This window comes from Diceros bicornis, chromosome 13 (genome assembly GCF_020826845.1).
Source record: "Diceros bicornis minor isolate mBicDic1 chromosome 13, mDicBic1.mat.cur, whole genome shotgun sequence".
NCBI lineage: Eukaryota > Metazoa > Chordata > Mammalia > Perissodactyla > Rhinocerotidae > Diceros > Diceros bicornis.
Genome location: NC_080752.1, coordinates 39,633,820 through 39,777,243, shown reverse-complemented (window position 1 = coordinate 39,777,243; position 143,424 = coordinate 39,633,820). Strand labels below are relative to the sequence as shown.

The 143,424-nt window shown below is 45.6% G+C and overlaps 2 protein-coding genes across 8 annotated transcripts; both read left to right on the top strand.

The window, feature by feature from the left end:
- The first annotated feature begins 23,936 nt into the window (after nucleotides 1-23,936).
- On the top strand, nucleotides 23,937-41,698 carry HTR1D (5-hydroxytryptamine receptor 1D). Of its 4 annotated transcripts, XM_058553192.1 has the most exons (4): nucleotides 23,937-24,016; nucleotides 36,234-36,332; nucleotides 37,029-37,152; nucleotides 38,532-41,698. In XM_058553192.1, the coding sequence occupies exon 4, from the start codon at nucleotides 39,059-39,061 to the stop codon at nucleotides 40,190-40,192; it is 1,134 nt and encodes a 377-aa protein (XP_058409175.1). In that variant the 5' UTR covers nucleotides 23,937-24,016; nucleotides 36,234-36,332; nucleotides 37,029-37,152; nucleotides 38,532-39,058; the 3' UTR covers nucleotides 40,193-41,698. The 4 variants fall into 4 exon arrangements, with proteins under 4 accessions (XP_058409175.1, XP_058409173.1, XP_058409176.1 ...); XM_058553190.1 differs by lacking the exon at nucleotides 37,029-37,152; XM_058553191.1 differs by lacking the exons at nucleotides 23,937-24,016; nucleotides 37,029-37,152 and adding an exon at nucleotides 27,404-31,570.
- Nucleotides 41,699-59,744: 18,046 nt separating this feature from the next.
- Nucleotides 59,745-141,498, top strand: LUZP1 (leucine zipper protein 1). Of its 4 annotated transcripts, XM_058553188.1 has the most exons (5): nucleotides 59,745-59,817; nucleotides 114,665-114,763; nucleotides 119,993-120,103; nucleotides 133,482-136,666; nucleotides 138,584-141,498. In XM_058553188.1, exons 4-5 carry the CDS (start codon nucleotides 133,601-133,603, stop codon nucleotides 138,737-138,739), a joined length of 3,222 nt encoding a protein of 1,073 aa, XP_058409171.1. In that variant the 5' UTR covers nucleotides 59,745-59,817; nucleotides 114,665-114,763; nucleotides 119,993-120,103; nucleotides 133,482-133,600; the 3' UTR covers nucleotides 138,740-141,498. The 4 variants fall into 4 exon arrangements, with proteins under 4 accessions (XP_058409171.1, XP_058409169.1, XP_058409170.1 ...); XM_058553186.1 differs by lacking the exon at nucleotides 119,993-120,103; XM_058553187.1 differs by lacking the exons at nucleotides 59,745-59,817; nucleotides 119,993-120,103 and adding an exon at nucleotides 113,545-113,633.
- The last annotated feature ends 1,926 nt before the right edge of the window (nucleotides 141,499-143,424 follow it).

Below are 143,424 nucleotides of genomic sequence, written 5' to 3'. Positions count from 1 at the left end.
ATGGCTTGATAAGCAGTGTGTCGGTCCACGTCTGAGATCCGAACCTGCAAACCCTGGGCTGCCGAAGTGGAGTGCGCAAACTTAACCACTAGGCCACCAGGCCGGCCCCCTCTCTGTTTTTTTTTAAATTGATGATTTGTGACTTTATTGTTAATTCTATTGCTATACATTTTGCTTATGGATACATTTTTTTCAATTTTTAAAATTGCGGTTAAGTACACATAACATAAAATGTACCATCTTAACCACTTGTAAGTGTACAGTTCAGCGGTATTAAGTACATTCATAATAGTGTGCAACCATCACCACTATCCGTCTCCATAACTCTTTTCATCTTGTAAAACAAACTCTGTACCCATTAAATACTAACTCCCCATTCTCCCCTCCCACTAGCCTTGGCAACTTTCTGTCTCTATGATATTGACTAAGTGATTCATATAAATGGAACCACACAGTATTCATCTTTTTGTGACTGGCTTATTTCACTCAGTGTAATGTCCTCAAGTTTCCTCCATATTGTAGCATATGTCAGAATTTCCTGCCTTTTTAAGGCTGAATAATATTCCATTGCATGTGTACACCACATTTTGTTTATCCATTCCTCCACTGATGGACACTTGGGGGGCTTCCACGTTTTAGCTATTGTGAATGATGCTGCTATTCTGCCTTTCTCTTATCAGGCCACTTGTGATTGCACTTAGGGCCCACTAGGATAATTCAGGATAATCTTCTCAGTCTCAAGATCCTAAACTAATTGCATCTGCCAAGTACCTTTTTCAAAATGAGGTGGGGGCCGGCCCCGTGGCTTAGCAGTTAAGTGCGCGCGCTCCGCTACTGGCAGCCCGGGTTCGAATCCCGGGTGCGCACCGACGCACCGCTTCTCTGGCCATGCTGAGGCCGCGTCCCACATACAGCAACTAGAAGGATGTGCAACCATGACATACAACTATCTACTGGGGCTTTGGGGGAAAAAAAAAAGGAGGAGGATTGGCAATAGATGTTAGCTCAGAGCCGGTCTTCCTCAGCAAAAAGAGGAGGATTAGCACGGATGTTAGCTCAGGGCTGATCTTCCTCACAAAAAAAAAAAAAATGAGGTGACATTCACAGATTCTGGGAATTAGGATGTGGACATATCTTTGGAGGCATTTTTCAACCACAAGGTAAGACGAGCGAGAAAGAGAAACAAATGAAGGGAGAGAGAGGGTGAGGTGCCACGAGTGCTGATTTAAGAGCTCCTCTTCTGTGCCAAAACGCCTAATAATCGCCTTCTACTGCCTTGTCCGGTTCCCTAGTGGGTCTGTACAAATCTATATGACACTCCCAGGTGAAGTGTCCATATTCTGTTCCTCTGAGGCCCCGCAGGGCACAGCAGCAGTTTTACGATTCTCACTGGTTTGGCTTGCTGCTGCTGAGACTCCTAATAGGCAGTGTGATGTACCTGTCGGGGGCTGGGACCCGCTGCTAGGTCTGGCTGTGCCACTGGCTCTCTAGAAGACCTTGAGCCCCATACTGCTCTTCTCTGAGCCCCACTCCTGCCCACGTGCGTTTGCTCACGCTGTTCTCTCTGCTGAATCTGCTTTCCACACTCTCCCCATCTCAAATCTCAGCTTATGTATCTCTTCCAGAAAGCCTTTTCTTAGCTCCCCGGGTGGGGCCAGCAGCCCCACCTCTGTGCCCCTGAAATGGCCTGTTTCCTTGTCTATCACCCACACAGACTCACCAGACGGTGGGCACTGCAAGGACGACCATGGTGCCCAGGAGCCGGAAGCCTGATGGCCTGGCATCCAATCCAGGCTCTGCCACTTACTATCTATGCGGCTTCGGGCAAGTTACTTACCATTTCTGTGCCTCGGTTTCCTATTCTGTAAAATGGGAAGAAGAATAATAGCTTCTATCATCTAGCATGATTGTGATAATTAACTGAGCTGTGTTCTGTAAAGCGCTTAGAACAGTGCCGGGCATAAGGTAAGCACACATTGAATACTGATGGTTACCGTCATCAGTCTTTGCGTCCTCAGGGTCTGGCACACAGTGGGCACGGTGGAAACGTTGATTGGAATCTAGTGATTTCCAAGTTCTTTCCAATTCTCCATGTTTCCCAATTTCGTGTCGATGACAAGTTGGAGCAGGAAAACCAGGCAGCAGCTACAGCGAAACAGACAGTGATCTGAGCCATCCGAGCTCGCAGTCCGGCGGGGAGCGCAACTGAGACTTCATCCGTGATGCCAGTTCCTCCCAGAAACGATTCTGCCACCTCTGTTTCTCTTCAGTCTCAGCCGCCCTCTTCGGATGCTCTCTGAGGAGCCACTGTCCAAAGGCTGTCAGGAGTCTGAGCAGGTCAGAGGCTGACCAGCCCAGAAGAGGTCCTTTCCTCAATTTCCCAGGGTGGCCACAGAGGTGAGCAACACAGGAGGAGGGAGGCTGGGCCACAAAGGGCCTGCAGCCCCGCAGGGAGGCCGGGAGTCTGCGGCCACTGAGCAGTTCCCCACCTCCCATGTTCCTGCCCACCCCTACACACACACACATTTGCTCACAGGCCACAATCCTTTTTTTGTGCCTTGATGGATCAGTCTTGGAACTTACAACGTCAATGAATGGACTTGTATGGCCTATAAGATGGTTTCTGTTATTTTATTTATTTTTATATAATCTACTTTCTCCCCAAAATAGATTTGAAGCACCATGAAGTTATTCAGAGTGACCTAGCCTAGGTTGGCACTGGGCAAAGTTGTCTCCTTCTTCCTGACATACACCTCCCTACCCCAGGCCCCTGGATTGTGGCCCTTCCCAGCTGCATGTCACCTAAGCCCAGCTGAGGGTTGACTGGTCAGTGACCTTTCTCAGGGGTGTTTGAGTTTGAAAGGCATAGGAAACCCCAGCCCTCTGCTTCTTCCAGCCACCAGTTCTCAGGAACCCAATGTTCCGGGAGATGGTCCCAGATAACCTTTTACATATTCAATCAACAAACGTTCACTGGTGTCAGGGCTGGGGATACAGAGGAGAAATGAGGGTCCTGCCCTCAAGGCCTCACCAGCTCTTGGGGAGACATGCAAATTACAAATAAGATCATTGCAATATTGGAAATGGAACCAAAGCACTAGAGGAGGCCAAGAATGGGAGGTGACAGTTACAGAGCACTTACTGTGGTCAGGAGCTCTGCTCTGTGCTGTAATTGTACATTATCACATTGAAACCTCACGATAACCCTGTGAGGCCCCCATTTTACAGATGCGAAAATTGAGGCTCTGAGAGGTAAAGCAATCTGCAGGGCCCCACAGCTCATAAGTGGCTGAGCCAGATCTGTCAGACTGATCCGCCTGAGACATCAGGGGGGCTTCACGGAGGAGGCAGCTTTTAAGTTAGGACTTGGAGGGTGAGTAGATGGCCAGGCGGAAGAGTTGAGGGGGAGGAGGGAGAAAGACAGCATTTCAGCTGGTGGGAACCAACTAAAGCTCAGCGATTTTAAGGAATGAGGAGGAGTGACCGCTTCCTCTTCCTCCCTCCCACCTCCCATGCCCCAGAGCTACACCCCTGCACAGAATCTGCCCAGGATATTCAGACCCACCTGGAAGCCCAGGTCTTCTGAGGAGGCATGTTACTCTTTCTTGCCTCTCTGGCCGGAAGCCTTTCTGGGAGGCAAGAGCACAGGCTTTGGGACTCAACCCACCTGGTTCAAATCGCAACCTTGTAACTTCTTGGCTGTGTGGGCAAGTCCCTTTCCCTCCCTGAGCCTCAGTTTCCGCACCTGTAACAGGGAGATAATGCCACCTCCTGAGCTTGTTCTAATGATGACCTGAGAGGATGTGGCCAAATCTCTCAGCACTGGACAGGGCACAGTCAAGGGCAGCTGGTATTCTTACCAGGAGGTACCTGTGTGAACACTTCAGTTCTAACTAGTGAGTTGGAGGGTCCACGGGAGCACCAGCACAGTGGCTCTAATGACGATCTGTGGGCAAAAATCTCTGCAGGACGCAAGGAGGATTAAATTAAACGAGGCAATTCACGTATGCAAAGTGCTTAGTCCAATGTCTAGCACATAGCGGGTGGTGCTCCAGAAATGAGAGCTCTCCCTGATCTCATAATTCAACAAGCTTTCTCATGCAGACTTAAAATAGCCTTAGCACAATGTAAATAACCATGATTTGCAGAGGATTTTTTCAGGAATTCATCTCATGCCTTCTATCAAGGGACCCCATCTTGTGCAACCACTTTATCTCTCTTTACAAACCTTGTTAGGTCCTGTCTGCGTACTTGAAAGAAAAGTTACTTTTTGGCAAGCCTGAATTTGTAACTGGGAAAGGAATATGATTGCTTTAGAACCAGAAATCCGGTGTGTGAAGTTGCCATGGAAACCATTTAATGTAAACTTCATTTTACAGGATGCCCGCTAAGTAATTGGTCAGGAGGGAAGAGGAGAAGCTAGAAGCAATTTCCTCCAAAAAAGAAGAGAAAAAATTGCTAGGGAAATGCTGACGGAGGAAGAGAAATCTTGTTCTGCTCAGGGAAAAGACAATTAAGAGGTTCGTGCTTCTGGTGAGGGCAGACTGCCTGACTTGGAGCTTTCTTTCTTTCTTGTTTGTTTTCTTCTGTCTGTGGGTTGAGATACAGGGGAAAAACAGGGGTACAGAAAGAAGGAAAAACAGTAAAGCTAATTAGCACCTCCACCTAAAAGTATATCATCTTTAAGGACGCCACCCACCAGTAAGAAAAGCTACATATAAGGGCTTCAGTCGTTAAGGTGTTTTCAAGCCCACAGAGATATTTAAATATACATCCCAGGAAGCTTTTGACTGTTAGGAGCTGAAGACTGGGTTAAAGATATTTTCTATTCTAGCCAGAGCCCTAAGTTAAGGTTAGGCCTAGCAGTAATAAATAATAGTTAACAATTAGTGATACCTGGCTACTTGTATTAAACTAATTCTTGCCCTAATTGCATATATTTTAATATAATATATTAGCCTATAGAACACCAATATTTTGCTAGTGTTTCATTGGTCTTTTTAAAAAGTAAGGTTTCTCTATTCACTAACCACACCTTCTGCTAAGCTTTTGAGTCATCAGCCAGTTGATGAATATTTATGAGGGTCCGATGTTTGCCAGGCCTGGTGCTGGGCCTGTGGGTGCAGTCAGAGGTGATCAGAGGAAGCAGGTCCCTTCCACATGGATATTATAGTCTAGGAAGGGAGGTAACGTTCAGTGAAAAATTCCATAATTGTATTAGAGTTGTGGTAAGTGCTAAGAAGGACAGGCCCAGAGATGTGCAATTTCACACAAGCAGAATATGAGAAGTATAAGCCTAAAATCAGGTACTAAAATATCACTCATTCAGAACATGAGTCCCAGAACTCCAAAGCATGGACATCAAGAACTAGAATCCTACTCACATGCTTTCTGAATTCGGCAAATTAAATTTTTTTTTTTTAGTATCCATTATGTGCAAGGTATAAACCAGACATGATCCTTTCTCTCAAAAAGCTTGTGCTCTAAGTGGGAGACAGATATGTGGAGACCACTTACTGTGGTTCTGTTGTTAGCTCCCAGTCATTGAGCCCTTATTTACAGGCCTGGGACGAGGCTAAGCACTTACGTGTATTAGCTCATTTAAATGTCACACCAGCCCCATCATGTCGGTACTATCATTGTCCCCATTTTTCATATGGGGAAACTGAGTCACAGGCTGGTGAAGCAGCTTGCTCAAGGTCACACACTAGTAAGTGGTGGAGGGGGGGTTTGAACCCAGGCCGTGAGGTTCCAGGGCCTAGCGACCAGGCCACTGTCTGCTGCCCATCAGGCTGTGTGAGCGGCTATTTGAACTTGCTTTGGACAGAGGCTATTGGTCAGGACTTTGGAAACGTCGTACCCTGGAAGTGGTGGGAAGAGCCAGAATTCAGAGCAGAAATTCCAGCATTCAGAGGAGCTCCTGGGTGAAAAGAGCATCTCTTCCACTCCCCAGGGTTGGAGAGCATCTCGTCCCATCTCCTTGTTTTTTGGTGGCCATTTGGGCCTGCTCTGAGAATGCTGAAGAGCAGAGAGTAGTTAACGAGCCTAAAATGCTGGAGGGGGCGGAGACCCAGGGGACGCCCGGGTTAGCTGGGCATGTGCCAGGCTGTTTCCAGGATGGCAGGAAGAGAGCAGCCACCAAGCACCGTGGCCCTGGAAGGGGGCCTGGAAAAGGAGACTCTGGTAAAGAGGGTATGGAGGTGACAACCTTGGGCTGGGACCCTCGAGGGTCCCACTTGCCAGTGACTGCTGTGTGGCCTCAGGGAGGCCATTGTACCTCCCTGGGCCTCAGTTTCTCCTTCCCACTATTCCCACTGCTTCCACAGTGTGATGTTTCCGAATCCTTGACCAATAGCCTAGGATGAGGAAATAGAGGCAAGGTATACGACCTTGTTCCAGGTCACACAGCTAAGAAGGAAGGAGCCTGGATGCAAACCCAGACCCTCCTCCCCACTTGTCACAGTCCTTCCCACGCTCAAAGGCCCATCTCCCTCACTGAGTCCATACCCCAGAGCAGAGGGCCAGTTTGCTCTCAGGTGGCTTCCCCAAATTAGTCCCTCATCTTCCCCCCACCCGCTGCCGGCCACCTCGAGAGCTCCCTGAGGGCCGGAACTAGGTACCATCCCCTCACGCAGCCCAGCCCACCTCTGAGCATTCAGCGGAGTGGGTCTGGGATTGATGGATGCAACCATTTCCCTGAAAAATAATTAAAACCAACTGGGCATGTGCAGCCTCAGCTGTTGCGGTGGCAAGTGCTGTGTCGGTTATTTCTGAAATAACTAATGACTGCTTGTCTAATCTCACCGGAGGTGTGAGGAGCAGGAGAAAGGGGGGTCGCGCCTCTGCCCCACGAGGGACTTGGAGAGTTATTTTTATAAACTGGGCCTCAGAGCCTCTGCTGAGACAGCCCCTCCTTTCCTGCTGCTTGGGCTTCAAGATGGCAGACAGTCTGGCTGCTGAACCAGCCCGTCGTGTTATCCCCTCAAGAGGCAACTCTAGACACGTTTGCCCTCACGCCCAGGCCCACGCATTCCCACACAAAAGTACTTGTGCACTGTCCCAGCTGCTCATACCAGTGAGGTCACAGCGGGGGTCCCAGTAGAGTTAGAGCCAGAGCAAGTGTAACCCCATAATGTCGCCTCCCCCTTGCTGTAACCCCACTGTGCCTAAGGCCAGTGGCTTTGATGTCACATCTGCCATGTGCCAGGCTCACTGGTAGTGTCATTTCCTCTCACAACATCTTCATGGAGAGGAAATTTGTCACCCTCACCCCCATTTCCCAGACGGGGACACTGAGGCTTAGAGAGGGCAAGTCACCTGCTCGGAATCCCATAGGTAGTATGTGCAGAGGTGGATTTGAAGACCAGGTCTGTTGGGCCCTGGAGCTCTTAACCAGTAAATTAATTCTGGAAAGCCAGCAGGTCAGTGGAAACCAAGCCGGCTGGGTTAAAAACATGGAACCTGAAATTACTGAGGACAAAGAGAACAATGTCCATCCCTCCAGGATAGGTCGCGGGTAGCCAAGAGAAGCCCTTCCCGCCCTGTCTGAGACACCAAGAGTTGACATGAAAAGCTTCCAGACCAGAGTCTTCAGCTCAAAATTAATTAAGCTTTGGGACAAAAAACAAATCAAAGCAATGCAATTTATTTTTTTAATACCATTTTTTTTAATTAGAAAAGTTACGCATGGTCATGTGTAAAGAAAAATTTCTTATTTCAATGCCTAAACAAATACATGTGCATAGATGTGTGTATAGCGTTGGGGTTTTTTGTTTGTTTGTTTCTTTTGCTTTCTTTCTTTGTCTACAAAAAATCATTCTTTATTGTTCTGGAACATACTTTTTGCATTTAACAATATATTGTGGACACCTTTCCAATAAATTTAGATCTGTCTATTCTTTTAATTAATCTAAAATGTTAATAAGTAATACATTCACATGGTTCAAAATTCCAAAGGTACACTAGAGTATTCAAAGCTTCCCTCCTACCCCTCTCCTCTAGGCACTTGATTATCTCCCCAGAAGCAACCAGTGTTACCTTCCTTGTGTATCCTTCCAGAACTATGCTAAGTGTGGATAAGCAAATGTATATATATATTGTCTCCCACTTTACATACTGTTCTGCACCTTGCTTTTTCACTTAATACCATGGCTAGAGGCCATTCATATCCATATGCAACATTTTATTCTTTTAGTAGCTCACGACATTCTACAGTAGGCACGTAGACTACCTTCTTCCTTCTCCCACTGATGGAACTTGAAGTTGCTTGCAGTTGTCTGCTATTTGCCGTTATAAAGAGTGTGCCAGTGGATCTCCTTGTATGCCTATCTTTATGCACTCGTGCTCTTATTTCCACTGGACAGATTCCTAGAATTGGAATTATTGGGTCAAAAAAGATACATGCTTTACATTGTGATTCCCGTGCCAGATTATTTTCCCAAACGTTGTAGCAATTTGTGGGCTCTCCCACACTTCCTCATATTTTATTAATTGCTTAAATTTTTGCCAATCTGATAAGAGAAAAGAGCATCTCCTGGTTCTAAAAGAGCATTTCCTTGACTTATCTGTGAGGCTGACCATCTTTTCATAAGCGTTTTGGCCATTTGCAGCCAACTTCTATGAACTGTCTGTGTCCTTAGCCCATTTTTCTGCTGGGTTCTTTGTCTTCTTCCTATTTACTTCTATAATTTTATTTATTTATTTCTTTTTTCTCCGCAAAGCCCCAGTAGATAGTTGTATGTCATGGTTGCACATCCTTCTAGTTGCTGCATGTGGGACGCGGCCTCAGCATGGCCGGAGAAGCGGTGCGTCAGTGCGCGCCCGGGATCCGAACCCCGGCTGCCAGCAGCAGAGCGGGCGCACTTAACGGCTAAGCCACGGGGCCGGCCCCCTATTTACTTCTTAGGACCATTTTTTGTATTAACCCTTTGTTTTACGTGGAAATATTTTCCCCTAATTTGTTACTTTGATTTTATTTATAGTGTCACGTGCCAAGTTTATTTTTTATGTAGTCACATCTGTCAAGCTGAATAATATTTTAAGGAAAAGAAATTTATTTTTATCTTCAAACAAATGTTTTTAATTTAGATAGTATAATTTTAATGTGAATGCCGACTTTGCTTGCTTGCTAGGTAAAGTGAAAGAGAAAATGACAGAGGTCAATCTACCATCAACCCTTTTTACTCTACTTTGTTTCGAATGACTCCCCACCTCCAGATGATGAGGGTGACGATGACAATGACGATGATGATGACAACAAAAGCACCTATTCTGTGCTTTACTATACTCACGTATAGTAAGGTGTACACTCAGGTGTACTCAGGTGCTATGCTATACTCTTCGTTATGCTCTCCTCCACATCATTTCATTTAATCCTTACAACAGCTTTTGGAAGTAGATTTCTTTCTTGAAATATAATTCACAGGTCATAAAATTCACCCTTTTAAAGTGTGCAATTCGGTGATGTTTAGTATATTCACGAAGTTGTGTAAGCATCACCACCATCTAAATCCAGAACATTTTTATCACTCCGAAAAGAAACCCCACAGTAGGTACTGTTCTCATCTCCATTTTACAGATGAAGAAACTGAGGCTCAGAGAGGTGACATAACCTGGCGAAGACCAGGACATAACCTGGCCAAGACCAAGTGAGGTCTGGATTTGAACCTAAGCCCCATTGCCTGGGATGGCATCCTCCTGACTGAGATCCACTATTCTAGACCAGGGATCAGCAAACTTTTTCTGTAAAGAGGCAGATGGTAAATATTTTAGGCTTTGTGAGTCATTCAATGGGTAAGTGTTATTTTAATTGAATTTAGAGCAAAACAAAGACAACTTCGTATGAGGAAGAAATTTCTAAATGTCCAAAAGTGGGTCAGCATTCTGGGGAGGTAGTCAAGCAGAGGGCAGGCAAGTGGAAACAGTCTCAAAGAGTTGGGTCTGGAATAGACCTAATGGAGCCAGAGACTCCAGTTCCAAGTCAAGAGCACCAGATGTGTGCACCATCTCCCATCTCAGCCACCCCCGTGCCTAAGAGCACATCTGGATGTAGTAGGCCCTTTAGGGGGTATATTGTAAGGTCTAAAGAGTCATGTTCTGCCCTGGCATCTTGGAGCCTCACAGGGCCCCAAAGGCTGATTCCCCCACTCCAGACATGCCCCCACCCAGCAGGAAAGGCTCTCCACCCTGCCAGTTCCCTTACCAGCCGGACCAGCTGTCCCACCTGGTCCTCACCCGAACCCGTTTCAACTCCCTGCCAGCCTGCAAAATTATTCAAGCCAATCACATCCTCCCAAGGAAACCAGGGGCCACCCCACCCTCTAGTTAACTACAAAGCCCGCCTCCCACAGCCCCTGCTGGTTCACTCTCTTCGTGAGTGCAACCCCCGTGTGGCCCTGCATGGCGGGCAGTCCTCCTTTGGGGCTGCATGTTTGATTAATGACCTTCTGTTTGAGTTCATCTGTCAGGTGTTATGTGTTCAGCCATGCTGTACTATTTAGGGCGGGGCCCCTCCCTCACCAACCTGGTGAATAGGAGGCCATCAGAACAGAGGGCATCTACTGCCCTTTCCCAGCATCCATTTTTCTGGTGTCAGCGACCTGATTTTCCCTTGGGGACCCCCTCTCCCTACTCAGACATTGTGGTTCAGGCACAACCGGCTCCAGCCATAACTCAGGCCTGGCTAATTAGGATCTTCCATCCACTTTGCCACAGTGGTTGGTTCAGAGATAGGCACATGACCCAGATTAATCCACCGAGAGTCAATTCCAGGACGTTTTCTAGAGCTATTGAGAAAGAGGCACTTTCTTTCTGCTGGGGTAGCTAAGCAGGTAAGACAGTCACTTGAAGTTAGTTATTGGTGGCTGTTTTGTTACACTGATGCTTTGTTACTCTCTGAAAATGAAGCTGATGTAGTGGAAAACAGAGCCTGGATCCAGCTATACCTGAAGGGGTGCTATTCCCAGACATTTTCAGTTATGTGAGCCAGTAAATACCCTCTCTTTTTTTTGCTTAGCCCAAAAGAATCTTGACTAAAAATACACTCAATAAATGTAAATTGAATGAATAAATGCATTCCCAAGCTTACTCCACTCCTTGGCACACAGTAGGTCTTAATCAATCTTTATTGAATGAAGTCCTCCATTTAAGAGAGAAGAAACTTCATCTGTAGAAAACAGAGCCAGCACTAGGATAAGAAGTCTAAGATGGTGAAAAATTGGGGGCTGCACATATTCATGTACTCAAGCCACTCACTGAAGCCACCAAGAACCAGAAAGGACTGGTCTGCTCGGGTGGAACCTCCCTGTGTCTATATCACGAATCTCTCAGTGGTCCTGTTCCCTTGATTGGGTCATCCCAACAAAAGGCTTTTTTCTGCAGGTGTGCATAATGGAGTTGGGGAGCATCACACACTTGGTCAAACATTTGCTCTTCAAGGAAACAAGCCATAGATAGGTTATTAGAGCACAACTGTGTCTGATTTCTAGTACAGCTCAATCTAGTGACCACAGTTACAGTTTGGGCAGGGGGTGTGAACCTGGGTCCATGGGCTCCCGAGAGCTTCGTGGACAGAATTCAGGCAGGTTATGGACTTGGATGGGGGAAAATTGCATCTGTGTGTCCACTATCTCCTCTCTGAGAGTTAGCATCACCTCAGTTATGAATGGAGGCAATAAACCACATATTATTAGCAATTCCTGGGGCTTTGGTTCCAATAAAAATCATAGATATTTTGGTATCACATTACGGTTACTGCAGATATCTTGAAATATCGTTTACGATCATCACGACTTTGAAATTAGAGTAGTTATTAGACTAGCCTCCAGATCTTGTTATTTAATATGTTAATAAAGAAGCACTTTTATTATTACATCAGGGAGTTTTAAAAAAATATTTTGATAACGGTATTTCCTTATAATTTGTTTTCTTTGAAATCCTATGTATTTTATTTTATGCATTTAAAACATTTCTGAGGAGGAGTCCATAGGTTTCACCAGATTGCCAAAGGAGCCCAAGGCACAAAAACAGGTTGGGAGGCCCTCAGTAGCCCTTTCGTGTTGTCATACCCTGAATCTGGTTCTCAGCCTCAGTGACTCTCAGTCTGCCTGTCTATATAGCAGGAACATTAATACCTCTATTGCAAGATTATTGTAATGTTTAAATGAAACAGGCATAGTGTCTAGGCTGCTGCTTACCACATAGAAGGAAATCTGTCCGTGTTTATTTCCCTTCCTTCTTCTCAGGCAGTTCCCAACTGGCGGGGCAGCATGAAGTGCAGGGTTTTGATACCAGAGCTCCCTGGGTTCAAATCCCATTTCTGCCATTTTATTAGCTGTGTGATCTTAGCTCTCTAAATCTGTTTCCTCGGCTTTAAAATGGGGTCATTTCTTTCTAGCAGTGTTACAAGGATGAAAGATTTTTATATACGTAAAATGCCCCACATAGTGCCTGGCACAGAGTAGGTTTCAAAAAATAGAAGCTGCTAGCATTGACAGTGCCATCAGGTCTCGTACAAAAAAAGCTAGCTGGACACTGCCTAGCACATGCCCAAGTCGTCCCTTCTTTGCCAGACAACCACCCTCATCCTCAGCCCACCCCTGAGCAGTTCCAGGCACATTCTTCTAAGCGATGAGCAAGTGTCTGGGACTCTCCTCCCCAATCCAGCCTTCCCCCAGTCATCCGCTCGGGATGAGCCTTGGAGGCAGCCTGGTGCCGTCATCATGCATAAAATATCAGGTGGTCAGAGCCAAAACGTCCTCTGGACTTTGTGTTATAAATGGAGAAACTGAGTCCCAAGGGGGTGAAGGGACTTACTCAAGGTTGTGTAGGTTTCCTTCAGGGACACGGAGTAAGTTGCCGTCCTTTCTAGAAATTGTTTCATCTCTTCTCTGCATCATTCCTGCCTAAGAAAGAGAATGAGAGGGTCAACGCTAGGCGTTTCAGGAACGGGTGGGTGAATAATAACGAGAAATAATGTAAGAGCTAACTCTGCAGCAGGCACTCCTGCCTGGCCTATGTTAAGAGCTGTACACACATACATCACCTCACTCCCCTCACTTCAGCCTGCGAAGGAGGTATCACTAGCCCCATCTCACAGAAGAAGAAACCCCAGAAAGGGCTATGTATCTTGTCCAGGGTCACACAGCTAGTAAATGGCAGGGCCGGGGTTTGAATCCACGGCTGTCTGATCCAGCACGTGTGCTCTTTCCACGATGACATCCCAGAGCCCCTTTTTGCCTTTCATCGAATTCCAGCGACACTGTGACTTTACAGTCTTGCTGTTGCCTGGGGTCAGCACTGCCCCAGTAGAGGCCCCCACTCCTGCAGCCTCTCCCTGTACTGCACTGTGCCCTCCTCCATCCCTCATTGTCAGGAGTCGCTGCCAGCTGCAGCCCCCGCAGGCTCCGACTGGAACCCGGGTTCAAGGGGAGCCCTGGAGCTGAGCTGGCCTGCCCACCCCTGGGCTCACCATCCCTCTCTCTCTAGATCACAGGGCTGCACGGACCTGCTAATTGTGTTTGTATTTGGGTTGATTTGTATTTGTGCTCAGCGTGCATCCATACCCCCAACGACGAAAGCAGATGGGCACGTTGTGCCTTCGAAAGAAACATAATTAGGGCAATTTAGCATCTTCCTCAAAGGACTCTCTTCCTCCATGCTGGAGGAAATGTCTTGGGCTGCTTTAGAATGTTTGAAGTTTAATTCTGTGGTGCTTACAGCTGGTCCAATCTGGGGGGGCTGGGGGAGGGGACTCAGTGTCAACTTTCAAAAACAGAAAACCAGTTTCAGAGGCAAAGCATTTATCTGGGATCAAAGAAGTGCAATTCAGGGAGCACAGACTCAGGTAGAAACCCAAATAGCATCTTGCTTACAGGAGAGGGACTCGGGGTTTTCACGGGAGAGAGGGAGGATGAGGTGAGTTGTATTAAGGAAGAGCTCACTGGTGCTGGAGGAGGTGAGGCTGGGTTTGTACTTTATAGATTGGCTTGAGATTCGGTCATCAGGCAAAAGGCTAGACTTGTGCTTCATTGACTGGTTAGTGATTCGGTCATCAGCAAAGTTCCATCAGTCCTAAGAAGCAGGAATGTTTGGCGGTTTGGTCCAGTTTGGAAGATAAAGAAAACAAGACGTTGAAGTCAATTCCTCTGAGATGGCTGCTCTGGCTCTATTTTAATATGGCTCCACTCATGTCATCTTTCACAGCAGCAATAGTTTTTGAGAGAAGCCCTACAGATGCAGAATCCCCAGAGATGCTGAACAAGTTTCATGGGTGATCCTGACTCAAGCTAAGCTGGGAAACCTTTGGTTTAGAAATATTCTTTGCTTTACTGAAAAAATTTTTTTTTTAGTATTTGTAGAATTTTAGAGCCAGAAGATACCCTAGTAACTTCTCTTACATAAGGTAGAGAATGAAGTTTACTGATGTAAAGTATCTTGCTCAAAAGCCTCATAATTAATTTTTCTCTTTCTTTTATATATATATATATATATATTTAATCACATAAGTTACATACTTGTAAAAAATGCCAACAATATACTATCTCTAAGAGAGTAAAAGGTGAAAGTCCCTGTGCTCACCCCCCAGCCCCGCAGCTGACCACTGTTGGTGTAATTCCTTCCAGGTTACTTTTCTAGCATTTACTGCATTTTTGTAGTTGTACATATACACAAATGTCGTTTTGGGTACGTGAATGGCTCACACCACACCAACTGTTCTATAATTCCCTCTTTTTGCTTAAGCTTTTTTTTTTTCACCCAGAGAGCTTGTCATATCAATACACAGAGATCTACCAAGTGATTTTTAATTGCTTTATGGTAGCTCATAATGTGGATATTTAACCAAAAAGAATGCAAAGGCATTTAGCTCATCTTCATTTTTTCCACTATGATACACACACATCTGTGTGCATGTGTGAGAGTATTTTTGTAAGATGATACTCAGCAATAGAATTGTCAAAAAGCCTGCTTAATTGAAAGTTTGATAGTCGCTGCCAAATTGTCCTCCAAAAAAGACTGTCCCAAAATGCACTTCTCCCAGTAGTGAAGGAGGGTCCCATTTCCCCACACCCTAGCCCATCTTTTTAAATTTCTGGATATTACCAATCTTTTTAAATTTCTCCAATCTGATGGGTGAAAGTCAGCTCTAATTTTTCAAAAGTGTCTTTCAAATGAATGTTTATTTCTACATGGAATTCGGAAGTTCTTTATGTCTTGAAGGGAACATCTGAGATTTGAAAATGATGCTTAGGAATCTCAAATGTGTCTGTCAATTAATTATCCGTGCCAGAAAGTTCCCTTGAATCTCACAGACTGTCAAACTGTCTTGTCTTCAGAGAGATGAGAGCTGCTCTTTCCATAATACCTGATGGTTAAATTTGGAAGCAGCATTCATGTATTATTATTATTTTTTCCAAGTCACTTTTTAGAACTAAATCCTGCCTTTCAGCTTAGTTGGGTGCCAGTGGGGTGGTATGATGGGACTGTAAAGTAATGAGGCTGGTTCATGTGTGGGTTTACAGCATCAGCCCTATTTCTGCTCACTTCAACATTGAGAAAGAGCCTGCTACTTACCAGATTCCTCTCTGTAATGAGAATTAAACACACACGCACACAGTGGTAGAACCCTTTGGAAACAAGCGGCTGGTGAGCTTCAGGGATACCAGGGGGTGGAAGGCAGGTAAGCAACTTTGCGAGCCGTCAGCGGGGGCCAGGCACACCGCTGGCTACTCTCTCCGATCTCCTTTGATCTCCATTCTGGAGTAGCAATCCCTCACTTCATACTGTATACTTTTCACCATGCTTCCCTGTGAATTATGGTCTCATTTGTTCCCTTCCATCCTGTAAGAGCAGATGTTATGAATCCTATTTCACAGTTAGAGAAATAGACTCAGGCTGAGTGGCCTGGGCCCCAGAGCCACCTGCCTACATTGGAATCCCGGCCCTGTCGTTTAGGAGCTGAGCTTCCTGCGCTCTCTATGCTGTTTCCTCCCGTGTGAAATGGGGATGAGAAAGCACTGCTCTCATGGATCGGTTAGGAGCTGCTGTCTGGAAAGCGCTCCTTCAGGCAGGGCCTGGCACCCAGTGAGCCCTGGGGGGTTATTTCAGCCCTCTGAGCCTCAGATTGTTTATCCATAAAATGGGATGATAATCCCCTTCTCGGAGGCCCTTGAGAAGATTAACTAAGGAATTATTTAATGCTGGGTTGGTGCCTTGTTACCTCCTGGCCTCATCTGTTTCTCTGGCCTCAGCCCTTTCTCTCATTGATTGAAATGTTCAGGAGTGTTGTCTCAATGCTCTGCTAGCCTGACATCGAGGATGGGAATTACGATTGTGGAGAGCGGCTGGGTTAACCGAGGATGTTCTGTGTTTCTCCCTGAGTCTGGATGGTCCAATGAGAACCTAGTAGGCTTCTCAGAAACAGTCCTAATTTTTCTCCCCTCCTCTTCCCCACAGCCACTGCCTGGAGCCAGGCCCCCGCATCTTGCAGCAGCTTCCTGCCTGGTCTCCCCCATGGCAGACCCTCATCTTCATCCATCCTACACCCTAGTTCTGGAGTTTTCTCCATGTCACATACCAAGTGTGGAGTAAACCTTTCAACTCAACGACTGACTGTTCAAACACTTGATTTTTATACTTACTGTGTACCTGGCACTATGCTAAATACTTTACAGGCATCATTTCACATGCTTCTCACAACACAGGTGGATACCTTTATTACGCCCATTTTACAGATGAGCAGGGAAGTAACTCATCTAGGGTCACATAGCTGGTAAGTGGAGGATGTAAACACTCGAAAATCCTCACCACAGTCCTGCAGGTAAGTAATAGCCCTGTTTTATATGATTTTTTTCATTCAAGAAATGCCTACTGTGCGTCTGGTATGTGCAGGCATCAATCTAGGCCCTGGGGTAGAATGGCAAACGGAACAGACGATAGTGCAGGGGACGGATGGTAAATAGAATAAAAATACAACATCAGGTAAGTGCTAAGAACAAACACACTGGAACAGGGTAAGGGGAGAGAGCATGATTGAGAGCCGGGCGCTGGGGAAGGGCTCCTGGAGGAGGAGACAGCTGAGAGGAACTGAACAAAGTGAAGGAGAGAGGAAACGGAGGCTCGGAGAGATGGTGGCTCGGGCCAAGGCCACCAGCAAGAACTAATGGTCAGGTGAACAGGGACTTAAACCCAGGTTCTAGTTCTTTCCTCTGTTTCTCGCTGTCTCAGCTTTTCCTAAGACTGCCCGGAGCTGGGATGTGGAGTTAGGGGCTCCCTCCTGGCCATTTGGGGGCGGAAACATCAAAGCCCTTCTCAAACGGCTTTGTCAGGAGTTAAACCAAGAGACCAGAAACTCCGCTCCTCTGCCGACGGGCCTCCCCTCACCAATCGCTTCAGCCCTTTCGCCTGAAATGACCAGTTAGACTGAGCTGAACGTTGCCCCTGCCCCCTTTTTTCACAACAGAACTGATCAGTAGATTTCGTTAAAATGACTAATCTGGCCGCAGCCCCAGTCTCTGTTGGCGCTGCTGGAAACTGTGTGCGCCGCTTCACAGATGACCAACTCTCAGCCCAGCCACGAGACATCTCTGAGAGCCGAGAGGGAGGAAGTTATGCCGACACAAACAGGCCCCAGGCCCTCCTCAGAAACTCTTTCCCTCCACAAAAAATCCCGGGGATCCGGTGGTGAGGGAGGTGGGGAGGGGTGTTCAAATTTAACAAATGTTTAATGAGTGCCTACTGGGGGCCAGGCCCAGTGGTAGGTATTTCCACATCTTGTGTCATTTTATTCTCACAATAAACCAGTGAGGTGGGCACTAACATCCCCCCCCCTTTTTTTTTTTGCTGAGGAAGATTCGCCCTGAGCTAACATCTGTTGCCAATCTTCCTCTATCTTTTATATGTGAGCCGCCATCACAGCCTGGCCACTGATAGATGAGCGGTGTAGGTCTGCGCCTGGGAACCAAACCCAGGCCGCCGAAGCAGAGTACACCGAACTGAGCCGCTAGGCTCCAGGGGCTGGCTCTAACATCCCCATTTTATAGCTGAGAAAACTGTGGCTCAGAGAAGTGCTGTACCTGCCCAAGTTCACAGAGCAGGTGAGCAGCAGCGGTGGGCTTTTCTCCCAGGCCTGCCTAACTCCCACTCCCACGCTCTTTCCTCTCTGATACGTTATCTCCCTTCTATTTTCCAGGCCTGTCTTGTTTATTCCCTCTCCACAACTCTGCAAGAAAGATGTTATCATCTTCATTTTACAGGCGGATCATGTGAATGGGTTGGTGGAGTTGTCCCCATTTTACAGATGAGGATACTGAGGCTCAGGGAGATACAGTATCAGAAGTTGAACTCAGGCCCCCTGGCTTTCCACTACACCCCAGCAGCCCCAGGAAAGACAGTCAGAGTGGTGTGAGTGGGGACCATTAGGAACATCAAACTTTGCCTATTTCCTTTGCTGGTTTAAACTTCTTTAAATTTGCATCACAGAATCTAAAATTTCCCGAGTTCCTGTAGGGAGAGATTCTTGTCTTGGGGTCAGAACAAATGTCCTCTGTGAGCTGAACTTCTCTGCTGCAGCTTAAACCCATCACAGGTCGATCTGAGTCAAGAGAGGCCCCTCCCTTCCCTGCTGGTGGCCACCAGCCTCAGCCCTGCTGTCCCCTCGGATTTCTATTCCCTGGGTAAAGCAATAGAGCTCTTAATTAAATTCTCTCATCAGAAGTCAAGCTGGAGGAAAACAAACAGAGAAACCTCTCTTGCGGGACCTGCCTCTTCCGGCTCTGAGGCTGGATGCTGCAGATAGCATCGCCGGCCGCCCTCGGACACCCATCCCTCATTGCTCCCGGGGAATTTCCTGTTGGCTCCTTCCCTGGCGCGGCCACACCCCGTCTGGCCCAGAGGAAATTGGATGGGAGGTGGGGGGATGTTATCAGGAGTCTCGGTGTGTGTTCCAGTTAGGAGTAAGTCTCCAGATTCCAGTCAAGGAGGGACATTGGGGGCAGGGAGGCATCAAAGATGGGAAGGAGGGGTGGCAGGAGGCACTGACATAGGGGCTCAGGGACCATCTGGGCACTTGTCCCCAAGGACAACAGATACCTGATCACATGCACCCACGCCTCTATAGGTGACTCCCATTCTCCCCTGACCACACTCTACTGGACACAAGGAACCATGAGGGAGCTGGAAAGAGCACTGGACTGTGAGTCAAGAAGCCTGGGGCTAGTCCAGATCTCTGGCTAATTCACTGTATGACTGGTTAATTGTAATCAGAGCAAAATGTATTGTGGGATTCCATGTTAAGTGTTATGCTCAACCCCACACATGGATGATCTTACTTAATTCTCACAACTTAATCTCTTTCTTTTTCCAAAGAAACTGAGACCCAGAGAGGTTAAGTGACCAACCCAAAGTCACACAGCTGGTAAATGGTAGAGATGAGATTCAAACCAAGCAGTCTGGCTCCAGAGCCGAAGCTCCTGACCAGACTCTCCAGTTAGTTCCTCCTTCTAGGTCTCAGTTTTCCAACTGTAAATTAACAGGATTGGTATACTTGAATTGCAAAGACCCTTTCAGCTCTCCCAATCTGTGCTTTATTTGACATTCAGTGTATTGCCAGGCCCTGGGCTGGGAATACAAAGATAAGTAAGGCTTCAACTCTGTCCTCACGTTATAAACTCCTTGAGATAGAAATCACATCTTAATTATCCTTGCTGGCCCTGCGCCACCTACCACGGCACTGTGCAAAGAGAAGGCACTCCAAATATTTGTTGACTAGACATGTGATTCATGGGGAGGAACACGGGCCTGAGGAGTCAGATATAAGTGAGGTCCCATTCTGTCACTGCCCTTGCAAGAGAAAGTCACAACTTCTGTCTGTTGCTTCATCTAGGGGAAATGCACAATAGGACTTTCCTCTCAGGGGCCGTGCTTACCCCTCTTTGTTGTCCCCAGGTCGAAGCTGTGAACTAATTTCCACTGCTGGGGGCAGGTAGTGGACGTGCTCAGCCAGGTCTGGACGTGCTCAGCGAGGTCCTGAGCTGTGAGGAAGGATGCAAACAGGGAGAAGGCTGGGCTTCCGGTTCCCTGAAAAGCTCCCCCCTGGATTCTGATTCCCATGCAGTCCCTGCTCCTCCCCTGCGCAGATGTCCCCTCTGTCTAGACAGCTCTCCCCTGAAGAAATTGCAAACCACAGACTGTTGACAAAGCTTGCCCCAGACACTAGTCCCCTGACGCAGGATTCATTCAACCCTGTTCAGAAAAAGGCAAGTCTGGCTCCCACCTCCCAAGCAAAGGGGGATGCTATGGGAGCAGGGGTGGCTAGGGGGCTTCTTTCATTAATTCATCCATCCCTCCATCCATCCATCCATCCATCCATCTTTGGTTAAATGCCTACAATGTGCTGGATCCAGTGCTGGGCATGGGGCATACCTAAGTGAATCACCCCTACCCTTCTGAAACGCACAGTGTTGGGGAGATGGACACAAAATAATTGAGAAAAGTGTGGCATCTCAACTACAATCACAGTGATAGGGGACACCATGGAGGGCTTATTGTGTGCCAGGCTTGCGCTATATACTGTAGATGTATGGTTTCAAGTTGGCCCTCATCCTAACCCCATGAAGCAGGTACTGTTATTGTGATCATTTCACACATGAGCAGACTGAAGCTCACAGAATTTAGATAACTTGTCCAGGGTTGCACAGCTACTGAGTGGTGAAATCAGGATTCAAACCAGTCTGATCACCGAGCCTACATTTTTTTATGCACATTATCTCTCTTTTTTTAAATTATTTTATTGAGGTCATATTGGCTTATAACAGTGTGTACATTTCAGGTGTACATTATTATATATCAGTTTCTGTACAGACTGCGTGTTTCCCACCAATAGTCTAGTTTTTATCCATCACCATACATATGTGCCCCTTTACCCCTTTCACCTACATTTTTAACTCCCACTCTGCCATCCAACCTCCAAGGAGGGAACCACCACTTCCCTTCAGGAGGAATGGGAAGGACCCGCACAGGAGAATGCCGAGCTGGGCCTTGAGGGATGAGTCATGGTAGATCAAGGAGGTATGAAAGATTCTGGAAGGGAAGGGGATTCTGACCAATGGAAATAGGGATCAGAGCTTTCCAGATGGAGGGAAAGCATGAGCCAGGTTTGAGAAGGCAGGAAATGCAAAGTGGGAACAGACTGGGAAGAGCCTGGAATGCCAGGATAAGGGAGTTGGGGCCTTTCAGGAGGGAGTGGGGAGGGACTGGTGGTGTCTGGGCAGGGGATCCACGTGTTTTGGGAAGCCTGCTCTAGTGAAGTGTGGACAATGCTTTGGAGGGGGCAGGAAGTGATCAGGGAGCTGCCTCAGGGTTTTTCATCCTGTTAGCAGCTATGGGGATTGTGATGGAACGGTTGATGATGCCCACGTGGGGATCAGAGCTCAGAGTCCCAGAGACTGCCAACCTGCCCTGTCCAATCATGCCGCTCCCTTACTCAAAGCGCTTCCCTGGCTCCCATGGCTCTCAGGATAAAGCCCGGCGTCCTTCATCTGTCATTCAAGGCTCTTCATGAGCTGGCCGGCCCCATCCTGCCCTCCAGCCTCATCCTGACCACTTCTCCCCACTCTAGGAATATCTACAGACTTGGTTTCCCTAACCAAATTCTCTTTAGCCTCTGTGCCTTTGCACATACTGTTCCTTCTGCAGGGAACTTCTCTGCTTCCCTTCCCCCTTTGCTCGAATGCCTCCTACTCACCCCTCAAGGCTCAGCGCAGGGGCTGCCCCTGCCCACCCCCCAGGTAGGGCATGCTCTCCTCTGAGCCCCTTCCCCCCGCCCCTTTCCCTTCTCCCACACTGTGCTGTGCTTAACACCGTGTAGGTTTTCTCTCCCGAATTGTGAGCTTCCTGAGAGCAGGGACTGTGCTTAACATATCTGCTGGCCCAGAGCAAGGGCGGAGAGGCTGCAGTGAGCCCTCTCCAGCAGACCCAGCCTTTTCCTTAAACCAGCTTTCCAACGGCATTTACCATCTGCGGCTGCTTTTGTTGTTAAATGATGTAAGCTTCGTCAGAGCGTGCTGAGATGCTGCACAAGGATTGCCCTCTCTTCTCTCCCTTCTGTTTCTCAGCCCTGGTTAAGGCAGCTTCTGGGGTTGGCGGGGTCTTTTCAGTGAGGACACACACCCGGGGTGTGTCTATATTTACTCTGCCATGTGAATTTCCCAACTGCCGGATCTCAGGCTGGGACCCTGGCAGCAGCTGCAAATGCTTCAGCTGTGTAGACAGGACCCCTTCCTCCTCTGACTCTTAGACTTGGGGCGTCAGCAGCAGTACCCATTTCGGGAAATGCCTACGTTTGGCATTGCTCAATTTTCCTATTTCCTATTTAGGAAAAGAGCCCAGGGCCTGAGTAGAGTGGAGAAGGCCGAGGTGTGGCTGCCGATAACTCCTGTCTATTTGCCTGTGATTTATTTGCCTGGGATTTGCACCAAGACAAAAAGAACTTTTGCATTATTAATGATCATTGATCACAGCCTTCCAAAAAAGAGAGAGATGGAGAGAGAAGACGGCTCCAGGCCAATCATCAAATGGGGAGCTGGGAGGGTGAGGTATGGAGAAGGAGTGGAGGGCCAGGTGGGTAGAGAATTTGTGGAGCAGAAGGACACAGAAGGACACTAACAAAGTCAGGAGGAGCTGCTGAGTTTTTGGGGTGACAGATGTCAGACAGCTGTGTGGGCTGTAAATAAACCAGTGGCAAGGGGTACCGCTGGCCTGTCCCTATGCCCAGCTAAGGAGACCTCATGACAAGAACTGTTGCCAGGGGCAGAAGGTCACTCCAGAATGATAAAGGGTCAACCCATCAAGGAGACGTACCAGTCCTAAGGGTGCATGCACTTAACAACACATGAAGAACAGGCAGACAAACAGCCCCTAAGGAAACAGAAGGCCAACTCCGCCCGAGCTGCGTCAACCGTGGACACAAGACGTGCCCAGGGCTGTGCCTCTTCAGTGGACGCTTCTCCTTGTCCCTCTTTGTGCTCGAGTCTTCTCTCAGCCCTGGTCCCCTGGAACCGGGCAGATACATCTCAGCACCCCCAACACGTGCCGCAACCTGGGGCTTGGGGCGGTGCTCAGAATCTGCTGTCTGAATGAGGGAGAGTCTCCCGCCTCTCTGACCTCAGCTCCTACTGCTCACTCAGCCCCAGACCCGGCTGGTCACTGCCCCCTCCGAGTCTTAGCCTGGCTGTCCCTCACTTGCACTGCTGTTTCCCTGCATTCCTGCAGGGCCCACTCCCTCACCCCCCGTCTTTGCCCAGATGCCACTTTCCCAGTGAAGCCCCCACCTCACTCTCTATCTCCTTTCCCGCGTTAGTGTCCTCCACACCACTTACCTATGGAACTAGGGACTGCATTCCCGTGAGCTCCCCCGGCTCCACGTTTGTTCACTGCCATATCCCAGTGCCTAGAACAAGCCTGACACCGAAGATCGATAAATATTTGTTAAATGAAGTAAAAAAATCCAACTAGGGATGAGCACAGGTAGGGATGGCCAGGCTGAAACCAAGGATCTCTGGGCATGGCCCCCTCTAAGCACCCCTGCTCCAGACCCAGCCCATCCACTCTCCTACAGGTGGGGACCAGGGAGCACTGGGCTGGGGCCTCCTCCACCTCCCTTCCCGGGCGCCCACCCACCCCTGGGTCTGGGGCTGGAAAGACGGCGGGGGCTCGGAGCTCCTCAGCCGCCGGGACTGGAAGGGGCCGTGCCTCGTCCCGGCGGGCGGGGGGCCGAGCGGGGAGGGAGCCTCGCGGGGGAGGAGCTGGGGGAGGGGAGCGAGGAGGCGCGGCGGGCGCGGGAAGGCGAACGTGGGGACGGAGCCGCAGGGCGCGGGGAGGGGCCCAGGGAGGTGCGGGGCCGCGAGGGCGCGGGCCGGGAAGCGCCCCGGGGCGGCGGCCGCGGGCGGGGAGACGCGGCGCTGCGCGAGGAAGCAGGAGCCGGGAGGGCGAGCCCGGGGCCGCACCTGCGGGCCGGGAGCGGGTAAGCGCTCGGAGAGAGTGCCGCCCGGAGAGGCGCGCCGGGCCTCGCGCATCCCGGAGGAGCTGGGGCAGGGCGGGGGCGCCCCTCCTCGGGGACCCGGGGCGTCCTGCATCTCCACGCTTTCGGACGGGGAGCCCGCGCGGGGAAGTGGGGTCCAGAGGACCAGCCCAGCCCGAGGGGAGCCCAGTCCGGAGCCCCCGGATGGAGGGCGGGCGAGGCGGCGCCCGGAGGCGGCTGCGGGACCCCGAGCGCGCATTCCGGTGCCCCGCGCCCGAGCGAGGTCTGGCGGGGCGGGAGGGCGCCCCCCGGGCGGGGGGCTGCGACGCCCCCACGTGGCCCCGGGCGGCCGAGAGAAGCAGGGCGCTCCCCCCTGCCGGCCAGGTCCGGGCGCGGCGCCGCGGCGGGGCCGCCCCTTTCTGAAGGGGAGTTGAAGGAGCGTTCAGTGTGGAGCCTCGCCTTCCAGATCCGAAGCCCTAACTAGCTTCATGACCTTGGGCAGGTCGCTGCGTCTCTTCGAACCTCAGTTTGCACATCTATCAAATGGGGGGGATACTTCTCCTGCCCTGCGGATCCGTGGGAATAAATGAGATGCCCTATGGATGCCTTTTTATAAACTGTAAACTTCTGTACTGATTCTAGCTAATCACATAGTGTCAGAACTGGAAGGGCACTAAGAAATCTGCTTTATTGCAGATAGGCAGAGTGGGGAATAAATCTTGCCCAAAGTCACACTGCTTGTGAGAGAATATGACTGAAGTCCCTTGCCTCTCTAGCTCGGGGGAAGTTTAAGAATTAGGAGCGGTGGCTCTTGGGCAGACTAGCTGCATTAGCAAACCGGGCTTGGCTATATGCTAGCTGTGTGACCTTGAGAAAGCCGTTTTAACCTCTCTGAGCCTTGATTTCCTCCCATGTGAAATGCGGGTAAGAAGGCTGGCCTCACAGGCTCACTGTGCAAGTCAAATGGGGCCATTGCTCAGCCCAGTACCTGCCCCGCACAACAGTTCAGTCATTAGTGGCCATCATTGCTCTGGTTATTAGGAGCCACCTCTCCATCTATTTCCTGGAATCAGCCTCCAGTGTTTTCTAACTGAGCATACATCATGGGTGTGTGCTCTCCTCTGAACCCCAAAGCCACCGGCCAGGGTCTCAGCCTTCCTCTCAAGGACATCAAGGGACGCTGTACCGACAGCAGCCAGCAAGGACTTGGACAGCTGGACCTTCTCTGGCCTTTAGTCCTGTCCAGCTGGTGGGGAGAAGTGTGGGGTCTTTGTTGTGGAGGCATCTGGGAAGCCAGGACCTAGTGGATGGCATATGAGGGAGGGGGCTGGCAGCTGGACATGACTGGCAGGGCCTAGGGCCTCCTCTCCCCATGGTGCCCAGGACAGGCCAGAAATACAGAGGGGCTTCCTCAGAGTTTGTCAGTTACCTGATGGATGAATAATGAGGGTGGGTACCCTGGGTCATCCTGCCTCTCCTGGGCCACACATGGATGACTGCTTTTTGGCGAGAGTGATGCAAATATGAGCAGAAATACAGATTCTCAGAGCTGGGCGTTCCCAGGACCTGAGAGGCCCCTCATTACACAGATGGCCCCCACCTGATGGACCCTGCCAAGGTCACCAGTGTCCTCCAGGAAGCTGAATTCAGCAGACACTGGTCAGTTCTTAACTTTCTTTCTTTCTTTTCTTTTTTTTTTTTTGTGAGGAAGATTGGCCCTGGGCTAACATCCATGCCCATCTTCCTCTACTTTGTATGGGACACCACCACTGCATGGCTTAATGAGTGGTGCGTATGTCCACGCCCAGGATCCGGACCTGCGAACCCTGGGCCGCTGAAGCGGAGCTCATGAACTTAATCGCTACGCCACCGGGCCAGCCCCAGTCCTTAACTTTGTTTCTTAGCGGCAGTTGACACTGCTGACCACTCCTTCCCTCTGGAAACACCCTCTTCTGGCTCCCACAACTTAACAATGTTGTGTTTTCCCTCCTTCGTCTCTGTTGTTTTTGCAGGTTCATCCTCCTTGCTACAGCCGTGAGCTGCTCTGCTCTCCCAGGCCCTCCTCTCTTCTCGTAGTAGACACTCTCCCTGGGTGAGCTCATCCACCCCCCTGGCTTTAGTAACCACCTCTGTGAATGTGACTCATACACCTTATCTCCAGCCCAGATCGCTCCTCAGGCTGCAGACCCATGTGCTCATTGTCGGGCGCTGTTCTAGGCATTGGAGGTACAGCAATGAGCTGGATAGAAGGTGTGTGTTGAGGGGGAGGACAAGCAGTAAACAAATGAGCAGAAAATATCGGACAGGGGTAAGTGCTCGAATGAGCATAGAGCAGGGTGATATGACAGAGGATGAGAGCTATTTTATGTAGGCTGCTCAAAGCTTTGCCGAAGAGGTAAAATTTAAGGGGGGGCAGCTGGTAAGAGATGAGGTCAGAGAGGTGGCTGGGGGGCGGGCAGGGCCAGGTAATGTAGGGCCTTGTAGGCCATGGTGAGGAGTTTGGATTTTATTCTGATATGGGAGCCGTTGCAGAGTTGCAAACAGGAGAGGAGGAAGACTGTTATTTCTCTAGGGCTCCTATGAACCTCACAAGAGGAGTTATTCTATACTGATTGCGAGCCTACTGTGCTCTGGGCACTGGAGTGGGGAGGGAATAGGTAGCCCTTCAAGGAGCTTCCAGCAGTAAGAGGCACAAGCAAACCTGGAGTCTGGAGAGAGTTTAAAGGAGGGGGATTTTGCATCTAGTTGGCCAGGGAAGGCTTCCTGGAAGAAGTGGCTTTTTTTTCTGAGGAAGATTCCCCCTAAGCTAATTAACATCTGTGCCAATCTTCCACTGTTTCGTATGTGGGTCGCTGCCACTGCATGGCCGTCGACACGTGGTGTAGATCCACTCCGGGAACCAAACCCGGGCCGCCAAATCTGAGTGTGCCAAACCTAACCACCAGGCCACAGGGCCGGCCTGGAAGTGGCTTTTGAGAAGCGCCTCAGAGAACAGAGAGCAGATGATGATAGATATGTGTGAAGGGGAGTGGAAAAGATTGCTCTTCTGGGCAGAGGGCGATCTGTGAGCCTGAACCAAGACACAAATGCCCCAAATGTGGGTAGAGAAGTCAGGGGAGAGGAGAGGTCAGGCTAGGGAGGGAGTCTGGGCTGTTCAGAGCACGGCCCTGGGCCTGGCCACTTACTTGCTGTGTGACCTTGAGCCAGCTGCGTTACCTTTCTGAGCCTCACCTTCCTCATTCATAAAAGAGAAGCAACTGGTTAAATGCTGGGGCGGAGAGGGAGGGAGGGAGGATTCCAAGTGTTGGGGATGGGTGAATAACAGGCTAATGCCTACCAAGGAGGAAACAGGAGGGGTTGGTGTGGACGAGGAAGACCGTGGCTCGATTGAGTTTGGGGCCCCTGTGGGACAGCCAGGAGGGATGACCAAAGGACATTTGGGGCCAGAGGTACAGAGAGAGGTGTCAAAGGTAAAACTGTCAGTGTTCCTCTTTCGTTCTTTGAGTGAATCATTCCTGAACTATTGGAAGTATCAAGCCAAAACACATCTGTGAACAAAACCGGGTCTCTGCCCCATCTCATGGGGAGAGAGAGCCCCCAGCGCTGGGCTGCAGGGGGACGAGGGAGGTGCGGTGCGAACCAGAAACAGGAGGCCCTGCTGGGCACAGAGGAGGGGCTGGCCCCACTTGAGTGGACGGAGTGGACAAGTTTCAGCAGAGGAGACAGTTGAATTCGATCCTGAGGGTAAAGTTGGAGTTGGACCAGGGCATGATGGGGAAGAGTACACCCCACACAGAGGGCCCTGGGCTCCATAACACACAGGCCTCCCCTCCCTTCAGGAACTGGAGTCCAAAGAGGGAGACAGGCCGGCGGCAAGTGAGCCCAGTCGAGGGAGTCCAGTGTGATAAGACCAGTGGGGAGAGGAGGAGGGAGCAATCAGTTCCATTCCTAGGGTCCAGAGAAACCTCCAGAAAAAGTGGAGGAGGCGAGAGGAAAGGCATTCCAGGTAGAAGGAACAACCTGTGCAAAGGCTCAGAGGTGTGAGAGAACCACAGTGTTTTTGCCGGAGGAGGTCTCAGCCAGGCTGGAGGTGGGATCTTTTGCTGAGTGCAGGTGAACAGGAGGATGAGAGGAAAGGGCTGGACTGTGCAATCTCCGGACATGTAAGCAATAGGAAATGAAGAAAAAGGATTTGAGGTGCGTGGAGGGAAGGGTTCTCCAAGCTTCAGTCCCCTGGAATAGGTATCAGTGGCCCAACTCCTTTTCATTCCTGATTCTGTTTGTCTTCCAGCGCTCAGCTTCAAAGCCACTTTCCGAGGGGGATCGCAGGGTGCAGCACGTTACCTATCCCTCTTACTTTCCTGTGGCTCCCTGCGTGCTCCACTGTCATCCTGGATCACGTCTGTGGTCCCAGGTTCCAGGGCCAGGGCCACTATAAGTCTTCCTTAGAGCAGAGTCCACGTCTGTGTTGCTCATGCCAACCCGTGGTAGGCTTTAAGTAAATAGCTATTGAATAGTTGAGGAAACAGGCTCAGAGAGGTTAAGAAACTTGCCCAAGGTCACAGAGCTAGTAAATGTCAGAGCTGGGAAGCAAATTCAGTCTACCTGATTCCGAAGCTCATGCGCTTCATCACAGCTGTATTGTGCCTCCCAGCAGGGAGAACAGATGGTGAATAGCAGGTTTGGATCTTGTAAACACAAACAAATTCAGTGTTTAATTTCTAGGAAATGAATTCCTGTTGTTAGTACCTTGTTTATCCAGTCAGCAGAAGACAGCCTCTCCTCTGACCTGAAAATGGTTTCACTCCATCAGCTCAAGTGCTCTCTGGAGACCCAGATGTGCAGCATCAGGGGTGGAGGGGCGGGTTGAGCTCCAGGGCCAGAGGATGCAGCCCTCAAGGCTTCTTGCAGAGTGTGGTCTGCCCTGCCAGTCTGCCCCCAGGATTACTCCCCTCATATGGAAACTCGGAGGGGAGGTGGGGGAGGATATGAAAATACCAAAAGCATATGGTATGAAAGCCTCTGGATACTTCTGTCCTTAGTCTCAAGTTCCTGCTACAAGTGGGAGGCAGTGGAAGGAGCACTGATGGGAGTCTGAGACTTGGTTTCTGCCCGTAACTCACTGTGTGACCTTGGGCAAGTGTCTTACCCTCTCTGAGCCTTTCTCCTTGTCAACACTGTGAGGGAATTGGATCAGATGATTCCTAAGAGTCCTTCCCGCTCTGACACTCTGAGATCCTTAAATCCTAGGGCTGACATTACTAGTATCCCTTGCACAGCTCGGTGTGGTCCGTGGAGTGGCAGCATCCCCTGGGAGCTTGTGAGAAATGCAGAATCTCAGGTCCTACTTCAGACTCACAGAATCAGATCCTGCATTTTCATAAGATCCCTAGGTCACGCGTGTGCCCATTCCAGTGTGAGAAGCACTGTGGCAACCACGTTCCCCCCTTCTCTCTGGGCTGTGCTGAGAAGGCGGCAGAGGGTGGCGTGCTGAGTGCTGAATGAGGATGCCCGTGCGCCCTCCCAGCGGCAGAGAGAGGTCCGTTCAGGTGGGAGTGATGGGCCCTAGCATATAGCGGGTACCCAGGGAAGATGTTTGGAATGTGTGCAGGCGTGCGTGGGGTAAGTAGTCGTGGAAGGAAGAAGGGAGTGAACTGACTTTACTCAGCACCTATTGTGAGTGGTGGAGCGTGGAGTCCGGCAAGCCCAGGTTCCAATCCTAGATCTATGGTGTCCTAGCTCTGGGGCCTTAGGCAAGCCCTTTCTCTGAGCCTCAGTTCCCTCTCGTGGGAAATGGGAATAATAATAATAGGACAGGCTTCAAAGGGTTGTGGTCAGACTTAAATGAGTTGATATAGGAGAAGTGCTTAAAACAGTGCCTGGCACATAGTAAGCTCTTAATAATGTTGGCTATTACTTTACTATTACTGGTATTCCAGCCCCTGCCCGCGCAGCTCCCAGTACTGTACCAACCCCTTCCCCTGGATTGCATCGAGTTCCCCCTGGACAGAGTCCCAAAATGACCTCTAGGGGGCGCTATCACCCCTGTCAAGAACCACTGTTTCTAGAGCAGCCTTATCCAATAGAAATAGAATGCAAGCCACAAATGTAATTTGAGATTTAGAACATTTAGAGGTAGCCATGTTAAAAAAAGAAAAAAGTGAAATCAATTTCAATTATATATTTTATTTGCCCAGTATATCCAAAATGTCATGTAACTGATATAAAAATTGTTAATGAGATATTTTACATCCTTTTTTTTTTTTGGACTAAGTCTTTGAAGCCCGGTGTGTTTTAACTTACAGCACATCTCAGTGGCCACATTTCAAGCGCTCAATGGTCACATGTAGCCAGTAGTGGTTATTCTAGTTGCTCAGTGCTGGCTCTCCATCCCAGCTGTGCCACGTATTACCTGTATGGCCTTGGGTTAGTCATTTTACCTCTCTGGACCTCAGTTTCTTCATCTGAAAAATGGGGATACTAACTCTGCCCCAAGCGGTAGTATTAGGGGCAGGTGGTAAGAGTTTAAAACCCCTTTGCCCACTTTCCCACAAGCGTGAGAGGCTCCAGTGTGTTGTTAACCACAAAGGCAACAGCCTTTGTACAGTGCGTTTGGTTGATCAAGGTGGTCCTTCCCTGCTGAAGGCTGGTCACGACCTAGCGCAAGGTGGAGAGTTGGAAGGGGTTGCATTCTCATCCTTCCCTGTTGCAAAGGCCTTGAAAACAGGCTTCTCCTGTCTTTGATTTTTTTAAAGATAACGAGATTGTCATGATGAAGATAACCAGCGATCATCCAGGCCAGTCGTTGTCAATCCTGGCTGCACCTTGGAAACACTTGGGGAACTTTGAAAAATTACCGTGCCTGGGCTCTGCCCCTCGGAGGGTGAGGCCTGGATGTCTGTTTTTTTCTAACAGTATTTGTACTTTTTTAAAGCTTCCCCAGGTGATTCTGATGCACAGTAGGAGAATCTCTGATCTGGTCCCACGCTCTCATTTTCAAGATGGAGAAACTGAGACCCAGAGGAGGAAGTGACTTATCTGAGGTCACAGAGAATTAGTGGCAGAACCAAGCTGAAGCCCAGGGCTCCCTTCTCCGTCCAGTACACTGTTCTCAGGGCCCATTCCTCATCAGTTCATGCAGCCCTTCATAAACATTTATTGAGCTCTTGCTCTGGGCCAGGTGTCAGGGCTATGGGGTTAAATAAGGCGTGGTCCCTGCACTGAGGTCCAGTGATGGGGACAGTCCAGTGTGGTAAGAGCTATGGTGGTGGGCTTCCAGGAGATGGGTACCTAACCCGAGCCAGGCTGGGGGAGGTTAGGGAAGGCTTCCTGGGCAGATGCCAGAACTTCTCCTGCAGGGTCACTTGGAGTTAGGCAGGCAGAGGGCTGGGGAGAGGATACTTTCCAGGCAGAGGACACAGCAGGGACAAAGCTGCAGAGCAGGAAACAGCACTGAGCGTGGATATGGCAGCAGGGGGCTGACAGAAGAGCAAGCAGCTTGGTGCCACTGGAGTGTGAAGGTCACAGCCACCTAGGTCAGGAGATGATGCTGGAAATGTAAGTAAAGCCTGGTTCATGAGGGGTCTCAAAACCAAGCTGTGGAGCTGGGACTTAGTCCCGGGTGCAGTGGGAGCCACTGAAGGATTTTAAGGGAGTGACACGGTCAGACTCTTGGTTAAAAGGAAGATTCTGGGTGTGATTGGTAAGAGAATGGAGAAGGGGCAGGAGTGGAGGCAGCAAGACCGTTCAGGCCAGGGAAGATGATGGCCTGAAACAGGATGGTGACAGCAGGGGTAGCGAAGGGAGAAAAGAGCCATGGCAGAGTTCGGTTTAGGCAGTAGAATTGACAGAATCTAGTAATTCAGTGAATGAGGGGACTATATCAGTCAGCTATTGCTGTGTAACAAGCCACCCTCAAACTCAGTGGATTAAAACAGCAACATTTATTACTACAATGCATGCATTTGGAGACTGGCTGATTTAATCTGAAATTAGCTGGGCATTTCTGCTGATCTTAGCTGGGCTCATACATGCTCCTGCCCGTTGGCCGACGAGCTCTGTTCCAGGTTGGGTTTGGCTGGGGCAGCTCTGCTGCAGCATCTTCATCTCCTCTGGGGACCGGTGGGATAGCCCACACATGTTCTTCCGATGGAGATGGTGGAGTGCAAGCAGAAACAGGCACAGCCTCTTGAGGACTAAATTTGGAACTGGCTCACTGTCACTTCTGCCTCATTCTGTTGGCCATAGCTGGTCCATGCTGAACCCAGAATTGAGGGACAAGGAAATATACTCCTCCTTTTGATAGAGGAAGGTGGAGGCAGCATGGGGTAGTCAAAGCACTGAGCTGAGCTGGGACGGATGCTGAACTTTGCTGTGTGATCTTAGGCAACCTCTAAGGCACCCACCCCTCTGGCCATCAGCCATCTCAGCTGATTAGATTGGATTACGTCATTTAAATAGTTCCTTCTAAATCATGTTTGCCAGGGAAAGACTGTTAATTATAACTACCTATAATTTACAGAGCATTTACTGTATGGCCAGTGCTTTCTACTCAGTTCACTAAACATAACAGCCACATGACGTTGGTATTGTTATTGTCCCCATTTTCCACGTGAAGAAACTGAGCTCAAGGTTGTTAAATGACGAGCCCATAGTCTCCCTTTGACCAGCAGAACTGGTACCTAAGGTTCCTAGACACTTAACCTGACTTTTTTTGTTGTTGGTGGTGAGGCAGTTTGGCTCTGAGCTAACATCTGTGCCCGTCTTCCTCTACTTTGTATGTGGGATGCTGCCACAGCATGGCTTGATGAGCAGTGCACAGGTCTGCGCCTGGGATCCGAACCTGTGAACCAAAGCGGAGCACACGAACTTAAGCACTCTGCCACCGGGCTGGCCCCTTAACCTTACTTTTTTGGGTAAACTTTTTACAAAAACAGAAGTGCCCCAAACGCAAGTATACAGCCTGATGAATTTTCACAAAGTGAACACACCCAACTCAAGAAACAGAACATGACCTTCATCCAGGAGCCCCCTCATTCTCCCTCCCAGTCATTACATCCCTCACCTCCGGGGCAACACACCAGCGTGACTGCCATCAGTGTGGGTCAGTTTTGCCTGTTCTTGAACTTTATGAAGTTTGGATCACACGTGGTGTCATAATGTTGAGTTTCTTCTGCCCCACATTATGTCTGTGAGATTCATCCATGTGGTTGTGTGTAGTGGGGAGCTGAGGTTCATTCTCATTGACGTATAGTATTCTACTGTATGAATATGCCACGATTTATTTATCCACTCTACTGTTGATGCTTGGGTAGTTTCCAGTTTGAGGTTGTTAAATAGTGCTCTTATGAACAATTCTTCCATGCGTCTTTTGGTGGACATATGTACGTGTTTTGTTGGGTATATAACTGGGAATGGAAGTTTTGGGTCAGAGGTTTGGCTACTTTTTGTTTTCTACATTTTCCAGATTTTATAATTAGAGAAACTGAGGTGAAAGATTGACTTGCTCAGGAAGCTGATTAGATTTCAAAACCTGCACTCAGAGATAGATGGATGGATGGATGGATAGATAGATAGACACACACACACCCGTGTTAAAACTTTTCAGTCTTCCCCACGTATATTATTTTATTTCACCCTCATGAAACTCCCGGGAGATAGACTTGATACCGTGATTTTACAGAAGAGAAAACTGAGGCTGTGGGAGGTCATATGTGGTAGAGAGGATGAGATGAAATAACAGCTGGGGAGGCACTTTGTAAAATATAAAGCACTCTTCAGATCTGTGGAGAATGATTTCCCGTCCAGGGCTCACTCATCTGTACCACACAGCTTCTAGAGAAAGAACAGACACGAATTCCTCTGTGGGGGATTTATTCTACTGCCACAAATCTTTATCACAGAGCCTTGGATTTTTCCCTCTGAAAGGATGAGACTGGCTTCTGAGGATACATTAAACCCATATATCCTCTTTGTTTCTGGCATGGTTTTATGACTCACTTAGTTTATTTTAACTAAGTGAGAAAGGGGAGGTGACTGATCTTCCTGTGAATTGAATGAGCCCTGGGTAGGAAATCTTAGTAAAGAGTGATTAACAGAACACCTGCTGGGTGGCAGCCACTGTGCCGGGCATGTTATCCCTCCATCATTGAATCCACATAGCAGTTCCGGGGGAAAGGTGCTGTTACCCCACTTTACGGATGAGGAAGAAAAGCCCAGGAGGTGAAATGACTTGCCTGACATCCCACAGTAGGGATTGTTTGCTGGTAAGGAACTGAAAATCCTCTCTCTTATTACTGTATCTCAGTGCCTGCTGTGTCCATTCGAACTGGCTCAACTAGGAAAAGTACGAGTTGGTACAAATGAGGTTTCCTGGGGACAGAGGTTGCTTGCGGACATCCAAGGATAGGAAGGCTCCTCCCCCTCCTCTCCTAGGGCAGATGGTTCCTCTCTCTCTCTGCTCCTTTCTCTGTCTGCTCCATTCTCCTGCTTCTCTCTGCAGACCTGTTTTCTTTGTTTACTTATGGGTTTTCTGCTCCCCCCAAACTTGCCCTGGCTTTGGTCATGGCTGTGACCCAACTCCAGCCTCAGGAGCCTCAGCTTTCAGGTTGCTCCCTCTCCATCATCTGTCTGCTCAGCTGCTCACAATCTCCATTCTAAACTCCCAAGACAGAATCCGATTGGCTCATTTCTGGTCACATGTCCATCCTGGTCCAATCAGCTGTGGTCAGAGGTGGTCTGTGGAATAAGTTGGGATTGGGACCCAGGTCTGTCTGTCTGCCTGCTTTTTCCCCTCCACCCCTCTGCGGAGATGCTAGAGCTGGGGGTGCATGGTCTGGCTGGAGTCTGTGTGACCTGGACTCCAGGGGAGACGCTGCTGCTGCGATGGCTCCAGGAGTGTGGTGGACAGGCGAGAAGCTCCGTGAGTGGCTGGTAGTTCTGACGATGGCAGACATCACTCACCAAAATGAACAGTGATGCCTGGTTTCTGGTGAGGGAAGAGACCTTGTTGCCTGGAGACCTGAATTTGATTGGACACATCCTAGAGAAACCAGAGAAGTCATCGTTTACTGTGTTGGCCGTTTGGATCCATGATCTTACTAGTTCTCCCCAAACTCCTGTGAGGTATGGATTATCATCTTCCTCACTGAGGCTGTGCGGGCTCAGAGAGCGTAAGTGACTTGCCCAATGGCCACAGCGGGAAAGTGGAGCAGCAGGCGTTGCGACCTGAGCCTGCCTGACTTAAAATACATGCTTTTAGCCACTGCCCTCCATCTTTGCTATCCTCAATCCATTTGTTCAGGACTCTTCAGTTTATAGCACATACCTGATCTTACTAGAACTACTAAACACCCCTTTGGACAGCATAGCCATGCTTATGTTCCCATTTTACCAAGAAAGAAACTGAGGGTCAAAGAGAAGTTGTGACTTGCCCATGGTTACTCCACTGGTCAGCGGCAGAGCCGGGACCAGAACCCACATCTTTGGGACTAAAATATATCAATAGGTACTAATGTACCAAAATGTATCACTGTTATTGCTGGTAGTAATAGCGTTAGGTTTTTTTCATAATGGACAAAATTGTTTAAGAAAAATTACAAATATATAACTCTCTACAAAAGAGTATATATGTAACATAGAATAATAATAAACATCCATGTACCCACCACCACCTTAAAGAATAGAATAGGGGCTGGCCCCATGGCCTAGTGGTTAAGTTTGGCGTGCTCTGCTTCAACAGCCTGGGTTCGGTTCCCAGGCATGGACCTACACCACTTGTTGGTGGCCGTGCTGTGGTGGCGATCCACATGCAAAATAGAGGAAGATTGGCACAGATGTTAGCTCAGGGCCAATCTTCCTCACCAAAAAAAAAAAAAAAAGTAGAACATCATTGATACCTTTAAAACTCCTCCACAGTTACATTCCCTCATCCTTTCTCCTCCAGGGGTAACTACCATCCTGAATTTTATATTTAACGTTTCCTTGCTTTTCCTTATGGCTTTGCTACACACATTTATAGCCCTAAACAGTTTGTTTCTTCTTACATGTTTCTGACTTGGGCACTAAGTGTTAGGTTTGTGAGAATCTCCCACTTTGATGCATGCAGCTTTCGTTTACTCAGTTTTACTTCTCTGTAGCACTCCGTCGTAGGAATATGCCACATCCTACCATTCTAGTGTTGACAGACATGAGAGTGATTTCCAGTTGTTTGCTATTACAGGCGATGCTACAGTGACCGTTCTTGCTCCTGCCTGCTGGTGAACACACAGAAGAGTTTCTCTGTCATGTATACCTGGAAGGGAAATTACTGGGTCATGAGGTAGTCATTACGTCTTTAGCTTTATGAGATAATACCAAATTGTTTGCTAATGAGGTTCCCCAATTTACATTCTACTAGTGGTAGGTGAAAACTGTTGCTACACACCCTTACCCAATGACATGACATGATCAGATTTAGAATTTTTTACCTTCTGCTGGATGAAAATGATATCTCATTATTATTTTAATTTGAAGTGTGATTGGAGAGAGGTAGTTGCTTATGGGGCTACAGTCTGTATCTCCAAAGGTAGCAGGATTATGGGAAATTCCCCCAACTTTCTTCAGGGTGGGGCGGGACAGCAGGTAGGAGAGGAGGGAGACAGCTTCAGAATCATGTAGCTTCCTACAAAGCTCCAGCCCAGCATTCCTGACCAAGGCAATGCACCCGGTCCTTCTTCCCAAGATATCACCCACCAGCCTCTCAGGCCTTTCTGAGCCCACGCCTTTCACTGGATGAGGTCATCGGAATGCCTGGAACCCAGGAGTGACCGCATGGGTTTGTGGGGCAAGCACACAGCCGTCTGTGAGAAATGATGGCACCTCACTCACCCAGACTGTCTTGAAGGAAGAAAATTCCAAACAGCCCAACCTGACTTCTCATTTTCCTTGTGAACCAAAGTGGGAGCCAGAGGCTTCTGGGGTGCAGCACAGGGTGAGGGGTGGGGCAAGAGGGATCATCATTTTCACCTGTCACCAGGGGGTCCCAACCAGCTCCGCTCCTGGAAGCACTTGTGCCTTAAGCCTTTTCCCTGACTTGAAGCAATGTAGAGAAGAGTGGAGATTTCCAGAGCTGACTCTGGACCTGGTTCTTCTACTTCCAGGTGGGTGACCTCGGGCAGGTGACATCACCTCTATGAGCATCACTGGTTCATTTGTAAGTTCGAGGCCTTTTTGCCCACTTCACAGGTTGGGTGAATCTTAGCCCCAGGGCTAAATAAGTCAGTGCCTAGAACACAGAAGAACTCCACAGAAGATATTTTAAAAATATCCTTCACACGTGGGGAAAGTTTTGGAGCAGGCTGCTTAAGATTGATTTTCTTAAATTGAGGCTGTTTCCCCTCTTCTGGCAGATTTTTTTTTTGTGTGTGTGAGGAAGATCAGCCCTGAGCTAACATCCATGCTAATCCTCCTCTTTTTGCTGAGAAAGACCGGCTCTGAGCTAACATCTATTGCCAATCCTCCTCCTTTTTTCCCCCAAAGCCCCAGTAGATAGTTGTATGTCATAGTTGCACATCCTTCTAGTTGCTGTATGTGGGACGCGGCCTCAGCATGGCCGGAAAAGCGGTGCGACGGTGCGCGCCCGGGATCCGAACCCGGGCCGCCAGAAGTGGAGTGAGTGCACTCAACCGCTAAGCCACGGGGCCGGCCCTGGCAGATATTTTTGAAAGACGAAGCACCCACAACTTTGTGGAATGGGAGGGAGAAAAGAAAATGAGTCTTCAAGATTTCTTTTTCTAGTAATTTTATTGAGATCATAATGGTTTACAACATTGTGTAATTTCGAGCATACATTATTGTTCATCAGTTTCTGGATAGACTTTATCATGCTCACCCCCAGTAGTCTAATTATTGTCCCTCACCGTACATATATGTCCCTTTACCCCTTTTAGCCACCCCCCAAGATTTTTTTGTGACTAAACTTCCAATTTCCAATTGGAAATGTATTTTCTGGATTTGAACTTTCACCATGAAAAATGCTCAGGGTTTTTATTTTTGCAATTAACTTCTTTGCTTTACAAAAAGATGTTTTTGTGTTTGCTTTTTTTTTGTTTTAAGAATCATGCATGCTCACTCTAGGAAAATTCATATGAATAGAAGAAAGGTCACCTCCCCCTTCCCAATTCTTAGAGAAATGCATTGTAACATTTGGTATCTTTCCTGGTGACAAAAAACAGAGTTATTTTGTTTAGTTTCCATTGTTGCTGAATAAACAGATGATTTCTGATTCACAATTTACAGAGCTGATTTCATGTACTTGTGACAAGCCTGTGATGCTTCCAACAGCTCTGAGACTTTGCCCCCTCTGGGAATTGTGGGGGTGGGGCACATTTCCCTCCTCTGCCTTCTCCTGATCAGAATACCAGTTTCAGTGCACCCCTGCCAGCATTAAGCAATATCCATTTAATCTTATAGTTAATTTCAAGTGTCCAAATTGTCATTCTAGAGCCTAACTCGACTTTTTTTCTTCTTTAAACCCTAGAGCTTCTGAACGTGTGCCCTTCTCGATGAACCCACAGTGATCTGTTTGTTTGCCTTCTCCCGGCTCATGCATTCCTCAAGTCTTGGTAACTGGAATGTTTTGTCTGTTCAGGCTCAAAACGGTCAGCAGGACAGGAACCGAAGTTACGTACCTCGTACTGTGTCACAATGAACCCGGGAAAACTGGGAGCTGTTGACTGGACTGCTTCTCCGAATCAGCTGGTAGTTCTTTTTGTCTCTAGTTTTGAAAGCCCCCCCCGGAGGCCACCTGAAAGCTGGGTAAAGTTCCAGAACAGTGAGACATCTTGGGGTTCACCTGGTTTAGGAAAGACCTTAACTAACTACCAGCTGGTCGTCACCTCCATGTTCTTTAAATAGTCGAGTCTTGAGGTCTTTTCACTGTGGTCTGTTCTGATGGATGGCTCCCACCAGCGTGAATCAGAAGGATGACCTTGTTCTGTGAGCAGGACACCTGTGAGAGAAGGAGCTGTGTGTGTGGAAGTCTGTGGGAAGAGAGAGCCCCCTAGAATGTCCCCACCAAACCAGTCAGTGGAAGGCCTTCTCCAGGAGGCCTCCAACAGATCCCTGAACGCTACAGAAAGCCCAGAGGCTTGGGATCCGGGGACCCTCCAGGCCCTCAAGATTTCTCTTGCTGTGGGCCTGTCCATCATCACACTGGCCACAGTCCTTTCCAATGCCTTTGTGCTTACCACCATCTTCCTCACCAGGAAGCTCCACACCCCAGCCAACTATCTCATCGGCTCCCTGGCCATGACTGACCTCTTAGTTTCCATCTTGGTCATGCCCATCAGCATCGCATATACCACCACCCGCACCTGGAGCTTTGGCCAAATCCTGTGTGACATCTGGCTGTCTTCTGACGTCACATGCTGCACGGCCTCCATCCTGCACCTCTGTGTCATCGCTCTGGACAGGTACTGGGCCATCACTGATGCCCTGGAGTACAGCAAACGCCGGACAGCAGGCCATGCAGCTGCCATGATTGCCATCGTCTGGGCCATCTCCATCTGTATCTCCATCCCGCCGCTCTTCTGGCGGCAGGCCAAAGCTCACGAGGAGATGTCGGACTGCCTGGTGAACACTTCTCAGATCTCCTACACCGTCTACTCCACATGTGGGGCCTTCTACATCCCGTCTGTGTTGCTGGTCATCCTCTACAGCCGGATCTACAGGGCTGCCCGGAACCGCATCCTGAATCCGCCATCACTCTACGGGAAACGCTTCACCACCGCCCACCTCATCACGGGCTCTGCGGGGTCCTCGCTCTGCTCTCTCAACCCCAGCCTCCATGAGGGGCGCTCTGCTTCGGCCAGCTCCCCACTCTTTTTCAGCCACGTGAAAATCAAGCTTGCTGACAGTATCCTGGAGCGCAAGAGGATTTCCGCTGCTCGAGAAAGGAGAGCCACTAAAACCCTGGGGGTCATTCTGGGGGCCTTCATCATCTGCTGGCTGCCATTCTTTGTTGCATCTCTGGTCCTCCCCATCTGCCGGGACTCCTGCTGGATCCACCCAGCCCTCTTTGACTTTTTCACCTGGCTTGGCTATTTAAACTCCCTCATCAATCCAATAATCTATACTGTATTTAATGAAGAGTTTAGGCAAGCGTTTCAGAAAGTTGTCCGTTTCCGGAAAACCTCCTAGTCTTATTTGGTAGTGACTCCTGTTCTCTTTTGTGTCTTGTAACCCAATTGAGGTTGTCTTTTTTGTTTTTCCTGAGATTTGAGTGAATCTTGATATCTTGGGTTTCGGTGCAAGCAATAGAATTGTTTGGCATTCTTTTTCCTGTTGTCTTCTTGACTTCTGAGCCACCAAAAGTTAGGCAGCTGTGTGAAAGGGGACAGACTGAAAATTTCACTTGGCATAATATTTTCACAGTTCACCCATGTTGGAAGAAACATCGCCCACAGGATTCCCTGTTGATTCAATTCAGGTGGAAAGCTGTCTGACTCTGTAGGAAGACCCCAGGCTCAAAGGGGAGGCTTTCTGGTCTACCTAAGTTTTGTATGGCGCTCAAAGGAGGGTAGATGAGATTAATGACCTGAGTTGAAAAAGAATCTGGAGTCAAGATGGAGGGATCTCCGTTCCATGTGGAACCTTGCTTGGAAAATAACATCCAGGACTCCACTGAGTCCTTAGATTGAATCTCTCCCAGTTTTTCATGGGGAGAGATTCAGTGATTGAGGTGTCAATGATATAAAGAGATGGAGAGAGATTCAGAAGCCGGGGGCAAGGGGGCAGGATGGTTGGAACCAGATCAACTATCCCATAACTTTCCTCTTTCCCCAATATCTCTGCACCATCTTAATGGTCTGAAGTTAAAACCCACAATCACCCCCATTGAAGGAGATTGATAGTCTTTGGAGCCACCAAGCTTTGAATGGAACACCACTCTGAATTTTTTTTTTCTGAATTATTTTTTTTACATCCTATTCTCATCAGAGATCTTAAGATGTTGCGTCTTGTCAAATAAAAAGCATGAGACATCATGATCAGTAAAGTCTTTGGGTAATTTTTCCCCATCTCCCTTGATGTAGAAACCTTTCAATTCAGTTGTCTCCAGCATTCATTGAGCACCTACCACATGCCAGGCCCTGTGCCAGAGTCCTGTCTCCCCGGAGCCTCATCACAGTGAAAGTCAGTGTAACTGGATGATTAAAGCTGAGGACCTTGTGCCTTAGTTCAAATCCAAATGCTACCAATTTCTAGCTGGATGAGCTTGGACAAGTTTCTTAATCCTTTGCCTCACTTTCCTCAACTGTAAAATGGGGATAATAATAGGTATGTTATCGTATAAAAATAATAGCCACTGTTTATTGAGTGCCTCCAATGCTCCTTGCGTACAATTTCTCCTTTGCTCTTCATCTTCATTTTATAGATGCAGTAAAGAAACTTGCCTATGGTTAGGGAAGGTTTCATAAAGAGGTGACACTTCAGCAGCCTCCCAAAAGATGAGCCCTTGTGGGATGAGAGGCTAAGGAAGGGGAGATGTGGTGAGGCCTCCTGGGGGAGGTGGGGCAGCGCGAAGGAAGGTAGGGAAGGTCAGGCGGGGTGGAAAAAAGAGCAGGAACAGAGCCTGGGAGGCCTGTAATGCTTAGTGGCGTCTCTGGGCACAGGAAGAAGAATGAGAGCCAGGAATATGGGATATCAGGGAGGGAGGGAAAGATTGGGGGGGATACCCAGAGAAGTCTTGTGCTGACCTTCAAGTTTCTGCTGGGCCTCTCACAGTGTCATCCCTGGACCATTTGCATTAGTCTGCTAGGGAGCTTGTTGACATTGGATTCCTGGTCCCCAACTCAGATCCACTAAATCAGAATGTGTGGCATGAGGCCCAGGTCTGCATTTTAAACAAGCCCCTCTCCCAGCTCTTGCACTAGGAGAGTTCTGTGCCTCGAAAGTTTGGGAACCACCCAGTTGGTGTCTTGCTCACACTGTGAGGCCCCTCCCTGAGACCAGAGACACCTGTCAGCATGCTCGTTGCTTTCCTCTGCACCTGGTGTGCCCGTTCCTACCTTCCTTCAAGGCTATGCTCTCCCCATCTCCTCCGTCTTACTTTGGGCCGTCTCCCTGATTTGGGAAAGATCAGGAATTCAGAGGCTGGACGGGGAATTATGTACAATGTTGCTCAACGGTGAAGGGCACAGGCTTTGAAGTCGGAAACACACAGAATTGAATCCCAGTTCTACCACTCACTAGCTGTGAGACCTGGGACAAGACAAGTCGTTCAGCCTCTCCAGTTTCTTCAACTGTGAAATGGCTTTGTTAGTATCTAAGCCATCGGATTTTTGTGAGGATTAAATTAGGTAGTGTTGTAAAATGCTTCTCACACGTAAAATGCCTGGCACGTAAGCGCTGAGTAAGGTGCCATCTGTTACTATTTGAGAGCTTTGAGCCAATTACAAAAGAAGTTCAAATGCTACCTCCTCAGAGGCCTTCCCTGACTATCTAGAACAAAGATCGGTAAACCTTTTAAAAACAACTTTACTGAGGGCCGGCCCCATGGCTTAGCGGTTAAGTGCGCGCACTCTGCTACTGGCGGCCCGGGTTCGAACCCCGGGCGCGCACCGAGGCACCGCTTCTCCGGCCATGCTGAGACCGCGTCCCACATACAGCAACTAGAAGGATGTGCAACTATGACATACAGCTATCTACTGGGGCTTTGGGGGAAAAAAAAGGAGGAGGATTGGCAATAGATGTTAGCTCCGAGCCAGTCTTTCTCAGCAAAAAGAGGAGGATTAGCATGAATGTTAGCTCAGGGCTGATCTTCCTCACCAAAAAAAAAAAAAAAAAAAAACTTTATTGAAATATAATTCATACACCATACAATTCACCATTTAAAGTGTACAATGCCTTTTAGGACGTTTACAGAATTGTGTAACCATCACCACAATCAATTCTCATCACCCCAGAAAGAAACCCTGCACCCTGTAGCCATCACTCCCCAGCCCCTCTAGCCCTAGGCCATCACCAATCTACTTTCTGTCTCTGTGGATTGCCTGTTCTGGATGTTTCATACAAATGGACTCATACAGTATGTGGTCCTTTACGGCTGGCTTCTTTCACTGAGCATAATGTTTTCACAGTTCATCCATATTGTAGCAGATATCACTATTACATTTCTTTTCAATGCCAGATAATATTCCATTGTATACCATGTTTTATTTATCCATTCATCCATTGATGGACATTTGGGTTGTTTCCTCTTTTTGGCTATTAGGAATAATGCTGCTATGAACATTCTTGTACAAGTTTTTAGGTGGACATATAGTTTCATTTCTCAGGTACATACCTACGAGTGGAATTGCCAGGTCCTACGGTAACTCTATATTTACCTTTTTGAGGAACTGCCAGACTGTTTCCCAAAGTGGCTGCACCATTTTACATTCCCATTAGCAGTGCTTGAGGGTTCCAGTTTGTTCACATCTGCAGTGGTACTTGTTATATCTGTCTTTTTGATTATAGCTGTTCCAGTGGGTGTGAAATGGTATCTCGTGATGGTAAACTTTTTTTAAGGGCCAGATAGTAAGTATTTCCAGCTTTGCGGGTCATATCATCTCTGTCGTAATTATTCAGCTCTACCGTTGCAGTGTGAAAGCAGCCATAGACAATATGCAAATAAACGAGTTTGGCTGTATTCCGATAAAATTTTATTTACTAAAATAGGTGGCAGCTGTAGGCTGTAGTTTGCAGACCCCTGATCTAGAAGAGCAGCCACCCTGCCCCCATCGACCTTGTCATTCTCTGTGCCCTTCTCTGGCTTTATTTTTTATTACACTTATTACTGATGACGATATATATGTATTAGTTCTTGCTTCTTGTCTGTCTGCCACCTCCAGAATGTCAGCTTCTTGAGGCTGGGGATCTTATTGGTCATGTTCGCTGTTTATCCCCAGCCACACCACAGTGCCCGGCACATAGAAAATGCTCAATAAATATTTGTTTGAATGAAGGAATGAATGGAACACTATTTCCAGGTTTACAAATGACTTATTCTCAATGTCTTTGTCTTTAAAGTTGTGAGAGAAGGTGACTGGCCCTGGGGCTGGAACCTCACAGATCATGAGATTTGGTGTCAGGTAGACTTGGTCAGACTTGGAGCAGCTCTGTCCTGTGTGTAGCTGAGGCAGGAGGTGACTGAGGAGGCTGGGTGACCCCACTGTCCCCGAGGAGCCAGGGCTGGGGCTGACCCCTTAGCCTGTACACGGCCCAGCCCCTCTGTCCTTCTGCTCAGATGCCCCCTCCTCCACAGTCTCTCCATGGTGACAGTCAAAAGACAGGCCAACTTAGGAGAAAGACCAGCTGTTTTCTGGCCTTTGTTATTATTGCCTGAAAGCTGCCCATTTGGATATCATGCCTGGAGATCTGCACTTTAATTAGGCCACATGAAGGTCAAATTAATAATAAACTTGTTTCCCAGGACCACAGAGGAAGTCTGTACTTGGGGCTTTTATCCTCCACCCTTTCCCCCTCCCCCAACATCCTTGTCATGCTCCTAATTCTTTCACACTTAGTCACAAGCACATACACAGCATGATGGTGACGATGCAGGATGACGGGGGAGAGCCGCGCCTTGTCTAGGACAGGACGCTGCTAATTTCTGATAAATGCAAGTGTGGCAGACACTGCAGGGTGCCGACCTAGCAACCGATCCCCTTCCTTGCTCACAGAAGCCCAGATCAGTTCAAATGGCAACACGCCCAGTCCCCCAGGAGGTGAATTCTGATTGGTTTAAGCCAGTTGGGTACTTCCATTCCCTTTACTAGGGATTGGTCAAGGGATGGACGTGTGACCTTGTTCTGGCCAATGGGATGCAAGTAGGCAGACCAACCCACCAGATTTGCCAGGGACAAGGGGGTTCCCAGGACCTGTAAATTTCAGTGCAAACTGGGAGAGTACTAGGCGAACCGGGACAAGTTGGTCATGCCAGATGTAAGGGGAAGTTGGCTGGGGGCTTTGGGAAAGATACTCCTTGCAGGAAAAGAGAGACATGCAAGGAGAAAAAGGTCTTCCTGCTTGGGAGCAGTCCTGAGAGGATGGGAAGCTTGGGCAGCCATCCTGTGATCCTGCAGAACACTGCAGATGCCCTGAGGGGGGCAGAGGGGAAGAGGAAGCCCAGTTCCTCGACTGCATCATTGAGGCTCTGAAGCTTCCCTGGACCGCCTGTCTCAGATTTCCTGTGAAGTGAGCAGTAACCATCCTTATGGTGTAAACACTGTTAGCTGGATTTTTCTGTCACTTGCTGCTGAAGGCATCCTAACAGATACCAGGGAGACACGCCTGTCTCTTGCTGCCTTGCCCTCCCGTAGGTTGGATGGCAGCTCAGGTTGGCACAGGCTTGGGGCCCTGGACACAGAAGTGAGGACGGCCAGAGGATGTTTCAGGGCGAGCCAGCAGGTGTGATGAATGGCTTATGTTCGTGGGCTGCTTTCAGAGGCGACCCAGGGGTTTCCAACGCAGCACGAGCCCTCCCTGAGTCTGTGGGCGCCTTTGGCGGTAGAGAAAACGGTGGCTCAGAGAGGGCAGCTCAGCTGAGGTCACACTCACACTCACCAGTTTGAATCGAGGTCTGTCCCATCCGAAGTGCAGGCTCTTTCTCTCAATTACATCATGCAGAAGGGATGACTGCTGGAACATTCTTGGTGACAGAGAGGTCAGTGCCTGTGAGACATCCAGTCCGTCTTTGGTCAGCTTGGATTGTTCTTCCCACTGGGTCCAAATCTGATTTCCAGTAACTTCCACCTGCCCGTCCCCATCCTGCCCTTCTGAAACTGGAGGCCAGGGCTGTGCCTCCTCGGCTGGTCAGCCTCATGCCCAGTCAGCCTTTCTTCTCTTAAATAACTCAGGAAGGAATCGGGCCATATTGCACTTAGCGTCAAACTAAAAGCCCTAAATCTTGCCCACACCTGGTGCTTTTAAGCTGGCTGCCCTCTCCCACCGCCTGGCCCCTGATTCTCTATCTGCACAACTGAATCCAAGGGGAGGCCTTTTCATTGACCTGTGTTACATTTCTCTTTGTAGCTTCCTACACGTCATTCTGCAGATAAAGCAGTCTGTGAATCCTGATTCCGTCAGCCTCTATACGTGCTGTCCCTACCAGCTTTGTGGGATCCTCCGAGTAAATGCATCCCAATCATTAAAGAACTGTTACATCCACTGGGGTCAGAGTCGGAGCCCTGGGATGACCTTCTCTGGGCCAGCATTGCCAGGCATAATAAGGTACCTCCTCTTGCAGAGGTACCGGTACCCCCTCCCCGTATTAGTTAGGGTTCTTCAGAGAAACAGAACCAATAGGATGTGCATATATATAGAGAGAAAGAGATTTGTTTCAAGGAATTGGCTCACACAATTGTGGAGGCTTGGTGAGTCCAAAATCTGATGGGGAGTCTGATAGCCTGGAGATTCAGACAAGAGAGTTACTCTTTGAGTCCCAAGGCAGGAACCAGGAAGAGGCAATGGTGATCCACAGGCCATCTTCTGGAGAATTCCCTCTTGCTTAGGGAAGGTCAGCCCTTTTATTCTATCCAGGCCTTCAACTGATTGGATGAGACCCACCCACATTATGGAGGACAATCTGCTTTCTTCAAAGTCCACTGACTTAAATGTACGTCTTATCCAAAAACACCCTCACAGAAACACCCAGAATAATGTTTGACAAATATCTGGACACTGTGGCCCAGACAAGTTGACACATAAAATAACTGTCACCCCCTCTTGCTTTCACAGCCAGTCTCCCTTACAGCACATGTCCCTCTGACCTATGATCTCTCATCAGACCATGAGCCCTGCAGGGACTCTCACTGATCTTTGCACTCTTAGTACCTGGCACACAGCCAGTGCTCAATTAATGATAATAATAGCTAGCATCTTTTGAGTTCTTACTGTGCACCCAGGTAGTGCCCTAAGCATTTTATGAGCATTAACTCATTTAACCTGCATAAAGTTGGTCCTTTTATTATCCTCCAGATAAAGAACTGGAATTCCCACGATATTAAATAATTTGCCAGTGTCACACTGCTAGTTAAGTGGTGGAGCCAGAACGTGAGCCATGCAGTTATAACCCAGAATCCACGCTCTTAGCCCCAGTGGATGTAGTCAGGGCCAAAATGGCACGTGGCCGTAAGGGGCAGTGGAAGGTGGTGGAAAAAGCACAGGTTTGGGAATCGGACAGACCGGGCTACCTCTCCCAGTTCCTCCATGTACTTGCTTCATGTCTCTCTCTGCCTCGGCTCAAGTGGGTACAATGTGGTAACAATCACGCCAGCCTCACAGGGTGGCTGGGGCCTGCACTGTGCCCAACACTGTGGCATTCAAAATGGGGGGATGTGATTGAATGAGACCAGGCCACAGGTTACTCAGGAGGAATCTTTGTTGAGGACCTACTGTGTTCCTGGTGCTCTACAGACATTTTCTTATTTAATCCTCATCAGCTGTGGGAGGAGTCCAAGTCCTTAGCCCCCTCTTGCAGACAGGGAAGTGGAGCTTGGACCACTAATGAGTCACGTAACCAGGCTGAGATTTGTCCTGTTGTCCCTGTATATTGCAAAGCTAGCACTCTCTCCCTGGAATCACAAACTCAAGGGACTGTAGGGGCCATTCACAAGTGAGCGCAGCAGACTGAGTGTGGTACGATAGGGAGAGGTGGGACTCTGGTGACTGGAGCTCACGTGCCCTAGTAAAGGTGGCAGCCACTACCCGTCTCCAGTTGACTCGTGCCAGCTGAAATGTGCCAGCTCTGCTGATTTCTGAGAGTAAGGAATCTGGATTTTCTGTGCAATCCTCTTATTTTTAAATATTGACAACTAATTAAAAAAACAAACACAACTCTGGGCAACTCTGCAGACCACAAAACGAGCCTGTGAACCAGATCCGGCCCCTGGGCCACCAGTTGGCAACCTCTGCCCCTCCCTGTACTGTTGGCTAGTTTCCGTACCCTGTGCTACGGCAGCTGGATTCCTCACAGGGCTCGCGGTGTATCTGGGGACCAAAGTGCACGAGCAGATTAGAAAGCCAGCCGGCCCGTCCTCCACCGTGCCTGTCCTGTACCCATCCTGTGCCCCGCCCCCTCAGCTCCCTCAGGTGTCACAGGCAGGGCTGCTTGTGGGGGAGGGGAAGGGAGCGCGCCCTGTTTTCACTGCCACTGGCGAGGGCCAGATGCCAGCAGTCCTCTGCATCTAGGGGTCTGAGGACAGTGCATTGACCTGCTTCCCAGGGCTCCCTGCATTTTCTCCCAAGAGCAGGAGCTGGGATCCCAGACCTGGAGGCTATCAGATGGGAGGGGACATTCAAGGTCAGCCAGGACAACCCCAATCAGATCACTAGCATCAGAGCAGCCGCTCACACATTTCCACTTCTTTACCTCCTGGATCCAACAACAAGTCGGTGAAGTGGGAACTACTATTATCCCCATTTTGCAGATGAGGAGACTGAGGCTCAGAAAGGTTAAGTAATTTGCACAAGGTCTCTCAGCAAGTAAATGGTAAAGCCCAGACTCACCTCTAGTCAACGTGACCAAGAGCCAGTACTGCCAGCCACTAGCCCACACCTCCTCCCTGAGCCACACTCCCTCTACTTGCTTGACCTCTTAGTATTCCTACAAAGTATCTTCGAGCCTCTGCTCACATCACCAGTGACAGAGTGCTCACCACCTTTCTATTTTTGTAACCATAGCTACACTCAGGCAGCACTAACCAGGCACTAGGGACTTTAAAAATGCTCTATATCATTCTGTCCTCACAACAGTCCTGCGTGCTCCATATTATACCCATTTATACATGAGAAAACCAAGGCTTAACGTGATAAAGGAACCTGCCCAAGGTTACAAAACAAGTTAGGGACAGGCTGAGATTCAAATGCAGGTCTGTCCTTTATCTAGCTCAGACTGAAAGCTTCTTTTGGTTTCAGGGGGAGAAAAATCTGTCCCCCTGAAGTAGCAGCCCTAATTCTTAGTTCTCCCGGTTCTCTTCTCCTGATGCCCTCTTTCCCTCTTCAGATGTTTGAAGGCAGACACATGTACCCCTTGGGTTTTTTTTATACCAGAGTCAAGATTCTAGCTTCTTCAACTGTTCCCCGTAAAATGTGGTTTTGTGGTCCCCCCTCAGCCATCATTTTGTTCATCCTCTTATGGATGAGTTATACTTTCTCCATGTCCCCTTCAAAGGTCTGATCCCAAATGGAACACAAGACTCCAGACACAGGCAGAAAGACTATCACCTCCTTCACTGTACACATGGTGCTTCTATTAATGCAGCCCCAAGCCCTATCAAGCGTCAGACTATCACCTCCTTCACTGTGCATACGGTGCTTCTGTTAATGCAGCCCCAAGCCCAATCAAGCATCTTCTATGTGTGAAGAACTGGTATATGCACTTGGGATAGAGAGCAAACAAGCCAACAACTTCCTGGTCCTCCTGGAATTTACATTTTTCCCACTGATAAAAGGAAGAAGGCAGAGTCACAGATCACTCAATGGACTGTAGACATAGATCCTAGAACATCAGACATGCTAGGGTTCAATCTCCTCCTACTCTTTTGTACAGATGAGGAACCTGAGCCCAGAGAAGGGCAGTGACAGACCTGAGATTCCACAGTGCGACAGAATCAGCTTCTGCCTTTCTCAGAACCTCAGGTGCAGGCGAGCCCTGGGGCCCTAGGAGGGATGTAGAGTGAGATGAAGATGCCACCCCGGAGAATTTTGCTAAGTGGGTCTACCCCAGGGCTCCTTCCTCAGAGATGTGGGCAGAAATCCTGTCTATTCCAGGTATGGCCACCAGGTGGCGCAGGGGCACCAGAGAAAGGCGCGGAAATCAAAGGTGGGCGGGGGCCTTCCTCTTGCAGAGCGATTTTCCTTCGCAAGTGGGAATGGTGAGGTGGGAAGACTGGGCCTGCTCTGGGACAGCAGTCGGGCAACTGCTTGTGTCATATGCATATACAGAGGTGAATTCTGCCTCCCCCAAGGAGAGAGCGTGGGGTAGCTATTCAAAGCTGGGACACAGGCACCATACAGACCGGGTAGGAAATCTAGCTCCTGTTGGGGGCTTTATCGTGTCACCCCCGCAACACCTAGCCTCTGACACATAGAATGGGAGCAAGATAAGGCCCTCATTTCCCAGAGCTCTATGCAAAGCCGGAGCTGCTGGTGTTCTTTTCCTGACTGGTCCCTTTTCCAGGTGGACGGAGGGCAACTCCCCCTGGCAGGGAAGTCTCCATCAGAGGGCAGGGAGTCTTTGCCACCACCTGGAGAAGGTGAGGCAATGGGATCTGACAGCCTCGCAGCCCAGCTTAGGCCTGGCAGCTCATTCATGTGTTTATTCATCTCAAACACACAGGGAACTGCATGTGCAAAGGCTCTGAGGCTGGGAACTGTGAATGTCTGGGGCCATGGGGGCTAAGGATGCCTGAGAGGAAAGAGAGGGTTGGAGAAGTAGGCTGGGCCTTGGGGGGCTAAACCAAGCTACTGACTTTGAACTTTATCCCGGGAGCACCAGGGAGCTATTGAAGATTATTCAGCAGGGGAATGACTTGGTTAGATAAGTGTGGAGAGCAATTACTCAGGCTGTGTGTGAAGGGAGGAATGGAGGTGGGGGAGCCGGGAGGCAGAGAGACCAACCAGGAAGCTGAGCAAATAGGAGCTGCGGGCTAGACTCGGGCGACGGCGACGGTGGCTGATTTTCCATCTACTCAGATCTTCTGATCAGCTTGAAGCACCCCTGCAACACTTGTCTGTTCCACCCATGAGATAGTTTCCACAGGGTAAGGGGCTGCCCTGGGGCCAGGCAGCAGGTGTTTCCTAAAAGATCCTTGAGGAAAAAAGTCTAGGAAGAGAGAGGTTGGCTAATGAGAGAGACAAGATCCCAGGTCAGGTTGGAGGGGAGAGGCAGTGTAGTCTAATGGTTAGCAACACATACTAGCATTAGGCACATCCCTTTCATGTCCCAGCTCTGCTGCTTCTTAGCTGTGTGACTGTGGACAGGTCACTTTGCTTCTCTGATCCTCAGTTTCCTCATCTGTAAAATGTGATTGTGAATAAGACTCGCCCCTTGAAGCTGTTGTGGGGGCTGGGCAGGGTCATGTGTGTGAAGCTCAGCACAGCGCTGGGTATCTAGGAGGCACCAACACATGGAAGCCCCAGGGGGAACTTCTGGTCCTCAATTCCTCTCACAGAGTCAGCTGCTGTGGCACGGTGGTCATGCTGGCTCTGTGGCTCCTCTCCCTGCCAGGGTGGCTCCCACAACGGGCCAGCCTGGGCTCCACATCACACTGAATTTGGCCAAGGGAATTCCAGCCAGCAGCAAAAAAAGGATGTTCTGGTCAGCCCAGGGCCACATTCTGCGGGAAATGCACCACTTCTGTGCCACTTTTGGAAGCACTAAAAATTATTCTCCTTTTTCCAGGGGTCTCAGGTGAGGTTCCCTGTTTTATTGTCGGTTTCTTCCTTGTTTTGTGGGTGCGCGTGTACTGCGGGCTTCCTATAGAACCGGTTGTTGTAGGTGTTATGTATATGTTCTGCCATGTTCTGCAACTCTCTTCGGTGGGTCTGTTTTTTATTGTCCTTGCTGTGGACAAAGAAACTGAGGCTTGAAGAGGTTAACAAATGTACCTGGGTCTGTCTGACACCAGCCCCATTGCTCCTCCCCACAACCCTTACCTGCCCTGAGGACAGGCCATCAGAAAGGCTCCTGGGGCCCCCCAGTAACCTGCCCCCAGAATTACCCAGTGAGTAGAATGCCAAGGCTTGTCTGAGCCAAAAGCCAATAAGAGAACGTGACACGGGGCACAGCAGTTGTCGTGAAAGTAACTGAGGCACAGTCCATTGCTTTAGTTGGGGTCCCTTAATAATACATTCCTCGGGGAGTTTAGTGCAGGGAAAAATTTGTCTCCCAAATCACTGACCTGATTCTTCCAATCAGACTATAGCAATAGCTAATTCTTACACAGAGTTCATCCTGTGACAGGCTTGTTATAAGAACCGAATATGCCTTAACTCATTTAATCTTCCCAATGACCTAAGAGAGGGGTTTTATGATTATATCATCCCCGTGAAGAAACAGCAGCACAGAGAAGTAACTGCCTAAAGTCACAAGACTAGTAAGTGGTAGGGATGGGCTTCAGAACAACACAGTGTGGCTCGGGGGTCTGCACTTAATCACGTGTTTACTACTTCCCACGTAATTCGTAACTCATCCTGTTTCCTTCTTTGCTTTGACTGCCGGGAAACTCAGAGCCATGTTTGTTGCTCTGTTATAGTTGCTATCCTTAGAACAGTTAGCCTAGCATTTCTGCTATAATTAGTCAATTTTTCATCTTTCTTCCCTCCTTCCTCACTGGCCTGTGGTCCAGGCTTTCATTACCCCTTGATTCTTGCTCTTTAATTATCCATCAAATAGGCTTGAAGCTACAGTGGAAATCACCTCAAAACCCTTTTCGGAACAGGCAGGACATAACGCACCAATGACATGAACAGAGACTATTTCCGACCGGGTGAGCCACCCGGACACAGTTGGTGCTGGCTGGCTGGCATTCGAGCATCTTCTGTGTGACCAGCACTGTGCTCCCTGGTGCAGAGGACATAACAATGAACCCAAATTAGTCCCAGTGTTAGTTAAGTTGTGCTCGCTGCTGTCATAGAGAATCCTGAAATCTTGGCGCCTCAATACGAAAGAAGTTAGCTCAATGTACGCCCCATTCAGACAACCGACGGAGTGAGACTGAATTTTTCTCTGCTTTTCTCCGAAACAACTCTACACATGCAAGGGGAACATCTTTGGTGAACAGCCGACAGAGTTCCAGTTCACAAGGAACTTAAAATTATTGAGCCATCTATTCTTATAAAATGGCTAAGAATACCATGCAATGCACATTGTGGCTGGGAGGAGGGCAATGGGCTTCCTTTTTTTACAAGGAACCGTGAGCAAAAAGAAGTATATACATTTTAGACCAAACGTTTTGTTTATCCAACAGGGGAATGGGCTATTATGGGAGAGAGTTCATCGTGATAGGAAGTTTTCAAACACAGGTTGAATTTTCACTCAGCTGAAGGTTCTAGAAGGAGTCAAGCTAGATGCCTCCTACCAGTCCTCTAACTTGGAGCTTCTGTGCTGGGCTCCATAGTCATTTCTGAGCCCCTATTTTGTGCCATGTTCCAGGTGGGGTTTGGGGACCCAGAACAAACGAGACAAGGTTCTGGCCCTCAGGATGCTCAACTGTAATGAGCCGAAGCAGGGCATCTGGGAAGCAGGACTGTGGAATGGTCTGAGCTCTGGCAACAGGAGACAAGAGTTTAATTCCTAGCTCTGTTGCTTTGTAGCTGTGAGACACTGGAGAAACCACTTGGCCTCTCTGGTTCTCAGTTTCTTCATTTATAAAATAGGGACAATGGTTATCTTCACAGATTCTGAGGACTCAACGGCACCATTATATTTAGAGCATTTGCAGCACAGTGCCTGGTATGTAGTAAGCACTTCATTTATTCGTAGTAATATTTTTATGATGACTTTGGGTAAGTCACTTCATTTTTTTAAGCCTCAGTTTTCTCATCCGTAGGATGGAGTTAGTAAACCTACATCATGGAGTTGGAATCTTGCTGTGTGGGGTCTGGGGTCTGCCAGCTCGTCTCGCGGCTTCCTCGCGGGGTGAGCGGGTCGCATCATACCCAGTTTAAGGACAAAAGGATTGTGGACGGCAAGCAGCGAACAGAGGAGGGACCTGCGTGAACAAGGACGCGATTTCCTGGCTGCGCTCCCGGGGAAGGAGGTTCGCGCTGGGTCCCATCCCCCGGCCGGTCCTGCCCAGGAAACGCGGAGAGAAAGCCAGGAACCAGGCCTGCCAGGCCCGGCGGCCCCTCAGCGCCGTCCCTCCTCCCTGCCCCGGACTGCAGGAAGCCGGCCGGCGGGAACGCCCTGCCCGGTGGGTGGGAAAGGCCGAGCGCGCGCGGCCCGCCGGCTCCCCAGGCCCGCGGCGCGCGGCGCTGTCACTGCGGCAAACGCGCGTCCCGCCGCCCGCCCGCCGCGCAGGCTGCCCCGGGGCGCTTGGTGCGCGCGCTGCAGCGCGGTGCCCGGCGCCCGGAGCGCAGGCTGGGTACCCCCGGCGCCATCGCCCGCCCGGCACGGAGCCCGCGCCGCCGCGGCTGGGCTGGGGAGGGAGAGGTGTCCGACCCTCTCCTTTGGGAGGTGAGCCGCTGAGGCCTGAGGGTGTGTAGGTGAGTGGTCCAAGGTCATGGCTAGGAACCGGCAGGGCCGGGAGCCCCCCCCCGGGGTCTGTGTGACTCTAAAGTTTGTGCCTTGAGTCTGTGGTCCTGGTCCAGCTTCTTGAGGGGTTCGGGGGGTTCAGGTTCTCGTGGAAGCTCAAGAACAGGAGGTCTGAATCTGGGGGCTACTGATGGCCTCCCAGAGGCCTGTGAACCCCTTGATTTTGTGTGTCACATGTTGTGTGTTGCATTTTTCTTCAGAGTTTCAAAGGTGTCAGTGACTCCAAAAGGGTTAAGAACCATAGCTTTCCAAGGCCCACAGGTCCCTCTGTGGGGACTCTGACTTTATGAGGGCCTGAGGTGCCTCTGCAGTTGTAGCATCTTGAGAACCTCTCTGCAGGGCCCTCTGGTTACTCCGGAGGGACTTGGGGTCTCTACAGGATCCCAGGATCATTCTCCTGGATCTTGAGAATCTTTCTGTAGAGTCCTGGGGTCTGTCTGGGATTTGAGGTCCCCGTGGGGCCCTGGTGTCTCTTTCTGAGGTTCTGAGAATCTTACTATAAGGTCCTATGGTCCTCCCTGGTGTGAGTTCCAAACCTGGGCCTCAGGATGCCTATGACCCCCTGAAATTGTAGGCAAGGTTTTGTGGGTCTGTCTGTATACACGTAGTTCCTGGGAGAGGTTTCATGGATTTCACCAGATTCTCAAAGGGGTCCCTGATCCCCAAAGCTGGGAAAACATTGCTTTAGAGCATCCAGTATTAGACAGACCTTATTCCCTTCTCACCAATAAGAGCCAGGGAAAGATAAGACGGAGGAGATAAAAGACAGCGTTTTCTAGTAGACGGAGCATGGACTTTGGAGTCAGGTGTTCCAGGTTAAAATTCCAGCCTTTCCACTTACCAGCTGTGTGACCTTGAGCAAATTTCTTAACCTCTCTGAGCCTCAAGGCCACCTCCTCTAGGAAGCCTTCCCTGTGTCCTGGATTCAGTCAGGTCCCTGCTCCGCATCCCGCAAGCCCTCATAGCACGTGGCCTGATACTGCGTGGCACTTCATGCAATTGTTATGAAGTGATGAGTTGTATTTAATGTTGTCTTGTCTATCCTCCCCACCAGTCAAGCTCCAAGAAGGCATGGACCTTTGCTGTCTTACAGTCTGTGCAGTGCCTGGCACAGGTTAGGCTCTCGGCCATTTGTTATGAAATAAATAAAAAAGTGAAGGAATGGAGGGATGCATGCCAGGCGTTGCACTGGGGGCAGAAAGGGATCAGAAATGAATAAGCATCGTTCTGGTCCTTGAGGAGGCCCCAGGCCAGTGGGGGGGATGATGTGAGTTCAAGAAGGAAGGAAGGAAGGAAGACTGTCCTAAATGCCTTAATGAGGGATAAACATTAACGGGATGAACACTAATGAGAAAAGCACCAAGAGACCCAAAGATGAGTGAGACTCAGTCCCGGAAGAGCTGACATAATGACTTCCCTTTGTATTACCTATTACAATGTACGAAGCACTTAACTTACATAAAATATCCAGGTATGCTCTTATCCCTCAGAGGTGGGGAAACTGCTGCTAAGAAGAGCTCAGGGACTTGCCAGGGCCACCCAGGCAATCACGGCTGCCTGAGTTCGCAGCTCACTTGCTTCGGAATTCAGCCCACACCCTTAGGAAGTGGACTTTGATGCTGTGAAGGTCTTGGTTTAGATCCCACTAGATGTGAAACTTTGGGCAAATTCCTTTACCTCCTTGAACTTTGTTTTCCTAATCTGCAAGATAGGAATAATGACCCCATAACCTATATGAGATGGTATCAGAAAAGTGCCCAGGATGATATTTGGTTTATAGTAAAGAATCCGTAAGTGTTTCTTGATGGCTGAATGAACTATATTTATTGGTGAGTGGCCTGAAATGCGAGGGGACCTAAAATCATGCCATTTGGAGGATGGTAGGAGAAATTGAGGGCAATTTTTTCCCTTCCCACTCTCACTTTCTATGATTTCTGTGAGACTTAGCCCTGGCCTCAACCACGTTGTTATAATTTATTGTTTGCAAATCAACAAAAGTGAACCTACCCTAGCTCGGTTAGCTTTCTTTTTATGTATATCTTTATTGCCTTTTTTCTGATGACCAAGTAATATATCCTCCTTCTAAAGATATTAAATTGCAGAAAGATGTAATGAAGAAAAATGAAAGTGTGAGTTGAGGCACAGGAGGCACAGATGCTGACATAGTTGTTCTTTGAGAGGTGGGGGAGGGGCACAGGACAGGGAGCAAAAAAGAATTCTTCCTGCTTAAAAATCTCTTACTGGCCTTGCCATGGTTCCTGGGAGTTCTGTTAGGAATCTTGCCTTTGACTATAGCATTGAAAGTTCAAGTTAAAGGCTGGGGAGTGGGGAGAAGGGGAGAATTGTCCGCGCTGAGGCTTTCTCTGGAACGCCATGAAGAATGAGATGGGACCCGTGGAACTTTCTATGGCTGTATACGCAGTTGGTTCAGATGCCCACTGCTGGTGTGTCTTGTAGCTGTGTTTTCATCCCCTTTCTTCCTTCTGAGCGTTTAGTAGAGTCTTTTTTGAAAATTTTTGCTACACATACACACACACACACACACACACACACACACACACAGAGAAAAGCAAAGCAAAAAGAAAGAAAAAAAGGTGAAAGCCTTCTATTTAGTTCTCTATAGTCTCCATATTTTTTATGCATACACTAAGCATATATTATAAGTTATAACTATGGGATCTTATTACACCTGTAATTCTGCAACTTACACTTACCCGTTTCATCTCACAATCCCCAGTAGACACCTTTTCTTGCCTGTTCATGAAAATCTGCCCCTTTCTTTTTACCAGCTGAGATTCTTGAGCTCAGGACTATCATCCCTGCTTCTGGCCCAGAGGCCAGCACACAAGAGGCCTTACTGAGAGGACATGTTGAGATAGTAACAGCAGCCACCATATCCTGGCATGAACTGGGTGCCAGGCTCTGAACTGAGCTCTTTCACATGTTATTTCGTTTTTTTTTTTTTTTTTAAGATTTTATTTATTTATTTTTTCCCCCCAAAGCCCCAGTAGATAGTTATATGTCATAGCTGCACATCCTTCTAGTTGCTGTATGTGGGACTCGGCCTCAGGATGGACGGAGAAGTGGTGCCTCGGCGCGTGCCCGGGATCTGAACCCGGGCTACCAGCATCGGAGCGCGCGCACTTAACCACCAAGCCACGGGGCCGGCCCTCACATGTTATTTCATTTAATCCTCACAGCCACTGTAGGAGATAGGTTCTATTATTATTCCCGTTTTTCAGATGAGAAACTGAGGTGCAGAGACTTGAAAGCCCGAGGTCACACAGCTGGTAAGTGGTGGAGCTGAAATTTGAATCCTGATCTGTCCTGTGCCAAAGCTTTTGCTATGAATGAATGAATAAATGGTTGATGGGGTCCTGGGTCCTGGGGAGAAAGTTCTGTCTTCAGAACTTCCAGTGTCTGTCCTGGGTTCTCTCTTCCAAGGTTTGCAATGCTTGGAATCAGCATCAGCACATAGGAGGGACTCCAAGAAGGTCCCCTTTTTTTTCCTGCAGCAATCCTGTGGCCTTGCCTACTTTTCCTGGGAAGTGGCATTTTTGAATCTCCTACTCTAAAAATAAGCCACAATTTGGTAGGGGCCCCAGAGGACCAGCCCAGGCATTTCAGGACAGCCATTTGTCTGTCCGCAGCACAGGAAATTAATCAGAACCCCAAAGCCCTTTCCCTCTTCCCACAGGCTAGCACTCTGGAAACGCCCATGCTGCAGCTCTCCTAGAGGACTGCAGAGATGCCAAGGGCAATTTAAAACAGATCTGTCTCTCTGTAAGGAAAGCGAGAGGCAAAAGGCAGGAGGGAGAAACGGGTCAGCCCTGCTGCAAAGAGAACTCACAGCCGTCCCCAACTTGGAGGGGTGCCGAGTGACAGAGACACCCTGGGGCATCAGATGTGACTTTGCAGAATCCACCTGGGGTCTTGATACTGGAGTGTTGGTTCCTGTGCCAGTGGCAGTGCTCTGCAGGGCCACTGTCAGCGAGCCGTTTCCTCTCTCAGGACCTCAGAGTCTTCCACTATGAAATGATTGGGTGGATTATCACTAGGGGTGCTGGGTGGTGTTAGGAGCTAGAAATAATATTGATGATAATAATAATGATGAAAATCAGAATGACAACTACGTTGTTTGTGGAACACTGCCTGGTGCTTGTACACAGTGTTTTTTTGTAATATGAAAACAAACACTACAAGGACTATGTTAATATTCCCATTTTACAGATGAGGAGAAGGAGGCTCAGTTTGGGCCAGAACATGGGCCAGAACATGGGCATATGATTCCAGTGTTTTCTGGCATCGGAACCTGAGCTCCACAAACACTTGTGGGTTCTGACCTCAAGGAAATGAGGAAGTGCTAAGAAACAAACGAGAGGACAATTTGATACATCAAAATGTGTTCACGCCACATGAGAGTTAAACACAATGCCAGGGGTATTCAGAGCAGAGAGTCAGCTTCTGGCTGGGGGAAACTAGGAGGAGATGTAAGTTGAGATGAGACAGCAAGGGAAGAGCATGAGCAAAGGGGCAGACGTGGGAAAGCAGTGGGTGTGCTGGGGGAAGTTTGGATAAACTTTACTGTGTGTGTGTGTGTGGGTGTGTGTGGGTGTGTGTGTGTCTGTAAAGGTAGGAAGAGATTGGACCAGGCCCGGGCTTTGGCCTTTATTCCACAGGCAATGAGGAGCTTACACAAGAGATGTCTCAAGAGACGAGCTATGCTGCTGCAGTCAGAGAGGAAGCAGCCCTCAGCGCATCTGTGTCCTGGCTTGTGAATGCAGCTCTGTGCCAGAATGTGGGAGGGCATTTGCGGGGAGAGAGTGTCTCTGGCTGTGTCCTGTACCATGCTGGGTGTGGGTCTTGGGCTCCCTTCAAAGGCCTCCTCCCACTTCTCTGGGCCCTAGGTACTTTGTACATGGTAGGCCCACAGGAAGTATGTCATAGAATTATTGGAGAGACTTTTGAGGTCATCTAGTCTATTTAAAGAAGGTGAAAATGAGGAACGTAGATGGGAAAGGACTTGTCTAGGATCACACAATGAATTAACAGCAGAGCTGGAGACTGCAACCCATGCCTCCTGAGACCACGCCGAGTTCCTTTTCCGCATTTGCTGAGTAATAGAAATAGTATTTGTTGAGTGATTACTCCATACCAGGCCCTGGGCTAAACACCTTTACACGGATTATCTCATTTAATTCTCACGACCCCCCCCCCCCCCCCCGAGAGTGCCACTCGTGAAAGCAGGACGTCTTGTCGTCCATTGCGATTTCCCACCATGCCTAGTACAGGCCCTGGGCACCTAGCTGGGAAACTCCGCCGAGTCCAAGTCCTGGGAAGAGGGAACAGGACCGAGGGGCGGGGCCGCGGCCAGCCCCGCCCCGCCCGCAGGCCCCGCCCCCAGGCCGCTGACGTCACCAGCTGGCCCGCCCCTCATTGTCAGTCCGGGGGAGCCGGAGGAGGCGCCGGCCGCCGGGAGCGGAGCGCCGGAGCCCTCGCGGGTGGGAGCGCGGTCGGAGCCGCCGAGGTGAGGGGTCCGCGGGCAGGCGGCGGGAGCGCGGCGCGGGCCGGCGGGAGGAGAGGAGAGGAGGGCGGCCGGAGGGGGCGGCCCGCCCCGCCGAGGGGTCGGGGCACCGGGGGCGCCGGGGCAGAGCCGGCGGGCGCACCCGGGGAGGGCTGGGGGGTGTGGAGTTGAGGTGGGGGGAGAGTTTGAGCGGGGTGTTGGGGGCAGAGCTCGGAAGGGGAGATGTGGGGGCGCGAGACCTTGAGAGATGTTTTGGAGTTGGAGATTTTTCTTCTGGAGGGGGAGGGAAGGTTCGGAGAGACTTCTTGGTGGGAGCGAGAATCTGGGGAGAAGTGTTGGGGCAGGGAGCCGAGGGCCGTTTTCGGGGGGGCGGCGGAGAGTCCAGGGCCTGGGGGCCCGGGGGAGGGCGCGGGGCGCGGGCCCGGTGGGGGCGGGGAGAGGCGCGGCGGGCGGGGGGCCGGGGCGCCGGGGAGGGGGCTGCGCGGGGCCCGCGGGCACCCGGGGAGGAAGGAAGTGATCTTACAGGAAGAGCCCGGAGCTCCCGAGGAGGAGGAGGAGGAGGAGGAGGAGGAGGGAGGCTGGGAGCGCCCGGCCGGCGTGCGGGACGGGCTGCGGCCGGGGCTGCGGGCGCGGGCGGCCGGGGAGGGGTCCCGCCGCCGCAGCTGTCGGCCCGCGCGCCGGCCCGCGTCCCGGCCGCTGCTGGTCTCGCCGCCAGACCGCCGGGCCGGGAAGGAATTCGAGGCATTCGCTTTGTTTAAGTTGCCAGTAGACAGTCCTCAGGACTAATTAATGGTGGAATCTGCAGGGGGACGCGGGCGAGCCGGGCCGGGGGCCGCCCCCCGCCGGCGCGGCGAACTTTCCGCAGCGCGCGCCGCCCGCCTCCCCGCGCGCCCCCACCCCTGCCGGCCGGGAAGGAGCCATGGCTTCCCGAAGCGCAGGAATGAAGTGCGGTTTCTGGGGCCGGTGGCCTCTGGCTGCCGGGGCTGCCTGCAGGGCGCCCGGCGTCCCGGGGCGGCCGGGCTGGGGGTTCGGAGCCCGGTGGAGAGCCCTCTGAGGTGCCTGCGGTTTCTGGGAATAACCTTGGCGGAGGCTCTGCGAGCCGAGAGAGGCCAGCTCGCTTTGGAGCATCTGTTTCTTCATCGCGTCAGCCCCTTTGCTAACACTGCAGAGCTTGTTGCGGCTTGTTTCGGAAATGCCGAGACCAGTGCTCACCCTCGAGGGTGGGAGAGGGGAAGAGACTGGGCACCCCCAAACCCCTGCAGTGTGATCGCCAGAAAGCCAGAGACGGCTTGCAGATTCTCCGTCGCGCCTTCACTGGCTTGAATGACCTTGGGGAAAGAATTGTGCTTCTGAGCTCCTGGTGCCTTATCTGTCGATGGAGGAGAAAATGCTCTCTGGACCTCCCTGCCTTTTGGGGATGTTTTGAGAGGTGGGGTTTGTTCAGGGCCTTTTACAGACTGCTGCGGTTCTGGCCTAAGGAGCTAGACTGGTGTCAGAGCCTGGGAATTCAGATCATCCAGGAAGATTTTACGACCTCAGATTAGAGAGGAAGGGGTTTGGATTTTAGGAGACGATTTCCCCTTGGAGAATCCGTACAGTATGTTCCAGATTGCTTTCTGTCACTTTGTGGCATTGGTAACATTCGTGTGGTTAAACTGAATAACCCCCATAGAAAATTCTTCTCGTCAGAAATAATTATTTTGCTCAGAATTCCCCTTGGGGCAGATTAAGGTTTTGCTCAATTTACTCAGAAGAATTTTCCAGGTTTCTAAAATTAAATCACTTTTCTAAACATAGCAACTGAAGTTTGAAAAACTGGAAATGGGGGGATGGGAACGGAATTGATTAGAGTATGAACAAGGCAGCAGATACGGTTTCATTGTTGTCCTGTGATTACTAATAGGGATTATGAATTAGCCTTGATTAATAGGTATTTTCTTACTCTTAAATAATCTAAGACCAAGAAAGGGAACTAATATTGTTGAGTTGCCTACTCCGTGCCCAGGAATTGTGCTAAGTGGTATATATCTCGTATAGTCTTCACAAGAATGCTGTGAGGTGGTAGTTGGCATCCGTGTTTCACAGATGAGCAAACTGAGGGTCAGAAGGCAAAGTGACTTTCCCACGTTTAGTCACATGGCTCTCGTAAGAAGTGGAGCTGGAATTCAAACCCAAGTCTGTTTCTAAAGTCCGCGGTTATCTCGGCTAGGCACACTGCATTGGGAATCAGGAGGCCTAGTTTCTAAGCCTTGACTCAGCCACTGGGTCACTGTGGATCGTAGAATAAGTCCATTAAGTCTATTCCCCAGTAATGTTGCCTCCTTTTCTTCCAGCAATGTTGTCAGTATGCTTTTGAGATGTTCTCGGTTTTTGGAAGAAAGACAAACATATGAGGCTGAGGTAGTGATATGTCCTATATGGAGGTGCTTAATAATTTTTTTCTTATGATGGAAATGTTTGTGTTCAAATATAGCGTACCTGGGTGATCAGAGATTTCATTTATGTAATGGAGGATGATGGATAGCTAATGGTACTTCCACTGTAGAGGCCATCATTAAGGTGACATTCATGATCAGAAACTGAACCATTTTTCATGTAATATGGCTTTTGGAACAGTGTCAACTTAAGGATAAAGCACATTACATACGGGTAGGACTCAGATTGTCAGGGTTAAAAATTTGGTGTAAACACTGATGCACATAATAGATGCTCAGTAAATACTTGCTGAATGACTGGATACATGCATTCTTTTTTAAAAATCAGCTTTATTGAGGTATAATTTACATACAATAAAATTCACCAATTTTAAGTGTGCAGTTTGGTGAGCTTTGACAAATATATACAGTTGTGTAATCACCATGGCCACCTTCGTTTGTTTAAACTGCGTCTTATCTTTGAGGTATTGGTTAGTGGAATGATTCCTGGGAATGTTGTGAGGTTTCTATGTTCAGATTCAATACTGGTGAGATCAGAGTGACTGAATACTAGAGAGTCGATGTGCCAACTCTATAGGAAATAGGGAAACTTGAGGAATTTAATGGTGAGGTGCATGTGAAGAATGGGAGAGGTAGGAAGGGGGACACTTGTCAGATCAGGGGAAAGATAAATTTTTGAGGAACCAGTTTTCATTACTTTTAGGACAGGGGATACACTGTGGGGGGAAAATTACCCAAAGATCAATTATGCAAAGATCTATTAAGGAGTTGAACTTTTATTTCTGTTTCCTCTTTGAAATAATAGCTCCTGAAATGTAAAACTTAATATCTTTGGCTATACTTAAGAAGTGCTTTACACATTATGGTTGTTTAAGTAATTCTTGAGGGTGGGGATGCTATAAAATGATTGAAGAAGGCCTTACCCCTCCACCTATGACGGGATATCTTCACTGTTTATCTCTAACTTGTTTAATATTCCACAAAGGGAATACATTAGGTAGAAATTGTGTCTTGCTGGGAAGACATAAGATTATTTTTTCATTCTCCTAATTTCTCAAGTCGCTGGACCTGTCCCAGTCTGCTTTAGCTCAAGTCTCTGTCTTAGAAAATGCTTGAAACTTCTGTCACTGAGCTTCTAGAAGCAGCCTCATTTTTACCTCTTATTCCTTCTCGTTTCTCTTTATCCATTCTGTTTCTGTATGTTGACTGTTTTATAATCCTTCTTTCCCACCTAAGAATCTTGAGAATGGAAGCTCATCAACCATTGGACCTCCATATACCATTAGGAAATAATTAAATTAAAATACCAGTCTCCCAGCTCAACATTTGGGTGATGATGGGGAGAAAATAATAATGCTATCAGATAGTCATTATCCTCATTTTATACATGAGGGAGCTGAGCTCAGAGCAGGTGCTGCTAGAGCTAGTGAGGGGCAGACCACTGATTTGAGCTCAGATATGATTGATGTGAAAGTGTGGGATCTTTTTATTTCGTTATACTCTGATGTTTTGGGGTTGTGGGGTGGCTGGGGGGAGAGGTTGAAAATACCATATTAAAATATGAGCCAAAACATAAGCATGGCTAACCTTACTAGGCATGGCTGTTTTCATCTGTTCTTATAATTTCTAAGAGATATCTCCTTACATTCTAAGAAATTTATAGCTCATCTTTTATTGCACAACTCCCTTCCCAGACCCAGCATTTATTCTTTATAAACGTGGTACTTTGTATTCACTGGCTGTTCGACTTACCCGTTCCCCTATTTTATACGTATCTGAAAGCTTCCATCAGGTTAATCTGTCAATGAAGACATTCCCTATTGGCATGTGCTCCTCTGTTCCAATTTTATCTGGACAGAGTAATAATATTTTTAAAGTGTTTATTATGTTGTTAAAAACTTGCATAAAAACTTTAAAAATTATTACTTTTTATTGAAAATAACATATGTAGAAAAGTACACATAAAGAGTACAATTTGATTTTTTTGTAAACTGAATATACCCATGTAACCAGCACCCACATGAAGAAACAGCATTGCCAGTACCTAGAAATCCTCATGTTCCTGTTCCTCATCCTCATGTTCCTCATCCCTTCCAGTTCCTGCTGCCCTTCTATCTCCCAGGGTATCCCCATCATGACTTCTAACAGCATAGATTAGTTCTGCCTGTTTGTGTAGTTTCGTAAAAATGGAATCACACAGCCTATATTCTTTTGGGTCTGGCTCCTTTTGTTCAACAGTATGTTTGTGAGTGTGCGAAAACTTTTAATGGTTTACTTTGGGGCTTGGAATAAACTCCAAATTCAAACTCTGTATCCTGGCCTGGAATGCCTTGTATAACCTGACCCCTGCCTACCTCTCTAACTGCATCTTTTGCCTATCTCATTTTCCATCATGCTTCAGTCACACTAGCTTCTTATTTCTTTATTTTTAAACTCAACAAGTTCTTTCTTTTATTTATTTATTTCTTTTTAATTTTTTGTTTATTGCAGTAACATTGGTTTATAACATTGTATAAATTTCAGGTGTACATTATTATACTTCTATTTTAAACTCAACAAGTTCTTTCCTACCTCAGGGCCATTGTACGTGTGGCTCTCTCTTCTTCGAACACTCTTTTTCCCCTGCTCTTTGCCTGGCTGCCACCTTCAAACCTCAGCTCATGTATCAGAGATATTTCCCTCATCATCTTATCTTGCTCGTCCTTTCCCCTTATTCCCTATTACTGGCGTCTGTTGCCTCCCTTCATAGCACCTATTACAATTATAATGATATATCTGCTAGCGTGATTACTATCTCTCTCTCCACTAGACTTCACAAGAGCAGAGAACTCATCTGTTTTGTTCACCAGTGTATACCTAGTGCCTAACATAGTAACTGACATGTAGTAGGTATTTCATAAATATTTAATGACCACATTCCCAGTTCAGCACCTTTGTTCCCATTATCTTTTTTTCCTATTCTTCTTTTGTGCTGTTTAACTATTTGATCTTTTTCGTCCCCCCTTTAAAGTCTACCGTGACTTTGCAATAGTAAATCTTTTTTCTCTAAAATTTTGTGACATTTATTGCTGATACCCCTCATGTTCTTGGTAAGTCACACTGGCATGTATCTTATCTACCTAGTTGGATCAAAAGCGTCTTACTTTCTCAAAAATCTTGTAGCTTGTAATGCCAAGACCCCTCATATTCTTGGATAACTTGACCAGCTTGTATCTTAATTACCTAATTGGATCAGAAGCTAAGTTTATCTTAGCCAGTACCCCCTCAGTTCCTTTCACTGAATTGTGCACATAGTAGGCCCTCGGTAGAGTTTTTGATGATTGATCATCATGATGCTTATGTATAGGTAGCAATTTTAATTTCTCAGGCTTGTTAACATGGATTCTTTTTACTAGAATTCTGCTTTGTGTTTTCTCTAATGCCAAGGCTGGGAGTGCCCCAGCTCCTTCAGGTGATATAGCGACCATTAGGGTTTGAAGGTGCAGCAGTCCAGTCCTGGTGCCACAAGTCAGATCCTCCTTTGGAATCTGTCACTGGCAAAGAACTCACTAGGCACAGTTCCTTCCTGGAAAGATGCTTAATCAGTGCTTGTCTAATGCTCTTGGATTGGAGTTATTGACTGAAATGAGATACTAGGTAGGACCTCATTTGAATTATCCTGTTGAATAACATTTTATTTTGATGTCTACAGTGAAAATTTTAAGCCGATTAAATCTGTATAAAGCTACCTTCTCTGACTTGCCAGTAAGCACTCTCAGTAGTTATTCTTCCTCTTTTATTAAAGGCAGAAGAATGTATGTACTAATTTTTTATGTACTTTAAGCCAGTTTAAATGCAAATTTAAATTAGTAGTAATTGGGATGATTTAAGCTAATATACATATTGGCACAATTGAGTGATGAATGTAAATCTATTTTCTAAGAGTTCTCTACTATGTATTTTATTTTATTTATTTATTTATTTTTTTTTGTGAGGAAGATCAGCCCTGAGCTAACATCCACGCTAATCCTCCTCTTTTTGCTGAGGAAGACCGGCTCTGAGCTAACATCTATTGCTAATCCTCCTTTTTTTTTTCCCCAAAGCCCCAGCAGATAGTTGTATGTCATAGCTGCACATCCTTCTAGTTGCTGTATGTGGGACGCGGCCCCAGCATGGCCGGAGAAGCGGTGCGTCGGTGCGCGCCCGGGATCCGAACCCGGGTTGCCAGCAGCGGAGCGCGCATACTTAACTGCTAAGCCACGGGGCCGGCCCCTGCTACATATTTTAAAACATCGATCATTTGACTTTTCTGGTGGAACTATATCAGAAGATTGTGGGGTAATTTACTAATTATTTTTATGGAAACATTGGAGCAGAGGTACTTAGGTAGTTTCTGAGAGACACTGGAGTAATTTTGCTAACTTTCGTAATCTTCTCACTGTTACCTTTTTCTTGAACAACTTAGAAATATTTTATGAAACCAGCCTGTTTGCTTTTTCACTTTTTGACTCCAACTAGGTCAAAATAAAAGTATAGGCAGAATGCATTTACATTTATCCAGACTTCAAACCACCAGTAAGTGTCAGTAACTAGAAATTTTCTTTTGAAATGCGAGATGAATGATAAACTATGAGGAATTCATTACAAAAAGTAATTTTCAGAATGGTTTACAAAGTTAGTACATATTCAACCCAATCTCTGCTACTTTACATATTCACAGTAGAGTTGTTCATAACACTGACTTCTAGGCATCATGAGATCTTGGAGTACATTTCTGAATCATTAAATTTTATTCAACTAAAGCTTTATTAAATGTGGTTTATTGTATTCGGTTCTTTGACAGTCAGTCATCTATTTGTGTCTTGTTTTCATTCTTTGACCATTTTGGTTAAATAGCACTTTACCTTATAAGGTTATGTAAAGCTACACAGTTCCAGTTCTGTAGCCTCAGAAAGCCTCAGTTTCTCCATCTTTAAGATGGTGAGAGTGGTTGTGAGGATTAAATAATTTCATGTACAAAAGCGCTTAGGTCAGAATGCTGGTACATAGTAAATGTTAGTCATTATTTCAGTTTTATCCTTGCATTTTTGTTTATCCAAAGAATAGAAGAAAAATTCCCTCTTTTTATTGTTTTAAAAATTAATATAATTTATGATTTAGTCTAAAGTCAGATAACATCTTTATATACTAGCAAACTAGAAGAAAATCAAGAATTTTTAAAAGCTTAATTTTAACTTTACTAATTTCTGATGAAGTGAAGCAACTTTCTCAGTGGCTAGTTCGATTTCCTCTATGTTTATAGTAAATCTATTTTTCTTGAATAGCTCATCCTTAGCCTGAATGTTGGTTATATGGTTATAATTGGTACAAAGGAGAGAGAATTTCTGGATGTTCTAGCCAGCCCTTCTTCATCATTTAAAGAGACACCCTGCAACTGAAAATTGAGACTCTTGGTAAGATAATTGAGAATATTTCAAACCATTATAATTTTTTTTTAAATTAATTTATTTATTTTTTCCCCCAAAGCCCCAGTAGATAGTTGTATGTCATAGCTGCACATCCTTCTAGTTGCTGTATGTGGGACGCGGCCTCAGCATGGCGGAGAAGCAGTGCGTCGGTGCGCGCCCGGGATCCAAACCCGGGCCGCCAGCAGCAGAGCGCACGCACTTAACTGCTAAGCCACGGGGCCGGCCCTGAACCGTTATAATTTTTGAAAATTGTTTTAAAATATTAAGTCTGGTTATGGAGTTTTGGGATAGTGATATTAATATTGTTAGCCATTTACTTTTGGTTTTTCCAGGTACAGATCTCAAGTGATTATTAGTTATAATAGCTGTTTGTCAGGCACTCTCCTAAGCATTTTATATGCATTAATTCATTTATTCATTCATTCAACTAATATTTATTGAGTACCTACCATGTGTCAGACACATAATCTCATTTAATCCTCATCACACCCATGAAGTAAGTGTATCGTTTATTATTTTAGCCCAATTTCACAGATGAGGGCCTGGGGCACAGAGAAGCAAAGTATCTTGTCCCATGTCACAAAGCTGTCAAGGGTCAGATTTAGGATTTTTTTAGAATGCCAATTGCTGAAATCTTGGCATGCTAGATTTTAATCTTTGGGAGGGGGACATTAGTCAAATTTTGAAGTCTCTGGTAAATAGGTTACAGTCAAGGTGATTAGACTAGGAAGTGCTAGGTTAGATAAGCTAAGCTAGGATCACTTCTTCTCTTACCGCAAATCCATCCTTTTTTAAAAAAATAGCAACAAAAGGACAAACAACGACTTGGAAGTTCCTTCTTTTGGAGAATTCTGGTTTACTCAAACTAGTGTGAACCAAATGTAAATTGTTAAGAGGAATGGATATGTGTAAATAACCATTTATTTATTTATTTTTTTGGTGAGGAAGATCAGCCCTGAGCTAACATCCGATGCTGATCCTCCTCTTTTTTGCCGAGGAAGGCTGTCCCTGGGCTAACATCCGTGCCCATCTTCCTCCACTTTATGTGGGACACCGCCACAGCATGGTGTGACACGCGGTGCATCCGTGCACGCCTGGGATCCAAACTCTCCATCCCGGGCCGCCAAAGGGGAGCGTGCCGCACTTAACCGCTTGCGCCACTGGGCAGACCCTGTAAATAACCATTTAAACACTGTTCCATCAGAGGCACTCTGGGAGCAAATGTTAGGGAATAACGACAGTTTAAATGTTCAAATTAAACAACTTCAGTTATTGTCCACAGTATCATCTTGCTGCTTTTATATAGATCTGGTATGATATTTCAAATTTCCAGTTTTGTTACCGTGTAGTTTTATGGTCATCTCTGAGGGGTATCTATAAGATAATGTGACTGTGTTTTTTTGTGAGGAAGATCAGCTCTGAGCTAACATCTGATGCCACTCCTCCTCTTTTTGCTGAGGAAGACTGGCCCTGGGCTAACATCCGTGCCCATCTTCCTCTACTTTATACAGGACACCGCCACAGCATGGCTTGACAAGCGGTGCGTCAGTGCGCGCCCGGGATCCGAACGTGTGAACCCTCAGGCCGCTGAAGCAGAGCGCGCGCACTTAGCTGCTATGCTACCGGCGGGCCCCAGTGTGACTATTTTTTACAACAAATATCAGAAGTTTCCAAAATGGGAATTAGTTATATATTTGTTTTAATGAAATTTCCAGAGTGTGAAATATTTGGTCTACTTCTTTTGGATTTGTCTTTAGAGCATATTGCACATTCTTAATCCCGATAAGTTTTCATTTTGGGGGAATTATATTTAACTTTTGGAGATAAGCAAGTCTGGTGAATGAAGTGAGTAATCAACATTGTTTTTGTCATAAATGAGATATAATTCTAAAAGGTAGAAACTAGGATTTTTTGTGTGTATGAGGCTTGTCTTTGAGAATCCTACAAATGAAGCATCACAAAGATTTTGAGGGGCTGGTCCGGTGGCATAGCGGTTAAGTTCGCCACTCCACTTCGGTGGCCCCGGGGTTCGTGAGTTCAGATCCTGGGCGCAGACCTACGCACCACTCATCAAGCCAGGCTGAGGCGGCAACCCACATAGAGCAACTAGAATGATGTACAACTATGACACACAACTGTCTACTGGGGCTTTGCAACTATGACATACAACTATATACTGGGGCTTTGGGGAGAAAAAAGAAAAAAAGGAGGAAGATTGCCAACAGATGTTAGCTCAGGGCCAGTCTTCCTTAAAAAAAAAAAAAAGATTTTGAGCCTTGGTAGCATTGTTGGAAGAGAGTCGTGCTTCCCAAGATAACTTGAATATTAGCACTCATTTTGAACTTCTATAAATAAAAATTATTGCTTGAATGTAACTTGTTTAACTTGTGTTATGATTGAATTGAAATTCTCTAATGAAAGCATTATCTTTTTTTTTTGTGAGGAAGATCAGCCCTGTGCTAACATCTGCCAATCCTCCTCCTTTATTTTTGCTGAGGAAGACTGGCCCTGGGCTAACATCTGTGCCCATCTTCCTCCACTTTATATGGGACGCCGCCACAGCATGGCTTGCCAAGAGGTACGTTGGTGCGCGCCTGGGATCTGAACCGGCAAACCTTGGGCCACCGCAGCGGAGTGTGTGCACTTAACCGCTTGCGCCACCGGCAGGCCCCTGAAAGCATTATCTTATATTAATATCAACATGATTTTATTTACAGTCTTTTTAAAATTAGTGTATTTTTGGCTAAAAAATAAAGTTTTACAAAAAGGAAATAAAAGAACATTCTTAGTCTCCTGAGAGGCTTTCTGCTGAGGTTGCAGAGTTCAGATAGAAAAGTGGTATCATCCACCGTGGTCTGACAGCGTTTTCCTGTTTCTAAACGTAAAGAAATCTCTGGTTTTATCCAGTTTCGAGTTAACTGGAAAAGCTAAATGCTGAGCAAGATAAATGAAGTTAGTTTTTGGCCCTTTAAACCCTGGAACAGCTTTATCACAAATGTGCTGTCTTCCTAATTACCTGGGGGTATTTATCTGATGTAGGCCATCTTAATGATTTGTATCTAATATCAGTGAATAGGCAGCTCATGTTAAGTCTTATAATTGAAATTTTTCTAAAGATTCTTAGTCATTGAGGACTAATAATAAAACCTAACATTTATTGACTACGTGCCAGTTTATATCTTTATTTAATCTGCCTCTCAACAACCCTTTGGGGTAGATACTCTTATTATCCCCATTTAACAGATGAAAAATCTTTAAGAAATGAGATGAGTTTGCCCAAAGTCAACACAGCCGGTGAATGCCAAGCTAGGATTTGACTCCTGAGTTTGCTCTTCTGTGCTTTTTTTTTTTTTTTTTTTGCTGAGGAAAATTCGCCCTGAGCTAACACCCGTGCTAGTCTTTCCTCTGTTTTGTACGTGGGACGCCCGCACCTGGGATCCGCACCTGCGAACCTGGGCCACTGAAGCAGAGCGCGGGGAACTTGAACCACTCGGCCGCGGGGCCAGCCCCCGGAGCTTTGCTCTTGAACATTATTACATTGTTCAAACCAGAACACAAGGTGATTTTATGAACATGTGCGTTTAGGATCATTATTCCCTAAGGAAAGGAGGTCAGCATTGGCTTGTGTTCCTTAGGATAGGAAGAATACCATTTTTAGATCTTGGTAAACTTAAAGATGTATTAAATGTCTTTAAAATGGAAGACTGTTACAGAGAATACAGAAGATGTTACAAATGTAGTCAGACTGTTTGTGTAACAAAGTTTCCTGGTAGGTTTATATCAGGAATACCAGTTTTTATGCTTTCTGCCACAGCTGTGCTGGAGTGCAATGGGAGATATTCTTAGTATAATTTGGTAAAATTATATACTTTCCAACATATGCTAAGATTTTTTTTGTAATATCTTGAGGACTGATGATTATGTTAGACTTTTAAGACTAGATTCCAAGGCAGCTTGAAAGAGACTATCAGCATCTTAAAGAAGTATGAAGGAGAAATAGATGGTGGATAGTGAGGCAGTTAATGGAGTGTGGAGGAATAATAAGGTAACTGAGGGATAAAATTTCCGATCTTAATGAGAGGCAAGAGGGGTGGGATTCGAGCAGAAACATTGGGAGGTAGGTGGCTATTCATTAAGTGGGTGCAGTCTGGAAGGATGCAGAGACTCTTTAGGGAAGGGAATTGGAGAGGAGAGAAGGAACACTGGCTTCAGTTACATTTTTGGTCAGTTTTACATCAAATTTAAAAGCCAAGAGTTTTGTTAGTTCTATTCACTTTACAGTACTTGTTTTATATTTAACCCAGGGCTAATTAATGTGGAGAAAACAAAAGACAAAAGAAATGCAGTGTATAGTCCTTGTTCTTAAGGAATTTAAAATTCTAATTGGGGAGACAGTACCTAGTTTTTGAAACAAGTTCTGTAACAATATTGGACCGTATATAAATGCCAAAATGGAGGATGTAGACTAGTGGTTCCAGAGCTTGGGTTTCGTAAATCAGTCATATTTCAAAAGAGCTTTTTGTTTTCCAAGTAAGGACATGAAAATGAAAAACAACCTTCTCATCTAATATCACCATTTTATCAAAGATAGAACTTATTATTATTATTTTTTTTGTGAGGAAGATTAGCCCTGAGCTAACGTCTGTCGCCAATCCTCCTCTTTTTGCTGAGGAAGACTGGCCCTGGGCTAACATCCATGCCCATCTTCCTCCACTTTATGTGGGACGCCGCCACGGCATGGCCGGACAAGCAGTGCGTCGGTGTGCGCCCGGATCCGAACCCCTGGCCGCCACAGCGGAGCGCACGCACTTAACCACTGGGCCGGCCCAGTGGTGGAACATTTTAAAACAGATAAGCAAAAGGGCATCATCTCAGATGAAAGGAGTTTTTTATATTGAATAATTCAGCCTTATGAAAAATTTACCTCGGTGTTCTTTGGTGAAAAAGCCATGGAACCTATGGTACAGTGGTGACCGCTCCAGGAGGTCTGTTGTCATGCGGCTAGCTTTCGTCAAACTGACAGGTTATAGTTTACTGAGGCTGGTGTGGGCTGAGGTGGTCTGAGGGCTTCGCAGAGGCAGTTAGACTAGTTTTACAGTAAGATGGGTGGATGGGATTTGAATAGGCAGAAAGGAAGGAGATGATTTTCCAGGCCAGGGCAAAGCAAGAGCAAAGATACTGAGATTGGGGGCCAGCCCGGTGGCGCAGTGGTTAGGTTCGCGTGCTCTGCTTTGTTGGCCCGGGGTTCGCAGGTTCTGATCCCGGGCGCGCACCGACGCGCCTCTCATCAAGCCATGCTGTGACAGCCTCCCATATAAAGTAGAGGAAGATGGGCACGGATGTTAGCCCAGGGCCAATCTTCCTCAGCAAAAAGAGGAGGATTGGCAACAGATGTTAGCTCAGGGCTCATCTTCCTCACACACACAAAAAAAAGATACTGAGATTGGAGTAAACTTCTATTATTGATTGGATCTGAGAATACTTGTCTGGTCCAATAACAGAGTTTAGATTATGGATGAGGAGGAGATAAGATTAGTGAGGTAATGCTCAGTCAGATTATGAACAGTCTTGAAAGTTATACTGAGGAATTTGGACTTGATCTTGCCAACCCTGGGAACCATTGAAGGTTTGTAAGTAGGGCAGTGACTTGATAAACTTGGAATTATAGGCTGATTAGTCAGGAGGTATTATGTAGATTATTGGAAAGGAGGCCAGTTAAGGATTTTTATAGAAATTCAGGTGTGAACACTATTGGGACTTGACTTTAGGGAGTTAAAAAAAAAAAAAGGAATATATTGGAGAGAAGTTTTGAAGAAGGAAGAGATAGTGCTTGATGATGTGGAGAAAGAAAGAAAGATAACTCAAAGATCATGAGATTAGTAAAATTGAGGAGCGTTTGTGATATTAGTTAGCTTGAAGTTGGGAGAGGGGGCAAGACATAGCCTTTTGCTTCAAATTCTCTGCTAACTACTTCAGTCTACATCCAGGTGCTTCTGCAACTGCATTTAGTTGAGATATGTTGAGAGTCTCTAAAATTGCCCTGGGATTGAACTGGAAGTTAGAAAGTTTCTTTTATTTTGGAAGTACTATTCATTTGGGAAAAAAAAAAAGTACATTTCAAACTACTAACCACTGTATAAGTTCTTAGTTATGGAAATGGTACCTTAATAAATAACAGCATCATTAGTTGGATTGTCAAGTGCAGAGGAATTTTTGGAATGCATTTGTTACTTCAGGATTTTTTGTTTAACAGAATTTGTCCTATGTATATTAACAGCAGTGTAGCAATAAACTGGTTCACCTTGGATGTTTTAATTTATAATGATATTAGTTAAAATATCTGTCCTCCAGTCTTGTCATTGCAGCATGTTATAGCAGAATGCATCATCCACCATTTCTTGAGCATCTACTGTGTAGCAGGTACCTGACGTGTATTAATTCTTTAATCTTTAGAACTACCTCATGAAATAGGTACTGTGATTCCTACTTTACAGATGAGGAAACTGAAGCTCAGAGGGGTTTAAGAAATGTCTTGGGGGAACTGGTGGAGTTAGAATTCTAGATCACTGATACAAAGCCTGTGTTCTTTCTACTACTCTATCCTTGGATTAGACGTCATAAAAATAGGAATAAAGAGTGAATTAGTTGAGATAATTGATTAGGCAATAATTCAGATCAGTGAAGTGCTACCCAAATAGTAACTGGTGTTATCTGTCCTTTTCCATCCTGTCTGCATGTGCAAGGGGTGGGGGCTTAGAAGACCAAGTGTGATCTGTAGCCCTAGTTCTAGTCAGTGACATTCACTTAACTGTTGGATAATGTCGCTCATATCCTTTTGTAGAGCTCTCAGCAAATCCTTATTAAAAACAAAGGTCCAATTCAGAAAACAAACAAACAAACTGTTGATACAGTTCAGCAAATTGCTAGTCTTGGCAGATGAAATAAAAGGAAGTTTCAGGGTCCAGCTCCTGGGAAAGTGGGTTTGAAGATCACTCATCTTGAAAATGTAGTTAGTGCTGGAGACTCGCTGTCAGTGGTACCCAGCACTTGGTTGGTATGTCCCTCTCTTCATCCCCCCATCATTCGCAGCCATAAAGTTCTTTAGCTCGCTCTTCTTCCTGTTTGCCGTTGATAGGTAATACAAAGTTCTGTCTGCTGCTGTCGCCTCAATGTTGTAAAGCTCAGCTCCAGCCTGTACTACCTCATTCCTGATGTTCCTTCACCAGCTGCTGCTTCTGGGTCTGGTAGGACCTGTGCGCGTTTGTGAGCGAGGTCCTACGTTCTTCATCTTTTCTCCCAAACGTTTCCTCCGTCTCCTAACCCATGACTGAAGACAAGACTTTTTCTCTAATGAATACTATTATTTCTATTTTTGCTGGTTAAATACTCTGCGACTCCTTGGATAGTAGGGAGCAATCAGTGTATTTCTGGTCCTTCACTGTTGCTTTTGGATTATTGTTTTGCCATTCTGTGGCTTCTAATTTTTCCAAGTCCCTACCATCTACTCTCTCCATTTTCATTGCGTTTGTCCAGTGACTTTCAGGATCCACTGGATCACTTTTCTGCTCCATCCCATTTCCTAGTATCCGCTTTGTCTAGTACCTCACTCTTGTCAATTATTATCTTTCTCTCTTGCATCTTTAGTTTCACTCTTTATTGAGTCCTTCCTTTCAGATTATAAATACACTGAGGTCTTTTCTATCCTGAAACAAATAACTAAAATCCCTCTGCCTTTCTATCAGAGTTAATAATTTTATTTATTTATTTATTTTTTCCCCCAAAGCCCCAGTAGATAGTTGTATGTCATAGCTGCACACCCTTCTAGTTGCTGTATGTGGGACGCGGCCTCAGCATGGCCGGAGAAGCGGTGCGTCGGTGCGCGCCCGGGATCCTAACCCGGGCCGCCAGCAGCGGAGCGCGCGCACTTAACTGCTAAGCCGCGGGGCCGGCCCTCTATCAGAGTTATTGCCTCTTTTTTTTTTCTTTTACTTTCAAACATTTAAAAAACAAAAAAAAGAGCATTCGTGTGCAGCTTTTCCTTTTATACTCACTCATTCCTTAAACTTTTCCTGTCTGGTTTCTGTCCTCAACACTGTACGGTAAATGCCCTTTCAAAAGACCCAATGTCTGTGTATTCGGGCATTTTTCATCGCCTTTGTCTTTCTTAATCTCTCTGCAGTCTTTAAACTATTGATCGTCTTCCTCCCTGAGCTTCTGTTCTTTGACTAGGAGTTAGAAATGTGTGTTTGGCCCCGTCTAGCCTGGTAAGGCCGTTTTGCCCGGCACTTGGCTGGTTGTTGGACTCTGGTGTTCCTCTTGTGGCCTGTACTGACTAGCAGAGAAGGGGTGGAGCGGGTTGGCACTGTGCATCTTATAGTGCTCTGTACCCTGTGGACTTGTAAGTAAATAATTGATTTGACTTGCCAGTCTTCCTGTTTTCTCTCTTCCTCTCTCTCTGATCCTGCTGTGGCTTGTGTGTAAAATAGATTGCCCACTTCTGGTCTTGACCCTGGTTAGATACTATAGTATATAAAAACAGACGGGTCTGTTTTAAAGCAGACTTTTGGAAAGAGTGATATGAATTGAGTTCTTTGGTAAACTTGTGTGAGATTTGAAACGCTCCAAAAAATTTGGGAAAGTTTAATGAATATCAGTTAGTGGCCTTAATGAGAAAAGGCCACTAAAATGTCAGTGGCTTTAATAAAAAACAGTAGTGTTCTTCTTCTCTCTTATTTTAGTATGATTTTCATGGAAAGCTATTTCTGATAAAACAGATCAGATGCTATTACAGCAAAAATAATTACCCTGGGAATTTCAGGTATAATAGAATTTCCAAGCCCCTCTTATTTTCAGGAGTATTTGCTATAATAACACTGCACTGTGACAGTTCTGTGGAGTTTGTTATTAGGATTTTGACCTGAATTTGCCAAGACAGTTTCAGAAAGTTGCAGAGATAGCTAGGAAGAAGTAGCATGAGCAAATGTGGGTTAGGCTAATACAAATTTAGTAGAGCAGATTTTTGAGATGACATGATTTTTCGAGAAGGAAACAGTACTGAGTAATGCCACTTTTTTTGTTGTTTTGTTTTGCTCCGTTAAATAATCACTGAAGCCTTGCATCCTGAAATTTTTTTGATCCTTAGAGATTTGAGTCATTCTCTGTCCTCAGATGTTTATCACCTTCCCTGACAGGAAGTGGAATTATTCAGCCCAGAGAGATGACAAAGGACTTTGAACTGAGTCTGGAGTTTCTGGTTCAGTCTTTGTCGTTATCTGGTTCATAAACTTGAGCAAGTCGCTTTATTCTTTGAGCTTCAGGTTTGTCAAATGAGAAGGTGAGGTAAATAATTTCTAAGAAGATACTACCATTTTAATTTGAGGTGTTTTGATGAAAAGCCATTCACAGTGACTCTCAAAGTCAACTTATCAATTAATCAGAAATGGGACAATTTGTATTAAGAGAGAAGAGTCTGTGACAATTTGTGTTGAGATAAGTGTTTACAGTATGTCATTTGACATAAGAAATACAATGTGGCTGAAAATTCAGAATGGTAGAATAGATGCTCACATCAGCAACAGTGTTACATGGATTATAAATTTACTAGAAAATACTACCAAAGGGAGGAGATGCTGAATTGTGAAATCTAATACATATGCCCGTTTCAAGATTGTATAACAGCTTTGAGGGAAAATTTTTAGGTGTTTGTCTACATGAGAAATAGGTAAAATGGCAGAGTGAAATAATAATATTGACAATAGTAGCTAATGATATTTTGCTCAGCACTTATTCTATGCTAGCTACTGTTCTTTATAGAAGAGAGTTTATAATGCATTTAGCCCTTGAACAGTTCTACGGGGTAGGTATTATCCCTGTTTTACATATGAGGACACTAAGACACAGTTAAGTAACTTGCCCATCCTGCCACTAAGTGACATATTGTGTGACGAGGTCTGTGTGATTCCAGAGTCTGTGTTCTACATACATGTATCTGTCACATGTTAATCTCAGAATGCATGCAGGTGATGGTATATGGTGGTGGGAACAAAGTGGAATTCAAATATTTGTTGAATGTTTGGGTTATTATGTTTGCTTCCTTAAGCCATGTGCTGTATATTCTAAGATAATTTTCATTACACATTACGTTATTTAGTAATATACACTCACATTTATTGACTGGTATGGCCTGGGTTTGAATTCCAGCTCTACCATATGATATGTGTGTAAACTTGGGAAAGGAACTCTACCTCTGTGCCTCAGTTTACTCATCTGAAAAATGGGGTTAGTAGTATCTGCCTCCTAGCGTTGTTTTGAGAAATAAGTTCATGCAGAGGGCTCAGAATCACACGAAGGAAACATACAATAAATGTTAGCTGTTGTTATTATATTGTGTTTTTAACTTTTCCAAGTACTTTATTTTTTTATTTTTTGACAGGGAATTTTGTCATTTTTATTTGCACCTATTGTCCAGGTACATAGTAGGCAACCAGTAAAATTTATTGAGTGAATGAATGAATGAATAAAACTGGCATGTGTGATGAATGGATAAACAAAATGTGGTACATCTGTGTGAATGGAATATTATTCAGCCTTAAAAAGGAAGGAAAGGACCGTCCCAGGGGTGTAGCAGTTAAGTTCATGCACTCCGCTTCACTGGCCCAGGGTTCGCGGGTTTGGATTTTGGGTGCAGACCTACACACCACTTGTTAAGCCATGCTGTGGCGGCGTCCCATATAAAGTAGAAGAAGATTGGCACAGATGTGAGCCCAGGGCTAATCTTCCTAAAAAAATAAATAAATAAGGAAGGAAATTTTTTTTTTTTTTGTGGTTTAAACAACAGAAATGTATTTTCTTACAGTTCTGGAGGCTGGAAGTCCGGGACCAGGGTGCCAGTATGGTTGGCTTCTGATGGGAGTTCTCTTCCTGGCTTGCAGAGGGTTGCCTTCTTGCTGTGTCAACACATGGGGGAGGGGCGACTGCTCTGGTGTCTTTTTTTTTTTTTATATTTTTATTGTGGTAACACTGGTTTATAACATTATATAAATTTCGGGTGTACATCATTATATTTCAGTTTCTGTGTAGATTACATCTTGTTCACCACCCAAAGACTAATTACAATCTATCACCATACACATGTGCCTGATCACCCCTTTTACCTCCCTCCCTCCCTCCAAGGACTTTAAAGAACATTTCTTTCAAACAGCATTCCTATGAGAGGTGGGGTCTGGAGTCTAGCATATTTAGTTCCCTTTTACAAATGAGAAATCCGTGAAGGAACTTGTCTAAGGACACCAGAACAAAATTAAATGGAATAAGATTTAAAAGATTGTTTAACCCCAGTCTGAAAGAGAAAAAGAAAATGATTTGGGATGAGTGTCATAATAGTCATCTCTCTTGTATAAGGAGGACAAACCTGTCGTGTCTGGAATGAGAAGGAGTATCATTCCCAGCCACTCATTTCTTCTGGTCCTTGATTCTCTTCTGCTGTTGGAGGGGAGGTGGGGAGGATGTTGCTGCGGCATTCCTGTGTCCTAGTCTAGCCATCCAGCAAGCTGAGAAACAGCGTTTGTAAGAGTATCAGATTCGCTGGGGACTTAGAAAACAGCTTACCTTTTCTGTGTGGGAAAAGGGTAGAATGAGTGGGAGATGTGAGCTGTCAGTAGGAGCCGTTGCTGTCCTGTGAGTTGTTTCATGGATTTAACTCTTGAGCTGCTTCCACTGAATCGTACTCTTTTGTCCTGTGTCAGTTTCCTGCAGTTGTTTAGAGGCATTTTTAGGATCTAAGTGCTTCTAGTTCGTTTTTTTTTTTTTTTTGCAGCCTTATGTGGCTTGATAGCTCTCAGCTGTCGCACCTGATTTGCTGCAGTACGTAGTGCGTGATCTCTGCATTGCTGTAACCAGATCGTGGTAGCCTTGCCTTTCCATCTCGTTGGTGAAAAGATTTCTTTGCATCTCTCCCTTGGGCTAGTCTCCTGCAGCATTGGAGGCTCTCCCCGCCCCGCCCCTTGGAAAAACCTGGAGAGAAAAGAGTTTTTGAGAAGTCTTCTTGTGTTGGGGTTTCTCTTGGCTGGGATTTCTCCCCTGTTAGCCTTCCCTTAGGTCTAAAACATAGAAACAGCAGTATGTTCAGCAAATATATATTGTACCTGTCCATGCAGGAGACTGCTACTGCTGGTCACTGGAAATGCAGAGTGTAAAAATTGAAGCATTGAATTAGACTGAAGAATGATTAAAGATAGATGAAGCAATATGTCTAGTGGAAGACAGCTTTAGCATCAGGCAGAAGTGGATTTAATTCTCAGTTTAGTGTAACCTTGAGCAAATTGCTTAACCTCCCTGAATCTCAGTTTTCTCATCTATAGCACAGAAGTACTAATAATACCTAGTTCTTAGGGTTGTTTTAAGGATTAAATGAGGTAATGAATTTATAACACCAAACAGAATGCGTAGAGTACTGTGAGCTATTCCTAACCTTTCTGAAGTCGAGTTCCTTGTTAAAATTGGGATATTAGTACTCAGCTCAGGTTTGTTGTCAAGAATAAATGAGAATAGAAAGAAAGATAGCCTGGCAAATAGATTATCTGACTCCATAATAAATCAACTCCGTCTGTACTTTGTACATCTTTTGTTGTTGCACTTATCACACTGTGTTATAATTATTTGCTCACCTTTGTCTGCTTATAATAGACTGAATACCATAAGAACAGAGTATTTATCTCTGTAGTCCCACTTTATAGCACATGCCTTGCTCAATAAATATTGAATTGAGGCTTTGAAGCATTCACTTTGTGTTGATATTTTTCTTTTTCCAATCTGGGAGGGCATGAGTGGGAAGTACACTTTGGTGTCTGTGCGTGTTTTAAAACAAAACAAAACAAACAAAAATACATGTTGATATAATTCACGTGCCCTAAAATTCACCATGTTAGGTGTACAGTTCATTGGTTTTTTAAGTGTATTCACAGGGTTATGCAACCATCATCACTAACTTCAGAACATTTTCATCATCCCAAAAAGAAACCCCACACCCATTAGCAGTCACTCTCCATTCTCTCCATTCAGCCCTTGGCTACCATAATCTGCTTTCTGTCTCTATGGATTTGAATGTCTATTCCAGACATTTCATATAAATGGAATCATACAATATGTAGATTTTTGTGTCTGGCTGCTTTCACTTACCACAGTGTTTTCAAGATTCATCCATGTTGTAGCATGTATCAGTACTTCATTCGTTTTGGGGGCTGAATAATATCCCATTGTATGAATATACCACATTTTGTTTATCTGTTCATCAGTTGATAGACATTTGAGTTGTTTCCACTTTTTGGCTGTTATGAATTCAGATTGCTGTACAAGTTTTTGTATGCACTTAGGTTTTCATTTCTATTGGGTATATACCTAGAGTGGAATTGCTGGGTCATATGGTATCTCTGTGTTTAACTTTTTGAGGAACTATCGGGCTTTTTTCACAGCATCTACACCATTTTGCATTCCCACCAGCAGTGTACAAGGTTCCACTTTCTCCACATCCTCACAATACTTGTTATTGTCCTCTTCTTGATTATAGCCATACTAGTGGGTGTGAAGTGGTATTTCACTGTGGTTTTGATTTGCATTTCCCCAATGAGTAATGATGTTGGAGCATCTTTTCATGTGCTTGTTGGCACATGAATTGTTTGTATATCTTTGGAGAAATTGCAATCCTTTGCCTGTTTTTTAATTGGTTATTTGTCTTTTCATTGTTGAGTTATAAGAAGTCTTTGTATATTTTAGATCCTAGAGTCTTCTCAGATATATGATTTGCCAGTATTTTCTCTGTGAGTTTTTGGGTCTATTTGCCTAGAATTCGTTGCCCACTCTATACGTATATATGATATAGTAGAACTAGAGATCCTGAAAGAGCATGTGTTGATTGCGTGATTGCATACTACTGATAGCACTGAAGTTATGCGGTTCTAGAAGCCTTGGCTTATAAGAAAAGTAGTGAGCATTTGACTGGGAACTGGGGAAATTTGAGTTTTAGTCCTAGCATTGCCATAGCCACTTAGTGGACATATCATGTAATTTTTCAGGGTCTCAGTTTTTCTGTCTGTAAAGTGAATAGTCTGGACTAGGTAGTCTTTAAATTCGTAACACTGAAGTTATTTGAGTGGCTAAGGTCCTTGGGGCACATGCTTTACAGGTCAGATGCTACTCCATCTCATTTGTTCTTTTTTTTTTTTTTTTTGGTTTTCTGTTTTTTATTTTATTTTATTTATTTATTTTTCTGGTGAGGAAGATCAGCCCTGGGCTAACATCCATGCCCATCTTCCTCCACTTTATATGGGACACGGCCACAGCATGGCCTGACAAGCGGTGCCTCGGTGCCTGCCTGGGAGCCGAACCCAGGCCGCCAGCAGCAGAGCGCGAGCACTTAACCGTTACGCCATGGGGCCGGCCCCTCATTTGTTCTTAACACAGAACTCTCGTGCATGCTCTTACCTTTGCTGGAAAACGTTTTGTTTTTTTTCTCTTCAATCGAGGACTCTCTCTTTCTTTAAAACTAGTCATGATTAATTCTGACCAGCTCCAATCATATGAATAAACCTCGATTTTTATTAAAGAATTTATAGCTAAAAGAAACCTTTTAAAGATTTTTTAATCCAGTGTTCTCTATTGCAAATGATGAATTAGAGGCACAGAACAGTTAGGTTTTGATTTAACATCACATCTCCTGGGTGTCTGCTGTGTTCCTGGCCCAGGCTGTGTAGTTAGTTAGTGGCAGAAGTGAGAACTGAGGTCTCCTGGACTCTCAATTCACTACTATTTGCAGTATTCCACTTTGCCATAGATTACTAAATTAAAATCTGGTTAAGGAGTAGTATCGGGAATTTGCCAGTGTTTCAACTGAGGGTTACAATAATTTGCCTCCAAATTCTGATCCCTAATTAATTTGTGGCATCAAGTAAAACTGACATATATTCGTTACATAATTTAGGTATAAATTGACACATAGTTTTCATTTTTAATCATCTTGCCTTCCTTCAAGGACCTGTTTTCAGGCTTAGAGAGTTATATGTGGCTCTAAGGTCTCGAACTGGCTACAAATGATTTATTATAACAATTCCAATCCAATACCATTGGTGTTACACTGTCCCAACCTGTGTTCTCTCTGGTCCTTTGGCTGCTGATGAAAATGATTTATATTGGCACTGTGCCTATTCCTAACCACCTGTTCCTGTTAATGTGGCTTTTCCAAATCTTCGGTGTAATATGCAACTACATTGGAATCACAAATGTAAGTCTCTTGAAAATCTCAGAAGTCTCTACCTAACCCCACCCCATAAAGAGGTACTAGTGTAGCTGATGAAATGATTTGGATCGGAGTGTAGCATATTCCCAAGGAGTCCACAGTTCTTTATATGCAACTTCAAAACCAAAAAGCACTTAAAAATGAAAAATGTAATTCATGTCATTGCAAAACCAGACCTGAACTAAAGTGAGTTCAGGTATTTATAATCTCTATTTATCCTACTAGTATGATTATTCATATATTTATGTAGAAGTATTAATATATCTGCCTACTGGATGCTACCCTATTCCCTATTATATTATCTTGCCAAAATTTAAAAAATTATGAACTCCAAAATACATTTAGCCCAAAACAAGGGACTGCGGATCTGTATTTGTTTTGTTGGCAATAGTCTTGTTACGTGGATTCTTCTTTTTTTATTTTATTTTTATTTTTTTAAATTTTTTTTTAAAGATTTTATTTATTTATTTATTTTCCCCCCAAAGCCCCAGTAGATAGTTGTATGTCATAGCTGCACATCCCTCCAGCTGCTGCATGTGGGACGCGGCCCCAGCATGGCCGGAGAAGCGGCGCATCAGTGCATGCCCGGGATCCGAACCCGGGCCACCAGCAGTGGAGCGTGCGCACTCAACCGCTAAGCCACAGGGCCGGCCCGTGTGGATTCTTCTTGATAAACCCCAGGCAACTGAGTTTTTGTCTTGGGCCTTCATTGGTTAATAAAGCCTGGACAGCTAATTTCCACTACTGCTCTTTGTTTTTCAAAAGAACATTACTATGCCATGTATTCATTAATATTGGGGAAGGCGTTTTCCCTTGCTCTTTAAAATAATTGAGAATATTTCAGTTTATTTTGTTTCCTTTCAGTTATTTTTTTTTTTGAAAATTTCTAAACCTACTAAACAGTTGAATGAATAGTATAAAGAACACTCATATACTTTTCACCTACGTCAGTGGTTCTCAAAGAGTTAGTCACAGATCCCTGGGAGTCTGCAAGACCCTATATGGAGATCAGCAAGGTCAAAACTATTTTGATAATAATACTAAGACATCATTTGCCTTTTTCACTGTGGTTGGTGACATTTGTACTGATGGTGCAAAAGCAATCAATGGTGGCTAAAGCTGCTAGTGCCTTAGCACAAATCAAGATAGCAGTATCAAATTGTATTGGTAATAATTTTGTTTGTGGCACAACTTGCAGTAAAACAAAAATGCCAATTTCACTTAAGAATATTCTTGATGAAGCAGTTAAAATTATTAGTTTTATTAAATCTTGATCCTTGAGTACACATCTTTTTAATATTCTGTGTGATGAAATGGCTAGTTCTTATGGAGCACTTCTGCATATCCAGGGGCAGTGGTTGTTTGAGGAAAAACCCTAGTGTGATTGTTTGAGTTGCAAGCTAAACTAATTTCTTTTTTCATGAAACATCATTTTTACTTGAAAGAATGATTGACAAATTGGTTTTTCAGACTTGAGTCTTTAGCAGACATCTTCTTGAAAATGAATGAAATGAAGCTTGTCACTTCAAGGAAAACAACTGATAGTATCTATTGCTAATGATAAAATTCGAACTTTCCAGTAAAAGTTAGAATTTTGGATAACTTTTATCTGCTGCTGTGCTCTTGCCAGCTTCCCAATACTTAAAAAGACTTTTTAAAATGAGATTGGTGGTGATGTTAACAAAAGTGACTTTTTGATATTGTACAATGAAATCTGTCAACATTTAGAAGATCTGCATATCTGTCAACTTAGTGAACCAGTGTTTCCCAAATGTTCAGTGCATGATTTTATAAAATGCTTGAGTAAAAGATCCAAAGTGCAAGTTAGACCAATGGATTTTAATGTAACAGAGTATGAAAAGTTCATGTACATGGCTTCAGACTCCACATTGCAACTAAGCTGTGAAGAAACTAATTTAACTTGAAAGTTATAGTGTGGTATCAAAGTAGAATATCTCTAATCATCTTAGGAGGCTATTATAATACTCCTTTTTTCAAGTATATATTGTGTGAAGTTGGATTTTCTTCATATTCTTCAAACAAAATACCATATTATAATGCTTGAATGCAGAAGCAGATGAGAATGCAACAGCGGCGTTAAAGAGATTTGCAAAAGTGTAAAACGAATGTCACTCATTAAATTTTTTGTTTTTGGGAAATAGTTACTTTTCGTAAAAATATTTATGTTAACATATAATGAGCTTATTGTTATTTTAAAGTCAATACATGTTTTAAAATTTTCTCAGTGTTAATTTCTTATATGGCAAATATAGATAGATATAACTCACATAGACAAAAGCCCTTTGGAGTCTTTGGTAATTTTTAAGAGTATAAAGGAGTCCTGAGATCAAAAAGTTTGAGAACCACTGACCCAGGGTCACAATTGTTTATATTTTGTTACATTTGCTTTATCTATTTGTCTAACTTTTTTCCTGAAACATTTGAAAGCAAGTTGTATACATCATGGCCGGTGACCACTAATTACTTCAGCATTCAGCGTTGATACAACAATGCCTAATATTAGTTCGTATTCAGATATCCCAGTGGTTCCATAAAATGTTCCTTATAGCTTCTCCTCCCCTTTAGAATCCACTTTAAGGATTTCTTGTTACATTTGATTGTCATGTCCCTTTTAATCTAGAGCAGGGACTGGCAGACTTTTTCTGTAAAGGAACAGATAGTAAATATTTTTGGTTTTTTGGGCCGTATTGTCTCTTGCAAGAGAAATGCAGCTGTAGACAATATGTAAATGAATGGGCATGCCGTACTTCAATAAAACTTTAGTTTGAACATCCCTGATCTAGAACAGCCCCACTCTATTTTATGTGTGTATGTCTTTAATAACACTTTTTATTTTGGGGAGTCCAAGCCAGTATAATGATCCATAAATTGGATTTGTCTGATGGTTTTCTCATGCTTAGATGCAGGGTAGACACTTTTGGTAAGAAATATCACGTAGATGATGCTGTGTACTTCCCCTTGCGTCATATTGAGAAGCACATAATGTTAGTCTGTCCCATTATTGTTGATGGTAAATTTGATCTTTCATTCTAAAGATACCTACTTCCCTTTGTAAATAATCTGTGGGATGACCTTGAGACAATATGAATATCCTGTTCTCCTACCAAATGGTTTTAGCATCCTTGCCTGAATCGGTTATTACATTGGTGGTTGTGATTATAGTTCTTAACATCTGCTTAAGTAACAACAGCAATAAAACCAAATTGTATCTGCAAAATACTCGTGAGCTTAGAAAGCCCTATTCATATATATTGTCACTGAGATTCTGTGGTTTAGTTTCCCATCATAGACTGTCTCCCTGGGAGGGTGAGGCCGAAAGACTGGGCCTGCCTGTGTTGTGCTCAACAGCTGCCTTCTAGAAGCAGCGTTCCAGGATATGGCGTTTTCCTCTTCTGAGCCCAAGGCTGCTTCAGAAGGGACCTGGCCTTGTCTGGGCTGGAGTTGTCTTTGCCTTGGGTAGTTTTCCCTGTTTGTTACCTCTTTTGTCAATATTTCTTGTGTTTTAGTGGTTTGATTTCTGGATCCTGTAGTACTCTCTGGATCAGTTTTGGTCTAATCATATGTTAAAGCTTATACTGAAAACCAACCAAGCAGTTACAGCTTAGAAAAACACATATTAATCCTTTTAAGAGAAACATTTTTCCCTACCAACTTCTTACGAAAAATTTCAAATATACAGAAAAACTAATACAATAGTCTAATAAATACTCATACCTTCCACCTGTACTCAATAATTAACTGCCTCATTATACTTGTGTAGCTATAAAAATATGTATCAATTTTTTTCTTAACTATTTGATAAGCTGCAGGTATATAATCACCTAGAAGAAGGATACTCTACTACATAAGCACTATACCATTATCACATCTAAAAAAGTTATGTTTCTCTTCTTTTCTTTTCTTTTCTTTTTTTTTTTTTTGGTGAGGGAGATTGGCCCTGAGTTAACATCTGTTGTCAGTCTTCCTCTTTTTGCTTGAGAAAGACTGTCCCTGAGCTAACAGCTGTGTCAGTCTTCCTCTATTTTGTATGTGGGATGCTGCCACAGCATGGCTTGATGAGTGGTGTGTAGGTCTGTGCCTGGGATTCGAACCTGTGAACCCTGGGCCGCCTAAGCAGAGCGGGCTGAACTTAACCACTATGCCACTGGGCTGGCCCCCAAAAAAGTTGTTTCTAATATATAATATCAGTCCATATTCAAATGTCTCTAGATTTCTTAAGACTGTCTTTTATAGTTGTTTTTGAGAAATAGTCTCTTGAGGAACAATAACAGATGAGAGGTTGATGTATAATTGAACAGTGAAGTGCTCTGTGTGGTCTCTGACATAAAAATAACTACTAAGTTTGTATGTGCCCTGCAAGTAGCTGCAATTAGTTGCGTTTCATTGGTCAGTAAAATGAGGTCACCAGACTGGGGAGGGGGGGCGCGTGTCAGGGCTCCTTTAGCTTCTGATCAAATGGCAGACTTTTCAGAATCTCAATGATGAACATGATAAAACCGAAAAAGAAACTAGAATGACAGCTAGCCTCATGCCTGCCTCATAGTAGGTACTTAATGAATATTTGTTGATTTACTTAACAATGTAACTGGAAGGCTGTGCCAGAAAAGACTATATTTCTGTCTTTATTAATTGAGTGATTCCAGTGCCTTTAGTCTGTTAGGTGCTTTGGGAGATAAGGAAGTAGAAAACAGAGTTCATGTGCTTGAGAACTACAGTTTTAGCTGAGAGGAAACAAACTCATTCTTCTTTTGGTTAATATTTATTGACCATCTTCTGCATGCCAGGTAGTGTTCTAGGTGCTGGGATACAGTGGTGAACAAGAATGACAAAATTCTTGCCCCAGTGGAGCTCACATACGAGTTGGGAGATACAAGCAGTAAACATATCAACAGAATCACTTCAGGTAGAGACAGAGGAAAATAAGACAGTTTGATACAGTAGGGAGTAATGGGAGGAGGAGAGTGTAGCTTCAGCTAGGATTGTCAGCAGAAGGCATTTCTGAGGAAGTGACGTTTGAACCGTGACTTAAATTACAAGGAGATAGCAGCCATGGGAAGATCTAGGGGAAGGAAGGCAGAGGAAGCTACAAGTACAAAGATCCTCAGGTGGTGATGAGCTGGCCCTCTGTGAGGACCCAAGGAGACTAGCGTGTGTGGAGCAGAGAGTGAGAGGGATCAGAGAGCGTGGTAGAAGAAGATGATAGGAGATGGAGTAGGAGAGGCAGGCAATGACCAGATCATGAGGGTTTTTATTTATTGTAGGTGATAGGAAACCATTGAGGGATACAAACTGTACTCCGTGAAATAACCGAAGGATTCAGATTACAGATAAGGGCTTGGTTTAAACTATTGACTTGGTGTATCTTGAGGATACTCTCCTTTTCCTCGTTTGCTTTTTTCCTTAGACGGATCTTTATTGGATAACTTATATTCATAACATTGTACTGGTGGGAATACAAAGAAACAACAGGTCTACACCTTCAAGGAATTTTGCATTGTAGTTGGGCTAATATGGTATAAAAACAAAAAATGTCCGTGAATGAACTGTAGAAGAGATCAGTACATCTGTCGTAGTAGTACATGCTCATGTGCTGGATGGCAAGTAGCCGCTCAGGAAGGGAAGTGTTAAGTGCAGTGGGTGTGGAAGAGGAGATGGCATTGAATTGCTTCTTGACTAGATTTGATGAGCTGGAGGTCATTCCAGGCAGGGGAAATAAATGTCTGGGCAAAGGTATAACACGAAGGAATTTGTCCTCAGGAAATGAGTAGATCAGTCTGTCCAGGTAAGGAAAAAGATAATGGCCAGCATACCAGGGCCTCAAGTGACAGACTACGGAATTAAACTTTAATCTATAGTTGTAGTGGGCACTCCCCATAAATCTTATTTGTGAGTTAGAATTTTGTATTCTAAATGTGTTTATTCATCTAATATTTATTTATTGTCTGCTGTATTCTTTGAATACAAGTGTATGGTGCACTTGTATTCTTTGAAATTCTAACAGCCCTGATCACTTGCAGATGTAAAATTGAATTGTGATTCCGGCACATGGTTTGTATATAGATGTAGAAACAGATGCAGAAAATGAATGAACTAGGAAAAAAAATTCTTTTAAGTGATCTTATTTCCTTAGGAAAGTTTGATGGGGTGGGTTTGTATCACTAGTAGCAGCTGAGTGGTTGGAGGGTTTTGTTGCTGAGAAGGGGGGTGGGGGGGACATGTTGAAACTATAAGGCAGCCATGCTGATGTAAAAATGTGTTGCAAGATTCCGAATCTCATTGCCATTTTTAGAATCTGGGTTTTCATGGGGCAGTGGTCATTTATGTTTGAGGGCTGAAAATAAGAGAGTGGTGAGCCTAATGATGAGATTTTCTTCTCTTGATCATTATTTAAAATACAACCACATACACATACACACAATCCCAATAGCTCCTTCAGTGAATGAACTAACTCTCTCACCTACCCAAACCACACTGGGCTTTAAAAAGGTTTTGTCATTCCTTACCAACCTCAGAAATGTCATTGATAAATGTACTTTATGGCATTAAATAGGACCAAAGCTATAGTCTTTTGTTTAAGATTATTAAGAGCCTTTTTTATACTCTGGTTATTTTCTCTCTAGCTTACGCAGGGCTGAACCAATATATAGGCTTATGCTGATAGTGTTTATTGGCTGTGCATAGGAATCATAGCTTTTATAGCTGGAGGAAATCATCTGGACTCTTTTTTATCAGCCTATTCTATAGGTCTGACAACTACTGTTCTGAATGGATAAGCCTTAGCATGAAAGGAGGGAATTATTATCTGGGTATAGAGGAGCCCAGTTCCCCTACATTGTGGTGAGGTCATTGGTGGTCCTTCTCAAAACAAAACAATATGTTGATGTCCCAGTTCTCTGCCATCGAGAGACTTAATAGTGTAGTTGGAGAGAGAGGACTTAGACATAAAATGATTAATAATGGGTAAGCCTCATCCTTTCTTTCTTAAGGATAAACTACTTGGAGTTTAAGATATTTACCTCTTATAATGCTCCAGCTATAGTGGAACTTTTAATAATGCTGGCCCTATAGGTTACAAGTCTTATATCAGGTTTTTATTCTGTCATCAAGGTTCACGTCACACTAATAATTATCTTTGTATAACACTTGACGGTTTATCAAGTATTGTACAGGCATTATCACATTTGAACTTTAGGGCACCATTGTTAGGTGGGGCGGCCAGGTGCATTTGTCACTATTTTATGGCTGAAACTTGAACTCAGATTTTACTTCATGTCCACCTCTTGTGCAGTAAACAACTCTGCTTTTATGATTTCACTTACTTTATATCCAGATTTCCATAGTAATGAATTATGTTATAGGTTCCATTTTGGAATAAACCCAGTACTTCTTTTTTACCTGAAAAAGCTGTGTTTTCCATTACTTTTTATTATGCAAAGGGAGTTGAATAAACTTGATTTTTCGATTTTAAAACTAAAGTTCAAACTGAATAATTTGATCCTAGACAGATTCTTGATTTTGAATTAAAATATTCTATTTATCTCTCATGGATTCAGCAGACATTTGTCAAATGTCTTCTGTGTGCCAGGCTTGGTGCAGGGGGTAGGGATGGGGGGAGCCTCAGGAATTCAAGTGTCACGATGAAGAAAGCAAGAGTTTAAAGTGCAGTAGACCTGAATTCCAATTCCAGCCTGCCACTTATTTATTAGTTGCAAGTCACTTAACTTCTTAAAGCTTCAGTGTCCTCATCTATAAAATGAGGACAGTAATACCTGTTTTGTTGGACTGTTTTGAGGATTAGGGTGATATATAGAAAGCGGTTAGTAGAGTATGTGCTTTATAAGACAGTCCTGCCCGTAAGCGAATGACTAGACAAGTGTGTGTGGTGAGAGGTAGCTGAGTCTTGACAGCCAGTGTTTGGCTGATCTTATACAGAATAGAGCGAAGTGATTTTTGGCTGCCAACACGCTATTCTGCTTTTGTTGCAACTTGCAGCTCTCACACTGGTGTTTGCCAACATTGCGTTCAAATTCTCGCATAGTAGAAGCCAAGTCATCCCTGTGGAGGATAAGTCATTTTGGAACTGTCTATAGGCTGGACCTTTAAACCTCTGTTGCAGTTCAGTTGGAGGAAAAAAAACACTCTCACATTAACTCGTAGAGTAGTGAAAGTCAGGTGGCAGGCTGCCTCTGGGCTGGCACCTAGATTCAGTTTCTTGAATGATGTAGCTGTCAAAAGGAAGGAGAATTGCCACCCAGGGTGACAAGTGCGCTAACGGTGAGTATGGCAGGTAAACTGAATAGGATGAAAGACCAAGAACTTATTTTGTTTTCTGAAATGGTGCTTTATTCATTTATAAACATTTATCCAGCACCTGCTGTATTGCTAGGTACTGTTCTGTGTGATAGGAATATGGCGGTGCTGATGGGGAAGCCCCTTTTCTAATAGAGCTTGTGTTCTAGTGAGGGAGAGTGTAAATAATTAACAAAATATAACAAATCTCACGTAATGCTAAGTACCATGAAGAGAAATAAAACAGGAGAAGCCAGTAGCAAGTTACACAAGGGGTGCTTATTTTTAGGTAGGACCTCACTTTAGATAGGATGATAGGGAAGACTTCTTTTAGAGGAAACTCACCAACAGAGCCCAGAATGAACCCGATGAGTGACCCTCTAAGAAAAGGAGCCAAAACAGTGTTTTAGTAACCCTTTAGAGGGTCTTTGGTATGAGGAGTGGTGGTGGCACTGACTTCAGAAGTTGCTTTAGAAGGTGGAAGGATTACTTTGTTAAGTGACTGAAATCAGCCCATATTTATTCTCAGAAGTGTCTACTGAAGGGAGGGAGTGGTTCTCGTACTGTTGAAGATCAGCCTGCATATGCCGTCTTTGGAATACATACTATAGGTTACACTACTCCAGAAAATGTACATTTAGGTGTGCAGCACACCTGACAGTTTTTTTTCCCTCACAGTGTTTTTAAAAGTAAGGTCTTTGGACCATCTGTATCAGAACACAGATGCAAATCCATGGGCTCCATGGCAGGTCCAGTTAATCAGAATATTTGAGGATGGTACCTGGAAACCTGCAGTTTTAACAAGTAATTCCGTATCCCTGCTGAGGTTTGAAAATGTCTGTTTGTAATCTTGTTGATAGAGGTCATCTTTATTCCAGGCTTAGTGGGTGGGCTTGCAGGTACCTGCTTATGTAAGATTCCTTTCTTTTCATAATTTAATCTGGAGCTTGCATTTCCTTTTGCATTGGTTTAATTCTTGGCTTTAATCTCTGATCTACTGTAACCTCCATCTTTTTTTTTTTTTTTTGGTTTATAACATTGTAAAAATTTCAGGTGCACATCATTGTACTTCTATTTCTGCATGGACTACATCATGTTCACCACCAAAATACTAATTACAACCCATCACCACACACATGTACCAAATTATCCCTTTCACCCTCCTCCCTCCCCCCTGTAACCTCCATCTTAAGATGTGTGGATGAGACAGCAGAAAATGAAACTCTTGTCCTCTTTGCATACCTTATTTTGTGTTTTCTCCATCAGCTACATCCCTGGGAAGGAGCAGCCTCTGAAAGGAGAATGCTGAATTGGCTATATAGACTGTTGTGCTTTAGAAAAAAAGCTTGCTTCAACTCAATAGTTTGTTTGTTTTCTGTTAATTGAAAATTCTAGTTATCTACTTGTGATTAAAGTTTAAAAATTTTTTATAGGTCTTTAAATCTCTAACATGCAAAATGCTGAATAAAAGAGTAAACAAATAGAGAATGAGAAGATTGAGAAAGTATTTAATATATTTAGTAGTAGACACTCAATAAATATTCAGTTTGATTTCGAGGGGGATGGAAACAATCAGCAATGGCAAATTTAAACCATCTGTAGATGGTCAAACCAGATCCTTAAAGGCGTCACAGTCAACATTCTAGTGGGCGTGCTGTTGAAGAAAGTATGCACTGTTGCCCCCGTGTTTAATTTAGTGGTACCACTGATGTTCATTGTCAGGTTGTGGGAAGACCAGTAGCTGGGAGGCCTATCTGCCAGGACCCATATTCCGATCGGTGGCCAAGCTTAAGACTTTGGTACCTTGCCTCTTGGGTACTGTTATGGCTCCTGTCTTCCTTTAGCCGGGGACCCCTTGGAAAGAGGTTGAGCCTTTTAGAACTTGAAAGGGCCTTAGAATCAGTGAAAGTCTACACTTGTCATTTTACTGTTAAAGAAGCCAAGATTCAGAGAAGTGAAATTTTCTCCGAGGTCTTGGTACTGGATACTAGATATGAAGACTGATAACGTAGTTTTTCTTCAATGGGGTCATCCAATTGAGTCATCTTTTTAAAATGTGTCCCCTTCCCCCAAAGGATGTTGTGGCCATTCTATCCTAGTAGTTGGTTGTTTTTGACATTTCCTATCCAGTGATTGGAAGGCCTCATTAGGGTGTGGGTGACAGTTTATGTCTTGCTTCTTCGTAAAAATTATGTAATATTTAAGAGAAAAGCTCTTGACGTTAAGGCATATGGAGGAGTAGACACTGGCCTTGAGTCACACCACAGAGCAGCAGTGGAGGAGGCGTGTTCATGAAGAGTTGGTCTCTTGGCTTGGTACCATGTGTTGGCTTCCTTCTCCCTCCTTTTCCTTAGCTGCTTGCCTCCGGTAAACTCAGTCTCATGCAGAGGTATGGTGTGGTGTAAGAGGCCTCAGTTGGGGGTCTGGGCGCCTGGGTCTTAGGTCCAACTTTGCTGCAAGCCTCCGTGTCTTCTCTTTGGGCCTTATTTCTCCTATCTTTAAGATGAAATGCTGGACTGGATAATTGATCCCTAAGGATCTTTACAGCTCTGATGTTCTTTGATTCCACGAGTCCTGGAAGGGCCCCAGCTTGCGGTTTGCTCTGACACACAGTGTAGATTCTGTGCTGGAACTTGAGCACAGTGCATCTCAGTGGTCGCAGGCTAAATTTTTTTTTTTTTTTTTTTGGTGAGGAAGATCAGCCCTGAGCTAACATCCATTGCCGATCCTCCTCTTTTTGCTGAGGAAGATTGGCCCTGGGCCAACATCCATGCCCATCTTCCTCTACTTTATATGTGGGATGCTTGCCAGAGCGTGGCTTGATAAGCGGTGCGTAGGTCCACGCCTGGGATCTCAACCCCCGAGCCTGCGAACCCTGGGCCACCAAAGCGGAGCGCGCGAGCTTAACTACTATGCCACTGGGCCGGCCCTCAGGCTAAATTTTTTTTCAGGAGGAATGTTTCTGAGAGTGTGGATTTTATAGCTAAGCCAGTTTTTTGTTGTTGTTGTTGTTTTTTTAAAGAGATAGTGAAAGGTTAAAAATCAGAGTGAGAGAAGACTTGAAAGTTGGATCTCTGGGAAGTACGTTAATGTGTATCCCAACTAACTGTTCCAGAATAGCAAATGCTGTCTTAGGTCTGTACAGGGTGGCACGGTATTGTGGCGTTCTCCAGATGCTATTGCAAAGAACAAGGGGCTCTAAGGAAGTTCCAAGTCCGTAGTTAGTTTCCACCTTTGAGAAGAGAGTGTTGGCTGATTACTCCAGGGCCTGTGAGGAGGGGAGCTACTGAGGACAGGATTTCTTGCTTCCTCGGAACTCCCACTTCCTAGTGGTGTGATCTGAGCCCCCCTCTCAGCTCTGTATGACTAGAAAATCTGCAATTTAAGCTTGGCTTGTTTGGCTTAAGTTATGGGGGTTTGTATCCCCTGAAAATGTCATCTCAACCCCCGGACAACCTGATGATTCTCATAGGGCACTCAGAGCTCTTTGGATATGAGTCCGTCCCCAGAGCAGGCTTGATGGCTATGCTGTAAGGTGATAAAGCCAGAGAGTGTGGCTCTGTACTGGAAACCATTCACCCTTATGCTTTATTCTTCTAAGTGGGTGGGGCTCCTTCCATTCCTGCCTGAATGAAAAGCATCTACTGACTTCCTGATCATGCCCTGTCTTGTCCATTTTTTTGTTGTTTTTCAGCATTTTTTGCTATAGCTCAGCCCATCTTCTAGTTGTGGCTGTACACAGTGCGGGAGCCTGAAAGTTTTGTACGTGTTTGTAATTGGGAAGAAATTTTAAAAGCTTGAGTTGGGAAAGGGGTTTAGGTGTCTTGCTCTGTTCACAGGATTAGGGTGAGGAGTCGGGAAGCCGGGGGAGGTGGGGAGACTTGGATCCAATAAAACACTCTAGACGAGATGAAGGATTTGAGGAAATGGACCTTGGGTTGCTGACAGGGCAAAAATACTTGAGGAATGCTCCCAATTTGATAAATAGGTTATTTCTAGTTTGTAGAAAATGAGTAGTTTCATCAGCGTGGTGGAATCTTGCTGTGGTGTTTGTAACCTAAACTAATCAGCTTAGGCTGTGCCAGAAAAGTGTCAGGTGGCATGCTGATTTCCTCCTTTTAGTGCTGCCTGGCTTAACTCCTGCAGTCCTGTGGCAGGGCCTCAGGGCCTTGGAGGTGGGGAGTACTTGGGGGAAGAAGATTGAGATGCTTGTGGAGGAGAGAGAAGCTGCATACTAGGCCCTTGCCCTACTGCGTGCTCTTGGGCTCTAGATCTCTGCTGTGGAGGCAATGCAGTGCTTACATCTAGAGTGTTCCCTTGAGGGACCCCAAGCATGACTTTGGGTAGAACTGTCCAAAGTTCCAATCAGATTCAATGATTTGCTGTTTTTCCAATTAACCTGGCGGTCTCTACCCGTCTCTCTTGGTTCTTTGCTATTTTACTCTGCCTTAAGTGATTTTTAATGGATTTTAAGCTCCCAGTTATCATTCATTCAGCACACTTTTATTGAGTGCCCACTCATGTGTGTGCCTGGAATCATTGTCAGAGGTACTAAGTGTCCTTTGATCTTTGTTTCTTAGAGACTCGAGATTCTGTATGCTATTCTGTTGAAGAATATCAACTTTTTAATCACTTAAAACATTTTAATTTTGGGAAAGACAGTTTATGTAAATTGCTAGGTCAGAAAAACATGTTTAGTGGCCCAGTTTGGGTTTGGGTACCATATGCTCGTTTACAGGAGATGGACCTTCCTAACTGGAAGCTGTGACCTTTGCCCTTGAAGAATTTACAGTGGTCTGGAGAAAACAATAGCCAGTACAAATTACTGAAGAAAATATAGAAGCAAGTACAGACGAAATCAGCTTGTACCTAGCTAGTCCTCTGTGGGCCGTGGGGCTCTTGGTCAGTAGGGTTTACAGCTCCCTGCTGGAGCGAGTTTTGCTCTTGTTTCTTAAGCTTTATGCACAGAGATGTCAGCCAGCAGTTTTTGAGTGTGGCTGTTTGTAGTCTTGGGATTCTTCTCCCTGGGCCGGCCTTGTTGTTAGTGCCACTGAGTGGATTCTGACTCCTAGCGACCCTGTGTACAGCAGAGTGGAACCCTGCCCGGTCTTTTTGCGCCATCCTCTCACCTTCTGGTGCTGTATCAGACAATGCTCCACTGCTATTCATAGGTTGGCCTTATTTTTTTCTTGAAACGTAAAAATAATCTGTATAACTGATTCTCCTGGGGACTAGGAAAACTTAAGAGGTGGTCAGCTGCGTAAAGCAAAGCAGGTGGTGGGCTGACCCATCTCGTTTGGGCGGGCCAGGGCAGTGGAGTGGTGGTGTTGCTGTTCCTCCCTCCGAGCCCTGAAGAAAGAGGCTACGTAGGAAAGCCCTCCTTTAGTTGCTTTCAGCTCGCCTTAAGTCCGCAAATTATTTTGGATGCCAGCCTCTGTTTCCTCACATATTAAATGGATTGGACAATACCTCCTCATAGAGTATGAGAGTGAAGGCAGTTTGGACTATGAATTAATGAATAAGCATTAGATATTATTATTAGGAGATGTACTATTTAGGGAGGAGGAGGCGTGGACTTTGGGGCCTCTGGCAGGACATCTTCGGGAGCTTTTCTGATAATTCTGGGCATCCTAGAATCTGGACTTCCTTTAGTTGGTGGTAATAAGGAAAGTAATATTATTCAAAGTTATTTGAAAGGGGTGTAGATATGGGAGATGAGTTTTTCTTTCTTGTAAGTCTATATAAATACACCTGTACTTATAAGAACATAAATATGGGCTCTTCTCATAATTTTCAGCTATTTAGCCATTGAACATTTACTGAACTGTTATTTTGTGCCAAGTTCTATGCATGTGCTTGGATTCAGAGATGAAATGCGTAATCCTGGTCTTTGAAGAGCTCAAGGTTTGGTGGGGGGAAATTAACAAGTCGATAATTATAACACAGAATAAATGCTATGCTAGGGGTAAACCTAGGGTCTTTCAAACGGGCCTGTTCTTACTTGATTCCTCTCAACTTATTCTCCGGACTTTGTTTAAAAGCTGTGAGAGGTCTTAGTGAGGCCTGGAGAAAGGAAGCAATTTGCCTAAGGTGGTACCCATACCCAGTCAGTGATAAAGCTACAACTGAAGTCTGAGTTGTCATACGCACTGTCTCTTTCAGCTGTGTTCTTAGCCCCATCAGTGCTGCCCTCGACTTTTCCTCCCTTGCCCTGGATCCTTACTCTTCTCAAAGAGGTGCCTCTCTCCTTGCTCCGCCATCTTTTCCAGCTTCTGTTCTTAGTACCGTGTCTCGTGGTTAGTATTGCAATGGAAGTAGGAAGACCTGGGAGTCTTAAGTTTGAGCTTGTTGAGTTAGAAGAATGGTTCTTAGCATTGGCTGCACATTAGAATTGCTTACAGAGCTTTTATAAAATACTGTTACCTAAGATTCTGATTTTTACTCCCATAGTTATTTGTTCATTATTGAGATATATCTACAGTAAAATACACAAATTTTTCAGTAAAATACTCACTGAGTTTTTATAAATGTATATGGTTATTTAAAGACTACTCACATCAAGATATGAGTCAGATCAAGATAAAGAACATTTCCAGAACTCTAGAAGGCTCCCTCGTGCTTCTCCCTCATCAATACTGGCTGCCCAAGTAACCACTTATTCTGACTTCTATCTCCATGGATGAGTTTTGTCTATTCTTGAGTTTCACATAGATAGAATCAGATAGTATGCACTATTTTGGGTCTGGCTTTTTTTGCTCAACATCATATCAGCAACATTCGTTCATCCATGTCGTGTATAGCAGTATGTAATATTTCATTGTTTGGATGTACCACAATTATTTATTTATTCTGCTGTTGATGGACATTTGGGATCTCACCAGTTTTGGCTACATGACAAAGCTACCATGAACACTCTTACTAGTTTTGTGTGTCTTTTGGTGGACACATGCACTCCGTTCTCTTAGGTATATACCTAGGAATAACATTGCTGGGTCATATGTTCAGCTTTGGTAGATATTGCTAAACAGTTTCGTGGTTGTACTAGATGTTAGCATTAAAATTTTTTTTTTATTATGAAAAATTTCAAACATTCACAAAAGTAGGGAGGCTAATACAGGTGAACCTACATTTATCTAGATTCAATAATTTTCAAGATTTTGCTACATTTACTTCAGTCCTTTTTTTTATTTGTTGAAGAATTTTAAAGCAAATCCTAGATATCATGTCATTGTACCCCTATGTACTTCCATATGCATCTTTAAATCTGGACATTTTCTCATGTAACTGTAATGCCGTTATCAAATTTAATGAAATTAACAAATCCTTAATAATATCTAATTCCTAGGTCATAATCTAATTTCCTTGATTGTCTCAAAAATGTCTTTGCCGTTAGTTTGTTAGAATAAGAATCTGACCAGAGTCCACACAGTACATGGTTATGTTTCTTAAGTTTCTTTACATCTAGAGCAGTCCCTCCTCCCTTGCTTCCCCGTTTTCACATCATTAACTCATTATAGACATTGGGTCAGTTGTCAGATAGAAGTAACAAGTTTTTCTAATATTTAGCCAGTGTTGAAAACCCCTGAGGTAGAGCGTCTGTCTTAGGACTCTTCTTAAAGAGAGGGCGAAGGGTAGAGGATAGAGTAGAAATGTTGTGTGGGTGATCGAGGCTATCATGACAGATCAGAGCATGGACATCTTGTACAGTAGAAGACATGGCCGTCATAATCGTAGGCACCGCCAGGAGGAGTGTGGGAACTAGTGTGAATCTTCTTGTTTAATAGAAACTTCAGAGGTTGTTCCTCTAACCTAAGAATCAATGACTCTGACAAGAAAAAGCAGATGTGATTTCTTTCCAGTTGAAGTTCTTTTCTTGGAGAACTGTAGACCATGAGGTTTTTGTTTTTTTTAATTAGCTGAACAAAATTGGAAATTGGAAAATAGGTCATTCATAGCAATTGAGATACTTGAGGCTTAATGAAAGAAAACTGAAAGGGTTTAAGAAGTGAAGTCTGTACACAGCATAGAGAGGAAAGGTTAAAATACCCCTGCAGGCAGGAGGCTGGCGTGTCCGGGGGCAGGCCTCAAGAAAGTGCAACAGGTGATGCTTTCCTCCTCTAGGAAGCCTTAGGGTGATGCCTCCTAGGTTGTGACAAGCACCTTCTAGCAATTAGCTGCCATATCACTCCTTTCTCTTTACCTACTAGGGCCAAATTGTCCAAATAACCTTATTTTAAGTAACTCATCAGGTGTAAGTGCTCAACAGAGTTTTATGGGAAAGTGGTAATGTTGGTCACTGGCATGGACTGAAATGGTATATCCAGCTCAGGAAACCTGGGGAGGTCAGAGCAGCTGTAGAGGGGCTTTGAGGTACTGTGGGATCACAGATTGTCAGAGCTAGAAGGGCCTTTGTGCTCTAGGATATTACCTACCCATCTTCCCTTTCTTAGGCTTTTTGTTATAGAGAATTTCAAACTTATACTACAAAGGAAACTTCATAACGAATTTCTATGTACCCACCCCCAGTTTCAACAGTTATGAACTCGTGGCCAAGCTTGTTTCAGCTATACCCTCATCCACTTAACCCCATGCCGTATTATTTTGAAGGAAATTCACGACACCATATCATTTCATCTGTAAACATTTCAGTATGTATCTTTAAAAGTTAAGGACTTTTTTTTTTTTTTTTGCTGAGGAAGATTAGCCGTGAGCTAATGTCCGATGCCAATCCTCCTCTTTTTGCTGAGGAAGATTGGCCCTGGGCTAAGATCTATGCCAGTCTTCCTCTTTTTTGTATGTGGGTTGCTGCCACAGCATGGCTCGACAGTGGTGTAGGTCTGTGCCCAGGATCCAAACCCATGAACCTTGGCTGCCAAAGCGGAGTGCACAGAACTTAACCACTAGGCCATGGGGCTCGCCCAGGACTTTTTTTTTTTTTTTTCCCTGAGGAAGATCAGCCCTGAGCTAACATCTGCCAATCCTCCTCTTTTTGCTGAGGAAGACTGGCCCTGGGCTAACATCCATGCCCATCTTCCTCCACTTTATATGGGATGCCGCCACAGCATGGCTTGCCAAGTGGTGCGTCGGTGCACGCCCCGGATCCGAACCGGCGAACCCTGGGTCCCCACAGCGGAGCGCGTGCACTTAACTGCTTGCGCCACTGGGCTGGCCCCAGGACTTTTTTAAATTAAAAAAAAAACACTCACAGTTTTAATATCATATCAAAAAATAAACAAGAATTCTTTATTACCATCAAATATTGAGTCATCCAAATTTCAGTTTTCTCATCAATGTAATGATTCTGTTTCGTTTTTTACAGTTTGTTTGATTAGGATCTAATTAAGGTTCATGTGTTGCAATTGGTTGATATATCTTTTAAGAATCTTTTTTTTGTGTGTGAGAAAGATTAGCCCTGGAGCTAACATCCGTTGCCAATCCTCCTCTTTTTTTGCTGAGGAAGATTGGCCCTCAGCTAACATCTGTGCCCATCGTCTTCTACTTTATGTGGGATGTCGCCACAGCATGGTTTGGTAAGCGATGCGTAGGTCTGCACCCAGGATCCAAACCTGCGAACCCAGGGCTGCCGAAGTGGAGCGTGCAAACTTAACCACTACACTACAGGGCCAGCCCCTCTTTTAAGAATCTTTTAATCCATAGGTTCTCTCTCCACCCCTCCCCTTTTTAATATACAGAGTGTCTTAGCTACGTGTTGCTGCATGACAAAATTTGGCAGCATAAAACAATGTACATTTATTACAGTGCACTTTCTCTTGGTTAGGACCCCAGGCATGGCTTGGCTGGGTCCCCTGCCTCAGGGTCTCACACAAGGCTGCAGTCAAGATATCAGCCAGGGCTGCAGTCCTCTCAAGGTGTGACTTGAGAGGGAAGGGAAGGACCGGCTTCAAAGTTCCCTCAGTGGTTGTTGGCATGATTCGGGTCCTCGTGGGCTGAGGGCCTCAGTTCCGTGTTGGTGGTGGATGGAGGCCACCTTCGGTTCCTTGCCATATGGGCCTAGCTTTATCAAAGCAAGCAAGACATGGCAAGAGAGAGAGTACCAGCAAGAAAGAATTCCATCTTTTTTGACATAATCTCAGACGTGACATCTCATAACTTGGGGCATAGTCTCTTCCTTAGAAGCAAGTCATTAGCTCCAGCCCACACTCAAGGGGAGGAGCCCATGCAGAACATGGATACTGGAGGTGGGGATTATTGGGAGCCATTTTAGAAGACCGCCCACCTTCTAGAGATGAACTCTAGAGACCAAGTCTGCTGACTATCAATATGTTTGCCTTTTTACCACATTATTGATGCCACTGTGGGAAAAAGGACTGGCCAACCCCTGTGTTTCATTTGCCTCTATCTGTGTAGTAATTCTGTTATGTAATTTCCTTCTGTGACACTCTGATAAATGTCATGTTTACATATGTCAGTAACCAGAGCCAGTTGGTTAATCATAGGTAGGATAGGTTGATTGGCTCTGAGCTTTTTCATCTGGATCAAGAAATGAACCAGTCACCAGTCCTTAAAAAAATATTGACTATGTGTTTCCCACTGTGCCAGGCCTATGGAGGTACAAAAGGAGTATAAAAGAATAAGAAGATAGTGTACAATTATTGTGTGGTATGGACAATAAGTGCAAAAAATCAGAAATTAGCGTTGAGTCATTTCAGCCAATACTTTTGAGTACTTTCTGTGTACGAAGCTCCATGTTAAGTGCTGTGGGGAATAGAAAACTCAGAAGACAACCTTCTGCTCCCTCCTTAGGAGATGATATAAGATAAAGCTATAATGCAAAGTAGACTGGAAATTGCTCAGATAGAGATACAAACAAAGTACTTTGGGAGCACAGGATGAAGAGGCTTAGAATGTTAGAGCCAAAAAAAGGCCTTTAGAGGTCATTAGGACTAGTCGTCTTTACTATTTTGGGGACCTGGAGAAACCTTGTGAAGATAAGGGAATCAAGTGAAATTAGAAAGAATATAAATTTTTCAGCTGCCAGGGACAAGAGGGCTTGAGTTGGAAATAAGTAGCCTTGGATCCTAGACTAGAGTTCTCCAGCACTGAGGACTTTCTCAGTAAAACTTGCACCTCACCTGGCCAAAGGTAGACTTTCTAACTGCTTTGCGTACCTACAATATAACAATAACCGTGTTTTATAGTGTACAAAGTACTTTCACATACATTACTTTGTTTGAGCCTTACCCTCTTGTAGTTAAGACATATTATTATGTCTGTTTTACAGATGAGGAAACTTCTACCCAGAGAATTATAATAATTCTACAAGGGTCACAGGGCTAGTAAATCGGTGCGACAGGGACTCAGGATTCCACCGCCCTTTACAGCCCAGTGTGTGTGAGTCAGTGCTGGTTTGTTTGTTTGTTTTTGGTACTGAAGACATTGACTTGAGACTTGCTGGCAAGCATGACTTACTAAAGAAACGAAATAAAGAGACACAGCCATAGCTACAAGAAGGGACTCGGACTGGGAAGACGCAGAGACCTGGCGGGGAGCCTGACTATTTCTTCTGACTTGGGGATCCTCCCTGCCCTTTCAAATGCTACTTGGTTACACCTCTGCCCCCACCCTCCCACCTCTCTTATTAGTACTCCTTTAAAATGATTTCTGCTGGAACTGGGCAAGTTCATTTCCCAAGATTCCTTTCCCAAGGCCTTCCTGGTGCACTTAGAGGGAAAGAGAAAATAAATAAAAATGTGCAGGGGATGTAAGGCTTAATCAGACTGGTGATGAGAAGAAAATTGGATTAACATTTACATAATATATTTTATGCCAGGCCTATGTACTTAGGCACTTAATGTATATTTTCATATAATCCTTATGTCAGCTCCATGAAGTTTAGATGTCATAATCTCTGCATACACTGGAAGAAACTGAGAGTGTGAAGATTAATCACCTGAGCTGATATGTGACTGAATTATAGTGGGAACCCAGAGTCCCTGACTTCCTAGGCCGTGTGTGCTCTTTCCACTATAGGGTGTTGCCTGGGCAGCAGGCAGGGTGGAGACGGAGTGTGGACTAGAGACAAAGAAAGTTCTCTAGAGGCTATAAAATGGAAAGAAACTTCTTGCTGGCATAGAAATAATGACTCCCCCAAAATGTGCCTTGAAATTAAAATGGCACAGGCCGTTTTAAACTCAGGCTGTGTGGTACATACAGCCTTGTATTCTGTTCCTGACAGCACCAAGGGAAAGTGTATAGAAGGGCATTTTTATCTTCCATTGTAATAAGGGAGATGAGATGTATGTATAAACAAGTAACTTCTGGATTGATGCTCTGGGCATTTAGGAAATCAGTCCAAGGGAAGTGGTGGTCTAAGCTGGTTTGAGGGTAAGAGGGTTTGAAACCTCGGGGTGACTTGCAGTTAGTAGGACTTGCAGCTCGTACCTGCCATGGTGCTAGGATAGTGCCCCATTAAACAAAAACAGACACAGACACGCTCTGTAATCCATCCCCTTCACTTTTAAATAGCCAGACTTTTCTAAAAAGCTCCATGTAGTCACTGCTTGCTCCGGTCTGGCTTCTGCCCTTACCATTTCACTGTAACACCTCTTACTAAGGTCACTAATGTCCACCACGAAGCTGAAGTCAAGAGGCATTTTTAGTCTTTCAATTTTCTCAGTCAAGTTGACACTGCTGACCACTCCTTCCTTCCGGAAACACTCTCTGTCCTGTTCTTCCTCCTGCTTCTCTGTTGTTTTTGCAGGCTCATCCTCCACTCTACAGCTATTAATGTTCTGCTCCCAGGCCCTCCTCTCTTCTCGTAGTAGACACTCTCCCTGGGTGATCTCATCTACCCGCCTGGCTTTAGTGGCCACGCCTCTGTGCACATGACTCATAAATGTATGTCTCCAGCCCAGATCTCTCCCCTGTGCTATAGACACATCTATTTATTGTCAGTCAGGCAGTGTTCTAGGCACTGGGGATATAGTGATAAGCTAGACAGAAAGTAGGGGTAGGGGTGGGGAGGAAGATAAGAAATAAACAAATAAAATATCAGATAGGGTTAAGAGCTAAGGTGAGCATTAAGCAAGGTGATATGTTAGATGTTGAGAGCTACTTTATATTGGCTTGTCAAGTCTTTATAGAGGTGGGAAAATTTAAGCTGACCCTTTAGTGACCAAAAGGAGCCAGCTATACAGAGAGGAGAGGGAACAGCTAGTGCAAAGGAACAGCCTTAAGCCAAGAATGAACACAGTGTGTGCAAGAAACAGGAAGTGAGGAGGGGACCAGGTAGGAGAAACGGGTAGGGGCCAGATCATGTAGAGCCTTGTAGGCTAAGGTGAGGATTTTTGATTATTCTAAGTGAATGGAAAAGCCATTAGAGGTGTTTTGTTTTGTTGTTTTAAGCAGGATAGAGTCTAGATCTCATTAAATTTTTAGAAATTTAATTTGCTGCTGTTTGGAGAGTGGTCTCTATGGGGACAGTTGGTAGCAGGGAGACTTAAGGAGGCTATTGTTCTAGGTAGGGTGAGGGTCCAGTAGCTTGGACTAGGGTGCTTAGTAGGGGATGTAGAGAGCAGAGGGCCAGATTCAAGAAAATTTGGAAGTAGAGTTGTAGGACTTGCTGATGGATTTGCATGTGGGGTGTGAGGGAAAGAAAAATCCAGGATGATTGCAGGTGTTTGGCTTGGGCCTGGATGAATGGTGGTGCTGTAAACTGAAATGGGGGAAGATTTGAGGAGCGATGGGTCTGAGGAGAGAAAGTGAAAGGTGAACACCATCAAGAATATGAGACTATATGGATATGTGAGGTCAATTAGATGTCTAGGTAGAGATGTCAGGTAGGCTGTTGGATATGCTTCTGGAGTTCAGGGAGGTCAGTACTGGAGATAAAAATTTGGAACTCATTGATACTAAAAGTCATGGGACTGGACAGATTACCCAAAGAAGGGAGGGTACAGAGAGATCCCAGGTCTGGCCCTGGTCAAGCAGAGGAGAAGGAGCCAGCAAAGAAGAATCAGGATGAGCCAGTAGAGTGGGAAGATAGGAGAGTGTGATATCCTGGAAGCAAGGAAGAAAGTGTTTCGATGGAGAAAGAGCAGTTATTTGTGTTAAACGCTGTTTAAAGGTCGAAGAAGAAGTGACCACAGAATTTGGCAACATTGAGGCCTTTGACCCTGATGAACAGTTTTAGTGGAGTGTCGAGGATAGAAGTCTGATTGGAGTGGACTGAGAGAATGAGAGGTTAGGGAATGAAGAGTACAGACAACTCTTTCAAGAGGTACTGCTGTGCAGAGAAGCAGAGTCATGGGGGCTGGAGTAGATGGAAGGAGGTGTGAGGTCAAGGGGGCGTTGATTGTTTCTGTTTTTTTGTTTTTTTTTTTTAAGATGGAAAGTTCTAAAATCTTGCTTCTCACATGTGGCCTGTGGATCAACCTGGGGACCTGTTGGGAATACTGACTCTCAGGCCCCACCTCAGCCCTACTGAGTCAGAATCTGCATTTTGATGAGATCCCCAGCTGACCTGTATGCACATTCAAGTTTGAGAATACTGTTCTTGAGGGCAGCTTCTCAAGCTATCTGTGATGCAGGACCAATGCAATTTTTTCTCATCAGTATTAGGAGCTACACCTGGTACTACGGTGTATGATTTGTAGGTAGCCTACTCCACGTGTGACTCACTATGCGACTTCATCAATACCCTTCCTGGTCTCTTCCCTGTTGGAGAAGTCCCCCGACCATGTGCTTGGATGTTGCAGCCATGTCGATTTGCTACATGAATGTCTAAATGCTTACTCTCAATTTCTGTCCTTACAATGGTAATAGTTTGTGAACCAGTGCTGGTTTGTGGACTGCACTTTGAGTAGCACCATTCTAGGGCATGTTTGTATGCTGATGGGCATGAGTCTGTAAGGAGGAAGAAAGGGTGATGGAAGAGAGAGTGGGGATAATTGCATATGAAGATAAAAGGGAATTGGATCTGTAATAGATGTGGAAGGTTGTACTTTATATACCAACAAAGACCCTTCATCCTAACAGTAGGGGAAGCAGAATGTTGGTATATTGTTAGATTTGGAGTTAGGGAGATGATGGTCTGAATGTTGCTTCTTGGTGAAAGACATTAGCTGATAGGGGCTGGAGGTTTACTGAGAGCGAAAAAGATATGAAAGAGTCTTTTTGGAGAGTAGGAAAATGAACCTCTTAGGGGAAGTGTACCAGGATTGCTGGCAGCATCGAGGGACCTGTTAGAAGTTTGTGGTGATAAGTTTAAAATGATACCTGTCAGTGTAGTTGTATTTTCTTCAGAGACCCAACTTAGTTTATAACTTAGTTGCTTTGGTGTAGGTCTGGAGAGGAGGTTAGTTTGGTTTAGTGAGGACTGCAGTTTTACTAGTTGAATATGAAGAAGGGAAAGGTGTTTGGGGGGGTGTTGCAAGGGACTGATTTTGAGGGAAGTGAGACTATGAAGGGGGGGCATGTAATTCCATTGAATTACTTAACCTCTCTCCTCTTTTATAAGACAAGGATAGTAGTATCTGTTTCACAGAGTTGTCATAAGGATTAAAGTACCTAGAACGGTGCCTGTCACGTAGTAAGTGCCCTGTATGCATCTGGTCTTGTTAGCTTTTATTTCCTCGTCTCTCTGGGACCACAGCACTAGCTTCCTGACTGATCATTTGGCACCATTCTTCCCTTTTTCCATCTGTTGTCCATACTGAAGCCAAAGTGATCTTTTTGAAATGTACACGTCATACCCTTATTTCACACTTAAATGACTTCCTGTAGGTCTCTGGATAAAGACCTAAATCCATAATTTGGCCTCCAAGGGCCTGCATGGTTGGCTCTTCCCATACCTTTCTAGCCTCATTTCTCCTCATGCATCTACTTGTTCTCCCTCCTTTGGTCACACAGATGTACTTTAGTTCCTCAAGCTCACCTCCCTCTTCTGCTTGGAACCTTGTCACCACTAGTGGGAGCCTTCCTAGACCTCCTGGAGTGGGTCAGTTTCCATTAATTGTATTTCATATAATTTACATTTAATAGTATGGTTCTTCAGTCAGTGTTTTTCTGTTGCACGTTACAGTAAATGCCACAAAGACAGGTCTGTCTGTTTCTGCTCACTGTTGTATCCCTAGTGCTTTCCTCAGAGCTACGTGCACTGTAGGCAGACAGTCAGTATTTGAATGAACCTCGTGTAGGTTTTGATGTTTGGGATGTGGATCAGGGCTGGCTTTCTTTTTTAATTTATTTTTAAAATTTTATTGAGGTCATATTGGTGTATAACGTTATGTAATTTCAGGTGTACATTATTATATATCAGTTTCTGTGTAGACCGCATGGTGCTCGCCACCAAAGTTTTTATCCGTCACCACACATATGTGCCCCTTTACCTCTTTTGCCCACCCCCTTACCCCCTTTGCCTCTGGTAACCACTAATCTGTTCTCTTTATCCATGTGTTAATCTTCCACATATGAGTGAAATCATACGGTGTTTGTCTTTCTCTGTTTGGCTTATTTCGCTTAGCATAATACCCTTGAGTTCCATCCATGTTGTTGCAAATGGGACGATTTTGTCTTTTTTTATGTCTTTTATGTATATATGTACCACATCTTCTTTATCCATTCATCAGTTGATGGGCAGTTGGGTTGCTTCCATGTCTTGGCTATTGTGAATAATGCTGCGGTGAACATAGGGGTGCATAGATCTCTTTGTATTGTTGATTTCAGGTTCTTTGGATAAATACCCAGTCGTGGGATAGCTGGATTGTATGGTATTTCTAGTTTTAATTTTTTGAGAAATCTCCATACTGTTTTCCATAGCGGCTGCACCAGTTTGCATTCCCACCAACAGTGTATGAGGGTTCCCTTTCCTCCACTTCCTCTCCAACACTTATTATTTCTCGTCTTTTTTTTTTTTAATTTTATTTATTTATTTCTTTTTCCCAAAGGTCCAGTAGATAGTTGTATGTCATAGCTGCACGTCCTTCTAGTTGCTGTATGTGGGACGCAGCCTCAGCACGGCCGGAGAAGCGGTGCGTCGGTGCGCGCCCGGGATCCGAACGCGGGCCGCCAGCAGCGGAGCGCGTGCACTTAACCACTAAGCCACGGGGCCGGCCCTCGTCTTATTAATTATAGCAGGGCTGGCTTTCATGAGGGTAAGATCTGAGAGAGAATTCCTTAGAGATGTGGTATAAGGGAGAGGAGAAAGCAGAATTTGGGGCAGAAATACCTGGGTGAGAATTTACTTCTCAGCTACGTGACTTTGAACTTTTATTTCTTCTTCATTTATAAAACAAACATGATGGTATTTACCTGATAGGGTTACTGTGAAGATTATATTAGGTAATAAAAGTGCTTTTGGTTTCTTTCTCTTTCGGGCAGTTGCTGTGACATGCAGTTTAACTACATTTGCCCTTACCCGCTGTAATCCTTGTGGCCCCTTGGTATCCTCCTCATAGACTCCTGGAGGTTAAAGGAGCGAGGGTCTTCTTCTGAGTCAGCCAGCTGTCTTAGAGCAGGTGAATAAGCGGCAGTTTTAGCCATGTGGTTCTGTTGCGAAACCCTGCAAACATGGGCTAATTGCAAGGGAGCCTAGTCTCAATTATGGACTGCTTGTTAGGAAGGGAAACGGCCGAGCAGAGCCCGGTGTTGTTCCTTGAGGGCCTGCTTTTAAATCAGTACCCTAATCGCAGGCTAGTCTTATCAATTGTGTGTTAGTAAGTGCTTCCAGAGTGCTCGAAAGTTCTTACCTCCTTTCCTTCCAGTTCCAGTCTTGTTTATACTCTTGGTTCTGTGTGGGGTAAGGTTTCTTTGCTAAGGTGAAGAAAACCCTGAAGCTCAGGGATGGGATTACCGGATTCTAGTCCTGTCTCTGCTACTGGCTTCCTAAAAAGGTCACAAGTCTCGTAGTCTGTTTGCTCATCTGTCCTTTGTGGGGTAAGAGTGTCTGCTTTCTCATCTCAGGAGCTACAGAGATAAAAAGTTATCCTGGGAGAATTAGCAACAGAAAGACATTATTTTAGCAGCTCTCCATCAGAGATAGGTATGGAAATCTCTTATTATTAACACAGATTAATGACAAGACTTTTTAATTAATTTATTCTTTTAAAAAATGTGTATAACCCTGAGATACTCTAATGAATCAAATGAATTGTCACGTCTCCGCTTCTTCCTTTTTTTTTTTTTTTAATTTTTATTTATTTTTTTCCCCCAAAGCCCCAGTAGATGGTTGTATGTCATAGCTGCACATCCTTCTAGTCGCTGTATGTGGGACGCGGCCTCAGCATGGCCGGAGAAGCCGTGCATCGGTGCGCACCCGGGATCCGAACCCGGGCCGCCAGCAGCGGAGCGCGTGCAATTAACCACTAAGCCACGGGGCCGGCCCAAAATTTATTTATTTATTTAGTGTGTGTGTGAGGAAGATCAGCCCTGAGCTAACATCCATGCCAATCCTTCTCTTTTTGCTGAGGAAGACTGGCCCTGAGCTAACATCCATGCCCATCTTCCTAGCTTCTTCCTTTTGGTTGGGACCTGTTATTTATAGTTTCTTCAAGGGCAGATGGAGATAGCATGGATAAGGATGTCATACATGTTGTTGTTGGAAAGGATCTTAGATAGCATTTCGTCTCAGTTTTTGTTCAGCTGATGAAACTGAGACCCAGAAAGCATAAAAGACATGTCTGGGGTCCGACAGTATGTTAGTGGTAGAACTCCCAGTCCAAGCAAGGTTCTTTACACTTAGAGGGCACATCTTCTTTTTCTCAGTTTCTCACTTGAATCAGAAAAGATCACTTGCTCTGGATTCTCTTCCCTTATGGGCAGGTGGGGTGGGAGGTGAGAGGAGGGGGATGAGAAGAAGGCAGGGCTTACAGAAATTGACATGTCTTCTGCAGCTTCTGTGTTTTCCTTTACCTTTACCTAGAGTGGCCTGAACTCCGGCATGAAGTGCCGTGGGGAGCTGGTCACTGCTGGTGTTCGGTGATGGGCATTCATTTTCCCAATCTAGGTGGCTCTAGGTTGGCTCTCACCAAGCTGCTTGCCCTCCTCAGTCCCAGACCCACTGACTGATCCCACCTTGTCCTGCTGTCAGCCTGCTTACCAGGTTGGCTTTTTGGTGAAGAGACTGCATAGGGCAGAAAAAACATTAAAATCCCTCCTGGCTTTTTCCTGAACAATCCCGACAATGCTACCTCAGCAATTATAGGGGAAAAAAACGACTTTCTCCTTGCTTCTCAGTATGCCCAGTGGGGCACTAGCTTGTCTCCTAGGCCTGTGGGTGTTATGGTTATCTCAGGTGTACATTTTTATCCTGCCCTCTCGTTTCCCACCTTCACACTTTCTTCTTTGCTCGTATCTGGAAGACCTCGAGACGTTACTGAGTAGATGATGGGGGGCCTGGCCCGAGAGAATTGCAGGTGATAGGTTTTGTGCGATCCCTGGTCATTCTGGTTCTCTCTCATACCGATTTTTCTGATAACAGAAAGGAAAGTTATCACCATGTACACCCAGGCGAAGGGCCTGGGGATGGTTCTTCTAGAGACTTGATGACCCAGAGTTATTTCAGTTTGGGTAATTTCTGTTGATCTAGCTTTAAGTTTCATTGACTCTCTTCTCTGTCATCTCCATTCTATTCTTAACCCCATTCACTGAACTTTTAAAATCTCAGATACTGCATTTCTGTTTTAAAATTTCCACTTAAATTTTTTTTTTTCAGTTTTTCTGCCTAGTTATCATAACTGCTTTAATATGCTTGTCTGGTAATTCCAACATCTGGGTCATCTTGGAGTTGCCCTCTGCTGATTGTCTTTTCCCTTGCGAAGGGGTTTAATTTTTTGTTTTTTTTAAAATGTAATTTGGGATTGTATCCCGAACATGAGTGAATGGGAATGTTATGTTGTGGAGACTCTGGTTTCCATGGATGTTTTTATTTTAGTAGACAGTTAACTTGGTTAGACTCAAAACTGCAGACTCTGTCTCACCTGCAGTCAGTGGCAGTCAAATCTCAGTCCAGTCCTTCTCTCCTTAGCTGAGGATCTTGGATTCAGTCCTGTGCATGCATGGTGCAGGGGGCAGCTAAAAATTTCGCCAGAGTTTACGTACAGAACCTGAAACTCTCCTTCTCTGGCTCTCTCCTTTCTTCCTTCCCACTGTCTGTGGTTGCTCGGACTCTATGTTCTGCTTCCTCTGTCTTCAGAAAGCCTAGGGTTTTGTTTTTTTTTTGAGGTGGATTGGCCCTGAGCTAAGATCTGTTGCCAGTCGTCCTCTTTTTCTTTTTTTTCCTAAAGCCCCAGCACACAGTTGTATATCCTAATTGTAGGTCCTTCTAGTTGCTGTATGTGGGATGCCGCCTCAGCACGGCTTGATGAGTGGTGAGTAGGTCCGTGCCCAGGATCCGAACTGGCAAACCCTGGGCCGCTGAAGTGGAGCGTGCAAACTTAACCACTACACCACCGGGCCGGCCCCTAGGGTTTTTTGTTTTTGTTTTTTTTAATTTTATTTATTTATTTTTTCTCCCAAAGCCCCGGTAGATAGTTGTATGTCATAGTTGCACATCCTTCTAGTTGCTGTACGTGGGACGTGGCCTCAGCATGGCCGGAGTAGCGGTGCGTCGGTGCGCGCCCGGGATCCGAACCCGGGCCGCCAGCAGCGGAGCGCGCGCACTTAACCGCTAAGCCACGGGGCCGGCCCGTAGGGTTTGTTTTTTAATTGGAACTTCGGCTGGGCGACCCTCGGGTCAAAGCTCTGAAAATGGAGAAGTCATCCCAAACCAGTCCCTTCTTCCAATTTTCAACTTCTCTCTAAAATCTGCCAGTGTTTGTTCACTTCAGATAGTTATTTTTTGTATTTTATCCAGAGTTTATAGTTGTTATCTGTGGGAGGATCATCCTGGAAGCAGAATTCCCTACTGGCATTTTTATCCTTTATCAAAGTGTTTTGGGAACAGAAGTGTTACATGTTTGAGAGAGCTTTCGTCTGAGCAATCAAATGAGGACGGACTGATGCCTTTCCTAGGGTAGGGCTGCTTCACTGGAGTCAGGTGTTCACTTTAACTTGCTTTGCAACCTTGGGCGAGTCTCTTCTCTCTGGGACTCACTTTCTCCTCTGGAAAATGAAGGGGTTGGACTCTCCATGATCTGTCTGGGTCCTCTTATCTCTGCTTCTAGACAGACAGACAGACACACACCACCACCACTGTCGCCCCAATAGTAACGACAAGAAGCCCCAGAAGAGATGCCCGAGGCTAGCGATGTGGGCGGATCTGTTAGGGTGGAAAGCTCTCTGAAGGGGCAGCACTGATGAGTTTGAGGGTGTTTACAGTCGTCCTCTTGTTTCTGGGGACAGAGGGCCAGTACGCTGAAGATGCAAGAAAAGGAAGACATTCAGAAGCAAAGGAAAGAAATCATGTGCTGCTTGCTTCTACCCCTTAGAAATAAGGAGAATGCAGACAGTTGAAAACAAATCAGGGTCATCTGGAGTTCCTGTTTGATTTTTGGCAGTGCATTCTATCCTGTTTTGGAGAATGGCCCCCTGGGCCTTAGTAACATGCCAGCACATTCAGCAGGGGTGCTGCCGTCCCTGTTCGCGCTGCAGAGACCTTAGTGGAGCCAGACCACCTTCAGGTGCCCATTTCTTGCAATTTAGAACTTGTATGCAGGGGAAGTTCTGGGCTGTGCAGAGGAAGGGGTGTGTGTGTGTGTGTGTGTAAGGTGGGGGGAGAGGGGGAGAGAGATAGGTGGTGGGTGGGGGCAGGACAGGTCTGTGGGCCAGTTCTGAAGCTGTTTGAATAGCAATCACACTTATTCTACTTAGACTGACTCTTTATTTTTAAAGTGTGTGTGGGAGGAGGGAGCTAGTGAAGCTTCTCCCACACCCACCCGAGCCATCACTTGGGTGCTGCCCTTGCTACAGATCCTTTTTGTCTGCTTCTTTTCTGGCTACTTTCATTGCTTATCAGTAATTAATTTCTGGGCTGGCCCCGTGGTGTAGTGGTTAAGTTAGGTGTGCTCCGCTTTGGCAGGCCTGGTTCATGGGTTTGGATCCCGGGCGCAGACCTATACCACTTGTTGGTGGCCATGATGTGGCGGCGACCCACACACAAAATAGAGGAAGACTGGCACAGATGTTAGCTCAGGGCGAATCTTCCTTACCAAAAAAAAAAAAAATAATAATAATAATAATTCATTTCTCTTCAGGTCTCGTTGGCTTGAGGCTTCAGGCCCAAACCATCATTTTATTATTTCTCCATCTTAATTCTAGTCTTCCAGCTCTCTAGGAGGATGGAGTTGGGGATGGATGCCATTGTGTGTATGTTCTGCGGTTGGTGGTGGAGGTGCGGAAATCAGATGAAAGGGACCAGGAGCCTTGGAAGGAGGTCACAAGGTGGTCTGCGGGCTGTGTGAGGGAGGTGGGCAGCTGTGATGAAAGGAGGGGACAGTTGGAGTGTAAGACCACATGCAAAAGCTTTAGTTGACCACTAGCTTAGAAGCTGTCTTTCCATTCTTGCTCCAGACTGAGATGGAAGTCTGACCCAGATCTTCCGGTTCCAGTAACTCTGCTCTGATTTGAGGGGTAAGACTCAGTGGGTTAATAGGCTTTCCAGCTTTCCTGTAGAAGGCTTGGTACAAAACTGCAGGGTAAGTTTGCAGACAGAAGAGCTCTGTTTTGAGTTCTAATTGATATTGGCTGGTTTAGGGCCTTTTGAGGACCAAGTCTGGAAGGCAGCGCCATGCGAGTCAGGATGGTGAAGGGGTTTTGTAGCCTCACAGACTCAGGTTTACATCCTGACAGCCATGTACTAGCGAGCTGTAAGACCTTGGACAAGTCACTTGACTTCTTGGAATTTAGACTCTATTTGTAAGGAGGTAACATTATTCTGTTATTGTCTTATATAAAACATAAAACATATTGCCTGGGGTGTGGTGGATACTCCACAGATGTTTGGTTTTTTTCCTTACCCGTCTTTCCAGAACATCTTATTTTTAGTAGAATCCCGGCTTTAGCCGTAAGCAATTGTGTGACTCACCCTTTCCGAGCTTCGGTTTCCTTCTTTAAAATGAGGGCATTTAACTAGTTGATTTCTGAGGTCCTTCCCAGCTGTAAGATGTCGTAGGAATTTTTAGACTGTTGGGGAATGTGTAGATCTGTTAATTTAAGGAAAGGCAATGTAGTCTACCCTACGACCATGTGACGTGATGGGAAGGGGGAAGTCTCCTGGAGCCAAACTCCTCCTCTTCCCTGAGAGAGAGACAGCCGGCTGCCCTCAGACTCAGGATGTGGCCTGCAGCCTGTCTCGCCTCCACGTTGACCCTGCGCTGTGTGTGAAGGTCTTCAGGACAGGCTTTTGGGTCCACTCAGCCTTGGTGTGATGTGTGTTTCACCTGCCCATTCCTTTCTGTTTGTGTTCTGTCCAGGTCAAGAGGCAACTACCATTGAAAGATAGCGACTGTTTCCTAGACAGCCAACATCGAGGAGCAGCCAGAAGTGGTGACGGAAAGCTTATTACCTAAATGGTAGGTATGTTGTTCAGTGACAGCTGACCACACCGATAGAATTGGGTGGTTTCTGAAGTCTCTACAGTTTTTCCACCATTACAAAGAGGGAGAAAAGTCAGTATTTGTGGATGACTTATTATGGACAAAATACTGTGCTGAATACTTCACGTGGTTTCTCACTGAATCAAGCAGCTAACTGAATGAGGGTAAGAATCCTTGGCTGAAGTCGACAACCTTCAGAAATAGGCCTGGCCACCATTTACTGAATACCTGTTCTGTGCCGGGCACAGTCCTGTTTGACATACATTATCTCCCTTAATATTTACACCAACCCTGTGAGGTAAGTGCCGTTATTTTTACCACGACGAAATGAGCATAGAGGGGTTAAATAACTTCTCCAAGTTCGTACAGGTAGTATGCGGTAGGACTAGATTTCAAACCTGGGTTATTTTCATTGCACTGTGATGTTTCTGTTCTGAGAAAGTTATTTTTTTTTTTTTGCTGAGGAAGATTCGCCCTGAGCTAACATCTGTGCCAATCTTCCTCTATTTTGTATGTGGGTCGCCACCGTAGCACAGCCGCCGCCGAGTAGTGTAGATCCGCACCTGGGAACCGAACCCAGGCCACTGAAGTGGAGCATGCTGAACTTAACCACTAGGCCACGTGACCAGCCCCGAAAAAGTTACTTTTTGGTTGCAGCAGTGACTAATTTAATCTTTAAAAAGGAAAGCAAAATAAACAAAAAAAACTATTGATCCACAACTAGCTCCTTTTCCTAGCCCTGTCTGGATTCTGTGTGCCAGTATTTCATTGGTTGTTGTTGAACGGGGTGGTGGAGACTCCTAATGAAATAGAAGAAACCTGAATGTGAGTGGCAGAGGACCACGAGGTCTTGGTCACCAGTTGTAGCTGATAGTTGTACGAGAAAGGTTCTCTGGGAAGGCAGAGCCATTGGGCAACCCAAGAATGAGTCTGGGAACTGGGTTCTACGCATAGGAGTGATTGGAGGTAGGCAGGGAATCTTAGCAAGACTGCTCACTCTCATGGTATCCTGCCTGGCAAGTAGTTAGAGTTGGGGATGGTACAGGCTCTTCTGGAGGGAGTGGGAAACTTCAGTGCAAACTCCTGCCCTGTTAATTGGTTCTGGATCCTAGTTCTGTTCCTTTCCTGGGAGCATTTTTCCTACCTTAGGGAACTGAGTTATGAAATTAGTTTCTGGTTGGATGGTGTGGCAGCCAGGATTCATTTGTCATTGACCTTTCTGATGATACTTTAGTCTCTTTTTATTGGAGCACTAATGTTTCTTTAAATATACTCGGTGAATTTGGGGGGGAAAATAATCATTTTCATCAACAAAACTGATTACACATACCTCTATGTATAATGAGTGTTTTGCTATATACAGGGCCTTATATTCTGATGATGAAGTTGACCACTTACTTCATGCCTGGTACAGTTCTTGGAGCTAAGTACACAGCATTAAACAAAACAGAAAGTCCTTGCCTCCAAGGACTATATTCTAATGAGTAGAAACAGATAAAAAATAAATGAATAACTAGATATAAACAAACACATAAATAGGTAAATAGATAAATAATGCCCACTAGGTGATATATGCTCAGCAGAACAAAAGCAGGGTAAGGTGCTAGAGAGAGATGGGGGCTGAGGGATTGCCACTTTCTATAAGGTGATCAGGGAAGCCCTGACGAGGTGATATCTGAAAGAAGTGAGGAGTCCAGCCAGGGAGATGTATCTGGGAGAAAAGCATCCCGGGCAGAGAGAACAGCGAGTGTAAAAGCCCTGAGCTGTGAGTGTGACTTGTCCTGTCCCAGGGCCACGAGGAGGCCAGTGTGGCTGGGGTGTAGAAACGGGGAAAGACCAGTAGCAGAGGAGAGCAGAGAAGTGGTGAGACCAGATCATGCAGCACCTGAGAGCCCGGGCAAGACCTGTGGAGGGCTTTTTATTCTAGGCAAGATGAGAGCCACTGGAGAGTGGACAGCAGAGGAGGGACAGATCTGATTTCTGTTTTAAAGGCTCCTCTGGTTGCTGTGGGGATAGACTGTGGAGGGTGGGGAAAGGTGGGCTCTGGAAGCAGCAGGGAGAGCAGTTGGGGAGCCGTTGCAGTAGTCAGTAGTCCAGAGGAGGGATGATGGTGGCTCAAACTAAGCTGGTTGTGGTGGGTAGCCAGAAAGTAATGGGTTCTGGACATGTTTTGAAGGCAGAGTCAAATTCTAATTTGCACCATATGGCCTGCAAAAGAAATGAAAATTGAGCCCTATATTTAGATTATTAAAAATTAATTAGATTTAATAGCAGTTTATTTGAAAAAAATTCAGTATGAACCTACGAACTGGTAATGTGGCTGCCAGATCAATGTGTGCAGTCTTGGCTTCATTACTAAAACTGGGTCGACCGGGTCATCTTTCAAATCCACCCCCACCCCTTTACCCCACTGCTTCTGTCAGAGTTTAGGCCCTTACCAGATCTCTTGCCTCGACTAGTACAATAGCACCTTAGTTTATCCTGTCAGAATGTTCTTTTAAAAATGCAGTTCTGATTATGTTACTTCCTTGCTTACATCCCTTTGTCCAAAACAGGCTGCAGATTTGCTTCCCATGTCCATTGTTTGCAGGCATGTAATGTGTTTTGGAGGGTCTACACAGTGGTGTTATTTTTATTTCCTTTTTAAAAAAATTTGGAATTAGTTGACTCCATTTGAGAAGTTTCACATAAAAGTAAAGCATGATCTCCCCTCTTAGCCACCATCCTCCCAGCCCTCTGTTCCTCATTTCCATTACTGACCTGATGTCTTTGGTATTTGCCTGTGCAACTTGGGCATAAAGGCTAAGCGTCTTTCCTAGAATATAGTGCCCAGATCTGACACCAGTTCCCTAGGTGTAGTTCGGCCAGTACAGAATACAATAAGACCACTACCTTCATTCATTTACCAAACATTTAAAAAGTTTCTACCTTGTCCCATCATGGTATTCAGTGTCCAGGACAGAAAAATAAAGATGGCACAGTCCCTGCTCTCAGAGCTCGGAGCCTGGTAGAGGAGTACAAATAGATAAGCAAGTGAGTATCGTGGGCACAGTGATAGAAATATCTGCACAGTTGAGGGTGGTGCATTTTTGTTGGGGGAGCGGCTGTTTGAAAAGGCTTCAGAGAACAGGTGCCACAGTGAAAGATGTTCACCATCAGAGTGGGGCGGAGGAGGCCTGGATGGAAGAGGACAAGGGCGAAAGGGGAATTCTAAACTCCCCCCAAATTGTTCCTCAAATGTTACCACCGCAGCCTCTGCACTTGCACTGAGATTTCAAGGGCTTCTGTGTCGCACGCTGTCCTCACTCCAGCCTTACCAGTTACCTGCTCTGCTTGGCCCCTTGTGCCTCTCGTTTCAGTCCTGCTGAATTCCTTACAGTTCCCCAAATGCAGCATTGTTTTCTTTGCCCCTTTCCTCCCTCCCTCCATCCCTCCATCCCTCTCGCCATCTCTTCATCCCTCCCTCCCTCCTTCCTTCCTTCCCTCTCTCCTTCCTTCCCGCCTTCTCTCCTTCCTTCCTGCCTTCCCTTCCTCCGTCCCTCCCTTTTCTAAACAATTATTTTACACCCTTCACGTACCAGACACTGTTCAAAGTGCTGGAGAGACAGCAGTATAAACAGCTACAAATCCAGGAAACCACGTTCCTGCCCTCACTGATCTTACATTCCTGTAGAAAGAGTCAGACAGTAAACAAGTTCACAAGTACTCAGGTGGTTAAATGTGCTAAGGAAAAAATTGAGAAGGAGATCTTCCCTTAGAGCTGTCCAGAGACGGAATGAGTTGCCTTGGGAGGAAGTGAGTGGCCTTCCTGTCATTAGAAGTGTTTGAGTAGGAGCTGGATGACTGCTTGCTAGATAACTTCTGCACTGGGCCGGCCCGGTGGCTTAGCGGTTAAGTGCGCGCGCTCTGCTACTGGCGGCCCGAGTTCGGATCCCGGGTGCGCACCGACGCACCGCTTCTCTGGCCATGCTGAGGCCGCCTCCCACATACAGCAACTAGAAGGATGTGCAACTATGATGTACAACTATCTACTGGGGCTTTGGGGGAAAATTAAAAAAAAAAAGAAATTTAAACTTCTGCACTGAGTGGAGGTTGGATCAGATGATCCCTAAATCCCTTCTAACCTGGAGAATCTCTACATGCTAGTTGGGCTACTAACCCTGAGGTTTGCATATCTAAAATACATGACTTTGGATTCTGGAAAAATTATTGAAGCCCAGTAATTAGAATAGAGACACTCAAGAAGTGGTGGTAAGATGTGGACAGGCTAAGGTTTTAAGATGGGTAACTAGAAATGGTCGGGAGGAAGCTGCTTAAAAATAGTTCTCCCATTCCTCAAAGAATTAAAAATAGAGATGCCCTATGACCCAGCCATCCCACTACTGCGAATCTATCCAACGAACCTGAAATCAACAATCCAAAGAGGCTTATGCACCCTTATGTTCATTGCAGCATTATTCACCATAGCCAAGAAGTGGAAGCAACCTAAGTGTCCCTCGACTGACGATTGGATTAAGAAAATGTGGTATATATATACAATGGAATACTACTCAGCCATAAAAAAAGACAATCGTCCCATTTGCAACAATATGCATGGCCCTGGAGCGTATTATGTTAAGTGAAATAAGCCAGAAAGAGAAAGACAAACACTGTATGATTTCACTCATATGTGGAATATAAACCAGCACATGGACAGAGAAAACCGTACTGTGGTTACCAGGGGCAGTGGGGGTGGGGGGTGGGCACAAGGGGTGAAGGGAGACATATATATGGTGATGGACAAACAAAAATGTACAACCCAAAATTTCACAATGTTAAAAACCATTAAAACATCAATAAAAAAAAATAGTTCTCCCATTTTCCTTTAGATCAGCAGATGGCAAACTGTGGTCCACAGGCCCCATTGCTTGTTTTTGTAAATAAAGTTTAATTGAAACACAGCCATGCCATTCGCTTGTATATTGTGTATGGCTGCTTCATGCTGCAATGGCAGAGTTGGGTAGTTGGGACAGAGAGAGACCTTAGGTCTTACAAAGCCTAAAGTATTTACTGTCAAACTAAGTCGTATCCTTATATGTGTGCTATACTAACTTTAACGGAGAAGTTTGCTGACCCCCTGCTGTAGCTGACTGTTGGGAACGGGAAGTGAATCATGGCGCTGTGCTGGGGAAAGGGCAGGGCAAGTTTGGTTATGTTCTATTTCAGACTTTCCTGGCCTGTTGGACAGGAGGAAGAGCCAGCCTCCAGAGTGCTGGACAGGGCCCCTTGGGACTGGGTTCCAGAACTTTGGCAGAAAGGAGCCCTGAAGGAGAGACGGTTGGTGCTATATCTTTCTAGTATGAGTGGGAACTGAGCCAGACATATGGTGCCGGGGGAGTTGGCATTGAAGGAAGGGACTACCCTTCCCTCTCTTCACTTTCCTGATTTCTGAGGTTTAATATAAACAGTTTCCTTCCCAGACCCCACCCTTGGGCACAGTTAATCCCTTCTGAGCTTCCAGGGCACATATGTCAGGTGCTGAGCGAGAAAAGCAGGGTCGGAGGGCAGGGAGCAACAGGGTGGGCGCTGTGTGAGCCGGTCCGGGAGGCTCCCTTATTGTTGTTTGATAATTGGTTCTATCTCCTGATTCCTCAAAGGCAAGGGTCAAGTCTTAATGATCTCTCTCATCACTTGGCAAAATGCTGGGTGCATCCTAGGTGTTCCACAGCTGGCTGCTAAATAAACGGATTTTACCTGGGTGAACATACTTAATGGGGAGGTCCTGGAAGAAAGGCATCTACCCCTTCCCTTTGTGGAGGCTCCTGGAGGTAGCAAAAGATTTCTTTCTCTAGCTATGCTTAGGGCCAGAGGTCAGAGGTAAGTGACACTCTCACGTCTTTTTCCCTCCATTTCCTTGTTTTAGATAGAAGGGCTGATCTTAGCGCATTGCTCTTTTCAGGAGGGTTCTGCTTGGTGGAACTCACATTAGGTATGCATAGGACTTTTCAGAGTGCTTTTGCTGACTTTGTTTTTTTGCTGTGAGGTAGGTCGAGTTGATATTCTTTTATTTTTTCAGAGGAAGAAACTGAGGCATAGAGAAGATCAATGACTTGGCCAAACAGGGTAGCATTCTTAAAAGAATATGGACTTTGGAAGTAGACTTGGGTTCGCCATCTGGCCATCCTTCTGACTAGCTGTGTGACCTTGGGCAAGTTTGAGGGTCCCTATCCCATAAGGTTATTGTGAAGGTCGAACAGAATAATAGTAATAGCTACTGTTTGTTGTGACTTAAGAGCAAGGCATTCTGCTAAGTGCTTTCCATGCCCAGGGATTACCATATTGTCTTTGTATGGATGAGAAACCTCAGAGAAGTAATTTAAGAAAAAGTAAACGGTAGAGCTGGGCTTCCTAGAGAAAGCACGTGTATGAAGTGCTTCCTGTATTGTCTGTGGTACGGTAGTGCTCAATTTGTGGTTGTCCTTTATTTATTCCCTTGATAGGTTTTTGTTGTTATTGGTCTGTGTATAATCAGAACTCCTCGCTTTGTAAAAACACTTCCGAGTTTGTAGGGAGGTGATTTTCTACAATGGGAAGAATCCTGGATAGAGAGTCAGGAGACTAAAGTCCTTGGCTTTGCTAAGTTCCTGGAGAAATTGCAATATTTACTTCTGATCTCAGTTCCTTCATTTCTACAATAAGGGGATTGGGCCAATCCCAGGCGGGATGGTTTGGTTTTTTTTTTTTAGAAGTAAAATATATTTACTTTATACATATATAAACTCCACCAGATGGTTTTATTGTAAATAAAAGCAGTAAAACTTTGTTTACCATCATATAGGGGAAGCCCAACATGTTAAGAAGCTAAACTCCATTGCTTTGGTTACCAAGCCTGAGCTCAGTCTGCTCAAACCTTCTCCCCTGCCCTCTTTCCCTCGGGTGACCCTTAGGAGGTTTGCTGAGCCCGGTTTGAAAACCAGTTGACCAAATGATCTTTTAACTACGTTTTGGCTCTGAAATCCCATTCTGAGGAGTAGAAGAAGATTCAGAAATATTTTCTGCTTCTTCTCCAACACTTGGTCCAATAACTAGAGCTAGACAGCCTATGATTGGTGTGTGGTTTTTTGGTATTTATGTTCCATTCCCATGGCATAGACCTGAAGGCCAGCAGGGGCTTTGTCCAACAGGGAAAGCCCTGTGACAGAGACACTGTGCAGGTGGCCCAGGGCCTGGGATGAGATCATCAGAGCATCACCACAGGGCCTGATGCCTGTGCCGGCTCTCTCTGCTCCTGCCAGATGTTTTCTCCTTTGCAACCCATGAGTAGCTTGTTGGCATCACTTTTACTCTTTTCTGTTAATGGTTAGTGCCGAAGGGTGTCCAGCCATTTGATGATTAGGGGCTCATTCAGCCATTCATTCATCAAATTATAAGCATTAATTATGTGCTGGGCTTCCTGCTGGGTACTGAGAATGCAGCAGTGAATAACAAACACGTTGGAGAGACAAATGAGTAAGTAAAACGTGAACACAGTGTGATAAGTACTGTGATGGGACCGGTACGGCCGACGATGAGAGCAAGAGAGAGAGGCCCTGATCTGGCCTGGGGTTTCGGGAAGGGGCGCTCCAGGAGCCTCCAGGAGGAGGTATTGTCGAAGGTGGGATTTGAAGAAACGAGAAGGAATTACCAGTCAGGCGAGTAAAGGCCTGGAGGTGAGAGAGAGCAGGATTGTGGGGCCGCAGGAGTGCGCAGCCTGGCCGGAGTGTGAAGACGAGGCTCGAGATGTCGGCAGGGCCAGGTCAGGAAGGACCTTACATGCCACATTGGGCAGCTTGGACTTTATCCAGAGAGCAACAAGGATCTTAAAAGGATTTTGAGTAGTGATATGTGATAACTCTTTATATTTCCTGTGCGTTATCTGCTGTAGATTTACCACGTTTAGCTTTTTCGTTCCTTGTGCCATACTGGTTGATTCATATCAGAGTCTTGAACAGAACATGTAAAATTGGCTCTAAAAGACAAATGAATAAAAAAGCAATATAATTCCTGGACTCCACTAATTCAGAATTATAGATGGGCCTGTACTAAAGTTTAATATTTCCCTCTTCTGAACAAGGGATTTGCTTATGAAAACCGTAGTATAAACTAGTATCAGTAAGATGTGTTGAGAGGAATGTTTCAGTTTGGGGATAAGCTGTTTTTTTTTTAAACAGCTTTATTGAGATATAATTTATATCTTATAAAGTTCATCTCTTTGAAGTGTACAGTTTAGTGGCTTTCTAGCATAGTTACGAGGCTAAGAGCTTCTACAGCACTGTGTAGAAGCATCATCTATCGTTTCTCTTCCAACAACTGCTATGCCAGTGCAGATCCCTTCTGTCTACTCATTTAAAATTGCTTATGGCCCATGCTTAGTTCAGTCCCTCGGCCCTTCCACCCTGTGTGTACGTGGGTAAGGGTTTACTGTACCACTAGGCGGAAGGCCAAAAACAAGTGTTTTTGTATGTGGCACTCAAAGTAGGAAAAGTGGATGGGAATAAGGGAAAAGGTTTCTTTCTTACAAAAATATATAAATGTAGGGTTTTTTCCCTCTCCATTTTTGAGAATGAGGGAGCATGTAGGCTGGGAAAAGAAGAAGGGGAGACCAAGAGAAGCAAAGATGGGAGGGGAGAGAAAGGTGTACCCAGGGAAGCCGAGTGGTGGAGAGGGCAGGATCCGGAGGGAGGCTGCCTCTGTCTTCCCAGCACCTCCAGACTTTGAGAGCTGAGCATGGGCTCCACCTGGTGGCCAGGGGCTCATAGCGCAGTCAACGAAGGGATCAGGGTTGGAGAGAAGCGGGCATTTGGCGTCTCCTCAAATCCCACTCAAGGTTGTTTCTCTTCTGCCCCGGGTTTTCTTATAGGATCATTGTCGAGTCACTTTTTCTCTCTCAAACGGTGGCTGTTTTTCTCTTACGGTGCAGGCCGTGTTCCCTCTCTCCTTTCCCCTCGTTTTCAATCTAATGTTATCAGACTACATCACTAGTACCCTTATTGTTGCTGTCATCTGCTGACCCCCTGGGTCACTGCCCCCAATTTCTCAGTGACTTTATTTTTTTATTTTTTATTTTTATGAGGAAGATCAGCCCTGAGCTAACATCCATGCTAATCCTCCTCTTTTTGCTGATGAAGACGGGCTCTGAGCTAATATCTATTGCCAATCCTCCTCCCTTTTTTTTCCCCCAAAGCCCCAGTAGATAGTTGTATGTCATAGTTGCACATCCTTCTAGTTGCTGTATGTGGGACGCGGCCTCAGCATGGCCGGAGAAGCCGTGCGTCGGTGCGCGCCCAGGATCCGAACCCGGGCCGCCAGTAGCGGAGCGCACGCACTTAACCGCTAAGCCACGGGGCCGGCCCTCAGTGACTTTAGATTCTTTTTTTTTTTTTTCAATAATTTTATTTATTTATTTTTTCCCCCCTAAGCCCCAGTAGATAGTTGTATGTCATAGCTGCACATCCTTCTAGTTGCTGTATGTGGGACGCGGCCTCAGCATGGCCGGAGAAGCGGTGTGTTGGTGCGCGCCCGGGATCCGAACCCGGGCCGCCAGGAGCGGAGCGCGTGCACTTAACCGTTAAGCCACGGGGCCAGCCCATAGATTCTTATTTAATGTCACGTTTCCATCTCTAGTCTTGTTAATCTGTGGTGCTTTCAGTGTACAATTCGGTGATCCTTGCAACACTTTTGCCTCTCAGTTATTTCCCTCTTCCAATGATTTACTTTCCCTCTCCTCCCTGCCGCCAGCATTCCCATGAGCATATTTTAGTTTTTTATTTTTATTAAGACTACTTTTTTTAGAGCAGTTTTGGTCCACAGCAAAATTGAGGGGAAGGTACAGAGATTTCCCATGTACTCCCTGCCTCAACACATGAACAAGCTCCCCCATTATCACGTCCCCCACCAGAGTGGTGCATTTGTTACAACTGATGAACCTACATTCACATCGTAGTCACCCAGAGTCCATAGTTTACTTTAGGGTTCACTCTTGGTGTTGTACAGTCTGTGGGTTTGAACACATATATAATGACATATATCTACCATTCTAGTATCATACAGAGTAGTTTCACTTCCCTAAAAATCCTCTGTGCTCCACCTGTTCACGTCTTAGTGTTTGACATTATCAATTACCGCGGCCGCTTGGTACTTTCAGTTCCCTGAAATCCCTCTCTGATTTCCATCTCTTATCTTGCGAGCTCGTTCCCGCTAGCACCCTGGCTCCAGCAATCCTTCAGTCCTTGTGGGTACCTTCAGTTAATGGGTCCTGTTACATTTTTGCTGTTTTCCACGTGTTCTTAAGGTTCTCATCCCTCTTTACTGATTGAGCTGAAGTTCCCTTGCACGTGCCTGTGATTCCCTCATCCTTCTCATCCTTTGTTGTACCCACAAAACTCCAACCCTGCTTAAGTCCAGCTCTGTCTCCTCTTGGTCAGCTGAGCAAGACTGGATGTAAAAATACAACCTTGCTGATTGGTTTCACTGTAAATCATAACCGTGAATTTCAAGTGGGCCCTTAATGTTGCCTGGCAATCATTCTATAGTTTCCGTTCACCTAGATGACCTGTAATACTTTACCCCCCGTCGTCACTTTAAGATGACGCCCTTGCTTTCTACTTCAATGAAAAAGCAAAAACAGTCAGAAGAGAACATCACCAGACTCCTGCCACCATGCCTGCCTTCCCACCTGCCCGCTAACACCTACGTGCTCTGCCCTCCCCGTTACCGCAGGTGAATTCTCTGTGTTCTTCTGCAGCTCTGCTGCTGTGCTGCTCTGCTAGAGCCCCATTTTCTCTCTTCTACCCGAGGGCAGTGCTCCAGAAGGTTTTCTCCTCTTTCATCACTTGTCATATTTTCCTGGATCCTATTCTATCGATATACCAACAGGTTTTTTTCCCCATCTTAAGAAAAAAAAAACCTGTTGATACCACTTCTTCTGTCAACAGCCTTCCCACTTATTGCTCTGCTTTTTAGCAGAATTAAAAAATCATCTAGTATTTGTTATCTCCAATTCACTTCTTTATTTTCTCTCTTAAAGTGGTTTAATAAAGCGTTCACCTCCATCATTCTACCAGAGCTGCTCGTCAGGGTGACTTCCAAGTTGTTGAACTGAATGGTCTGTTCTTAGTCTTCATCTTACGTGAACCATCAGCTTCACTTGACAGAATTGAGCACTCCTTTCTCCTTGGAAGACTGGCTTTGGTAGACCTCCACGATGCTAGGTACTCGCCCAGTTTTCCTTCTACCACGCTTGGTGTTTGTCTCCCTTGCTGGTTACTCTAGATCTCCACCAGTAAAAAATATTGGCCACCATGGGGCTCAGATCTTGACTTCTTGTTTTCTCTGTATTCACTCAGTTCCTTGACAGTCTCATCCAGATCATGGCTTTAGAAGCCATCTGTTTGTTGTTGACTCACAGATTTATATCTTCAGCCCATTCTCTCTCCTGATTTCCAGACTTATATGTTCGACAGCCTCTTTAACATCTCCATTTGGATGACTAATACACATCTCATAAATCGTATGTCCCAAACTGCACTCCTGATCTTCCTTCTCAGACTGCTGCATCCGCAGTCATCCCCATTTGAATTGATAACAACTCCATCCGTCCACAAATTCAGACCAAAAACCTTGGAGTCATCTTTCATTCCCTTCTTTGTTTCATACCTCATATGCACTCCAAGAGCAAATCCCATGATTCTACTTTCAAGTGGCCAGAATCTGACCACTTTTTACCACTTGTATGGCCACCATCCAGGGCTGGGCCACAACTGTCTTTTGCCTGGATTACTGCAGCAGTCTCCTATTTGGTCTTCCTGCTCTCACCCGTATCCTCTATAGGATGTTTTTAGCATAGCAGTCATATTGATCTTTACCTTGGTTTTTAGGTCATCCATCTTTATTTTTTGTTATTGATGTATAACATACAGTAAAGTGCAGAAACCTTAAATTCTGTAGCTCGAAGACTTTTTATATATGTAACCACCAGGAATCTGGGATCCACAGAACATGACCAGACACCCTGCTTCCAGTCACTGTCTCCCCAGAGGTGGCCACTGTCACTATGGAACAGTTTTGCTTGTTTTTCAACTTCATATAAATGAAACCAGATAGTCCAATTTGATCCCTTTAAAATCCAAGGCAGAATATTTCATTCCTCTGCTTAAAACTTTTGATGGTTCTCCATTTCTCAGAGGAGAATCCAGAGCCCTCCCGGTGGACTGCAAGGTTTGCTTGATGATCTCTCCCTTCCTCTTCGACTCCGTCTCTTGCTGCTGTCTTTTTTGTTCCCTCGGCTCCAGCCACACCGTGCGTATTCCTTGAATACACTAAGCATGCTCCTTTTTGTATAGCCTTTGTCCTTGATCTTTTCTTTGCCTGGAACATTCTCCTCTAAACATTCTTCTTTGCTTTCTTCAAGTCTCTGCTCAGGTCCCACCTTCTTACTGAGCCCTACCCCAACTGCCCTATTTAAAATTGCAGTCTCCTCTCAGCACCCCTACTCGATTCTTCCCCCGCTTTAAAATAGATTCTGCTTTATTTATTTATTATTCGTAATAGACTTAATTCTTTTTAGAGCACTTTTAGGTTCACAGCAAAATTGAGTGGAAGATACATAGATTTCCCATATATCTCCTGCCCCTACACATGCTTAGCTTCCCCTGTTACCAACATCCCCCACCAGAGTGGTACGTTTGTTATAACTGATGAACCTACATTGACACATCATCACCCAGAGTCCATAGTTTACATTAAGGTTCACTCTTGGTGTTGTCCATTCTGTGGGTTTGGTCAAATTTAGGATGACATGTATCCACCATTGTAGTATCATACAGAGTAGTTTCACTGTCCTAAAAATCCACTGTGCTCCACCTGTTCATCCCTCCCTCCTCCCTAACCCCTGATCTTTTTATCGTCTCCATAGTTTTGCCTTTTCCAGAATGTCATGGAGTCTGTAGCCTTTTCAGATTGGCGTCTTTCACTTAGTAATACGCATTGAAGGCTCCTCTGTGTCTTCATGGCTTGATAGTCATTTCTTTTTGGCACTGAGTAATATTCTGTTGTCTGGATGGACCACAGTTTGGTTATCCATTCACCTACTGAAGGACATCTTGGTTGCTCCCAGTTTTGGCAGTTATGAATAAAGCTGCTAGAAATATGTGTGCAGGTTTTACTCCTTTGGGTAAATACCAAGGAGTGCTCCTGCTGGATCGTATGCTAAGAGTACGTTTAGGTTTTTTTTTTTCTTTTCGTTTTTTTTTTGTGTGTGAGGAAGATCAGCCCTGAGCTAACATCCATGCCAATCCTCCTCTTTTTGCTGAGGTGGATTGGCCCTGGGCTAACATCCGTGCCCATCTTCCTCCACTTTATATGGGACGCCGCCACAGCGTGGCTTGACCAGCGGTGCGTCGGTGCGCGCCCGGGATCCGAACCAGGCCACCAGCAGCGGAGCGCACGCTCTTAACCGCTACGCCGCGGGGCTGGCTCCTATGTTTAGTTTTGTAAGAAACTGCCAAACTGTCTTCCAAAGTGGCCGTACCATTTTGCATTCCCACCTGCAATGAGAATTCCTGTTGTTCCACATCCTCACTAGCTTTTGGTGTTGTCAGTGTTTCAGATTTTGGCCATTCTAATAGGAATGCAGTGGTGTCTTGCTGTTGTTTTAATTTGCATTTCTCTGATGACATGATATGGAGCATCTTTTGATATGCTTATTTGCCACCTGTATATCTTCTTTGGTGAGGTGTCTGTTACGGTTTTTGGACCCTTTTTTATTCAGGTTGTTTGGTTTCTTATTGTTGAGTTTTAAGAGTTCTTCGTATTTTATGGATAACAATCCTTTATCAGATATGTCTTTTGCAAATATTTTTTCCCATTCTGAGGCTTGTCTTTTCATTCTCTTGACATTGTCTTTTGCAGAGCATTAAATTTTAATGAAGTCCAGCTTATCAATTATTTATTTGATGGATTGTGCCTTTGATTGTATCTAAAAAGTCATCGCCATACCCAAGGTTATCTAGGTTTTCTCCTGTGTTATCTTCTAGGAGTTTTATTTATTTATTTATTTTGTGAGGAAGATCGGCCCTGAGCTAACATCCATGTTAATCCTCCTCTTTTTGCTGAGGAAGACTGGCTCTGAGCTAACATCCATTGTTCTAGGCGTTTTATAGTGTTATATTATACGTTTCGGTCTGTGATCCATTTGGAGTTAATATTTATGAATAGTGTAAGGTCCGTGTCTGGATTGTTGTGCATGTGGATGTCCATTTGTTCCAGCACTTTTTGTTGAAAAGACTATTTTTGCTCCATTGTATTGCCACCTTTACTTGTCAAAGATTAGTTGACTGTATTTATGTAGGTCTATTTCTGGGCTCTGTATTCTGTTCCATTGATTTATTTGTCTGTCCTCTCGCCAATAGCACATTGTCTTGAATACTGTAGCTTTTTAGTAAGTCTTGAAGTTGGATGGCATCTGTCCTCCATCTTTGTTCTTTTCCTTCAATATCGTGTTGTCAATTCTAGGTCTTTTGCCTCTCCACGTAAGCTTTAGAATCCGTTTGTCTATATCCACAGAATAACTTGCTGGGATGTTGACTGGGATGGCGTTGAATCTGTAGGTCAAGTCAGAAAAACCTGACATTTGGATGGTATTGAGTCTTCCTATCCATGAACATGGAATATCTCTTCATTTATTTAATTCTTCTTTGATTCATCAGAATTCTGTAGTTTTAAATTTCTGTCTGATGATTCTAACATCTTTGCCGTATCTGAGTCTGGGTCTGATGCTTGCTCTGTTTCTTCAAACTGTGTTTTTTGCCTTTTAATATGCCTTGTAATTTTGTGTTGAAAGCCAGACATGGTGTCCTGGGTAAAAGAACTGAGGTAAGTAGGCCTGTAGTGATGTGGTGGTAAGGGGCACCCCCTCAGTTTTTAGTGAACCTATGCCCTTGGGCTGTGAACTTCACAAGTGCTTCTCCCCGTGCCCCCGGCCCCTTGGGTGGTATAGGATGGCTCCAGTGGGCTGGAGTTGGGTATTTCTCTTCCTCCAGGTCAGTTGGGCTGGGATAAAACTCCAGGGGCTTAGGTTCTGGTTTCCTAATGGTTACTTTCACCCTCCCCCTGCTGGAAGCATGAGGGTTTTCTCTCATCTTCACTGTGATAAGCTGGTACAGCTTTGGAGGTAAAGCTCACACAGGTGGTGTGCCCCCCCCAGGACTGACAGCCCCTGTTTGTAACTCGCAAGAGTTGTCCACAATGAGCCTCCAGCAGTTTGTCAATTGCAGTTTCGGTTTTCCTACCCTGGTACTAGCTCCCGTGGAGGTTTCTGCTCTGGTAAATTGTGATTCTCTGTATTCCACGGTCTGTCTGTCTAATTTTCGGGGAAGTGGTTTTCTCTGTGACTTCAGTTCTATGATGGATCTAAGAAGAGTTGATGTTTAGTTTGTTCAGCTTTCTACTTGTTAGGACAAAGTGATGACTTCTAAGCTCCTTGCAAGCTGGACCAGACCCTGGAAGTCTGCCCTTCCTTCTCTAGGCTTTTTACTTCTTTTCTGCTTTAAAAACTTTTTAAAAATTATTGTTTATTGTGGTAAAAAATGTATAACAAAATGTATCATCTTAAGTGTACAGTTCAGTAGTGTTAAGTATTTATTCACATTGTTGTACAACCAATCTCTGGAACATTTTTTATCTTGCAGAACTTTGACTGTATACTCATTAAACAAAAACTCCCCATTTCCCCTTGCCCCCAGCCCCTGGCAACCAACATTCTACTTTTCTCTTTCTACTTTGACTGTTTTAGTTGCCTCATATAAGTGGAATCATACAGTACTTGTCTTTTGTGATTGGATTATTTCACTTAGCAGTGTCCTCATGGCTCATCCATATTGTGTAGCATGTGTCAGAATTTCCTTCCTTTTTAAGACTGAATAATATATTAATAATGTATATGCCACATTTTCTGTATCCATTCATCCCTTGAGGGACACTTGGGTTGCTTCGCCCTTTTTGGCTATTGTGAATAAGGCTGCTATGAACATAGGTGTGCAAATATCTCTTCAAGACTCTGCTTTCAGTTTTTTTGGATATATACCCAGAAGTGGGATTGCTGGATCATATGGTAATTCTATTCTTAATTTTTTGAGGAACCACCATACTGTTTTCCATAGTAATTGTACCATTTTATTTTCCCACCAGCAATGCACAAGGGTTCCAATTTCTCCACATCCTCTCCCACACTTATTTTTTGTTTTTTTGATAGTAGCCATCGTGATGGGTGTGAAATGGCTTATTGTGATTTTGATTTGCACTTCCCTAATGATTAGTGATTACTGAGCATCTTTTCTTACGCTTGTTGGCCATTTGGATATCATCTTTGGAGAAATGTCTATTCAAGTCCTTTGCCCATTTTTTAAAAATCAGGTTGTTTTTTGTTAAGTTGTAGGAATACTTTATATATTCTGCTTATTAATGTCTTATCAGATATATGATTGATATCTATTCTTGGTCTAAATTTAGTTATATGATAACTCTGTCCTCTTCCCAAGGAATACAGTGTTTCAACAACACTTGAGTTCTGATTTCTCTCTTTATGACTTACATGTTATTATTGTCCAGTGTTTTAGTTCCACTTTGATTTTATCCTGCCCCCACCCCCCCCAATTAATTTTTGTTATTGTTTAACTGAATCAGTGCTTGTTTGGGTTAATTTCTTTGCTTACCATTCATTTTTGCATCTCATGCCTTCCTTAAGTCATCAGTTTTCTGTATTCTGAAGTACATCCATAAATAGTTCTTTCAGTGAGGGTCTGTTAATAATAAACACATAGAGGGCCGGCCCCATGGCTTAGCGGTTAAGTGCGCGCACTCTGCTGCTGGCGGCCCGGGTTCGGATCCCGGGCGCGCACCAACGCACCGCTTCTCCGGCCATTCTGAGGCCGCGTCCCACATACAACAACTAGAAGGATGTGCAACTACGACATACAACTATCTACTGGGACTTTGGGGGAAAAAATAAATAAATAAAATTATTAAAAAAAATAATAATAAACACATAGGTTTTTATTTTCCTTTTATTCTGAAAGTGTTTCCAATTAATTGTACATCCTTTCATAGTTTCACTGGGCATTTACTTCTAGGTTACGGTTATTTTCTCCTAGAACTTTAAAGATATTATGTCTTTTTTCTTCTCCTTAACATCTACTTAAAAGTTTCTACTGAGAAGCCAGTTCAGTTGTTGTTTTTTCATAGAATATTTGTCTTTTTTTCCCTTCTTGTTGTTTGAGAAGATCTCTTTGTGGTATTCTGCTGTATCCTTATGATGTATCTAGGTTTAGATTTAATTGTTATCCTGCTTGGTTGAGACTCTTTCATCAACTCTTGGAAATTCGTAGCTAGTAGCTCTTCAGATATTGCCTCTCCCTATTCTCTCTGTTCCCTCCTTTTGGACCACCTCTTAAACTTCCTCATCTTTGGACCTCTTTCTTTTATTCCCCCTGTCTGTTAACGTCTCTTTCACGTTTTCAGTCTTTTTAATTCTGTGCTGCCTTTTGTAATTTCCTCATATCTCTTCTTAACCACTATACTCTCTTCATTTGCATCTAATTTGCCATTTTTCTTTCCATTTCTAGCAATTCTATTTGGTTAATTTTTCAATCTTCTGATCCTACTTGATAGCATCTTGTTCTTGTCTCTTGTTTTTGATTCCATCTTTTATGACTTTAAACATTGGAATGTACTTAATTTGTGGTCTCTAGTCTATCTTACTAACTTTGGTTCTTATTAGTATAAACCTCCTTTGTTCAGTCACAGTGAAAGATTGGTCCCTATGTGTTTTGTAGTTGGAATTGTAAACTCAGGTTGAGCAGGACTTTATCTGTGGGACTCTTGTGTGACCATGGTAGACAGTCTGTCTCTCTCCTGAGTATTATTTACTTCTGGGAGGTGAACATGGTTTCCCAGGGATATTACTAGGTTGAGACCATTTTAGGTTAGCTTCTCAGTGACGGCAAGTTGATACCAGACCACTAAGGCAGTGTGAATTCGAATTCTGAACTCAAGTGAAGGCAGGCCCAAGATTATCAGTTCTCTGGGATACAGCCCTCCCTTTCTCCTCTGACAGAGCCCAGGTCTTCTTATCTCCCTGTGTCAGGGGGTGATGTTTTTAACTAGTCTACTTTCCCTGAAGCTGTGGTTCTTAGTAGTTTAGGATTGTTTACTGCTTTCTTACCGAGAGCTTTCCATGCATTATTTCAGAACAGTCCTGGGGAGAGATATGGTAGGCATCATTGTCCCTATTTTACAACTAAGGTTGGTTTTATAAGTAAAATCAAGGCTGTTTATTTAATGACTTGTAGAAAAGTTAATGACTGTCCTGAGATTATGCAGGTGGCAAGTGGTTAAGAATTCCTTAGAGCTGCCATGAGAAATGAGGCATTTCTTCTGTGTCTTTTTGCCTTGCTGCTACTGGTGGCATTCTTCATTAGGGTGAAACTAGTTATCAGTTCAGTATCAGCCAGAAAGAACCTGTTTTCCCGCAGATTTATTCAAATTCATTCATGCAACAAAATTGACTACCTGCTATGTTCTAGGCACAAGTATTATATATGGGAGCTCTTTTTCACAACTGGGATTGGAAGTGCAGAGTTTAGATTTGCTGCCTGATGTGCTTTCTGCTTTCCTTCTATAGACTGATAATGGTCTCCAGCTGCCAAAGAAGGTTGTGGATGCCAGGAGAAAGGTAACCATTTCTCATCCCCCCTAGTGGAACTGGATGCTTCTAGGAGCCCACACTGGCTGGCAGTAGACATGGCCGAAGTTACAAGCTACAAAGACACTGCCTCTAGCCGCCATCTGCGGTTTAAGTTACAGAGTTTAAGCCGCCGCCTTGATGAGTTGGAGGAAGCCACAAAAAACCTCCAGAAAGCTGAGGATGAGCTCCTGGATCTCCAGGACAAGGTGATACAGGCAGAAGGCAGCAACTCGAGCATGTTGGCTGAGATTGAAGTGCTACGCCAGCGAGTGCTGAGAATCGAAGGCAAAGATGAGGAAATTAAGAGGGCGGAAGATCTGTGTCAGCTGATGAAGGAGAAACTTGAAGAGGAGGAAAACCTCACCCGGGAGCTGAAATCTGAGATTGAGCAGCTTCAGAAACGCATGGCTGAACTGGAGAAGCTAGAGGAGGCCTTTAGCAGGAGTAAGAATGACTGTACCCAACTCTGTTTGAGCCTGAATGAGGAGAGAAACCTGACAAAGAAAATCTCCTCTGAGCTGGAAACGCTCAGGGTCAAAGTGAAAGAACTGGAATCTTCCGAGGACCGCCTGGATAAAACTGAGCAGAGTTTAGTGTCAGAGCTAGAAAAGCTGAAATCATTAACTCTGAGCTTTGTAAGTGAGAGAAAATACTTGAATGAAAAGGAGAAAGAAAATGAGAAACTGATAAAAGAGCTCACTCAAAAACTGGAACAGAACAAAAAAGTGAACCGAGATTATACAAGGAATGCTTCTAATCTTCTGGAAAGGAGCGACCTACGGATTGAGGATGGCATCTCTCCCACACTGCCGTCCAAAGGATCGAGGAGGAAGGGCAGCCTGGACTACCTAAAGCAGGTGGAGAATGAAACAAGGAACAAGTCAGAAAATGAGAAGAACCGAAATCAGGAAGACAACAAGGTCAAAGACCTTAACCAAGAGATTGAGAAACTTAAGACACAAATTAGACATTTTGAATCTTTGGAAGAAGAGCTTAAGAAAATGAGGGCCAAAAACAGTGACCTTCAGGATAATTACCTAAGTGAACAAAATAAAAACAAACTCTTGGCCAGCCAGCTGGAGGAGATAAAACTACAGATCAAGAGACAGAAAGAGTTAGAGAACGGGGAGGTGGAGGGAGAGGGGGCCTTCCTGTCCAGCAGAGGCAGGCACGAGAGGACGAAGTTCAGAGGCCGTGGGAGCGAGGCCCCCATGTCCAGGCACGCGCCGCGGGAACTGTCCCCTCATAGTAAGCGGGAAAGGCACGGCAGTAGGGAGTTTACTGTCAATAGTGAAAACTACCCTCTGAGCAGCAGGCAGGTTTCCTCTCCCAGTTTCACGAACAGGAGGGCAGCCAAAGCTTCCAACACAGGGGCAGGCGCAGACAGCGGGACTCAGGATACAAAGAGAACTGAAGATCGCTTTGCATCTGGCTCCTCTCAGAGTGAAGGGAAGAAGGCCAGGGAGCAGCCATCTGTGCTTAGCCGCTACCCCCCAGCGGCTCAGGAGCACAATAAAGTTTGGAAGGGTGCTCCCAAGCCAGGTGCTGAGAGTGGGTTGAAGGGAAAAGTAGAGAAGACGACACGAACATTTGGTGATAGCACCCATGGATCTGTTCCCAACGACATACTGGGTAGAGCTGACAAGACTTCTGACACCTCTGCTGAGGCCCTCTTTGGCAAGAGGGGGCAGGTGCCTGGCAGTGGAAGTCAAATAACTCAGGCCTCGGACTCGGGCAGTTCTAAGGCCGTTGGAGCTCTGGCCTCATCTCGAAGATCTTCCTCAGAAGGGCTCTCTAAGGGCAAAAAGACTGCCAGTGGCCCAGAGGCTGATACCAATTCCCCAAATCCCAAGGCTCCCCTTTTATCAAAGTATCCTTATAGCTCCAGGAGCCAAGAGAATATCCTTCAGGGCTTTTCAACCCCAAATAAAGGAGTAGATCAACCCATAGCAGTTGTGATGGAAGACAGCAGTCAGCATGAGGCCCTGAGGTGTCGAGTCATCAAATCCAGTGGCAGAGAGAAGCCAGACTCGGATGACGACATGGACGTGGTATCTCTTGTTACTGCCAAGTTGGTAAACACAACCATGACTCCGGAGCCAGAGCCCAAACAGCAGCTCAACTCTAGAGAAAAAGCCAAATCCCGAGGGGGACTCAGAACCTCCCTGTTTGAGAATGATAAAGATGTTGGGACAGAAAATGAAAATGAATCTGTGAAACCAGTCAGAGCCTCCACCAATGCCATGGAGTTCCCAGATGCCAACGGTGCCGGGGTAAAAAGCCAACGGCCCTTCAGCCCCAGAGAGGCCTTGCGGTCTAGAGCCATCATTAAACCTGTCATCATTGATAAGGATGTGAAAAAAATTATGGGAGGATCTGGAACCGAGGCCACACTGGAGAAACAGAAATCCACCTCCAAACCAGGGCCAAACAAAGTGACAAGCAGCATTACTATCTACCCCTCTGACAACAGCAGCCCCAGAGCCAACCCAGGCGAGGGCCTGCGGGAGAGGCACACCTCCACCAGCAACATCCAGGTTGGGCCACCAGAGCTCACGTCAGTTAGCAACCACGTCAGCTCCCCCTTTGAGCTCTCCATTCACAAACATGACATCACCCTGCAGTTTACAGAAGCTGAAAGAACGGGAGATGGGCCCCTGAAGAACAGGCCAGAAACAGTGGTCTCTCGGAGCAGCATTATCATCAAGCCATCAGATCCTGTGGAGAGGAATAGCCATGTACCCCCAGCGGAGACAATCAGGTGGAAAAGCCATAGTGCCCCTTCAGAAGTGAGCTCTTCAGATGCCAGACATGTTACTGTGCGGAATGCCTGGAAGAGCAGGCGAGACTTGAACTCTTTAGAAGACCCATCAGCTCGAATAGTTAAAAATGTAGAATCTACCAATGCCTACACCCAGAGGTCTTCCACAGACTATTCAGACCTTGAACAGCCAAGGTCGTACCTTTTTGAGCAGGGCACTAGAAGGGTAGGAAATGCAGGGGATGCCCCCGAGCTCTCCTCCAGAAGGACCCAAAGTAGCCTCACCGTGTCAGAGGTGCTCACTCGTCGGAATCGGGTAGATGCTGTCACGGCTGCAGCCTGGAACCACTCAGCGGGCATGGTAAGTCCCCCTTCTTTCTCTCTCTCTCCTCTCCCCCTCCTGTCCTCTCTCCCTTCCCCCTCCTTTCACTTTCCCTTTTTCTCCTGTACTCTGTTCTGCCCTCGCCTGTGTGACTCAGGGTTGTGGAGACTGTAGGGCTGGGAAACACTGGGTAGAACTGGGTAGCTCAGAGAACTGTTGAAAATAAGGTGAGAAGAAGAATCAAGTATCCTGAAGAAGGTATTTGGCAGAGAGTGGCATGAATTGCCACAGTCTTTCTCCTAATTTGTCTCCTCCATTTTGCCTTCACATGTGAAGGCCACACAAAAAGGAGAGATGTGGCCTGCGTGCTTTTGGTTTGCCAGAGTGGCCAAAAGAGCTGCCTTATGGCCCCGCAGAGCAGCACCTAGAAGCAGGGGAACCAGCTGCAGCTGCTGGGAAGCTCTGGGTGAGAGGAGGAAGCCGGGTGCCCTTTCTCTAGAGCACAGAGATGGGAGCCAGGGAAACGAGTTCTGACCTGCCTCAGTTTAGACTGCAGAACTTTGCCAGCTGCTGGCATGTAGGGATGAGGAGAGCTAGGGCTTACACTGGGCCTACTTTATAAGCTTTATGCCCGACCATCACTTTCTTTTGCATCAGACACCTGTCTAGCCCATCAGTCTGAGAGCCGGGCTGGTTCAGTATGGCTCGTTACAGGATAGATAACTCCAGAACCACCTCCTTAGTTGAGGGTCAGAATAGCATCTGAAGGGGAAGCCCCCCGGGAGTGTCTTTTAGATGTGGAGCCTATGATGATGAAAGACATTTTGGACCTAGACGTTGTTCCCTTCTTTCCAAAGGCAGGTAACTGCGTGTTAACTTGAAAAGCCCTGTAACTCTTTACATGGTACTTAACGTTTGACAAAGCACTTCCCCACCTACTATCTCATTCAGTCTTGAGCATCATCCCCATTTTTTCGATGTAGAAACTGAGAGCCAGAAACATAAAGTGCCTTCCCCAAGGCCACCCAACTGAATTACTAGAAGAGCTAAGATTTGAATCCAAGATTCCTGTTTCTAAATCCCATCTTCTAGGGCCGGCCCCGTGGCTTAGCGGTTAAGTGTGCGCGCTCCGCTGCTGGCGGCCCGGGTTCAGATCCTGGGCGCACACCGACGCACCGCTTCTCTGGCCATGCTGAGGCCGCGTCCCACATACAGCAACGAGAAGGATGTGCAGCTATGACATACAACTATCTACTGGGGCTTTGGGGGGCAAATAAATAAATAAAAATCTTTAAATCCCATCTTCTTTCTACCCTGCCAGCCTGACTTTCGCACTCATACTTGATCTGCATTTGCTTGGGAGGAGAGAATATTAGAAAAGTAGAATTCTGGTAGAAGAGGAGCGGAGAAACATATGGGTGTTTAGGTCCCTGAAGTTTTGGATATCTGAGAGACAGGATGAGGGGCAGGTATGGGATATAAAAGGGCAGCATGTGAGCTTTTTTGGTGGTTTGTAGGTGAGAAGTAGGAAAAGAGCCGTCCAGCTTCCTTTTCAGCAACACCCCCCCACCCCCCGCCCAAGGAAATGGCTCTCACCCTGAGAAGCATGCAGCCTGCATGTGCAGAACTCAAGGACTGCTGGCCCCTGCTTAGGGGCCCACTCTGTGTGCCCATTCCAGGCCTTGACCTCTATGGGGCTCCTGTTCTGTTGTGAGCCTTCCCGTCTTCTCTAGGAGCTCCTAGCAGCTTGGAGTTCGTAGTCTACCCTGATTCCCAAAGAAGTCTTATATTGGCCTGCCCTCAAGCCAGAGCATATCTTTGCAGTTAATGCTATGGACTATATGTGCTAAATCTCCATTTGCCAGGTTGGAGAGGACCATTGGGGTGGGGAGTCAGGGCGTCTTCTTACTCACTGTATTGTCCTCCACAGCTCACTTTTGTCATTTATTGGCACAGGAGGAAGGTGACGACTGTACACTCAGTGTCTACAGGCGACCGCACAACTCTCTGGAACAGTCTGAACTGCCTGCGAAGCAGGGGCTGCCAGAGCCTGGGCGAGTACGGGCCGAGGAACGGTTACGGCCAGCCAGGCCCTGTGCTGAGGAGAACTGAGCCAGCTGGGTGAGCTCTGCTGTCTCCTCTGCTCCTGCTTCTCAGCTCTCCCAGCTTCCCGCCCTGTGAAGGATCCAAGGCCAGTTAACCAGGCTAGACAGACACCAGGCCTTGGCTGGGAGACTGAGGCAGCGAGCCAGGCTGTGGCTCAGGTCATTTTTGCCAGTTGGCCAGAGGGGATCAGAAACTACAAGCTGGACATAGTCACCCAGGCCCAGCCTTCGCTGATGCATGAGTCCTCTCTCCTTGTCTCTGTCCCCCAGGTAGGATGGGTCATTCTGGCCCCCAAATGGGGAAAGATATAGAAACCCCTTGCGTCCCTACCACACAACGGCAGCCAAAAGCTCTTCTCTGCTTCTTGGTGGATTGTTTCTGTGTCATAGGGCAGCCCCTTCTGTGTGGTTAATGTTCTGATTTCTTAGTCTCCTCACCGCATCCAGTTCATTCCTCGTTGGCCCTAGGGGTCTAAGTACCCACTAAGACTTACCAGCCTTCAGCTCCATCTAGGGGCTTCCATTCTTTTGCTCTGTGGAGTTCCTCAGACTTTTATGGCAGAAGAGGTCTATGTTGCCTCTAAGCCATTATGGGACTACCCTTTAGGTTGAAGCTTCTCTGACCTGGCCCCCTGCTGACCACTGTTTCCTGGGGGCAGAGCACACGGGTACCCACCTATTGGAATGACATCATCCCTCCCCCAACCCCGTCTCTCTGCTCACCTTCCAAAGGCACCTGGAAGTGCGCAAGCCTCACGCATCTCCTTCCCTGGGCACCAATAATGCTGCTGGCATTGCTTGCTCCTCTCCTGTGGCTGGAGACTTGAAGCTGACTTCGTCGTTTCCACCTTTGGACTATTCCCAGACTAAACTGGGCCTGACCCAGCATACTCTGCCTTCTAGGAAGCGCCCAGCAAGGGGGAAAGTGGACAGGAGGAAGCGATTTCCCTTTAGTCACTCCACAAAGCAATAGCTCCATGAAAGGCATGGACTCTGTTCCTCCTCCTTCATCCCCCACGGAGGAGGTATCGCACTTTACCAAGCTGATGCATTCCTACAGAAGTGGGCCCCTGATTCCTGCAAACCAACTATCATTATGATGACTTCATTGGAGGAAAAGGTAATACATGCCCATTTAAGGGCCCCAGGTTTATACAGCTCAAAATGCAGCAAACCTTTTAGGAAGCCACATGAATAAAAATTGATTAGTTTCTTTATAACATTTACATGGGAAGTTAAAAAGAACCATATATTCTTGGCACTGCTTTGTCTGTAGCATTCTCTCAAAGAAGGGATCTCTTTCAGATGCTACCTTTATGAAGCAGACACTCTTCCTTTATAGTGAAAGAGAGCATTAGACTAGGAGTCAGGAAAGCTAAATTTTCCTCATGGCTTCGTACTTCCTTGCTGTGTGACCTTGGGCAAGTCACTGTCCTCTCAGGGCCTCAGTTTTCCTATCTGTAAAATGAGTTCTTTGAAATGGGTGGTCTCTTAGGGTCTTAAATCTGGCATTCTACGATTCTTTTGTTTCCACCATCCTGTGGGGGTGTCTTGCTTTTGGAAGGTATCATCTAAATGGGTTTGGGGAATAATGTGTCCTCCTCCCTGCCTTTGATTGTTTTTCTAGGCCTTATTCTTTCCAGTTTCCCCATGTTTTAATGTCATGAGGATGACCTCAGAGCAGCTTCCTCAGCCTCATTTTTCCAGTCTGTAAAATGAAGGGTTAGATGAGATGGTCTCTACGGCTCCTTCTGGCACCAGCCTTGCCCAATGCCACACAGTATCTCCTGGCTTTCAGGCCAGGTGCTTTCCATGACACAAGCTGGTGTATCTCCTGTTCCTGTGCTTCTTGAGTTGTCTTCTCTGCCTCCACTCAGTGTGGGAACCAGCGTTCATCTAGTCCTTGTCTACATCAGACCTGGCAATCCTGGAGGAGGCTTGGGGAGCACCTACCTTACTTTTAGGGACAGGAATGTTTTGCTCATACTTCCATTTTCTGGAGTTTTGCCTGTCTAAGGGCATTGTCACGTGGCTTGCCTTTCCTCCACATTGCTGCCTCAGATCCTCAACCTACGATGCTGTTTTCAGAATCTCTTCCTGCTGCTTCTCCTGGGTCACTGGCCAGAAACTAGCTTGCTCAAGGCTGCAGCCTCTCACTTGTAGCCTCCCTGTCATTGTCCTTCACTGGCTGGCAACCCTGAGAGTCCAAAGGAAACTGACCTCTGTGGTGGTCAACTAAGGGGCTAGGAAACTAAGTCTGTGGCTCTTCTCTGCTGGTGGGAACAGAAGGGCGCCAAGCCACGCCTACAAAGATCTCGCCAATAATTCTCGTCCTTGGGCGTTGGAGCCCTGGATTCTGGTGCTGTAGCTCCTGGTGCCAAAGTCTGGATCTTTCCACATTTCAGCAGCACCAACATCTGCCGCTACCCAAAATGCTCTGTGGAAGAGGGACAGCTGTGGTACCCTCTTGCTGGGGCTGCTATCTTAAAATCTGAGTGCAATAGGGTTTGATTGTAACAGTTTCAGGATAAATATTTTATTGTTTCCTTAATCTGCACACTTTCTAGAACCGCTGTAAAATAGATTTTATTTTTAAATGTCCTCAGCATTGCAGAAAATACTATTTGTAATAGCAAGAGAAGGCTGGAGGCTCAGTTCCTCTGGGCTTCAAGTGGCTGGCTCTCAAATTCCAAAGTTGGAAGGCACGTTTCTAAAAAGCAATCTAGGGGTGACCGTCTGGACCCAGGCCTCACCATCAGGGGTCCTGAAAGACCTGGTATTTGAATAGTCTAATCAAGCCGAATGTTCCTACTGTCCCAGCCAACAAACCCGCTTGATCACAAGCTTCTTCTGCAGCTTGGCTCTAACTCAATTTTACTGGCAGGTGTACGGCTGTGGGAGGGTTCCTAGCGAGGCTGGGGAACCTGGCACTCCAGGGCTGCTTGGTTGGAGGAAGCAGAGCTGGCTAAACGCCAGCAGCTGGTCTCTTCCACCTGCCGCCGCCTGCCTCTCACCACTCTGGTACTGAAAACAGCCGGAGAAAGCTGCAGGGAAGGTGGGCAAAGCAGCTAGGGCTGGTTTTGCTTTCGAGTGGCACTGAAATAGGTATGGTGTGGGTTAAAAGGATTTGCAATGGGGCTAGGGACTCCAGCCTCCGCCACAGGCAAGCTTGCACATAAATCATCCCCCCTCAGGGGGTGTGGGAGTCTATGTTGATCTTGGCCTTGTCGTCCTGGGGCAGTTTTAGTTCTTTATATTTAGTGGGTTAGTGCCAAGTGCTACCATCTCCCAGTAAAGGAATAGGGACCCTGCCTCTGAGTCCCTAGCTGCCTTTGTTGGTGTGGGGGTTTGCTGTTACTCTACAAGACTGCTTTTAGGCATGATCTTATCTTTTGAACACCCTGGGTGGGGACCAGGGTCTCCTCAAAGCCTCAGAACCAAGATCATAGGAAAGGGGCCCTATTTTCCTGCTGCTTCACAGCTCAGAACATGTACTGAACGGAATGTATTTTTAAGAGAATAAAGTCTATTTTTTTGTATTTTAAAGATTGGGAGGGCTAGGGAAGTAGCCCTCAAATAAACTGTTATTGCATTATAGGCCCCTTTGCTAGGGGACATCAGTATCTGCCAGTCCACACATCCTCGCTCAGGCAGGTGCTCTGGTCTCACCCCTGCCCCTTGGAGTTTAGGTGCAGCAGCTTCTACATTCCTGCTCCAAGCATGGGACCAAGGAGGCCGGACCCTGTTGCTGGAAACCAGGGCGAAGCCATGAGCAGTGACTCAGGGCTCCTTGGGTGCATGTGTATAGTTGAAGCTGCCTGTCTGCATGTATCCTCTGGCTCTAATGCTGTCTGTTGGCTCTGCAGCACAATATGTAACCAATAAAGCTCCCTAGTTTCCATGTGCTCTGTGTGAGTGTGAGTCAGTGATGCCATTTGTGTTGATGTCATCTCTGCGTACAGCTGTTTTCTTCTGTGCATTCATGCAGCTGTATATTTCACTGCATTTTGTTTAAAACACTCAGCCAATTACTGATGCTGTAAGGACTGGAAACACAGCTGAGGCTTGGAAAAGGACACACTGAGGGCCCACATAACTGAACTGGAGTTAGAATCATATAGTACCTATTTCATCGCTACAGTTTATTTTTAGGCTTGTCTGTTGTTTCACACACAAAAAACAATTGTCTGTCTCTCACGCTGCCTATGCTATTTATTTAAAAAACAAAAACTTGTTAAAAAGCACCAACCACTGGATCAGACACCCTAACCCCCCTGAGGTAACAGTATTAATGGCAGGGCTGAGATTCAAATATAGGTCACACCGTGAAGTCCATATACTTCCCACTGCACGCTGTTCTCACCTCCACATCACAGTTTCACCCCTTGCCCCGATCCTGGTGTGCCACTTTTTCACACTGCTGTCACTCATTCCAAGACTAGAGAAGAAACCCTTTCCATCTTCCTCTTCCAATCAGACCCACAGTGTAATGTTCCTTAACTCTTACTAAGGAAAACCTCATTTAGACTAATCATAGGGAAGAACTGACTAACGAGTAAAATCAATTTCCAGAAGCAGATCACGTACATGCTAGTAACATAGTCTGTTAGGAGCCCTTGGGAAGGAACAGGTACTGTTCATTGTCAAAATGTTTTTACTTTATATGGCAAGAGGGACTTTGCAGATGTGATT

What these genes read in the sequence shown, in the direction of transcription:
- HTR1D (XM_058553193.1), top strand. Translation starts at nt 39,059, where the DNA reads ATGTCCCCACCAAACCAGTCAGTGGAAGGCCTTCTCCAGGAGGCCTCC.
- LUZP1 (XM_058553186.1), top strand. Translation starts at nt 133,601, where the DNA reads ATGGCCGAAGTTACAAGCTACAAAGACACTGCCTCTAGCCGCCATCTG. An exon ending in GGAACCACTCAGCGGGCATG is followed by an intron (nt 136,667 to 138,583) that starts GTAAGTCCCCCT and finishes TTATTGGCACAG; the next exon opens with GAGGAAGGTGACGACTGTAC.